The sequence below is a fragment of the Lathyrus oleraceus genome, chromosome 6 (genome assembly GCF_024323335.1).
Source record: "Lathyrus oleraceus cultivar Zhongwan6 chromosome 6, CAAS_Psat_ZW6_1.0, whole genome shotgun sequence".
In the NCBI taxonomy this organism is placed as follows: Eukaryota; Viridiplantae; Streptophyta; class Magnoliopsida; order Fabales; family Fabaceae; genus Lathyrus; species Lathyrus oleraceus.
This window is the reverse complement of record NC_066584.1, coordinates 515,691,945-515,836,123: the sequence shown is the minus strand read 5'-3', so window position 1 is coordinate 515,836,123 and position 144,179 is coordinate 515,691,945. Positions and strand designations below refer to the sequence as shown.

The 144,179-nt window shown below is 35.5% G+C and overlaps 3 protein-coding genes across 6 annotated transcripts; 1 reads left to right on the top strand and 2 right to left on the bottom strand.

The window, feature by feature from the left end:
- The first annotated feature begins 59,615 nt into the window (after window positions 1-59,615).
- On the top strand, window positions 59,616-60,101 carry LOC127096512 (uncharacterized). Its single transcript, XM_051035072.1, has one exon. It carries the CDS (start codon window positions 59,616-59,618, stop codon window positions 60,099-60,101), a length of 486 nt encoding a protein of 161 aa, XP_050891029.1.
- A 21,252-nt stretch (window positions 60,102-81,353) lies between these two features.
- LOC127096967 (callose synthase 9) lies at window positions 81,354-132,734 on the bottom strand. Of its 3 annotated transcripts, XM_051035492.1 has the most exons (54): window positions 132,582-132,734; window positions 132,277-132,448; window positions 132,077-132,168; window positions 118,435-118,636; window positions 118,017-118,114; window positions 117,333-117,496; window positions 116,944-117,040; window positions 115,403-115,513; window positions 115,206-115,331; window positions 114,036-114,125; window positions 112,535-112,632; window positions 112,323-112,440; window positions 108,903-109,028; window positions 107,039-107,115; window positions 104,974-105,052; window positions 104,475-104,594; window positions 104,149-104,251; window positions 103,860-103,983; window positions 103,549-103,738; window positions 103,373-103,425; window positions 103,042-103,102; window positions 102,815-102,896; window positions 102,678-102,727; window positions 101,863-101,949; window positions 101,623-101,708; window positions 101,057-101,081; window positions 100,812-100,906; window positions 100,434-100,515; window positions 98,156-98,316; window positions 97,916-98,036; window positions 97,605-97,702; window positions 97,374-97,461; window positions 97,136-97,296; window positions 96,951-97,060; window positions 95,697-95,831; window positions 93,838-93,906; window positions 93,586-93,763; window positions 93,349-93,463; window positions 91,591-91,710; window positions 91,152-91,267; window positions 90,977-91,060; window positions 90,786-90,898; window positions 87,788-87,840; window positions 87,549-87,725; window positions 86,685-86,732; window positions 85,761-85,919; window positions 85,401-85,514; window positions 85,239-85,327; window positions 84,730-84,885; window positions 84,352-84,454; window positions 83,247-83,366; window positions 82,337-82,387; window positions 82,068-82,250; window positions 81,354-81,752 (listed from the first exon to the last, which is right to left on the bottom strand). In XM_051035492.1, exons 2-54 carry the CDS (start codon window positions 132,443-132,445, stop codon window positions 81,516-81,518), a joined length of 5,964 nt encoding a protein of 1,987 aa, XP_050891449.1. In that variant the 5' UTR covers window positions 132,446-132,448; window positions 132,582-132,734; the 3' UTR covers window positions 81,354-81,515. The 3 variants fall into 3 exon arrangements, with proteins under 3 accessions (XP_050891449.1, XP_050891451.1, XP_050891450.1); XM_051035494.1 differs by lacking the exons at window positions 132,077-132,168; window positions 132,277-132,448; window positions 132,582-132,734 and adding an exon at window positions 119,183-119,415; XM_051035493.1 differs by lacking the exons at window positions 132,077-132,168; window positions 132,277-132,448; window positions 132,582-132,734 and adding an exon at window positions 119,024-119,405.
- A 5,322-nt stretch (window positions 132,735-138,056) lies between these two features.
- LOC127093257 (peroxisome biogenesis protein 12) lies at window positions 138,057-142,906 on the bottom strand. 2 transcript variants are annotated; one of them, XM_051032165.1, is made up of 9 exons: window positions 142,513-142,906; window positions 142,286-142,425; window positions 140,743-140,974; window positions 140,412-140,521; window positions 139,668-139,742; window positions 139,236-139,322; window positions 138,812-138,898; window positions 138,433-138,570; window positions 138,057-138,350 (listed from the first exon to the last, which is right to left on the bottom strand). In XM_051032165.1, exons 1-9 carry the CDS (start codon window positions 142,724-142,726, stop codon window positions 138,279-138,281), a joined length of 1,155 nt encoding a protein of 384 aa, XP_050888122.1. In that variant the 5' UTR covers window positions 142,727-142,906; the 3' UTR covers window positions 138,057-138,278. The 2 variants fall into 2 exon arrangements, with proteins under 2 accessions (XP_050888122.1, XP_050888123.1); XM_051032166.1 differs by lacking the exon at window positions 138,812-138,898.
- Window positions 142,907-144,179: the final 1,273 nt, after the last annotated feature.

The window sequence follows — 144,179 nt, the reverse complement described above, 5'->3', positions numbered from 1 at the left end:
GGGTATAACTCAACGGGGAATTCCATCCCACTATGTGTGTCGGGAGGAAACAGAAACAACCATCATCCACGAGGACATAACTCGGTGGGGACTATGGAGGAAAGGGTAAACACTTTCTGCTTATGGGGATGACTCTATATGGAGAGATCAATCGCCAACATTTTCTTGGGGAAACATAATACCTTCAAACAACAGATAATAAACAAAGATGTATGGCAAACAAATGCGACATGGATGTTATCAATATGCACATATGCATGGTTTATGTATGATGAATGCTGACAAAACAGACATTTCTAACACAAACAGGTCCAACGAATAAGTACACAAACATCCGGTACTACATCTCAAGAGAGAAATCCAGGACCACAAAGATCTCTGCAAAGGAATGAGCCTTAGTCCTTCCAACCGAGGCAAAATTGTTGCGCAGATGAACTCTGACGTAGCAGCAACTCTACTGGGGAAGTTATCAAAGAGGAGGATGGATCTCTGCTCTGCTGAAGGAAGAATTACTACTTTGCTGAGGGATGAATAATCCTTTCCAAACACTCTGCTCGAGAGAAAAAACCATAAAAGGCTCCGGAGGAAGAGGACACAATCATGCCAGGAATATGAACAAATGTCTTACCCTGTCGAGAATCTTACCATCCTTGGGAGAGCACCGCAAGCATTCCCAGTATCCTTTTTATCATTGTGAATGTTCACTTTATTTTAAAACAAGCTACGAAAAATTTAATTATTTAAAACAATGATATTTCTCAATTAAAACATGCAGAACATTTGTTGAATATAAACAAATAAGAGTGTAAATAATTGGATAAAGGCTCAAATTTATTTGCTGGGATGGTAGCCTGCAAATGGCAAGACTCCATAGATCTTTACAAATTTGAAATTTGTGATATATATTGGAAAAAGGGCTACATTGAACATAATGACCATTTCTCCACCAATTCTGAATCCGATGTATTTGAAGCTTTGGTTGATGATGACTGAGCGAGAACCTCTGACGGATGACAGTTGTAGAACAAAGTCTTGTCAGGATGCAGTTACTTGCCAAGATCCCTATTTTTTGCCTAGATTGCCCCAGGGTGAGGTACTCAATCTAGCGGGGTACATGTATTCATTTTTGTATGTCTCTAACTTTTGCCTGGATCGCCCTTTCGGGTTTTCAATCCACCGAGACGCTCATTTTTGCCTAAGCCGCCCTTTCGGGTTTTCAACTTAGCGAGCTATTCTATTTTTATTTTTAGGAGAAGTATTTCTTGATTGCAACTGAATTCACAGGGCGAGTGAAGTCCTCCCCATCCATATTTGGAAGTATTAATGCCCCGCCTGAAAAGGCTCTCTTGACAACATACGGACCTTCATAGTTTGGAGTCCACTTGCCCCTGGAATCGGGCCCAAAAGACAAGACTTTCTTGAGCACATGGTCACCTTCTCGGAACACACGAGGCTTGACCTTCTTATCAAAGGCTTTCTTCATTCTTTGCTGATATAACTGACCATGGCACATGGCAGTCAATCTCTTCTCTTCTATCAAATTCAGTTGGTCATAACGGCTCTGAACCCATTCAGCATCAGTCAACTTGGCTTCCATCAAGACTCCCATTGATGGGATCTCCACCTCTACTGGGAGTACAGCCTCCATGCCATAAACAAGAGAGAAAGGGGTTGCCCCTGTTGAAGTGCAGACAGAAGTACGATATCCATGTAAAGCAAATGGCAGCATCTCATGCCAATCTTTGTACGTAACAACCCTCTTCTGGATAATTTTCTTGAAATTCTTATTAGCAGCTTCAACAACCCCATTCATCTTGGGTCTGTAAGGGGAAGAATTATGATATGCTATCTTGAACTCACTACACAGCTCTTTCATCATCTTGTTGTTCAAGTTAGATCCATTATCAATAATGATCTTATCTGGCACACCATACCGACATATGAGTTGATTCTTGATGAACTTTACAACCAACTGCCTGGTCACATTTGCATATGACACTGCTTCAACCCACTTAGTGAAGTAATCAAATGCTACGAGAATGAATCTGTGACCATTAGACGTTTTTGGTTCCATCATGCCAATCATGTCGATTCCCCACATGGAGAAGAGCCATGGTGATGAAATCACATTCAAAAGTGTCGGAGGAATATGAATCTTATCCGCGTAGATCTGACACTTATGGCATTTCTTCACATATTTGCAACAGTCAGACTCCATTGTCAGCCAATAGTAGCCTGCTCTCAACATCTTTCTAACCATGGCATGTCCATTGGAATGAGTACCGAATGAACCCTCCTGGACCTCAGTCATTAACAAGTCTGCTTCGTGTCTATCCACGCATCTGAGCAAAACCATGTCAAAATTTCTCTTATAAAGTACATCACCATTGAGGTAGAAACTGCCTGACAATCTCCTCAAAGTCTTCCTATATTTCACAGATGCCCCAGGTGGGTAAATCTGGCTCTGAAGGAAACACTTGATATCATAATACCACGGCTTATCATCTTTTACTTCCTTAACTGAAAACACATGAGCTGGTCTATCCAAGCGCATCATGGTGATATTGGGAACTTCATTCCAAAGTCTGACTATAATCATCGAAGCAAGTGTAGCGAGAGCGTCTGCCATTCGATTCTCATCTCAAGGAATATGATGGAAATCAACCTCGGTAAAGAACGTTGAAATCCTCCTCGCATAATCTCTATATGGGATGAGGCCAGGATGATTCGTTTCCCATTCACCCTTAATCTGATTAACAACAAGGGCCGAATCTCCATAAACATCAAGATGTTTGATCCTAAGATCAATGCATCCCTCCAATCACATAATACATGCCTCATACTCAGCCATATTATTCGTGCATTTGAAAGTTAGCCTTGCTGTAAAAGGAATATGTGTGCCCTGAGGGGTAATAATCACTGCCCCAATACCATTTCCATATTGATTAACAGCGCCATCAAACACCATACTCCATCTGGAACCAGGCTCTGTCCCTTCATCAAGTGTAGGCTCATCACAATCTTTCACTTTCAAATACAAAATCTCCTCATCTGGGAAGTCGTACTGAACAGACTGATAATCCTCAATTGGTTGATGTGCCAAGTGGTCAGCCAAGATACTACCTTTAATAGCCTTCTGAGCTCGATACTCGATATCATACTCAGACAACAACATCTGCCAACAGGCAATCCTCCCAGTTAAAGCAGGCTTCTCAAAAATATACTTGATTGGATCCATTTTGGATATCAACCAAGTTATATGATTCAACATATACTGGCGTAAGCGCTTAGCAGCCCAAGCCAAAGCACAACATGTCTTCTCAAGCATTGAGTATCGAGACTCACAGTCAGTAAACTTCTTACTCAAGTAGTAGATGGCATACTCTTTCTTTCCTGATTCGTCTTGCTGACCAAGGACACAACCCATTGAGTCTTCAAGAACAGTCAGATACATGATCAAAGGACTCCCTTCAACAGGCGGAGACAGAATCGGAGGTTCAGACAAATACTCTTTAATATGGTCAAAAGCTTTCTGGCAGTCTTCGGTCCAGTCATGAGACTGATATTTCTGGAGGAGCTTGAATATCGGTGCATATGTGGCAGTTATGTGGGATATGAATCTAGAAATGTAATTCAAGTGGCCAAGAAAACCTCGGACTTGCTTCTCAGTTTTGGGCGCAGGCATCTCTTGTATTGCTTTGACCTTTGTAGGGTCAACCTCAATACCTTTCTCGCTGACAATAAAGCCCAATAACTTGCCGGAACGGACTCCAAATGTACACTTGTTGGGATTCATATGAAGCTTGTACTTCCTCAAACGCTGAAAAAGCTTCAACATGTGCTCTACATGTTCAACTACCGTTCTTGACTTAGCAATCATATCATCAACATATACTTCAATCTCCTTGTGCATCATATCATGAAACAAGGTAGTCATGGCTCGTTGATACATGGCTCCGGCGTTCTTCAAACCGAAGGGCATCACTTGATAACAGAATGTTCCCCAAGGTGTGATGAATGTTGTCTTCTCCATATCCTCGGGTGCCATTTTAATTTGATTATATCCGGAAAATCCGTCCATAAATGAGAAGACTTTGAATTTAGCTGTATTATCTACCAACATATCAATATGTGGTAGCGGGAAATCATCTTTCAGACTAGCTTTATTCAAGTCTCTATAGTCCACACACATCCGGACTTTTCCATTTTTCTTAGGCACGGGCACGATGTTGGCCACCCATTGAGGATACGTAGAAGTCACCAGAAACCCTGCATCAATTTTCTTCTGAACTTCTTCTTTAATCTTTACTGCCATATCGGGATGAGTTCTTCTGAGCTTCTGCTTCACGGGCACACACTCAGGCTTCAAAGGCAGGAAATGTTGCACGATATCAGTATCTAGACCAGGCATGTCCTCATATGACCAGGCAAAGACGTCGACATATTCTCGTAGTAACTCAATCAAACCCTTCTTAACAAACTCTTCCAGGAGTGCTCCAATCTTCACTTCTCGCACACAATCCTCAGACCCCAAGTTAATTGTTTCCAGATTCTCAAGATGCGGCTGAATGACCTTCTCTTCGTGCTCAAGTAGACGGGTAATCTCGTCAGGTATCTCTTTAACATCATCTTCTTCTGCCTCAAATACAGGGAATTCAAAGTTGGGAGATGGTGTTGGATCATTATGTTCAATGGGTTTGATCAACCTGCATAATGATTTTGGATATAAAAGAAGCTTTAGAACTCAAAACAAGGCAAATCATTATGCAGATGAAAAGATTGATTTTATTCTTATTTTTAGGTTTTTTGTGATCACCAATTTCATGCAAAAAAGCGAAAAGGGAAAATAATTGGAGAAACAAACATTTAACATGAAATTATTGAATGAAAGTATTGTAGATGTTTGATTGGCTGCATTTTATGGTAAAACACTAACTGGACTCAAATGTCTTGACTAATGTCATGACATGCTGTGGAGATGTTTGATTGACTGCATTGTGTGTTAGAACATCTAACTGTACTCTGATGTCTTGACTAATGTCATGACATACTTGAGTAGTATGCTGCAGGTTTAGCTAATACATGATTTACTGAATGTTAAACTAGATGTTATAACATTCATTCCTGACAGCAGATACTGAGATCTAGAGCAGTTGGTTGCCTGCTATAACTCATTATTTAATTTCAGTCTGTTTATCAAGGGAATAACAGACCTGGCATAAGGCCTACTGTCTGAATGTCAAACTGGATGTTATGACATTCATCATTAACAGAATATACTGAATAATAGGCAAGTTGGTTTTCTGCTACAGTTCAGTATGTATCTCAGTCTGTTCTTCAAGAGGACAACAGACCATGGCATAAGGCTCTATGTGTAAATGTCAAATTGGATGTTTTGACATTTGTTAATGTAAGTTGGTACTGAAATTTAGACCTGATTGGTCTTTTACAGTACAACATTTTGTACAATCTGTTTTCAGGAAAAACAGACTTAGCATATGGTCTATGCTTTGGACGTCAAACTGAATGTTGTGACATTCATTCCTGACAGCATATGCTAAATTGTAGGTTGGTTAGTTTTTCTGTTTCAGCAGTTTTCTCAGGCTATTCTTCAGGAAGTCAACAGCTGAGCTAAAATCCAGGAAACTAACAACTGAGCTACAATTAATGAACCTAACAAATAGCCTATCTGTTAGTACCCTAATATGTGGAAATTAGGTTAACTTGCTTGACCTTAATTTCAGGAAATACAAGTACAAGGCCCAAGTGCTGCAATATAAAAGGATGGCTATCCTTCTTTCAGAACTAGGGGTTTTTAGCGTGAAGATTTTATAGTTCCATTATACTTCACTGCTGTATTTTTGTGTGTCTTGTATTAGGTGTATCTTGTGAGCCAAGCAATTATCACCTAGATGATTGCATTGGACTAGGGTGTTCATTGAGTTGTAAGTGTTGTGTCACTCTAAGCTTTTAAGCGTGAGTGCTGTGTATCTTGATTAAAGTTGTTAAGCACAATCAAGATTTGTTTGAAGTGTGACTTCATAATTAACTTTAATCTAATTAAAGGTTGTAATCACTGAGGTGATTGAGGGGGAGTGAGTAGGAACTCTGATCTTAGTGTAAGATTGAAATTGCATTGGGTAGGTATTAAGTGATAGGATTAAACAGTTGGTTTAAGGTCTGCATTAATACTACTAATAGTTGATTTCCTCCCTGGCTTGGTAGCCCCCAGACGTAGGTCTGTGTGACACCGAACTGGGTAAACAATTACTTGTGTTATTTACTGCACTTACGTTTAAGTTCTGCATAATTCTTGTCTGCGCAGAATTGGATGTCATAACATCCCGTGTGACATCGAAAGTCTGTTAACTAGAATTTCAATTGGCATCAGAGCAGGCACCCTGCCTGTTAATTTCTGGGTGAGATCTAGGGAAGTTACTTTCTAGTACCATGGACAAGGATGTAGGATACTCAAATTGACCACCCATGCTGGATGGTTCGAACTATGATGACTAGAAACCTCGTATGATAGCCTTCTTAAGGTCTCTAGATAGCAAAGTCTGGAGAGCTGTCAACAAAGGATGGGAACATCCAACGAAGACGGGTATAGATGGAGTCAGTGTCCAAATTCCTGAAGAAGAGTGGGACAAGGAGCATGAGGCATTAGCCCTTGGAAATTCTAATGCCTTGAATGCATTGTTCAATGGAATAAGTAAGAACATCTTCAGACTGGTCCACCACTGTGAGCTGGCTAAGGAAGTTTGGGATACCCTCAAGATAACTCATGAAGGTACCTCCAAGGTGAGGATGTCTAAACTTCAGATGCTGACCACCAAGTTTGAAAATCTGAGTATGAAAGAGGATGAGACTATTCATGACTTCCACATGAATATTCTTGAAATTGCCAACACCTCTGGTGGCTTAGGTGAGAAAATGGCTGAAGAGAAACTTGTAAGAAAGATTCTCAGGTCATTACCTAAGAGATTTTCCATGAAGGTCACTGCTATAGAAGAGGCTCAGGATATTTGCAATATGAAGGTGGATGAGCTTATTGGTTCTCTCCAAACTTTTGAAATGGGCTTGGGTGAGAATGTTGAAAAGAAGAACAAAAACGTAGCTTTTGTGTCAAATACTGAAGAGGATTCAGAAGAAGGAAATACTGGAGGTGATGAAAGCATATCAGAAGCCATAGCCATGCTTGGGAGACAATTCAACAAGTTCATAAAGAAGATTGATCAAAAAGGTAGACCAAATGTCAAGAACATCTCGTCTGACATCAAGTGCCATGGATGTGAAGGTTTTGGTCACATTAGAGCTGAATGCCCTACCTTCCTCAAGATGCAAAAGAAGGGACTATCTGTCACATGGTCTGAAGGAGATTCTGAGAGTGAATCTGAAGGAGATTGTGCTAAACATGTCACTGCACTAACTAGTGTTTATGCATCTGATGATGACTCAAGTGGAGATGAACTGACTTTTGATGAACTTGCTGCATCATATAAAGAGCTATGTGTCAAAAGCGCAGAAGTACGGGTCCAAGGAGAAAGGCAGAAAAATCTCATCAAGGAGCTGGAGGATGAGAAAAAGAAGCATCTGACAGTCATAGATGGTCTAAATGGTGAGATAACCTTGCTGACCTCCAAGCTAGATCAAATGACGAAATCCATCAGAATGCTAAATAAAGGAACGGACACATTGGAAGAGATCCTAAAGGTGGGACAGAAGTCAGGAGCCAAGTCGGGCTTAGGCTTTGTGAAGAAATCCTCAGCTGAAGTTAAACGCTCAAAGGCTGAAGTTCAGAGATTCAAGAAGAAGTCACAACCAATGTCTCAACATCAGGGAACCAGGATGAGTTATCATCAGAAGAAGAAATTTCAGAGATGGAGATGTCACTACTGTGGTAGATTTGGTCATATAAAAGCCTTCTGCTACTGGTTGCATGGCTTTCCGAACCAAACCTCTCATGTCAGACCTAAGCATAAGGCATATAATCACAATGCCCCATCAAGAAACGTCAATGGGTTGCTAGGTTAGCTCACACAGCTCTAAGGGCATCTACCAGAGAAGACTGGTACTTTGATAGTGGCTGCTCAAGACATATGACTGGTATGGAGAATTTATTGGTGGATATACAACCTCACACTACCAGTTATGTGACCTTTGGTGATGGTGCTAAAGGAAAAATCAAAGGTGTGGGTAAACTGGACAGCTCTGGAGTTCCAGAACTGAATAATGTGTTGTTAGTAAAAGGACTAACCGCTAATCTCATCAGCATAAGCCAGCTGTGTGATCAAGGGTTCTATGTTCAGTTCACTAAGGAGCTATGTGTTGTGACGAATGGAGATAATCAGGAAGTTATGAGAGGATCCAGATCCAAAGATAACTGCTATCTATGGGAACCTAAAGTCTCAAACTACTCCACCATGTGCTCCTCAACCAAGGAAGAACAAGAGGTGAAGCTGTGGCATAGACGTCTTGGTCATCTTCATTTAAGGGGAATGAAAAAGATCATATCCAAGGAAGCAGTTAGAGGAATCCCAAAGCTGCTTATTAATGAAGGAAGTGTCTGTGGAGAATGCCAGGTTGGCAAGCAAACCAAGATGTCACATCCGAAGCTGGGACATCCTACAACATCCAAAACTCTGGAACTCTTGCACATGGACCTAATGGGACCTATGCAGGTTGAAAGTCTGGGTGGAAAGAGATACGCCTATGTGGTTGTTGATGACCACTCCAGATACACTTGGATAAGCTTCATCATAGAAAAAACAGATGCATTTGACGTATTCAAGGAACTGTGCATCAGACTTCAAAGGGAAAAGGACAGTTGTGTGGTCCGAATTAGGAGTGACCATGGGACAGAGTTCAAAAATTCCAAGTTTGATGAGTTCTGCTCGTCTGAAGGGATAAGTCATGAGTTTTCCTCTCCTATAACTCCTCAGCAAAATGGGATAGTTGAAAGGAAAAACATAACTATTCAAGAATCTGCCAGAGCTATGATTCATGCAAAGAAGCTTCCTATGCACTTTTGGGCTGAAGCTATGAATACAGCTTACTATGTTCACAATAGAGTTACCTTGAGAAAAGGAACCTCGTCCACTCTGTATGAGATATGGAAAGGCAGAAAACCCACTGTGAAGTACTTTCATATCTTTGGAAGCAGATGCTACATTCTGGCAGATCGTGAACAAAGAAGGAAAATGGACCCCAAAAGTGATGAGGGTATATTCCTAGGATACTCAACTAACAGTAGAGCTTACAGAGTATTCAACTCCAGGACCAATGTCCTGATGGAATCCATAAATGTTATTGTGGATGATAAAGAGGAAGGAGTCAATGTCATAGAGGATGTTGGAACATTCCTTGATACTTCAACAGACATACCAGTCAAGTCTGAAGAAGTACATGAGGCTCCTCCTGAATGTGAGGTAGATGCATCAAACAAAGTGTCATCTATCAGAATTCAGAAAGACCACCCTAAGGATCTTATCATAGGGGATCCCAATAGCGGTGTGACTACCAGGTCAAGGGAAATTAGCTCAAATTCCTGTTTTGTATCCAAGGTTGAACCAAAAAATGTGAAAGAAGCCCTGATTGATGAATATTGGATCAATGCCATGCAAGATGAATTGGAGCAGTTTAAAAGGAATGAAGTATGGGAGCTAGTTCCACGACCTGAAGGGACTAACATCATTGGTACCAAGTGGATTTACGAGAACAAGTCTGATGAGAAAGGAGTAATAACTAGGAATAAAGCAAGACTAGTGGCTCAAGGATATACTCAAGTTGAAGGGGTTGATTTTGATGAGACGTTTGCACCTATTGCTAGACTTGAGTCAATCAGATTGCTGTTAGGTGTGGCCTGCATTCTGAAGTTCAAATTGTTCCAAATGGATGTGAAGAGTGCATTTCTAAATGGCTACTTGAATGAAGAAGTCTATGTGGAACAACCTAAAGGGTTCCGTGATCCTAACCAACCTAAACATGTGTACAAGTTGAGGAAAGCCTTGTATGGGTTGAAGCAAGCCCCTAGAGCTTGGTATGAAAGGTTGACTGAATTTCTGATCTCCCATGGGTACAGAAAAGGTGGGATAGATAAGACCTTGTTTGTGAAGGATGAAGATGGCAAAATCATGATTGCCCAAATTTATGTGGATGATATTGTCTTTGGTGGAATGTCAGAGCAAATGGTGAAACATTTTGTTCACCAGATGCAATCCGAGTTTGAAATGAGTCTGGTTGGGTGTAGCACCTCAAATTTGCACCCCCCATTCATGCATTCATTCCATTTTTTTAGGTCATAAATCATTTCATAGTGCATTGCATCATATTCAACTAGCACTGGCATCAAGAGAATTCACCAGTGCAAGAGAGCAAGTTTTACTTGAGATGAAGGCCACATGAGTATTCTAGAGAGCTTATATGAGCCAAGGGTCATTTTGAAGCAAGTTTTGCCAAGTGCTGAAGGCTCAAAGTCATCAGTACATGTCCAGGTCATCTAGGGCCCATAAAAGTCAACTGCAAGTCAACTGAGGGCTAGGAGGTGGATAAATGGTCTGAGACACTTCATTCATGTCCAAAAGAAGTTTATTCATCATGTCAAACATCTACCTTGAAGAATTTGAAGCCAAATCAAAAGTTTCCAAAAATGGAAAGTGACCTGTAATTTCAAGTTTCCAAAAATGGCAAGTTTTTGGTCCACATTCAACTTGACTTTCCAACATCAAAGAAGCTTCAAATTAAATTTTGTCCAACATGAAAGTTGAAGATCTTTCTCTCCCATTTCCAAAAAGTCCAAGATCATGAGCATCTGATGAATGGTTGATGAGATATGGTTAAATGACTGCCAAGTGTGCATGGAATTTCCAAGAGCCATAACTTTTGATCCAAAGCTCCAATTTGAGTGCCTCTTTTTGCATAATGCTCCTTATGACTCATATTTTCCAAATCCACCATTGCATTGCATGAAATTTGTTCACATGATCATTTTGCCATGCATGTGTTTTTTGGAGGGAAAATCATTAATTTGAAATTGGTTGATCACATGAACTTAATTCCAAGCCAATTATGCTCATGAGATGATTTTAAGTGTATTTGAATGATAATGTGGTACTGTTCACGTGGGATTGAGCCATGCATAAGGTGAAATTGCAATTTGGTCATACACCTCTTTTCTTCTTAAAATTTCATTAGCCAAGCTTAAGTGTGATTAGCAGCATAATTAACACAGCACATAAAAGGCTAATCCTAACAACATTTTTGAGGTTTTTTCATTCATTCTAGATCTAGATCCAAATTCCCTCCAAAATTTCTCTCAATCCAAATTCAAAATTCTTCACATAAACACCAATTTGCTTGGTAGATTCGTGATCCTGGTGCAGTTTAAAGCAAGAACCAACCATTACTTTGTCCAATTCGTGCCAAAATCGTGCATGCTCAAAGCTTGAAGATGGAGATGAATCTTGAAGATTGAGTTCAATTGAGGTGGTTTCAGCTGCTATCTTTCACATCAAGCTTCAATATACCAGTTGAGGAGAATATCTAGAGCTAGAGAGAGCTGTAGGACACGATTTCCACATTCTATTCTTCAAGAGGTCAGAATTCGATCCTCTTAATTCTTGTTTTTATGGCTATAATCTTGTAGCACGTGTTCTCCTGATTACACTGATATAAAATTCGTTGAAAATGGTTGAGTATTCATTGAGATATGTTGAGTTAAAGTTTGGAATGCATAAATGTTTTTGTTCGTTTCTCATGATTCATGAAGAATTAGGCCAAAATGATGCTCGATCTGTGTTCTACATGTGATAACCTTTCCAATGGTATATGATTTGCTGGATTCTGCAAAAAAAAAATTGACACGTGGTACTGTAGCACCACCGTCTTCATGAAGAAGACGGTGGAAACAACCGCCCTTGGCCGCGTGCGTACTGTAGCTAGGGCTTTCTGGTTCGTGCGCTCAAATGTTACTGTACATGCGCCTATAACCAACGCGTCTCCGGTTCGATTCCTCCCTGCGTGTGTTTTGAATTTCGCTTCCAATTTTTCTCATTAATCCAAAACGACCGTGTTTTGGCATGAGGCGCCTTGCACCTCCCTTCGATCCTTGGCTCCACACAATTCCATTTATTTTTTAGCGCCTTATATTTTCATGTATACCAGGTTCGATCCTTGCTGAAGGCATTTTGGTGATTTCCATTCATTTCACTATTATTTCCATTAATTCAACATTATTTCCTTTTATTTTCATGCTCATTCAAAAATCATTAAAAATAACATGTTGATCCAATTAATTCCCAATTTTTTTCTACATGATCATGTGAGTGTCTAGTATTTTATGATGTGATTTTCCTGATTTTATCATTTCTGGATTTTGGATGGTGAATTGTTCTTTGGACATGTATACAAATGCAACATGCTTCATTCATTCTATTGTGAAATGCTCATACATTGGCCAATTGATTTGAAATTTGGTATGCTGATTCCCAACATGCTGCATGATTTTTGAGGCTTGGTTGTGTATTTTTATCATTTTTCATTTCTGTTTTAGACATATGAGTGTATGGTGTGACAATGTGTGTCACACAATTTGATGCCATACTTGTGCATTTTCATTTCTAGGTCAATTGAGCTCTGTTGATTCTAATATTTGGCATGATGATTGTGTTTGACATGTTGTGTGCACATAAACATTTTCATGATTGTTTGATTCATTTCTGTTTTAATATGGAATTTTCATTCTTGAAGTCCAATTATGTGCATTGTGTGTGCCATTGCCTTAGCATGATCATTAGATGACTTTGCCATTTGATTTAGGTTTGGTCCTTTTTAGGACATGTTCTTACTTGAATAAATGTGCTTCATGTTGAATATTGGTTGCTATTTTGACTTTTTACTTTGCCTTTGACCCTAGCCTTGGTGCTAGTGGTCTGTACTCATCTTTTGAGCTTTGTATTTCAGGTTCAAGCAATTAGCAATAATGGTTGATGTGATCTCATTCCATGAGATACAAGTTGCTTTGGTTAACTAACCTTGTTGTTTTGTAGGTCCTTTGAATGATGAAACAATTTGAGTTGCTTGCATCTTATGCCTTGCACTGTTGTTATCTGTTGATTGGTTGTAACATTGTTGATTGTCTGTTTGGTTGTCTGAATACCATATTGACTTGTTTGATTTTCTTACAGGTACTTTAGTCGCTCTAACTCATTGCTTGAGTTGCTTTGCTTGTGGTTGGCATACCACCTAGGTAACCATTCTATCCTCCATGTAGTCTGGAAGACCTGTCATTTCTTTTGGCAGGCACTTGTCTGAAGCCCTCCTTAAGAGGCCATGTTTTTGTTTGTTTAAGTTTGTGCTAAAGACCTCAATGAGGCATGGTTACATGTTAAGACCTCCTAAGTGAAGAGGCATTGGCAGATAGAAGGGATTTGCAATCAATCCCCTGCTATTCAATTGAGTCTTTCATCTTGCTCGCACTACGTGCTGATGCATTTTGAATAAACACCCAAGATCCTTGTATATAGTGTCAGTCAAGTGGAGTAGAGTCCCACATTCTGGACTCCCACACCTTCATTGATTCAAGCTCACCCAGGCCTTGGTTAAGAGCTATGAGGTCTTATCCTCATTACCTTTCATCTGCTCACCCTGACGGTCAATGTCAGTGGTTAAGAGCCCTCAGACACCCCTTTCAGTGTCGGCTTGTTTGTCGAGGTTGATATGACCCCTTGACTAAAGCCTAGCCTTGTATGAGCCTCTTGTTTGCGTATAGAGCGTGATGATTGCATTTCGTGTGTTTGCATCTGTTATTTGTTTTGTTTGTTTGGAGTCTTATGTAAGCCCAGTGATTGGCATTCGGTTTCCCGTGTGTTTTGTTTGGAGTCTGATGTAAGCCCAGCGATTGGCATTTGGTTTCCCGTGTGTTTTGTTTGTTTGGAGTCTGATGTAAGCCCAGCGATTGGCATTCGGTTTCCCGTGTGTTGTTGTTTGCGTGAAGTTAGACGTAAGACCATTGATTGGCTGTCTGTTTCCCATTTGTTTTGGAGTTGGATGTAAGCCCAGCGATTGGCATTCCATTTCCAGATTTTGTTCTCTCTTGAGACTTGCTTATCGTATCCCCATAGGATTGCTAGACTCCGCGTAGTCTCTCGTTTGCATGTCAACTAAGGTAGCACGGTTCCTTCGTATATGACTTCCTTTCTTGCATGAGCATTCTAAAACACAAACAAACTCTATCTTCCCTTAAGGATACGTTGACTCCTTCTACTACAGGTGAGTAAGTCTCCAAAGGTCGAGCATCCGGTAGATTGCGCAGTAACGTCGTCCATCTAAAAAACATAAAACAAATAGAAATAGTTTAGCCGAGCTACGGTGCTCTGATTCTCAATCCTTCTTGAGATACGTATGCAGCAGGGTAGGGCCTGTGCGAGCAATAACTCTTTGTTTTCCCTACTTTGAGTTTCTTTCTTTTGCATTGCATATAGGACTTTTTACACACTTTAGACATAGACTAGCAATCGTGGATCTTGTGGAGTACCACAGACGTGAAGGGGTGCGATAACCTTCCCTTCACGTAACCGGCCCCCTTACCCAGATTTCTTTGGTTCGAGACTTGTTTTATCCATTCCCCCCAGGTTATGCAGTACTACCTTTCCCGCCTCTTGGGATAAAAGTACATAGCTGGCGACTCTATTCTTGTCCTTCTCGCCGCCTCTTTTCGCGTTTGTACCTGGATTCGGGAAATCCTGGGGAGCGACATTGGGGAATTGACTTATTTTCTTGGAATGCAAGTTAACCAAATGGAGGATTCTATGTTTCTCTCCCAAAGCAAGTATGCCAAAAACATAGTTAAGAAGTTTGGTATGGATAATGTTAGGCACAAAAGAACTCCTGCACCTACTCATTTAAAGTTAACCAAAGATGATGGAGGTCCCAGTGTTAATCAATGCTTGTATAGAAGCATGATAGGTAGTCTACTATATCTAACTGCAAGTAGACCTGATATTTCCTATGCAGATGGAGTGTGTGCTAGATACCAAGCAGAACCCAAAGTGAGCCACTTAAATCAAGTCAAGAGGATTCTCAAGTATGTCAATGGGACTTGTGACTATGGTATGTTGTACTCTCATGGCTCTGAGCCTGTCTTATCTAGGTATTGTGATGCTGATTGGGCTGGGAGTGCTGATGACAGAAAAAGCACTTCAGGAGGATGTTTCTTCTTGGGAAACAACCTCATATCATGGTTCAGCAAGAAACAGAACTGTGTATCACTGCCCACTGCAGAGGCTGAGTACATAGCAGCTGGAAGCAGTTGTTCCCAACTGGTGTGGATGAAACAGATGCTTACTGAGTATAATGTCTCTCAAAATGTCATAACATTGTTCTGTGACAATCTCAGTGCCATCAATATTTCCAAGAATCCCATACAACACAGCAAGACCAAACATATTGACATTAGACATCACTTCATCAGAGATCTGGTGGAAGACAAAGTGATTACCTTGGAACATGTAGCTACTGAACTACAACTTGCTGACATATTCACAAAGGCTCTGGATGCTACTCAGTTTGAAAATTTAAGAGGCAAATTGGGGATATGCCTTTCTGAGGATTTATAGCAACCAAAGACGTTTGGGATGTATTGTTTAATATCTCCACCTATTAAACAATTGAAAGTGTGCTATGACTGGACATCAGATCATAGCTATGTTACTTGTTGCACGTGTGGTAACAAGATGTTAAGGGGATATCCTAACATGAGGCAACCTATGTGCCTGATGGACTTCAAGAAAGTGTTCATGCAGGAGTGGTTCAAGATGTCAGACTTGAAGTCATGGCATCTGTTATGGGTGTACCTGCTGTAAAGAAAGAACGTGTAACTACTTGATCAAAGCTGTGAAGCAAGATCAAGTGGGTGGTGTCTTGATCAAAGCTATAAAGCAAGATCAAGAGGGGGTATTCTTGATTGAAACTGTGAAGTAAAATCAAGACTGTAATTCTGTCATTTTTATGTAATTCTGTTTACTTGGTCTGTAATTTAAAGTGTTGCTTTGGCAACATTTTTGACAAAAAGGGGGAGTAACACCTGTGATGCCCCAGGACAACAGATTATTTGTTAAACAGATATTGAAGATCCTCTAATCCAGAGGTTGTGCTGCAGCTGATGTTCCACTTCTGTGAGTGTGTTTGTGTGTGCTGCTAGTAGAAGTTTTTGTTTAACTTCTATGTGTGTGATGCTGTTAGAAGTTTTTACTTAACTTCTGTATATTACTGCTATGTGGAGTTTTTATTTAACTTCTATCTGTGGTAAGTATGTTGCTGCTCTGAGTGTATTAGCTAGGTTAATTTCCCTGCTAGATGTGTGTTTTCCGCTGCTGTGAACTCTGTTGTGATGCCAAGTTGTTTTAGCCAAAAATTTGCCAAAGGGGGAGTTTGTAGATGTTTGATTGGCTGCATTTTATGGTAAAACACTAACTGGACTCAAATGTCTTGACTGATGTCATGACATGTTGTGGAGATGTTTGATTGACTGCATTGTGTGTTAGAACATCTAACTGTACTCTGATGTCTTGACTAATGTCATGACATACTTGAGTAGTATGCTGCAGGTTTAGCTAATACAGGATTTACTGAATGTTAAACTAGATGTTATAACATTCATTCCTGACAGCAGATACTGAGATCTAGAGTAGTTGGTTTCCTGCTATAACTCAGTATTTAATTTCAGTCTGTTTATCAAGGGAATAACAGACCTGGCATAAGGCCTACTGTCTGAATGTCAAACTGGATGTTATGACATTCATCATTAACAGAATATACTGAATAATAGGCAAGTTGGTTTTCTGCTACAGTTCAGTATGTATCTCAGTCTATTCTTCAGGAGGACAACAGACCATGGCATAAGGCTCTATGTGTAAATGTCAAATTGGATGTTTTGACATTTGTTAATGTAAGCTGGTACTGAAGTTTAGACCTGATTGGTCTTTTACAGTACAGCATTTTGTACAGTCTGTTTTCAGGAAAAACAGACTTAGCATATGGTCTATGCTTTGGACGTCAAACTGAATGTTATGACATTCATTCCTGACAGCATATGCTAAATTGTAGGTTGGTTAGTTTTTCTGTTTCAGCAGTTTTCTCAGGCTATTCTTCAGGAAGTCAACAGCTGAGCTAAAATCCAGGAAACTAACAACTGAGCTATAATTAATGAACCTAACAAATAGCCTATTTGTTAGTACCCTAATATGTGGAAATTAGGTTAACTTGCTTGACCTTAATTTCAGGAAATACAAGTACAAGGCTCAAGTGCTGCAATATAAAAGGATGGTTATCCTTCTTTCAGAACTAGGGGTTTTTAGCGTGAAGATTTTATAGTTCCATTATACTTCACTGCTGTATTTTTGTGTGTCTTGTATTAGGTGTATCTTGTGAGCCAAGAAATTATCACCTAGATGATTGCATTGGACTAGGGTGTTCATTGAGTTGTAAGTGTTGTATCACTCTAAGCTTTTAAGCGTGAGTGTTGTGTATCTTGATTAAAGCTGTTAAGCACAATCAAGAGTTGTTTGAAGTGTGACTTCATAATTAAATTTAATCTAATTAAAGGTTGTAATCAGTGAGGTGATTGAGGGGGAGTCAGTAGGAACTCTGATCTTAGTGTAAGATTGAAATTGCATTGGGTAGGTATTAAGTGATAGGATTAAACAGTTGGTTTAAGGTCTGAATTAATACTACTAATAGTGGATTTCCTCCCTGGCTTGGTAGCCCCCAGACGTAGGTGTGTGTGACACCGAACTGGGTAAACAACTACTTGTGTTATTTACTGCACTTACGTTTAAGTTCTGCATAATTCTTGTCTGCGCAGAATTGGATGTCATAACATCCCGTGTGACATCGAAAGTCTGTTAACTAGAATTTCAAGTATCATTGTATTTATGTGCCAACAATGTCATCACTTCTCCTGTTGGCATGGGAGAAGGGTTTTAAAACACAATGAACATTACTTTGTCTTATGGATAATTGTCGGAATATCCACAGCGACCCAATTATTGCAGACCCCTCCAGGGATGACGAAATTGCCAGAATCCTCTTCGTCCTCCTCCAAAATGGCAGCAGCCTCTTCGTCTGGACCATTGTGGATAAAACCTCCACTCTTGAACAGACCTTGCTTATTGAAAACCCCAGAAGAATAGCCTATGCCAGCCCGGGACTTATTGTCTTCCAACTTGATCATTTGCCCTAAACCAGCAGTTGCACCATGCTCAATGGCCAACTTCACATCTTCGTAGGAAGCAAATGAGGGAGTTCTCTTCTCAACAGGTTCAGCAATAGATAAAGCTTGGAACGGCATTCCAACTTCATCCTCAGCATCTATATAAGAGAAGGAAGACAAATGGCTAACCAGGAGAGCCTTTTCTCCCCCTACCACCACCAGCTTCTTATTCTTTACAAATTTCAATTTCTGGTGTAGGGTGGATGTCATGGCGCCAGCCTCGTGAATCCATGGTCTGCCTAGGAGACAACTATACGATGGGTGAATGTCCATAACCTGGAAGGTAATTTGGAAATCAGTTGGTCCGATTTTGACTGGGAGATCAACCTCTCCAATCACAGTTTTGCGAGACCCATCGAAAGCCTTCACAACTACTCCACTCTGCCTCATGGGAGGCCCCTGATATGACAGCTTTGCGAGAATGGTCTTTGGTAATACATTCAACGATGACCCAGTCTCCACCAACACATTGGACATGGCGTCGTCTTTATAACTCATAGATATATGTAATGCCAAGTTATGGTCGCTTCCCTCCTCGGGGAGATCAGCGTCACAAAAACTCAAATTGTTACAAGCGGTGATGTTTGCAACAATGCTATCAAATTGTTCTATCATGATGTCGTGATCCACATACGCCACATCCAACACCTTCTGCAGAGCCTCTCGGTGTGGTTCTGAATTCAAAAGTAGTGATAACACAGATATTTTGGATGGCGTTTGTAAAAGCTGGTCTACAACGTTGTACTCGCTTCTTTTGATGAGCCTCAGCATCTCATCACAATCTTCTCTCGTATTGCCACTCGGGCCAGCAGAAGCAGGAGTTTTCAATGTAGAGGAGGGTTTAGCAACAAGTGCCGGATTCGGAGTGCTCACAGTGTTCCCAATCGGGCGTTCAACAAAATCAGCATCAATACTTCCTCGAGCATCAGCTTGAGGTTTCAACGGAGCTGAAAATACACGACCGCTACGGATCAACCCGCTGACATCAGCAATATTAACAATAGACGAAGAGGGCAGGGATACCTCTTTCCCATTCTCCGCTGCTACAGCATTGTAGCGATAAGGAACCGCCTTCTCGGAGGAGTACGGTACAGGGCCGGCAGGCTTGATAGGCAGACCAGGGGAAACCTTCTGCTTGCTACCATCATACTTGATGACAACAGGCTCAGGTATCCGGAATACCGGAGAAATTACATTGACTTCGAGAGCATCTTCATCAACATTTCTATTTTGAAGGATCTCAATGACTCCTTCGTCCAACATCTCTTGCACATCTCTACGCACCTGGCGACAACCCCTCTGATTGACAGAACATACTTGGCATCTATCATGGTCATGCTCATAATGGCTGTAATCACATAGCAAGCGATGCATCTTAACCAGTGATTGTCGGATATGACTGACATATTTAACCTTGTACTTGCCAGGGCAGCCCTGGCCCATATTAACAGATTTCCCATGCTCGGGCAATGGGTTCTTCTTCACGTTCGGACCTACGTCCTCGAAAAACAAAATTCCACTTCTCACAAGGTCTTGCACCTTGGTCTTCAGGGGATAACAATTCTCCACGTCATGTCCGGGAGCACCGGAATGATACATACAATGAAGCTCAGGCTTGTACCACCACTAGGGGTTAGCAGGTACAGCGGGAGGGTCTCGCTGAGTAATCAACTTTCTATCGATCAGAGATGGATAGAGTTCAGCATAAGTCATCGGAATTGGATCGAAGGTGACCTTCTTCCTCTCATAGCTGGTGTTGGCACTGTTGTTGTTGTTTCGAGGCTGGTATGCCTGCTGTTGTGGACGTTGTTGGTGTTGATATTGCTGAGTTTGTGGTTGTTGATAGTGTTGAGCTTCCTTGAAAACAGGTGCTATATGAGCCACCTGATGCTGATTGTTGACCGGGCGAGCAATCTTCCTCTTCACAGAGGGTCTTCTCTTGATATGGGAAGACACAGCATGTGCCTCTCCCTCCTTCTTCTTCGTAAAACTTCCATATCTCTTTGCTGAAGAGCCTTCCTCTCGAGTTAAACGCCCTTCATGGACCCCCTCTTCCAGCCTCATCCCCATATTCACCATCTCGGTGAAGTCCGATGGAGCACTGGCTATCATCCTCTCGTAGTAGAACGAGCTTAAGGTCTTCAAGAAGATCTTGGTCATCTCTTTCTCCTCAAGGGGAGGCACTATCTGAGTTGCCAATTCGCGCCACCTCTGGGCGTACTCTTTGAAGGTCTCCTTATCCTTCTGCGACATTGCTCTCAATTGGTCCCTATCCGGAGCCATATCCACATTGTATTTATATTGCTTGACGAAGGCCTCGCCAAGATCGTTGAAAGAGTGGATGTTCAAACTCTCCAAACCCATGTACCACCGGAGAGCGGCACCGGACAGACTGTCCTGGAAATAGTGGATGAGCAGTTGATCGTTATCAGTTTGTGTTGACATCTTGCGAGCATACATCACAAGATGGCTAAGTGGGCATGTGTTTCCCTTATATTTCTCAAAGTCAGGTACTTTGAATTTAATAGGGATCTTCACGTTGGGCACAAGGCACAACTCAGCAGCACTCTTACCAAAGAGATCCTTCCCCCCTCAAAGTTTTCAGTTCCTTGCGAAGCTCAAGGAATTGGTCTTTCATATCATCCATCTTCTCATAAACATCTGGACCCTTGGATGGCTCAGAATGATAGATGGTGTCTTCGACCCTTGGCAATGTGTGCACAACGGGAGGTGGCACTAAAAGGATCGGGCTAGATGCCGACAAGGAAGTAAGAGTAGGAGCAAAACCCTCTGGCACAAAGTTGGCGGGCATTCCCCAAGGGAACCCGGCTGGCATAGATGGCGCAAAGTGAGTTGTTGCAGCAGGCACAGTAGAAGTTACGATCTCAGAGATGACCGTCCTCTAGGGAGGAGTTGATGGCGTTGGAGAAGACTGGCTCTGGGCAGCTAAGAATGACTCCATCAGGGCAGTCAGTCTGGCTACTTCCTCTTTCAGCTCGCAGTTTTCTTGTTCTAGATGATCCATCAGTCTTGAAGAGTTGGCTCTGGTGTAGTACCGGTGAGTCAGCTTGTCTTCAAAGTAAATGAAGAACACAGAGTTAGACCATAGGACAAGAAGCCTGGAGCAAAACCTGCTTATGCACATGATGCATGCAATGTTTGTGCATATGATTTTATATCAGAGGAACTTTTAGAGTTCTATTTGAAAATTTTGAGAAACATTACATTTTTATCACATATGGAAACATCTCATAATATTTGGAAAATATTTTTTACACCAAAGAAGTACAACATTGGTAACCAAATACAATACAAGAGAGAAGGAAAATGATCATCCTATGGATCTCTAGAAACAATCATCTAAAGCTCGGGACACAGGGAGATAAGATGCACGAAGCCTCTTCACTTCCTCCTCATAGGCTGCCTCCATATCTGCCTTCTCTTTGGCGAGTCGGTCGTACTTCCTCTTCCAGAACCTAGAAGACTGAGGAAGTAGAGAAGTCCATGCATCATCAGGATCATCAATGACCTGATGCTCGAGAAACTCAATCAGAGCATCCTTCTCCTTAATCTGCTGAAGCAACTCTTCACGTTCACGGATCCAAGCACGTGAACGGTCTTCATCTCTCAACTCCTCTACTCCTTGATCAGGGAGGGTTGAAGGCCCAGCCATAACCAAAGGTGTAGGTCTCGGATACTCGTAAGGCATGAGATACTCAGAAGCTCTCTTCCTCACCCAAGCAGTGTAAAGTTCCAAAGCGACACAGTTCTTCGGACCAAGCTCATTCCTTCCCTTCCTATGAATCTTGCGCCAAGCGCGGACCATCCTAGCTTTCAAGCCTTGGGGATCTTTACCCTCCTGAAAGAACACACCTTCTAACAGAATGTTATTGGGTTTATCCTTTAGGGGGAACCCAAGCTGACGACGTGCCAAAATAGGGTTGTAGTTAATCCCTCCACATGTATCAAGAAGAGGTACATTGGAGAATTCACCACAAGAGTCGATAATCTGCACACCATCATACACACGGTTGTACCAAAAGATATCATCATTAGTGAGAGACATGAGTCTCATGGACCACCGTAGACATCCCTTGTTCTCCTTGAAAGCGACTGTCTGAGGTAAGTGAGAAATAAACCACTTATACAACAGAGGCAAACAGCACACAATGGTACCACCACCCTTTGCATTCCTCATATGCAAAGAAAAATAAGTGTCACCCAACAGAGTCGGAACGGGATTAAGAGTAGAGAAAATCCTAATAGCGTTCACATCCACAAACTTGTCGATGTTGGGGAATAACACTAGCCCATAGATGAGAAGTACGAATATGGCCTCAAAGGCATCCTCACTCATGGCCTTCCCATAGATAGTAGCTTGATCAATGAGGAACTCAGAAGGAAGACCTTGAATTCCACCTTTGGTAGTCATATGAGCACCAACCAGAGACTCATCTATATGCAACATATCAGTTATCTCTCGAGAAGTAGGAACACTCTCTAAGCCACTGAACGGCAACTGGTCTAGAATAGGTATACCCGCAAGGTAGGCATACTCCTCAAGCGTGGGCAAAAGCTGAAAATCCGTGAACGTGAAGCAACGGTACAAAGGATCATAAAACTGCACCAATACACTCATCAATCCTTCATCCACCTGAATACTCAGAAGAGGAAGAAGCTTCCCAAAACGAGCTTTGAAACCCAAGGGATCTAATACATAGGATGTCAAATTCCTTAGCTCTTTCAAGTCTGGTTGTCTGAAGTTGTACTTCTTTGTATTCCTTCTTTGTCTTTCCATGTCTGAAAATTTGCAAATAGACCTCTTAAGTTCCTTGAAAACTTTCTTATTATTTTGATGATATGGATGCAAATGGGTGCATGAATGCAACAATCACACTCAAGGATCAAGCAAAGCACACCAAACAAAGGTCGTGGGATGGATCATATTATCCTTAATATCAATCATCCATTTTGGTGGATTATGGTTTACACCTTATCAACACCCAAGTTCCATTGATATTAAGGATACATGAACGGATCAACCACGAATCAAGGGTTTGTTGCAAGTCACGAGCATGGGGTCTTGGTTAAGAACCACCCAAAGGGAGTGTACTAGGGTTTAAACCTGCCAAACATGTTCTACAAGAGGTTCCCATAGTCATCATCCCATCTTTCGGATATTATCGGAGAAACGACTACTCGTATTCCAAAAATATTCTCAAGAGAGACTCTTATGAGTGTAGTATCATGTAACAATCGTATCAAATCTTACACTTGAACGACTTTCGCACTACATCCTAAGAATAGGCAAAGATGGGCTTGGTAAACTAAGGTCCTTAGCTTCTAAGGTCTATGTAATGTCTAACCACAACTACTTGTGTGACATTATTGATCCCAACATGACCTCCACCAAGTGAATGGACTTGCAAGTCAACTTGCTAAGGCATAACTCCACACAAGTCAACAAGACTATGCCATTCTCCTATCCTAAGTGCACTCGAGTTCGGGTATATAACTCATCTCACAAAGATCACCAAGCATACAAGGAATTAATATTCAAGCAATTCAATCATTACATACAATACAGTAATCCCAAATTGCACAAAAAATATGTCACAAACAAATATATAATACAACAAATATAAAAAGTAGGCAAAACCCACTAGGCAAACCTCCCCAGCAGAGTCGCCACTTTTCTGTAGCGGGGTATTCGTTACCATTAGAGATATTGACTAAATCCAAGGTAAACCATACAAGTCGAGTCGCCACCGCACTTCTATTTATCCAAAGGAATGGTTAGAAAGCGAACAAAAACCTAAGAGTTTTGTCAAATCAAAAACTAGTAAAAATGTCAGAGATCTGGGTAAGGGGGTTGGTTATGCAATGGGAAGGTTTTAAGCACCCAAAACATCCTAGGTACTCCTAGGGAGCCCTTTTCATACTTGTTGTAAGGTTGGTATTTTGTGAAAATTTATTTGTGCAAACATGATTGAAGAGATGAGAAAAGAAATATACAAGTTTATTTACAATTTGTGTTTGGATGGATAAACCCATTGCCTACGTACCATCTTAAGAAAGATTAGGATCAAAACCTCGTAGTTCGGGGTAAAAATCTCAAAAGAAGTTGGTGAATTGATTGGTCCAAAAGCCTTAAGGTCTTTTGTTATCCAAGGGAGAAAACTCAACCTAAAACCACAAATCCACCATGTGAGGATAGCTTCAACATGCTAGTGAGGGGTTAACCCTATAATAAGCATGGAAGACTCATTGTCCATCACTAAGGATATAGGTGAGTATTACATCTACCTCAAGGATAACTCAAACCTAATAGCTAAAGGTTATGAAAAGTTTGATTAAGGAAGTGGCCATTGAAACCACAAAAATACATTTGAATGGGTTATATTTACCAATGAAAAGTATTTACAAAATATGGTCAAAGTGGACTTAAAGATTCAATTCAAAATAAGTGTTATGAAAAGAAAGTTTGGAAATCAAAAGCATAAGGCTTAGGTTTCTAATGTTTGAAAAGAAGTGTTAAATGTTTGCACAAAAAAGTTTGTCTTGGGTTAGAGTGGAGGGAAGAAGAAGAAAGGCTAAATCCTAATCATACAAGAGGTAAGGGAAAAGAGAACAAGACCACAAATGGAGTTCCTCTCTTGAGATCATATTGATGATCCAAGTAGCTCCCATCCTTTGGAATAAGCAATCTCATAAGCATAAACAAACTCATGCAATCAACAATCAAATTAAGCTCTTGGAAAGCTCCTCAATGTATCTTGGATCTCTCTCCCTTAGAAGCTCATGGCAATGGTTCCTCAATTTAGCTCAATGTTGGGATCCCTAGCACAAGAACACACACATCAAAAAGTTCTATAATGCAAACAAAGAATAGATAAGATGGAGTTTAGAATTTGGTCCTTTCAATGTTCATCTTCAAGCTCTAAGCATTCTAAAGGCATGAGGCCTAGTTGCTCTTTGACATTTTAAGCACTCTAAAGGCATGAGGCCTAGTTGATCTTCAAACTCCATTAGCTTGGGTAAAGTCCTAAAGTCTAAGTCCATTTGTCCATTTCTTTTCATTTGGTCCACGACAATCAAAACACAAACACAATGATATACACACAATTATGTACTCAAGTGAGCAAAAGGCAAATTGCATTAACATAAACATGTGCTCCAATGAGCAAAGGGAAAAACAAATGAATAATATGTACAAGAATAATAAATTGCATAAATGTAAAATGCAAAAAGTAAATGTTAATGGTTAATAGTTAATGTTAGTAGTTAGTGTGCCATAAAGAAAATTTAGCGCTATGTTAAGCAATCGTAATTGGACTTATGTAGAAGTCACAACTATCTGAGGTCGATCAATAATAATGTAGGCAACAATACAAGTTAGAAGTCTTGATTAGTGAACCAAGTTCCAACAACTTGCCATGCCAAAAGAAAAGGGGAATTAATCTTGTATTGGTTTAAGTCCTTTGCATGATCTAAGAAGCAATCTATCCTTAATGCAAAGCCATTCACTTGATCAATTGATCAAGGTGAATTAGATTTGAATCAAGGAAGATTAAACCTCTCTAATCAATACTAACTTATCAACCTTTAAGTCATTGATCAAAAAGAAAAAGAAGAAGAAGAAGAAGGAGATGAATAATGGATAATGAAAATGGAAAGAATAAAGTGCATTAAATGAAATGGAATGTACCAATCAACAAGTGTTGACCAATGACATTGAGGATCATGGTCAAACAATCAAAAACAGAAGTGAGATGAAGATTGGAAGTCAAGAAATGAACAAAATATTTTTAGGCATTTTTAATATTCAAAATAAACTTGAATTAAAATATTAAAGAAAGGTCAAACTTCAAAATCATTTCAAATCAACTTTGAAAAGTCCAAGTGATTTATCCTAAGTTCAACAAGGTCAAACAAAGTTTGACAAAAAATTTCAGCATTTTTAAAAGTCATAAACTATTTTTAATCAATTAAAAATGGATAAAAATGACCTAATTGAACTAAAATCTCAAATAAATCTCAAATCAATTAAAAAATTGATGAGAATATTTTTCATAGATCCATCATCATTCAAAGAGGTAGCGAAAATATTTTTGTATTTTTTTGAATATCAAAAGCTATTTAAAATGAATTAAAAATAGCCAAAAAAGAGAAAATTCACAAAAAAATATCAAATGACAAAATAAAAAATATTAAAAATCATTTTTAGAAACTAGAATTTAAATGGAGAAGAATGCAATTGGTCCCATATTTTTTGGAATTAAAATGAAAGAGTTATGAATTTTTGAAATAAAAAGGAATTAAAGAAAATAAAATGGAAATTAGAAAAATCAGAAAAAAAGGAGAGGCGTCTGATCAAGCCTCATTAATTGATGTGGCTGATCAGACGAATGTGAGATGCGCGCGCACGATGGTCCCTGATCAACTGAGTAACATGTGGAATTAAAGAAAAGTCATAAGATCCAAGAGTCATGATTCAATCTTGAAATCATCATCAACGGCTAGTATTCAAACTGGCAAACGGACGGTGGTGTACACCACCGTCTTCTCCGGCGAACATGGAGATTTCGGCCAGAGTTGCAGGTTCTAAAAACTTGATGAAAACAAGTGATCATCATATCGTTGGAAAGCTGGGGTGATGTACATCACCCCTGTACCATCCATTTTCACTCTAGATCTCCATGGTAAGAGAAATTAGAAGTTGAAAAATATGGTGTTCAACGGAAACTTCATGGATTTGTAAAATTGAAAGCACATACAAGTTGCCTCTATTGAGAGGACTTCAGCCAAGCAAAAGGACACAAGAAACAAGCTATAAATGAAGAGTTTCGAAGCAAATAAGTTTGAACATCAACCTTTTAAATGCAGATTTGTGGAGCACGATCCTTCAACACACTTGCTTGCAGCTTGTTCTGGAGATGAAAATGAGGCAAGGCTAAGGAATTAGAGTCCAATAATCAACCAAGGAAGTTGAGAATTGGATCTGAAAATTTCAAGTGAAAAGGGAAAATTCCTTTAGAGTATGGTTTGGGAAGATTTCTGCAGAGTTTCAGGTTGATTCAGGGATGAGAAATGAATGAAGCATGGCATGTATTTATAGCTGAAGCTGATTCCAAATAAGGAGAAACTCGTGTGCATGAAGCTTTGGATCCTCCATGCATGGGCCTGTACAGGCGCATGTGAGGCCCAAAAGCAAATGGAAATGAATGCTGAGCTTATTTGAAGCAAGTTTGGACATGCATTTTGAATGGTATTTGCTTGTGCATGAAGTTTCAACATGAATTCCATAATTGTGCCTAAAAATTCATCTCTTCGAAAATGCCAATTAGAAAATCCAAACATAAGCATGTGGGTAATGGTTGGAAAGGTCTTGACATAAGGAACAAATGTTATGTTGAGCAAAAACTCATTTGAAGTGTGTAAATTTATTAAAACAGGGCATGAAGTTCATAGTACAAAACATGCCTTTGAGAATTTTGCCAAATTAGCCCAACTTCAAGCCCTTCTATTTTGATGATGAAAGCTTCAAATGAAAACACCTCCAACATCAAAGATGTAGATCTTCTCAAGACAATCAAAATGGACTTACATTTTGCATCATTTGGATTTTTGATGAAGGAGTTATGGGCACTTGAAGTTGGACTTTTTCGCCTTTCAATGCATTTGGTCCAAAGTGACCTATAATGTCTTGCATTATCACATGTATTTCCTTTGAGATTATGAAATTTTGTTCAACATAACATTTGAATTATACATCTTAAACTTTCCAATTCATTTTATCCCACCTCAAAATAATCAAAAATGAATGAGTTATGTTCTTGGGAAGTTGACCCAAAATTAGGGTTTAAGTCAAAATGACCTATAATGTCTTGGAATGGGAGATGACCTTCCAAGCTTCAAATCAATTTTTGATGAACATGAAAGTTGTTCCTATTGTCCTTAAGAACATGTTTTCTCTTGGGATCATCTCCATTTGACCAACACATAAAAAGTTAGGTCTCTGCATTTCAAAATAGTCAGATGCATTGACTGATCAACTTTTCAAGTCCACAACTCCTATCTTGATGAATTTATGATTGAGGTCACTCAAACAAGCTCAAATATGCATGAAATTATGAATTAAAGAAATTCCCTTGATTGTATTTGACCATGGGCTGAGGTTGCTTCATGAGCAAGGCACACTTGGTACACAGATGAATTAGGGTTTCCTTGGGAACAAACCACAAACCCTTGGATTTGATTTGATCAAAATGATGAATTGAGATACTATGGAGGCATATTTGATGGATGAGAGCTTTGGGAACCATTACCATGCTTGCTTTCATCCTCTCTTGGCCATATCTTTGCACAAAGGATCACCTAGAAGCTTTTGACCTTGTGATTGCTCAAGCTACAAACAAGAAATGTTAGTGACATATTTTTGTGCTTTTGGTTAGTGTATAAAAATGGGAAAAGCAATAATATTCAATTCAAGTATGCTTGGTGATCTCAAACCACTCACAAGAGGTCTCACCCAAAGGTAAGGAACCAAGATGCTCATGATCCTTGAGGCTATGCAAATGTCATGTTATGATGCCATGAGTGATCTTAGGGTCAAAATTAGGGTCTTACAGAGGGATATGATGAAACCGGGATGATTCGTCTCCCATTCACCTTTGATCTGATTCACAATCAAAGTTGAATCTCCATAGACGTCAAGATATTTAATTCTGAGATTAATGGCTTATTCAAGCCCCATAATGCAAGCTTCATACTCAGCCATATTGTTTGTACATTTGAAGGTCAGACTAGCTGTAAACGGAAAATGAGTGCCTTGAGGAGTAATAATCACTACCCCAATACCATTACCATATGAATTAACAGCTCCATAAAATACCATACCCCAATGGCAACCAGGTTCTGGCCCTTCTTCAAGCAATGTTTCATCACAATCTTTCATCTTCAAATATAGAATATCTTCATCAGGAAAATCATATTGTACTGACTGATAATCTTCAATAGGTTGGTGAGCCAAATGATCAACCAAGACACTAACTTTAATAGCTTTTTGAGCTCGATATTCAATATCCTACTCACATAACAACATCTGCCAACGAGTAATCTTCCCAGTTAAAGCAGGCTTTTCAAATATGTACTTGATTGGATCCATTTTGGATATCAACCAAGTAGTATGATTCAACATATATTGGTGCAGACGCTTAGCAGCCCAGCCAATCCACAACATGTCTTCTCAAGTATAGAATACCGAGTCTCACAATCGATGAATTTCTTACTGAGGTAGTAAATTGCATATTCTTTCTTCCTAGATTCATCTTGTTGACCAAGAACTTCCAACTTCCAATTCTAAACTTATGTGTTATCTCTTCTTTTTCCAAAGCTCGGGTGTAGAGCTTTATTCATGATAACAAAATCCCAAATCCCACATATGAATATATATACAGATATAAAAATGTGATAAAGTAGAGATAAATAAAACAAATAACAAAGTAAAAAGGAAACAAACAAAACTAGCATACATACGAAAACCTAACTAAACTAGGTTTGACTTAAGAGATGTTCCTGTCCCCAGCAGAGTCGCCATCTGTCTCACCTCAAAAAATGAGAACACGACTAAGCGAAACGCAATCATACGCTTCCGGGGTGGACTGAACAGAGTCGCCACCGAACTTTATTTATTCCCGAAGAGGGAAAAGGAAAATATCGATAAAACCCCTAAAATAAAGGATAAGATATGGTCATCGCAACCAATATCAGGATTTGAGAGTCAGTTACGCAAGGGGAGGGTATTAGCACTCCTCACGTACGTTGTACTCAACGGGAACCGTTTAGTTAGTATCGAATTGAATGTTAACTTATGTTAGTTTCTAATCTTCTACTTATTTGGGATAGAAAAAGAGAGAATATAAATGTTTTTGAATTTTATTAATGAGAGAGGATCCAAAAAGGTTTTTACTATTGGGGTCAGAAAGGGACTAAACCTAATTTTTTTATTAATGGGCCTGGCATGATTTCGCAATCCTGCTCCTACGTATCTTCAGGTTTAATAGAAAATTCAAGGCTTACGTAGTTCTGGGTAGAAAATATTTGTTTGTTGGTCGATTTTAGCAAAAACTATCTTGTATTAGTCGACGAGAAACATTGTTTTACCCAAAACAGATGAGGAGCGAACGTATACATCACGGATGAAGCATTGCTTTGCATCATCTTAAGACAAGATATCATTTGTTTTGATAAGGTTTTTGAGATTGCACGGCGGAAAAAAGTTAGTTTGATTGGTTGAATATTTTTTATAGGTGAATGATGAATATTTGATGAGAACGAGACATAAGCCTCAGGATCAATCATTCGGGGTTCCACTAGAATGCTAGATTTCAATGGTCCTTTTTCATTCGAATTAATTGAGAAAATTGTTTGATGGAAAACAAACGCTTGATAAGAATCAATTGTTTAAAGAGTTGCGCCAAAATGCTTGATCCCAACGGTCCTTATTTTGTCCAAGTTGATTTAAGTGTTTTAAGAATGAAAGAGAAGAATGAACGGCTAACCCTACACGCGTGGCTCGGGACCGATCATTCGAGGGTTCCCGCCAAAATGCTAGATTCCAACGGTCCTCTTTCACATTTGTTAAGAAAAAGGTTTTATTATCGCGTTTTATTTAGGAAAATCCACTCGATGTTGGTCGAGGTTTGATTCGTATAGATAAAGAAATGGTTTGAAAATGATTTGATTTAACTTGAGAAAAGTGAGATTTTGAAAACTAACTTGATGTTGATCAAATATTTTTTCTTATTTGAAAGATTGATTTTATCATGTGATTTTGTCTTGTTTAGCAAACAAAGGGTCTACATACATACAAGATTAGATAAATCAAATATGGCATATGATCATACTAGACATGCAAGGATTTACATATTCAAGCAAAGATCAAACAAATAGAACCACTCAATCACACAATCATAACAAGAGCGTACAAATTAAACATCAAACATTTAAGACTTATTTCTAAGATTAACATGAATTATTCTTGGTTCTATATATAAAAAAAGGATGTCAACCTAAACCAATCATCTAAACAAGTCTAAAAAAATTTATAAAGGAAAATTGAGTTAAAAGAAAAAAAATCAATTAAAAAAAACAACTAAACTTTTTTCTTATGACATTCTAATTGTAAAAAGTTATATGAAAAAAGGTTCTAAAAACTATTATAAAAGGGTTAATTTATTTCTAAATACATAACCATAAAAAAATAAAAAATAAAATAAAAGTAAAGACAATGGGATTGGGGTTGCACTGTGAAGCCCAACATCGTTGGCCCAAAAGCCACATAGGTTAAGCCTGGCCTGGTTTGGACCCCCAAGGTCCAACAAGAATAAAATCAACAATTCAAACTAAAACCCTAGCCACCGATAGTTTTCCTCAGCCAATGCAAAACAGACAAATCATTTAAAGTTATTGACACATGGAAATAATGGAGAGTAAAAGCAGGGGTAGGCAATGGGTCATTAAAAACTCAGAAGCAACTCTTTGATACTCATTAAAATACATTAAAATAAGGAAATCAATGAACTATTAAAATTCCAAACATCATTTAATCGATTCATCTCGATTTATCTGAATCTCTCCCTTTGAGCCTCTACTTCTATCGCTCCCTCTCTCGTCAAATCCAAACAAGCTTTCCAAATTTTAGATCAAAAGGGGCCCAACCATATGAACATGAATGTCCTCAAGAACACAAATTTTCTTTAGGACCCAACCCAAATCTTATGCAAACCCAATATCAAAGAACATCAAGCACAAACCTCTTTTGGATTCAAACCCAAAATGAGATCAAAGTTAAAACATCAGAAAAATGGCAAGCCAAATTAAACTCAAATGGAGAAACTCAATGACTAAAGAAGGATAAACAACGATTAATAAGCAAGCATACAAACAAAAATGTAACAATAAAATCATCACAAAATCACATGGAGTAAGCACACAATCATCAGGACCACAACAATGAAACCCTCATCCCCATAATTCCAAAACCCCTTTTCTTTTCGTCAAGGTTACAAACTAAAAACACAGAGGAAAATAGAACTTCAACAATCAGACAATAAACATTCAAGATAAAGAAATCAATGGTATACCGATGGAGGTTATCAAGTAACTCGAATCCCCTCTCTTTCTCTTTTCCGTCAGTTCTTGCTCCCGTCTGAAATCGCTCATTCTCTTGTTGTCTGAGTTTGTTGGGTATAATGGCTTAGATCAAACTCAATTGAGCTTCAATTTGAAGCTCAAATGAGTTTAGGAATAGAGATCTTTTCTAAGGTTTTGGGTGTAATTTGGAAGAGCTTCGCTAGGTGGTTTTCTGTGTATTTTCTATTTTTTGTGAGCTTTGATTTGTGTCTATGGTGTTTCTTTTTTATCTTGAAAAAAAAATTGATCCCCCTCCCCCTTCATGCTTTTGGCTATTATTCTTATATCTAAAAAAATTAGGGTGTGTAAACTAATGTCCAGGTTGATGGATGCTATAAACTGAAATATGATTGATTAACTTTTTGAAATATGAAAGTTACTTTAACAATCTGATACAAAATATGGCCATGCTGATGTTTTAGGTAACCTGCACTTTTACTTTCTTATGCTTTAATCTTGGTTTGCACTTGTTTTCTAAAACTATGCTATTTTGCTGCTTGTTTCAGTTTGGATGGAGTAAAGATTCCATTCTATGCAAGGTCTTGCACATGAAGACAAAGGCCAAGTCACAATCTTGCAAAAACAAAAGGGCATACACTCTTGGGAATATTTTGGTTATTATTTTTCTGATTAAATGTACCAAAATGTAATTCACAATATGTTAAGTTCTCTTAGTTATTGAACTTAATTATAGAACTTAGTGTAACAAAATGTTATATCTCTTAAATTAGACCATGTATTTTAACTCATGACTAATACCTGGTTATTTCCAAATAGCATGAAACTTGTAATTCAGAAGTGGCCATGTAATTCAAATCATGATTATTTTTCAATTCAAATTTGTAAAAACAAAACACATTACCATTGTTTCCAAACCATAAAATAAAACAAGAATTAAAACAAAATAAAACCCTAATTAAATTAAATTTAAAATTCAATGGAAGTATAATTAAAGAACACTTAATGGAATTCCAAATGGATGCATGATAGAAATAATGCATGAAGAAAAATAACTATATGAATGACATGGTATATATGTATGCATGAATGAATGAATCACAAAGTTCAAAAATTACTATAAGTAAAGGTGGTTGAAAGTCAAGCCTTTTAACCAAAAATGATATCCAAAAGAATCATGAACTATCCAAGTCTAATTTTACAGAGACACCTAGGGTTACTTAGTCTTTGATTATCAAACTTATGCATGGAAATATCTCTATGACCAAATGTAATGGTCATGAGAAATGATGTAAAGTGAAATGCTAGTGAATCAGGAGTGCAAATGAATGGATACCAATGAGTGAATACAGATGACTGAAATGCATATGAATGATTTTAGGTGGGGAAAAATTCAGGATATGACACTCATGTTATTTTCTATTTGTCCATTTGGACTTCTTTTTTTTATATTTTAAAGACATTAATAAAGGGGGAAAAACCCTAAAAATTTAGTTCTCTTGATTCATGGACTTGGGGTTACTATCATTGGCATTATTGTGGAGTTATGGACTTAGAACTAGGATCTTGACCTTTGCTTTGGAAGCTTTTGATTTGAGACCTTGGGATTCATCTGGTATCTTTGACTTTGGACTTATTTTGAAGACTTGTTTTGGTTGAAAACAATGTTTGTTTTAAAAATAGAATGAGGGAATGAGAAAAGAATTCATTATTTACATTTTTGTGTTTGATAAGACTTTTGGTCTTATGCCTATCTACCAACATAAATGAGGGATCAAAACCTCGTAGTTCGTGGTAAAAATTTCAAAGATGGGTGGATTGATTTTAATAAAAGCTTAAAGATATTTTGTTATCAACGAGAGAATAATCAACCAAACATCCACCAATAATGAGGGTTTTACAACATTTAAGAGGGAGGCCTCCAACTTGGATTAAATCAACAAGTATGCCTCTAACCCCTAATAAATGGAAAGTCTTACACTCAACATATCATGGAATGGGAGAATTACATCTCAACCAAGGATAACTCAAATCTAAGTGCTTTCTTTTTGAAAAGTTTAAAAGAAAAAGGCACCAAGTTGCCAAAATGATTAGATGAGGTTGTTAGTTCTTTTTGGTCTTTCTAAAAGTAAAGTCAATATGATTAAGTGTTTTTACAAATTTGATTAAGAAAATAGTTTGAAAGTCAATGGCGTAAGGCCAAGGTTTTTACTCATTAAAACAAGTCTAAGTTGAGAAACAAAAAGAAAAGAAGTTTTTGAAAATGAGAGGTAGATTTTGAAATTAAAGAAGAAGAAGGAGATGAAGAGACTATCCTATACAAGATTAAGAGTTTAGAGTTGAAAATATCTAACCCATGGAAAGCATCCACAAGACAATAGTGTTAGATAGAAACCTATTTCCTTTGGATTGTCAAGTAAACAACAAAGTCATAATCATCCAAGAAATTAATAAGAAACCCAATGGTATCAAATAAATATAACCAAACATCCAAGTGTAACACCTCAAAATTTGCCCTCCTCTTCTTGGGACTAGTTTAGCATATTGCATTTCATTTTAGGACATTAGGAATTTGCATATTGCATATCATGTGAAAATAATAAAGTCATCCTCCAAGGTCTGTTCAGAGAGGGAAAAGTTACATGGTTCAAGCCTGAGGGTCCATGAATTGGAGATCAACCATCTGAGGGTATGCTTCAATAGGGCTTTATGATTCTTCAATGGTCTTGATCACTATCTTATTGGAAAGGATATATCACCATCATCATGGTTATGTCATCCTCAAGGGCTTCATGATTCATGCTCAGGTTCCTCTAGATTAGGGTTTTGACCTCTGGTCAACCCTAATCAATTGCATTCTTTCAGCTAGGGCTTTTCCAGGAGGTGAGGCATTATATTGATATGGAGATCACATGATCATTATGAGGAGCTTACATGAGCTAGGGTTTCATTTCTGAGCCATTTCCTCAAGTGGTGGAGGCTCAAGCTGATCAGAGCATGTCAAGGTCATCTGAGGACCTATACAGTCAACTGTGCAAGTCAACTGAGGGCTAGGAAGTGGAGAAATGAGTTTCAACATCTCATTCATGATAAAAAGAGGTTCATTTGTCATTTCAAACATATATCTTGAGGATTTTGAAGTCAGGACAAAAGTTTCCCAAAATGGAAAGTGATCTGTAATTGAAGGTTTCCAAAAATGGAAAGATTTTGGTTCAAATTCAACTTGACTTTGCATCATTAAAGAAGCTTCAAATGAATTTTTGTTGAACATGAAAGTTGAAGATCTTTATCTCCTCTTTCCAAAAAGTCCTATTTCATGAATTTATGATGAATTGTTGAGAAGTTATGGCCAAATGATCATGAAGTGTACATGGAAGTTCAACATGGCATAACTTTTGACTCAAAACTCCAAATGAAGCCACTCTTTTTGCAAAATGCTCCTTGTGACCTATATTTTCCAAATCAAGCATTGAATTGCATGAAAAAAGTTCACATGATCATATGTCCATTCAAGTTCATTTTAGAGGGAAAATGGGGATTTCAAATTTGGTGCATCACATGAGTAAAATTCCACTTGCATTGTGTTTATTAGATGATTTTAAGTGGATTTGGATGCTAGCATGTTACTGTTCACGTGTAAAATTTTCCATGCACCACACATTTGCTAATTTGGTCATACACCTCATATCTTCCTAATTTTTCATTAACCAAACCTAATATGGATTAGCAAAGTCATTAGCACATGGTATATAAGCCTAATTGTAACAGAATTTGCCATAATCACAAGTTCTAGATCTAGAATCTCTCTTCCCTCCAAAATTCTCTCTCATTGAAATTCAAAATTTCTTCACACAAGGCATCAATTTCTCTGCATATTCTGGTTCAGCATGCATCATTGAGTAGGATTTGATCTCTGGTTTGAAGAAATTGGTGAAGATTTGTGCATATTCATAGCTTGAACATGAAGATGGAAGTTGAAGTTTAAGCAAGATCCAGGACAATTCAAGTGCCAATTCCTACATAGAGCTTCATTAGAGACCAAAGGAGGAAGATCTGGACATTGCTAGGTGTCATACGGTGAACTGACTTGGGGTGTTTTGCTTTTAATCGCAATGTCGCGGATAGCAAGAGTCGCCACCGACTTTTCTTTTATCCAATAAGGAAAGGCGGAAAAGAACAGGAAAGACCATAATTAGATTTTGGGTTCGGGAGGTACATTATACAAAGGGAAGGTGTTAGCACCCTTTGTATCCATGGTTATCCATGGGCTCTTAATTGCTGGATCACTTAGATTTGTCTGAAAAAAATGTTTGTGAATGGTTTGAAAAAGGTTTTGAAAAGAGAGTTTAACTTTGTAATGATTCTCGTATGAATGTATACGAAGTATTTATCTCATTTAATTTTGAAAGCGGTTTAGAAAAATATAAATTGGTAATGATTCTAGTATGAATGTATACCAAGTGGTGATTTTCTAATAGATGTTTTGCAAAGTGTGATGTATGAAAAATGTCTTAGGTTGTGAATCAGCAATTAGGAGTTATACCTTCCTAGGGCCTTTATGGGCATTTCCTATCCTTATGAGGGTAAAACTGTCCTTACTACTGAGAAGTAAGTAGTCTTGTCCTTTTGGATTTAAGGGTCATCGTAGGGTCATCGATTGGTCATTGAAGGCAACATTTGTAAGGATACCTTAGCATTCGAAGGGACACTCATCATTTAACCGTAGGCTACACCGAAGGGTCATCGAGGGACAAAATCATATATTCGAAGGCAACATCCGAGGGACTATGATTTATTTTATGATGATTTAATCGAAGGATCTTTGCTAAGTATATCCCCCCATTCGCGGGACATGACCGTTATACCGTAATACCGTAGGGCAACAAAGAGAGGTCCAAGATCACATATTCAAAGGCCATATTTTACAATCAATTAGGTAATTAGGATGAATCTCCACATTAAAATTAATACATTAAAATCAATTAAGTAATTTAGGGTGGATCTTCGCAATAAAATTAATACATTAAAATCAATTAAGTAATTTAGGGTGCATCTCCACAAGGGTATCCCACAAATAAAGTGGAATACCTACCAAGCTATCTTTTCCAGGGATATGTGAACCTTTACAAAATTCCGCAAACAGGTCAGAACACCAAATCAGGGTGCAATCGAGGATTACACCGCAAAAGAAACACAGCAGTATGAATTTCAGGCAAGATAACACATGATTAACATAGAATAGATCAGATACGCATAGGACATAACAAATAAAATATTAGCGACTGTCCCGTTCGCCTCTGACTCGCCTAGCGAAGGCTTAGCGAATAGTCGCTACATGCTCGCTTAGCGATGTGCTAGCGAGCGGCTGCGGGTTTTGAATTTCAGAACGATACAATCTCAGCCTGCTGCACGCCCTATGGCATTCAATTACAGAAATAACATGGTCAAATATTCAGGATATTCAGGCATACTTAAACTCACATACAACATCTAATTACATATCCAAAAATTCAATCAGGATGCATTATGTATTTAGAGATTACAGATTGGAAGCATAAAACGGTAGTGATACGCAAACCTGTTTGCAATTGGATTGCAACGTTGAGTCGGCAAATCACTGTTGGTATCGGATTGAGTTGGGCGGAGATAACCTCTGTGCCGATGAATTGCCTTCAGGGTTTCCTTTAGGGTTGCTCTGAATGCTCCTGTTTGACCTCCAAGGTTTGATTACTAGGGTTCCGGTTCGTCTCCTTCTGTCCTTTTTCCAAATGAAGCTCTGCTATTTATAATGCTCTTTTTGTGACCTAATGGGCTCAGAAGGAAGCCCAGAATTTTCTGATATCCGCAAGCTTCGCTAGGCGAGCGGTATAGCGAGGGGTTCGCTAGGCGAAGGATTTGCTCGCCTAGCGAGCATGCCAGTTTGGGCCATTTTCTGGATTTGGGGTATGACAACTGCCCCTGTTCAGTATTCTTGAACCGAGAGGGCCAGAATGGTAGGTACACCATTCGTGGTCTGGAGGTGGAAGATTATTGAACACTAGAATGTCCCAAAAATTTGCACTTGTTAATCAACAATTAGTCTTGATGGAGATGGGCTTAAAGATGCCATCCAGGAAGCTTGGTGATGAGAGCTTCAGAGTGCGTCGTACGTTAGACAGTATCTGAAAGCATGGGTGTCATACTAGGTCATATGCTAGACCGTATAGTGAGTCATCCATTAAGCTGTCGACTTTACTAGGGAGTCAGAGTGTGTCATACGCCGCTGGGGGTAACAGATCAGAATAGATCATACGCTAGATCGTATCTGAATTACAGCATGAGCCGTCCGTTAGGCTTGTATCTGACGAAAGGTAGTCGTATGCTAGACTACACCTCGGAATGTACCGTACGCTAGGTAGTGTCTGAGGAATGAAGATCCGACTGGGTCGTATGCTAGACCGTATTGGACTTGTTGGAGGAGTCATATGTTGTGCCGAATCAGGATGAGATAAGGATCCGAATGAGTCATACATTGCTGGGGATAAAGGATCAGAATGGATCATACGCTAGATCGTATCTGAATAGTAGAATGAGTTGCCCCTTGGGCGGGTGACTTCACTGAGGATGAAAGATCAGAATGGATCGTACGCTAGATCGTATCTGAGTCGCAGAATGAGCCGTCCATTAGGCTGCATCTGAGAACTAAAGGCCAGAATAGATCGTACGTTAGATCGCATCTGGGTTGCAGGATGAGCCGTCCGTTAGGCTGGATCTGACAAACAAGTAGTTGTGCGCTCGACTACACCTTGGAATGTACCGTACGCTAGGTAGTGTCTGGGGAATGAAGATCCGAATGGGTCGTACGCTAGACCGTATTGGAGTGGTTGAAGGACTCATACGTTGGGCAGAGTGCTTGTCAGAATGAACATCTGAAAAATAAAGTTAGCTTCATGCTATGTCATGATGCATGAGATGTTTTATGCTTTCGAAAGTAAATGCGAACATTGTATGCATGCGTATGCTGTGAAATGATATAATGAATGAATTATGCGTGGGGAAAGTTCTTTTCTGGCGACTCCCTGAGGAAAATAAATCCCCACATTCTGATTGGAGATATTTGTATTGATGACCCTTTCTTGGCCGGGCTACTTGATCTTGGTCTGATGACAGAAATATTCAACAGAGCCTGGCTGGGGATAGAAGAGACGACCAGTCCGTCTAGTGATGCCAATCTCTTCTGGGAATAGCTGGTTTTTGTTGGGGAAAGGATTTGTAACCGGACTCATTGGAAAGCATGGTTAGACCTTCTCCTCGATCCTGAAGTCTTTCAGTAACTGTTATTGCTATTTTAGGTATGTATTTTCGATAAACATCAATCATATTCAAATGCATATATCAATTCGAATTAAATCAATGGACGTTTATGCAAACAAAGCAGAGAAAGTAAAGCATCTTTTTGGAAATAAAATTGTATTGATTTTGAAAGAGGGCCTATAAACAAGCGATTTGAGTACAAGGAGACAGAAATCCTAGTAAGAGGAAATTGTCCAGAAAACAAAGAGAAAGCTATGCAGCAAAAAAGTCCTATTGATTTTAGTTCCACTACTGTCATTATGTCTTCAAGCCTCTCATCTCCTGCTGTTGGATAAAAGTGATTGGCTTGTTCAGTCCTTTGAACTTGGGTGAAGCTGACTGAGAACGGGACATAGTCATACGCTTTAATCCCTAATTTTTGCCTGGACCGCCTTTTCAGGTTTTCAGTCCACCAGGATACCCTTTTTTGCCCAAGCCGCCTCTTCAGGTTTTCGACTTGCCGGGTGTACGTTTTTATATGTTTATCCCTGATTTTTGCCCGAACCCTTTTGGTTCGCCGGGATGCCCTTAATTTTGCCTAGATACGTCGACCTAGCGGGTCTCTTTTATGCGTAGTATTTTTTGACTATGTCTACGTTCACGGGATGCGGGAAGTCTTCGCCATCCATTGTAGCAAGTATCATGGCTCCACCAGAGAATACCTTCTTAACCACAAATGGTCCTTCGTAGGTGGGAGTCCATTTGCCTCTGGGATCACCTTGAGGTAGAATGATACGCTTTATTACCAAGTCGCCAATTTGATACACCTGTCTTTTGACCTTTTTGTTAAATGCCCGGGTCATGCGCTTCTGGTATATCTGTCCATGACAAACAGCCGCGAGTCTCTTTTCATCGATCAAATTTATCTGATCGAGTCGAGTCTGAATCCATTCATCTTCATCTAACTCTGCATCTTTCATGATTCTTAGAGAGGGAATCTGAACTTCCACTGGTAAAACGGCTTCCATTCCGTAGACTAAAGAGAACGGGGCTGCCCCTGTCGAAGTGCGATAACCATGGAGAGCAAACGGTAATATCTCATGCCAGTCTTTGTATGTTACTGTCATCTTTTGTATGATCTTTTTGATATTCTTATTAGCAGCTTCCACGGCGCCGTTCATCTTTGGCCGGTACGGAGAAGAGCTATGGTGTTTTATGTTGAACTGCGTGCAGAGTTCAGTAATCATCTTGTTGTTCAAATTAGTACCATTGTCAGTGATAATTCTTTCCGGAATGCCGTATCGACAGATGAGATTATTCTTGATGAATCGTGCCACCACATTCTTGGTGACAGAAGCGAATGAGGTTGCCTCTACCCATTTCGTAAAGTAATCAATAGCAACAAGGATGAAACGATGTCCATTGGAGGAAGTAGGTTTAATCTCTCCAATCATATCAATGCCCCATATTGCAAAGGGCCAAGGTGCTGTCAACACGTTCAATGGAGCAGGAGGCACATGTACTTTATCCGCATAGATCTGGCACTTGTGACAAGTCCTGGAGTGATGGTGGCAATCAGCTTCCATGGTAGACCAATAATACCCTGATCTCAGAATCTTCTTGGCCATCGTATGTCCACTAGCATGAGTCCCAAAAATACCGTCATGCATGTCTTCCATAATCTTTTCTGCTTCCTTTTTATCCACACAGCGAAGCAAAGTCGAATCATGATTATGTTTGTATAATACTCCATTACTCAAAAAGAATTTAGGGAGAACTTCCTCAGAAATTTTCTGTCATTGATGGATGCCCCTTCAGGGTATTCCTGAGTTTCTAAATATCTTTTTACTTCGTGGAACCAAGGTTTCTCTTCTACTTCATCAGCGTTAAGTTCATAACAATATGCTGGTTCATCTAATCGTTCAATGGTGATCTTGGGAGCTTCATTGTCCCATCTGACTCTGAACATAGATGACATGGTAGCCAATGCGTCTGCCAACTGATTCTCTTCTCGTGGGATATGTTCGAACGTGATCTCTTCGAAGTATGGGATTAATGTCAACACTCGCTCTCGATAGGGGATGAGGTTCGGATGTTTAGTGTCCCATTCTCCTTTGATCTGACTGATTACTAAGGCTAAGTCTCCGTACACACTCAAAGACTTGATTCTTAGGTCTATAGCAGCTCTGAGTCCCAAAATACATGCTTCATACTCAGCCATGTTATTGGTACAATCAAAGCATAGTCTAGCAGTGAAAGGAGTATGGCAACCCTTGGGAGAAATAATTACAACACCAACACCATTGCCCAATGCATTAGAAGAGCCGTCAAAAACCATAGTCCATCGGGATCCCAGTTCGGGTCCTTCATCCGGTCCAGGTTCTTCATAATCAGTAACAAGCATGACATCCTCATCTGGGAACTCAAAATTCATAGATTGATAATCATCCACTGCTTGATGAGCCAAATGATCAGCTAGCACGCTTCCTTTTATTGCTTTCTGGGTAGTATACTGGATATCATACTCTGTTAAAATCATCTGCCATCTTGCTATTCTTCCGGAGAGGGCAGGTTTCTCAAATATGTATTTGATAGGATCCATCTTAGAAATCAATAAAGTGGTGTGATTCAACATATACTGTCTTAGTCGGCGAGCAGCCCAGGCCAAAGCACAGCAAGTCTTCTCGAGCAGTGAGTATCTTGTTTCACAGTCGGTAAACTTTTTGCTAAGGTAGTATATGGCGTGCTCTTTTCGACCAGACTCGTCATGTTGTCCCAACACGCACCCCATTGAACTTTCTAACACTGTCAAATACATGATTAGAGGTCTTCCTTCCACTGGTGGTATCAGAATGGGAGGTTCTTGGAGATACTTCTTGATTTTATCAAAAGCTTCTTGACATTCATCATTCCATACCATCTCTTGATTTTTCCTCAGTAGTTTGAAGATGGGTTTGCAGGTAGCAGTCAAATGGGAGATAAATCGGGCAATGTAATTCAAACGTCCCAAGAAACCTCTGACTTCTTTATCCGTACGAGGAACTGGCATCTCTTGAATAGCTCTCACCTTAGCCGGGTCAACCTCAATTCCTTTACCACTGACAATAAAGCCCAAGAGTTTACCGGATCTTACTCCAAAGGTGCATTTGTTCGGGTTCAATCTCAGCTTGTATTTCTTCAACCTCTCAAACAATTTGTACAAATGGTCGAGATGTTCTTCTTCAGTATGAGATCTGGCTATCATGTCATCCACATATACTTCTATTTCATGATGAATCATATCATGGAACAAAACCACCATAGCACGCTGGTACGTTGCCCCGACGTTCTTTAAACCGAATGGCATTACTTTATAACAGAAAGTGCCCCATTGCGTCACAAACGTAGTTTTCTCCATGTCTTCAGGTGCCATCTTAATCTGGTTATAACCCGAGAATCCATCCATGAAGGAGAATACTTTGTGTTGAGCGGTGTTGTCTACCAGAACATCAATGTGCGGGAGTGGAAAGTCGTCTTTGGGACTCGCTAGATTCAGATCTCTGTAATCTACACACATTCGTACCTTACCATCCTTCTTTGGCACCGGTACCACATTAGCAACCCATTGCGGATAAGAAGTAACGGCCAGAAAACCTGCATTAAATTGTTTCATAACCTCGGCTTTAATTTTCTCAGACATTTCAGGACGCATGCGCCGAACCTTTTGCTTGACGGGACGGCAATCTTCCTTCGTTGGCAAACGATGCACTACTATGTCAGTATCCAGTCCTGGCATGTCTTCGTAGGACCAAGCAAAAATCTCTATATAGTCCTGTAACATGTGAATCAATCTTCCTTTGATACTGTTTTCCAAGCCTGCTCCTATTTTGACTTCTTTCTTGTCCACTTCAGTACCCAGGTTTACAATTTCGATTGACTCTTCATGCGGCTGTATAGTTCTTTCTTCTTGTAGTAACAGTCTGGCAAGTTCTCCAGGTACTTCACAATCTTCCTCACTTCCATCCTCGGCTTGGTAGATCGGATTTTCAAAGTCATAATGAACAGTAGTAGAACTATTATCAACAGGATCCAGAGTGGGTATGGATCTGCAATTTGTTACGTGAGTGTGTGTAAGAAAACATAGCTTGTTTGGAAGATGACAGGAAAGATAAAGAGCGCAATATTTGAATGCAAAAAGGTCCATCGATTTATTGAATGTGAATATGCTTATGAAAATGACAAAACCCTTGACAAATCAGCTATTGTGCCCCGGGCATAGACACAATGCTTTAAGAAGTTCAATTAAAAAGTTTGCAACATTAAAATAGACAATAACAATTACTCCTGACTAAAGGAAATCGGGATAGTGTCTTCAGCTTTCCAATTGTTGAGTCCGTCACCAATTGTTGGGTAAATCCAGCTATCCAGGTCGCAATCGCTGTCAGCATCTTCTACAGCATTAATCTGGTCTTTGACTATCTTTTCAGAGTTAAATCCTAGGCCAAATTTATCAGACTTGTACGGTACATCGATCAGTTGACCCCAGCCAGTACGACCACCATCTTCAACCACGGCTTGAGCATCTTTCAGAGAAATCATAGCAGGAGGAGCACGAACAACCTTGGGCACACGGGGAGTTGGCTTAAGGACAGGACTGGTCGGAGGAACCACTTCAAATGACTGAGAGGGAGTCTCAAAGAATTCACCATCCATCTCGACGTATCTGAAGGTATGCACACTACTGACCATATACTCTTCTTCTCCACACACAGTGACAATCTTACCCTCTATTGGATACCTCAGCTTTTGGTGGAGAGACGAAGCTACAGCACTTCCCCCATGAATCCAAGGGCGCCCCAGCAAGCAGGAATAGGCGGGACGAATGTTCATTACGTGAAAGATAGTGTTGAAAACCTGAGGTCCTATCTTGACAGGGAGAACCACTTCACCATGGACAACACTCTTCGCACCATCGTAAGCACGCACCACAATGTCACTAGGCTTCAGTTCAATACTTTTACAATCAAGTTTATCGAGCACAGCTTTCGGCAGCACGTTCAAAGAAGAGCCATTATCGATCAACACATGAGACAAAGTGATCCCTTTACACTCAATGGAGATATGCAGGGCTTTATTATGATTCTTTCCTGCTGGTGTCAGGTCAGCATCAGAAAAGCCTAGGCCATTGTCGATAGCCAAGTGAGCAACATAATTTTCAAACTGATCGACAGATGTCTCCTGAGGTACATGAGCAGTCTTCAAGAATTTTATCAAGGCATGGGCATGAGATTCAGAAGATAACAACAGGGATAACATCGAGATCTTAGACGGGGTATGCCCCAACTGTTCTACCACATCAAAATCACTCTTGCGGATAATTTTCAGCATTTCTTCCATTTCTTGCTTGGCAACATCTTCGGTAGTAACTTCGATCGGTGTTTCTGACTGAGAAAGGTTGACTGGCTCCTTTCCTCGAATTTCAGGGGCGGGAGGTGAGATTTCCGGAGAGAAGATCCTTCCACTTCGAGTAATTTTACTAGTCCCAACAATGCCATTAGGATTAGTAGAATTATCAACTTGCTTTACGCCATGGATGTAAACATCACCCCTATAATTCCACGGAATGGCTTTGCTTGAGGAATATGGTACTGGGCCAGGTGCAGTAATGATTAGGGGAGCTACCTTGGGCTCAGCAGTAATCTTCACAGGTACTCTGGGAGTAGTAATCTTCACTGGAACTTTGGACCTTGCAATCACAGATATTTCTTCAATAGGGTTTTCCGCCTTAGGAATCTTTTCAAAGAGAATTGTACGATCATCCATCAGCCGTTGAATACCATTCCTCAACTCCAAACAATCATCGGGTCGGAGTATGCAGAGATCGCAATTTTCAGCACAACCTGGAAATAAACCAGCTTGCAATAAATTCCTCTTGATGATCGGGAGAGGAGATGCTAAGTCAGCTATCTTAGAAATGTGAGAATCGTCATCCACGGCATTAACAATTTTGTCATGATTAGGCATAGGAGCAGTGATGACATTAGGAGTCTCCGGAGGATCAAATTCAATTTCTCCAGCTTCGATCATATCCTGAATCTTATTCTTCAATGACCAGTAATCGTTTGTATCATGCCCGGGGCTATCGGAGTGATATGCACACCTGGCATTGGGATTATAACGAGAAGAAGTAGTGTTGGGATTCGTAGGAGGATCTCTGAGGGTGATCAAATTTGCCTTTAGCATTCCCTGCAGTGCCTGTGCTAAAGTCATATTGATCCTGGTAAATTGCCTTCTCGGCTTGTCCTGTCTGTGTTGGAAGTTTTGAGATGGCGGTGCTGCAATCGTAACCGCTCCAATGGTATGATCACGATTTTTCTTGTTACGACCCTTTTGACCGTACACAGCATTTGATTCGTTCCTCCCCTGATAGGATCTTTTGGTGCTTGCAGAGGTAGTCGCCTGTATCTTTCCACTTCGGATGCCGCTTTCAACCCGTTCACCTGTCAATATAAGTTCAGTGAAACCCGATGAAGAATTTCCCAGTAGATGGCTGTAGAATGGGCCAGTCAGTGTGCCCATGAACATGTCCGTCAATTCTCGATCAGTCATAGGGGGTTTGACTCTGCCAGCCAAATCTCTCCACTTTTGAGCATATTCTTTGAAGCTTTCTTTAGATCCCATGGTCATATTCTGCAACTGTAGCCGAGTAGGCGCTAGTTCAGAATTATACTGGTACTGCTTGTAGAAAGCTGTTGCTAAATCAGTCCAGGTGCGGATGTTAGAGCTCTCGAGCTGATAGTACCATTCTAACTGTGTGCCAGATAGACTTTCTTGGAAGAAATGGATCCATAACTTCCTATCAGTGGTATAGGGCTGAATCTTTCTCACATAAGCTCTTAGATGCATCTGAGGACAAGACGCACCATCGTACTTAGTGAAAGCAGGGACTTTGAATTTGCGGGGAATGACCACGTTAGAGACCAGACCCAGGCTTTCGAAATCCAGACCGGGCGCCTTCTGACCTTCCATAGCTATCATGCGTTCCTCCAGCAACTTGTACTTGTCATCTCTTGGAGAGTACTGTTCATTCTCATAATCTTCATCGTCGTCTTCAGGGTTGGAGAGATCAACATTCTCCTCTTCTGAATCATTCTCTGCCTCCTCTTCTGGACCACTTGGAATTCTAAACTTGACTCCTGTGGCCTGTCCTTTAAGCCTTCTTCCCGGGTTGATGTAACTCACAGGTTTCTTGTCTTTCTTCTGCTCGAGCAAGAGAGCCTTCAGTTCCTCCTGCCCTTTGGATAAGCTCAAGATCAACTCCTGGAATTGAGCATTCTGAGCCTGGAGATCTTTGACAGTTTGTTCGAGGGCCATGTTTCTGTTTAGAAGGAAGACCGTGAGAACATTGATCTTTTAGAATACCTGTTATGCAATGCTATGTTATGCTATGCAATGTATGAAATGTTTTCAAGGACTTTTGGAATTTGACTTTGCGTAAACTACCAAAAAGAGAGGAATTTTTATTAATTTTAATCATTGTTCATTACAAGAAATAATAAGAATACAATGAAAGCTTAAGTCTCCCAGGGACGGCTTCTTTTTGGGCGAAGATAGGCATTGAGTCTTCGTTCCTCATTAAGCTGACTGGTAAGTTCTAACACTTTCTTCCTTTCTGCAACGAATTGGGCTTCAAAAGTATCCCTTTCCTCCCTCAACTGGATTCAAGATCTCTTCAATTCTTCAACATCGGTAGGCATGTCTGGATAAGGAATGATCTGAGGAGTACCCCCTTCAACTCCTGGTTCAACAACCAGCGGTCCAACTGCAATATATGGCATGACAAGTTCACGAGCTCTTGGGCGTACCCACCTGAGATAGGGTTCCATAGGAATAGAGTTTTTCTGTCCTAAAGTACTTCTTTTCACCATGCCCCAAGCTCGTACAAACCTTTGGCGGAGACCTTGGGAATCGTTGTCATAGTCAAACACAGTGCCTTGGATAATTATCTCATGTGGACCATCTCTTCGAGCATAACCGAATTGGCGTAGAGCTAAAGCTGGGTTATAAGTGATACCTCCTCTTATCCCCAGGAGTGGTACATTAGAGAATTCTCCACAACGGTCAATGATGGTAACATTATCTTTGATATTAGGACACCAACGGATGTCTGAATGGGAGAGCGACATTATCCTTTGAGACCATTTCAGATTTTGATTATTCTTCAAGACTGATTGAGGAAGGTGCGAAATAAACCACCTAGACAATAAAGGTATGCAGCACATGAGGGTCCCTTGCCTCTTCATAGTACGGGTGTGGAGGGAATGCAAAATGTCTCCAAGCAAGGTAGGCACAGGGTTATGAGTGAGAAATATCTTAATAGCATTCATGTCTACGAATTGGTCTGGGTTAGGAAATAATGCCAAACCATAGATTAGCAATGCTAAGACATCTTCGAAAGCACGGACATCCATAACTTTTAAGAATCCTCGGGCCTTATTTGTCAGGAATTTGGCAAGTAAACCCTTAACTCCACTCCTTGTTACCCAATTAGCTTCAATGTCGGACTTTGTCATGTGTAAAGTTGCGGCAACTTCTTCAGACTTCGGAATCTTCTCTAAACCACTGAAAGGTATTTGATCCAGGATAGGTATCCCAAGCAGTTTGGAGAATTCTTCTAATGTGGGTACCAACTGATAATCTGGGAATGTGAAGCAATGATGTTTAGGGTCGAAGAACTGGAATAAAACTCTCACCATATCTTCTTTGAACACAGTGGTAACCAAATTGAGAAGAGAACCGTGTTTCTTGATGAACTGAGCATGATCGGGAAGTTCTGACACTAAATTCTTTAGTTGAGGAGAGATCCCTACGAAATTAATTCGGATAGTCTTCCTGGAAGCCATAGCCTGTTTGCAGAGCAAAGTTAAATCCCTAAGTCCTTGAAATGGTTAGTACAATGCCGTGATGTTATGATGTCATGATGTTATGATGTTATGATGTTATGCAAATAATAAGCATAAACAAATCACACAATCATTCCTAGGTTTTAAGGCTTGCATGAGTTCCGTAGGTAGGTACCCTCCCCACTGAAGTTTGGTTGGTTCAACCTGTCCTAGAATAGTAACCGGGTTCTAAAAGGATCTCAAATCATCGACCTTTCCTTAAGTCCACTTCAGTGCAACACCAAGTGGTTGACCAAAGCTTCCCTAAAGTCCAGTCTCAAAGAGTGTAGTATCGAGTATCAACCAACCCCAGTCGGAACCGAAGTCAGTTATCTCACTACTTTCTAATGGCTAGGATGAGTCAATTAGGGTTCTAAAGGTCTGGTTAATGCTTTAATGACACCACGCAGACGCCAAATTTCTCCTCAAGTAAACATGAGGAACATCAGGACATCCAAAGTGTCGCATTAACCGTAGCTATCATTTTAACCATTCCAGTATACGCCGGATAGTCGCGATGATCTATTGCTACTTACCTAAGGTACACTAGATCCGGGTGTAGGATCTTTTACTCAAATATAGGATACCCAAGCAATCCCTTAAAAGTAAATCAAACAATTTTGAATAAGTGATCTTTTTTTTTAAGGTAACCTCTCTTTTTAAGTCCCCAGCAGAGTCGCCAGTTCTGTCATACAGTGAACTGACTTGGGGTGTTTTGCTTTTAATCGCAATGTCGCGGATAGCAAGAGTCGCCACCGACTTTTCTTTTATCCAATAAGGAAAGGCGGAAAAGAACAGGAAAGACCTTAATTAGATTTTGGGTTCGGGAGGTACATTATACAAAGGGAAGGTGTTAGCACCCTTTGTATCCATGGTTATCCATGGGCTCTTAATTGCTGGATCACTTAGATTTGTCTGAAAAAAATGTTTGTGAATGGTTTGAAAAAGGTTTTGAAAAGAGAGTTTAACTTTGTAATGATTCTCGTATGAATGTATACGAAGTATTTATCTCATTTAATTTTGAAAGCGGTTTAGAAAAATATAAATTGGTAATGATTCTAGTATGAATGTATACCAAGTGGTGATTTTCTAATAGATGTTTTGCAAAGTGTGATGTATGAAAAATGTCTTAGGTTGTGAATCAGCAATTAGGAGTTATGCCTTCCTAGGGCCTTTATGGGCATTTCCTATCCTTATGAGGGTAAAACTGTCCTTACTACTGAGAAGTAAGTAGTCTTGTCCTTTTGGATTTAAGGGTCATCGTAGGGTCATCGATTGGTCATTGAAGGCAACATTTGTAAGGATACCTTAGCATTCGAAGGGACACTCATCATTTAACCGTAGGCTACACCGAAGGGTCATCGAGGGACAAAATCATATATTCGAAGGCAACATCCGAGGGACTATGATTTATTTTATGATGATTTAATCGAAGGGTCTTTGCTAAGTATATCCCCCCATTCGCGGGACATGACCGTTATACCGTAATACCGTAGGGCAACAAAGAGAGGTCCAAGATCACATATTCAAAGGCCATATTTTACAATCAATTAGGTAATTAGGATGAATCTCCACATTAAAATTAATACATTAAAATCAATTAAGTAATTTAGGGTGGATCTTCGCAATAAAATTAATACATTAAAATCAATTAAGTAATTTAGGGTGCATCTCCACAAGGGTATCCCACAAATAAAGTGGAATACCTACCAAGCTATCTTTTCCAGGGATATGTGAACCTTTACAAAATTCCGCAAACAGGTCAGAACACCAAATCAGGGTGCAATCGAGGATTACACCGCAAAAGAAACACAGCAGTATGAATGTCAGGCAAGATAACACATGATTAACATAGAATAGATCAGATACGCATAGGACATAACAAATAAAATATTAGCGACTGTCCCGTTCGCCTCTGCCTCGCCTAGCGAAGGCTTAGCGAATACTCGCTACATGCTCGCTTAGCGATGTGCTAGCGAGCGGCTGCGGGTTTTGAATTTCAGAACGATACAATCTCAGCCTGCTGCACGCCCTATGGCATTCAATTACAGAAATAACATGGTCAAATATTTAGGATATTCAGGCATACTTAAACTCACATACAACATCTAATTACATATCTAAAAATTCAATCAGGATGCATTATGTATTTAGAGATTACAGATTGGAAGCATAAAACGGTAGTGATACGCAAACCTGTTTGCAATTGGATTGCAACGTTGAGTCGGCAAATCACTGTTGGTATCGGATTGAGTTGGGCGGAGATAACCTCTATGCCGATGAATTGCCTTCAGGGTTTCCTTTAGGGTTGCTCTGAATGCTCCTGTTTGACCTCCAAGGTTTGATTACTAGGGTTCCGGTTCGTCTCCTTCTGTCCTTTTTCCAAATGAAGCTCTGCTATTTATAATGCTCTTTTTGTGACCTAATGGGCTCAGAAGGAAGCCCAAAATTTTCTGATATCCGCAAGCTTCGCTAGGCGAGCGGTATAGCGAGGGGTTCGCTAGGCGAAGGATTTGCTCGCCTAGCGAGCATGCCAGTTTGGGCCATTTTCTGGATTTGGCCATCTGTGTGCTGGGTATCGGTTCCCTTAAGATCAATGTCTTGGAAAATAAGTTGGAGTGCCTTGAAAAGTGCCTTATAATATTAACGGGCAAATTTTGGGGTATGACACTAGGCCTTGAACACACTGTTTTCATCCACTGCTCTTCAAGAGGTTGGAAATTCGATCATCTTGATTCTTCATTTTATGCACATGATATTGTAGATCTTTTCATGCTGAGAATTCTGATATAAATTTTGTTGAATTTGGATGAATATTGATGAAGCTATGTTGAATTAAAGTTTAGATCTATGAAACTTATTTCCTTCGATCCAGAAAATATATTGAGAATTAGGCTTAGGTATTGTGATATTTGAAATCCTCGCGACGAGACCTTTCCAACGGTATATATTTCATAGATTTCTGGAAAAAAAAGTTCTTGAGCGCCGCTGTGGCTCCACCGGAGAAGACGGTGGAAACCACTGCGCTCCGCCTCTGGTTCTTGGCCTAGGGTTTTTGCAAAACGGCGCCGGTTTGGCTTGTAGCGCCTTGCAGCCTCACTAACCTCAGTTCGAATCCGGCCTTGTGTGTTTGTGAAATATTTTGAGGCGCGCTAGTAGTGATCTTGTGAACCACGGTTCGATTCCAGGCGAAGGCAATTGTGAATATTTTTTTTCCCAGCGCCTCTATTTTTATGTACATGGTTCGATTCTCCTCTCCAGCATTTTTCAAATAAACTTCACCATTTATTCTTTCCCTCCATTATTTTGACATGCATTTATTTGACATTTTAATTTTATTTCATCACATTCAAAAAATCATAACAAATAGAATATTGATCCAAATTGAATGCAATTTTTTCTCACATGTTCATTGTAATGTCTTTTATTTTGTGACATTTATTTCATAATTTTTGCATTGCTGGATTTTCAAATATGCTTGGTTGTTTGAACTTGATGCAAATATGACATGTTGGATTCAAATTGATGTGAAATGCTCATACATTGTCCAATTGCCATGAAATTTAACATGCTCATTCCTAACATGTTGCTTGATTTTTGAGGCTTGGTTGTGCATTTTTATCATTTTTAATTTCTGTTTTGGACACATGAATGTATGGTGTGACAATGTGTGTCACACATTTTGATGTTGATCTTGTTCATTTTCATTGACATGTCAATTGAGTTTTTCTGATTCCAATTTTTTGCATGATGCTTGTATTTAACATGTTGTGTGCATATAATAATTTTCATGGTTGTTTGATTCATTTCTATTTTAATATGGAATTTTTATTCTTGATGTCCAATTGTGTGCTTTGTAATTGCCTTTGCCATATCTTGCTCATGTGATGACCTTGCTTAATGATTTAGACTTGGTCCTTTTTAGGACATGTTCTTACTTGAATAAATGTGCTTCTTGTTGAATATTGGCTGCTGTTTTGACTTTTTGCTTGGCCTTTGACCCTAGTCTTGGTACTAGTGGTTTGTACTCACCTTTTGAGCTTTGCATTTTAGGTTCAAGCTTTTAGTCCTAATGGTTGATGCAATCTCATGACTTGAGATGAAAATTTGCTTTATCCACTAACCTTTGTTGTGTTGTAGGTTCCTTGGTGATAAACTTACTTGAGTTGTTGAGTTGTTGACTTGCCTTGTGTGCATATTGGTTGTAACACTGTTAACTGTTTGTTGGATTTGTCTGAATGTGAGTACTGATTGACTAGCCTTTTGCACAGGTACTTTAGTCGCTTTTAGCTCATTGCTTGAGCTTTTCTTTGCTTGTGGTTGGCATACCACCTAGGTAATCATTCTCTAACTCCATGTAGTCTGGAAGCCCTGTCGTTTCTTTTTCCAGGCATTTGGCTGAAGTCCTCCTTAAGAGGCAATGTCTGTGATTGTTTAATTTTGTGATAAAGACCTCCTTGTTGAGGCATGGATACATGTTAAGACCTCCTAAGTGAAGAGGCGATTGGCAGATAGAAGGGATTTGCAATCAATCCCCTGCTATTCCGTTGAGTCTTTCATTATGCTCGCACTACGTGCTGATGCTTTTGAATAAACACCCAAGATCTTGTATAGAGTCAGTCACGTGGAATAGGGTCCCTCATTCTGGACCCCCACACCTTCATTGATCCAAGCTCACCCAGACCCGGGTTAAGAGCTATGAGGTCTAACCCTCATTACCTTTCATCTGCTCACCCTGACGGTCAATGTCAGTGGTTAAGAGCCTCAGACACCCCTTCCAGTGTTGGCTTGTTTGTCGAGGTTGATATGACCCCTTGACTAAAGCCCAGCCTTATATGAGCCGCTTGTTTGCATATAGTGTGTGATACCTGTTCACCTATGATGTTTACTTGCTATTGATTTGCTGTTTATTTGACTTGCTTCCTGTGCGAGTTAGGTTCTGTTTAGATACCTCAACCTAGGGCCATTGTGGATTGCATGACAACTATTAGGCTCGAGTCAGTCTCCCTTTTAGTTTGTTATTCCCAGGTCTCTGGTTAGGAGATAGTTTCTCCCCTGTTCAGGGGAACTACGTCGCCCTGATCCTCATACCAGATGAGGTACGTAGGCAGGAGATTGTGCGAGATCTCTCCGGGCACCCTTTTCTTTTTTGCGTGTGTTTTGCTTGACAGCTATTAGGTCCGAGTTCCCGACTCCCTTTTAGTCTGTTTGTTTCTTCTGACGTCTCAGCGTCTGCTTGGTGTTTGTGTGACGACTATTAAGCTCGAGTTCCAGACTCCTTATTAGCTTGTCAGTCTGTTAACCTTTTTGAGTGTGTTTGAAGTTAGATGTAAGACCATTGATTGGCTATTTGTTTCCTGTTTTGCTTTGTGGAGTTAGATGTAAGACCATTGATTGGCTTTCTGTTTCCCATTTGTTTCTGGAGTCGGATGTAAGCCCAGCCATTGGCATTCCGTTTCCTTGTTGAGTTTCTTTCGACGTCTCAGCGTCTTTGTGTTGTGTTTTGTTTCGGCGTGCGTTAGCCGAACTACGGTAGCTCTGATTCTCATTCCAGATGAGATACGTAGGCATAGGATGCGATATCCTAGCGAGCCCGTTCCCCATTTCCCCGAACTACGTCGACTCTGATGCTTATTTCTGACAAGCTACGTAGGCCCAGGATGCGACATCCTGCCGAGTCCCCTTCCTCCGTCTTTCACCTGTTCTATTATTCCAGTGTGTGCATTCGTTGAGCAGTTATTCAGCAACCTTATTCTATTCTTTTGAGCGTGGATCCCGTCGAGTACGACGGACGTGAGGGGTGTTAATACCTTCCTCTTGCGTAACCGACTCCCGGTCCTAGCAATCTCTGGTCGTAAGACCATTCCTTTCCCTTTTTCAGGTTTACTTCGAGCGTTTCCTTTCCCTCCTTTGGGATAAATAACGCACGGTGGCGACTCTGTTTGTGTTTCTTTTCCCGCCGATTGTTTTTCGCGTATGCGACACCAAGCTAGCACTCCAAAAGCAAGCAATCTTCAATGTCCTATAGATGTATCAGATGAAAAAACCCTTGAAACATACTCAAAGAGAAAACATCAAATAATAACAACAAGATCAAAATAACATTTTGAACAAAGAGAAAGAGTGTATCAAATAAACCAAAGGGAGTCTCTCAAGCTTGTATCAGATGAATGGCATTGTCCATGTTTTAGGTCTCAAATTAATGGCATTGGCCAAGTACTTTTCCATAGCTTAGGAACGTTTTCTACTCTAAGTTCGTAGGTCCAAATCAAGTCTCAGACAAAGATCAAGCATTCCATCAATGTGTTTTTAGTGTTTTTGTTTTTATTAAGTGTTTTAAGGTCCTAAGACCACAAACAAAATACAAGCACAAATATATCACAAGCAAAAAATATATTGGCTCAAGTGAGCAAACTGAAAATGACTGAAGCATAAACATAGGCCCAGGTGGGTAAAGAGAAAATATGATATGAGATGCTAAAATAAAAGCATAAAGTAAATAACAAGAAATAAAAACATGAAGTAAATGACACTAAAATAAAGTTAATATAATAAGATTTTAGTAAATGTTAGTGAGAAGAAAAGTGTTTTAGTCACATTTTGAAGAACACTCAACTATTCATTCACAACCATGAAAATATGCACCATTTATGAGAAGGGCTCCAACTTGGATTACATCAACAAGTATGCCACTAGCTCTCACAAATTAAAAAGGAGCAAAATTTTCACACAATACCATGAGGAATAGGAGATTTACAATCTCACTTATAAAAATATCATTGCCTTTGGGACAAATTTTACACTATGTTAAGCAATCGTTATTGGACTTGTGTAGAAGTCGCAACTATCTGAGGCTAGTCTATAATAATGTTGGTGTTAATGCATGCTCGAGACAAGGTATCCAAGACCAAGCTCCTAAAGTATACCACACACAAAAATAAAAGGGGATGGGCTTATCTCAACCAAGCTCATATTGATTCATCTGACACAAGATCATTGATGAATCAACTAGTTAATGGTCCATGAGAAGTCGTTGGCCAAAAGATGGTTAGGGAAGAAATGAGATGAAGATGAAGAGGTGAAATGAAAGAGAATTCCAAATTGGTCAAGGGATGAACCTTACTTGATCAATACCATTCGTTCATCTTGAGGGATGAAGTTTAAACTTCATCAACCCCTAAATCCAACGGTATTTACCAAGTCAAGGTCTAATTCAACCAAGACCAAAGCAAAACAGAAGTAAGGTCAACACAAAGTCAATGCAAAAACTCATCAAAGCATTAAATCAATTAAACTAATTTTAAAACATTTTAAAAATAAAGAAAATAAGTTTTTAAAGATCAAAAACCTAAAACCCCTTCAAAACACCAAAGAAATAGCCAAAGGATTTACATAGGTCAAACAAGGTCAAAGCACCATTGACAACTTTTTTTGGCATTTTTGAAAAGTCAGAAGTAATTAAAAACTAATTAAAATAAGTTAAAAATAAATAAATAAATCACCAAAAATATCAAACTTAATCCAAAAATTAATTTTAAATAAAAAATGGGAAGAGGAAAATATTTGTGAATTTCTGGTGTTGGTCACATAATTTTTGGATCAAAAATGAATTTATAATGAATTTTGAAAGAAAATGCTATTTAAAAATCATTTTAGAAAATTAAATTAAAACAGAAAAATATGAGCCATCAAATCTCCCTCATTAATTGAGGTGGCAGATCTGATGCTCCACAACATGCGTTCCATGGTGCACTCAATCAACACGTCCACACAGTGGTAATTAAAAGCAATGGTCAAGATTAAAACGTGGAATGAAGATTCAAGGGTGAGGGACAAGCCACAACACCACCGGAGCCCTAGCTCCGGTCATCTTCTTCGGTGAAGATCACCGGACTGGCAGGATCAAATATTTCCAGAAATTGATGGATCATACATAATTTTAAAGAGAAAATTGCAAGGATCTGAAGCCCACCGAGATGCTCTGATCAAGTTTCTCAGTGCCGCCCATGTGCCCCAAGAGATCACAATCAATCAATTCGAAGGGGTAGTGGCTAATATAGCCTTGAAGGGATGCTTAGGCTTTTGCGATAACGAGTTGCCTCCCGAGGGCAAAAATCATAACAAAGCCCTGCACATATCCATAGAATATGCTGACACGATAATATCTCAAGTGCTAGTGGACACAGGGTCTTCTTTGAACGTGCTCCCGAAGAGGTGGACCTTCCTATCAAGATATGAACGTGCTCCCAGTGCACTGATAGTTCGGGCATTCGACGGTTCGCATTGGTCCGTCGTCGGAGAGGTGGACCTTCCTATCAAGATATGACCGTACACCTTCTTTGTGACCCTTTGTGTGATGGATATTCATCCAGCATATAGTTGCCTTCTGGGCCGCCATGGATCTACGCAGCATGGGGTAGTAACCTCTACCCTCCATCAAAAATTAAAGTTTATCATCAGTGAAAAGCTGGTCACCGTTGATGGAGAAGAAGACATTTTGGTCAGCCAGCTATCCTCCTTTCGGTATGTTGAAGTGGATCGGGAGATCCATGAAACACCTTTTCAGGCATTCGAGATCTCCAATTTGTTGATGAATCCTCTCAATGGAAGAACATCTAGAAAATATGAACTCCCGATGTCGTCCCTAAAAGATGCTCAGATGATAATAAAAGCAGACAATCTAGAAGGATTGGGAAGAATCTTGGAACTACCTGTCAACAAAAATAGGTCTGGCTTAGCGTACCATCCAGAGCGGATGACCCAGCAAGGCACACCTGTAGGGGGTGACGAAATGGCCTTCCCTGTCCCATGGAAATTCGTAAGCGTCGGACATCTCTTTCAAGAGCAGGTCACCATGATAGGCGAAGACCTTAGTACTTTAGAAGCTGATTGCTTCGTGCTCAAGAAAGCGGCAGGCCAACAGCTCAACAATTGGACAGAAGTGGACCTACCGGAAGTTACTTTCTATCAAACGTAATTTTCTATTTTTCATTTCGGATCCCTATGCCCGTGCCCAAGGCATGGTGGAGCTTATAGGGGCCCCATTGTTTTCATCATTGTTTTAAAATGAAATAAAACGAGTGTTTCGCATACAATTTAGCTCTCTGTCTTTCTCTTTTCATTTTTTCAAAAAAAAATCTAAAATAAAGCATGAATCACTCATGCAGATCCGACTCAGATTCCATTGACAATAAAAATGCTATGGTTGATTATAATTTCGAGAATCTGATCTACCAAGCCGAGGAAGATTGTGAGCTCCCAGAGGAGTTGGCCAGGCTGCTGCAGCAGGAATCCAAATTGATTCAACCGCATCAGAAGTCGTTGGAGACTGTCAACCTTGGGTCTGAACACTGCAAGAAGGAAATCAGGATTGGCACTGACCTACATGCCGAGGTCAAGAAGAGGTTGATCGAGTTACTGCACGAATATATCGATGTGTTTGCTTGGTCATATCAAGATATGCTCGGGTTAGACACAGATATTATGATACAACGTCTGCCGCTCAAATAGGATTGTCCTCCAGTGAAGCAGAAACTGAGAAGAACTCGACCTGATATGCCTATCAAAATCAAGGAAGACGTTCAGAAACAGCTGGATGCAGGTTCCTAGCAGTCTCAAACTACCCACAGTGGATTGCCAATATCGTGCTCGTGCCTAAGAAAGATGGCAAGGTGCACATGTGCGTGGATTACAGAGACCTAAACAAGGCCAACTCAAAAGATGACTTTCCACTACCTCACATTGACGTGTTAGTGGATAATACAGCCCAATTCTCTGTATTCTCCTTCATGGACGGTTTCTCTGGATATAATCAAATCAAAATGGATCCAGAAGACATGGAGAAGATAACATGTATTACCTCATGGGGGACATTCTACTACATAGTCATGTTGTTTGGCCTGAAGAATGTTGGGGCAACGTATCAAAGGGCTATGGTCACTCTCTTTCATGACATGATCCACAAAGAGATTGAAGTATACGTCGATGATATGATTGATAAGTCCCAAACAGAAAAGGAGCACCTCATCCATCTGCACAAGTTGTTTGAGAGGCTGAGAAAGTTCATATTGAGACTTAATCCAAACAAATGCACGTTCGGGATAAGATTTGGCAAGTTGCTAGGTTTTATCGTGAGCCAACATCGCATCGAAGTGGATCCCGACAAAGTTAAATCCATACAAGCTATGCTAGCACCGAGGACGGAGAAGGAAGTTCGCGACTTTTTAGGACAGTTGAACAATATAGCCAGGTTCATATCGCACCTGACTGCCACATGCGAACCAATCTTCAAACTATTGCGAAAGGACCAAGCCGTCGAGTGGAACGAGAACTGTCAAAGAGCCTTTGAGAGGATAAAGAAGTATCTTCAAGAACCACCCATCTTGATACCACCAGTACCAGGAAGACCGCTTATCATGTACTTAACGGTCCTAGAGGATTCTATGGATTGTGTGTTGGGTCAGCATGATGAATCAAGTATAAAGGAATGTGTCATCTACTACCTTAGCAAGAAGTTCACTGATTGCGAATCAAGGTATTCTTTGCTAGAAAAGACTTGTTGCGCCCTCGCCTGGGCTGCCAAACGATTAAGACAGTACATGGTGACACACACCACTCTATTGATCTCCAAAATGGAGCCAATTAAGTACATCTTTGAGAAACCTGTTCTAACCGGAAGGGTGTCCCGTTGGCAGATGGCCTTAACTGAATACGATATTCAACACGTCACCCAAAAAGCCGTCAAGGGAAATGTTTTCTCTTATTACTTGGCCCACCAGCCGGTAGAAGACTATCAATCGATGAAGTTTGATTTCCCTGGCGAGGGCATCTTGTTCATAAGGGAGTGAAATATTCCAGGCCCCGAACCAGGATCGTGATGGACGCTCGCGTTCGGTGGTGCTTCCAATGCACGAGGCCATGGAATAGGCACCATCATTACATCACCGACAAGATTTCATCTTCCATTTACCGCAAGATTATGCTTCGACTGCACCAACAATATGGTAGAGCATGAGGCATGTATCTTCGGTATCGAAGCGGTAATTGACTTGAGAATCAAAATACTTGAGGTTTATGGAGACTCAGCCCTCGTTATCAGCCAAGTACGGGGAGATTGGGAAACCCGCAATCAAAAGTTGATTCCATACAAAGAACATGTCCTGAAATTGATCCCTTACTTCGATGAAATATCTTTTCATCACATCCCAGGGGAAGAAAATCAATTAGAGGACGCCCTTGCTACCCTAGCATCCATGTTCAAAATCACTTGGAAGAATCAGGTTCCTGCTATCAGCATTGACCGCCTGGATGAGCCGGCATACTGTCTGGCTACCAAGGAAGAGTCAAACAGCAAACCTTGGTACCATGACATCAAGACGTATCTCGAAAAACAGGTGTACCCAGACAACGCATCAATCACGGACAAGAAAGCTTTGAGGAAGCTCTCATATAAGTTCTTCTTAAGTGGAGATGTATTGTATAAGTGAAATTATGATTCAGTATTGCTCAGATGCATGGACAGACGCGAAGTCGAGCAAATTATAATTGATGTGCATAAAGGTTCATTTGGGACACACTCTAGCGGGCATTCAGTGGCTAAAAAGATCCTCAGAGCAGGATATTACTGGTTGACCATGGAAACGGACTGCTTACGTCACGTGCAGACTTGTCACAAATGTTAGATCTACGCTGACAGGATACACGTACCTCCAGTACCTCTCAATGTCATTTCATCGTCGTGGCCCTTTGCTATGTGGGGTATTGATATGATCGGACGTATTGAACCAATTGCTTCGAATGGGCATAGGTTCGTCCTGGTCGCCATCGACTATTTTACCAAATGGGTGGAAATTGTATCATACGCAAACGTAACTAAACAAGTAGTAGCTCGCTTCCTGAAACATGACATCATCTGCCGTTATGGGATTCCCAACAAAATTATCACAGATAATGGTTCGAATCTTAATAACAAGATGATGAAAGAACATCACAATTCTTCACCTTATCGGCCAAAGATGAACGGTGTAGTAGAAGCAGCCAATAAGAATATAAAGAAAATTGTTCAGAAAATGGTGAAGACGCACAAGGACTGGCACGAGATGTTGCCCTTCACACTACATGGCTATCATACTTCGGTGCGAACCTCGTTCGGGGAAACCCCGTTCTCTCTGGTGTATGGTATGGAAGCAATGTAGAGTTGTCATTAACTGAGTGTCAGCAATGTAGCTTGCTTGAGGAGTGACATTTTGGTTGCTTAAAGATGTTACTTGAGTTACATTTAGCGAAGCAACTTCTTCAACAATTTTATGTTTGATGACTCGTTGTTCATGCGTAAGTAATAATGCTTTGATCTCATCAAAATTAAACCAATCAACCTTACTGTTTCAAAGCGTAACTAGAGATTCATATCTTGAAGGTAGTCCTTCGAGAATAACATCCAATTGCTCAATCGTAGTAACTATTTCATCGATTGACATTAGAGAATCGGAGATTGCCTTAATTTTGTCGAGAAATTTAGTAAAAATCTTTGTACCTTTCTTGAGTGTCCTCAACTTAGTTCTCAGCTGACATGCTTGTGCCTTGACTTTATAATGGAAATTCTGGTGAATCTGATCCCAAATTTTCCAAGTGTGACGACAACCAATGAAGCTAGGGAGAAGCGATGCGGAAAGTGACGATTTAAGCCACGAGAAGAGCAATTGTTCTTGCACTTCCCACGTAGTGAATGCGGGATTTATATTACCAACAAGACGATCTGCTTCAGATAAGTACTGGTCAGGAATTCTCGGAGCAACACAATAATGATGAAGACGGTGCGCTCGAAGCATCGGTTCAACCTGCTACAGCCACGCTAGATAGTTTTTATCATCTAGTTTTTTGTAAATTTGTATTTGAAAGTAATGAAAGGAATACTCGATATCATAGATGAGAGCACCGGTGATGTCGGACTCGCCATTAGAGAAACACGGCGAGCTTGTAACGGATGACAAAAATGTAGGATCTATGAAGCCACGGTGGTGGTGAAAAAAAGCTCTGAATATCATAATAGATTCAGAAATTTGTATAATATGAATATGTTTTTGATTGATTTGGAATGAAGCATGATGCTCTATTTATACCAGAACAGTTGAACATTCAAGTTCTATAATTAAGGATGACATTTCTTATTCTATTAATTAAGGTTGACCTTTCTTATTCTAATATAGTGCTAATTTTTCATATCTTAAGATATAACTAAACATTAAGTCTAGGCTATTAATGTGAAATAGGAGTGAGACTCGTCATATTCTCTATTAAAATACTTGTATATAAATTTGTTTTCATTTTATGTTGGGTGATATTTGTAAATACAAAAATTATTATTTTTTCATTGTATTTCCTCAAAGATAAAGTTATACTCCCTCCTTTTTTATATAAATAATTTTGGACTTTTCACACGTATCAAGAAAAGTAATCTTGTTATATGGGAAAAAAATTATGAAGGATTTTACAATATTGTTCTTTATTAAATGTATGAAAAATGATAAATTTTAATAATTGAAAGAAGAGATGACAATAAATACTTAAATGTGTAATATAAAAAATAACATTAATGATTCTTCGATATTGTAAAACTACTTATATTTTAATACAATTTTTTCTTCAAAGTGACTTATAAAAAAATGAGGTAGTAGTCATTTTATTTGAGAGGATGAAGATTTTAAGTTGGAGTCAATTCTTTGTGTGAGAAATTTAAGGGATATATCACTTAGACTAGAAGATATTTTAGTGAAAATTTTATTTAGTTAAATTATAGTGAAAATCTCTCAAATGTAAGGGAATCGTTATAGGTGGACTACAACAAATTAAATTATTTCAATATCTCTTTACTTATATCTTCACATTCTAACATTTGTGTTTGAATTATATTTTATTTTAATATAACATTAAATAGGTGGACTACAACAAATTAAATTATTTCAATATCTCTTTACTTATATCTTCACATTCTAACATTTGTGTTTGAATTATATTTTATTTTAATATAACATTAAATAGGTGGACTACAACAAATTAAATTATTTCAATATCTCTTTACTTATATCTTCACATTCTAACATTTGTGTTTGAATTATATTTTATTTTAATATAACATTAAATAGGTGGACTACAACAAATTAAATTATTTCAATATCTCTTTACTTATATCTTCACATTCTAACATTTGTGTTTGAATTATATTTTATTTTAATATAACATTAAATAGGTGGACTACAACAAATTAAATTATTTCAATATCTCTTTACTTATATCTTCACATTCTAACATTTGTGTTTGAATTATATTTTATTTTAATATAACATTAAAACTTTTTAAACACCAACAAAATTAAAATCCCAATTTCTTTTGTTTTTATTACCTTCAATGAAAACATGTTCATAAGTTTATATATATATATATATATATATATATATATATATATATATATATATATATATATATATATATATATATATATATATATATATATATATATATATATATATATATATATCCTTTTTTTCTTTTTCAATAAACACATTTTTCATTTTTAGTAAAACTCTATAGCAATAACATTTATGTGTGTGCACACTATCAATGAAGATTAGTAGGTAGCTTGTGCTTTATATATTTGCATGACATGTTTTAAATTTTATATATATATATATATAAGTAGGGATACCACATCAAATTCTAACAACCCAACCAACCAACGTCATTTATATTAGGTATAGATCTTAATCTAAACGAAAATATGACCATTTTTTATATGTAATAGTTTTTTTTTAAATTTTTTGCTTCTTTCACAATCAAGTGTTAGATTGTCTGATTTTTTTTTTAAATAATCAAATATTTCAATGAAATTTTTAAAATAACCATTATTTCAAATTATTTATCGATATAACCAATTTTCATGCATCCCTCTAAAGCATGTCTCAATTGAACTAGCGCATGCATGCTGACATTGAACTTAGGCGCCAATAGCAATGGCGCATGCGGGAAGATGAAGCCAATGCAATTGGCGCATGTTTTATGACATGAAGTGCATGCACCATTGCATGTGGCACATACTTTGAATATATATATATATATATATATATATATATATATATATATATATATATATATATATATATATATATATATATATATATATATATATATATATATATATATATATATATATATATATATATATATATATATATATATATATATATATATATATATATATATATATATATATATATATATATATATATATATATATATATGTTATACTTATATAAATTTAAATAAAATAAATAAATAGGTAAATAAAAAATAATTATTAATATTATGATATAGAGCTAAAATACATAACAATTGACAAGAAAATTAATGACCCTCCAGATTAAAATGCTCTTTGTTCCACATCCCGGTGCGTTATCTTGCCTTCGATGTTTCCCAGGATTTTCCTGAGGTGTTTGGGGTCTTTGAGTGCTGACATGATGCAATGGTGGCTGGTGTGAAGGTCCGGTAGAAGGTCCAACGGTATTTAACAAATTTGTCATCATTTCTCCCTAATAGTTGGGGGTTGTCGCCAATGGCGCTGCCGTAATTGAGTTAGGTGTCCATGTTGTCGTAGTTGGGTCATTGTGGTTGGGTGGTTTATGGATGGTATGGTTTCCCGAATTTGGACAATGAATAGTTTTAGAAACGAAGTAATGATTCATGTGGTGTAATAAAGTCAAACAATGGTTGGGTGTTGTGTCGATGAGATGTTTGGATATTCATAAGTGGGGGCTATGATGGCATGAGGTTGAATCGTATGAATCATCCAGGCTATAAACACATATGGTGGTTGTGTATGGTTGTTGGTGGTTAGGGTTTGATTCCTAGTTTTGAGTTTGGGTGTGTGGCATGAATTGGCTACGAGGTTGGGTGTTTGGTGGTAGGGTGATGATATGAGGTTGATTGTTGGGTTTGGGTGGGTTGACATTATTCTTGGACGGGAATTTGTTGTTGGGCATATGTTGATGAAGCTCGTTGGCATGTCATAACGGCATGTTTGGATATTCAAGGTCAAGTTAAGATGTTCGAATGTATCTACATTCCAAAGTCGGATCTTTATCAGAGGTTGCACTACTGAAAAAATTAAATCGATATTTCTCTTATGAATATAAGGACACATATATGAATATGAAGACATTTTAAAGAAAAACGGAAGGAGAATGGAAAAAAATGGAAGGAGATAGTAAGAAGATGTGTGAAAAATTATGGGAGGGTGATGTTGTATTTATAGATGGACTATGCATGTGTCATTGCATGTGGCGCATACACATGCATAAGCACCCATGCATATGGCACCTATATACAATATTTTCATTGGATGCACCAATGCACATGTCGCATTTATTACATGTTTTTGAAAAAGTGGTTATTTTGATTATTTAAAAAAAATCTAGATCGTCTCTTCTGCCTTTTAACTTAGAAGTTGTATTAGAAAAAATTGTAACTATAATAATCAAATGCAACTTTCTATCATTTTATGTCCATAATAATTCATCTTCATGAGTTAGAAGTACCAATAAATAAACATTTAAAATATTTAAACCGGAAAATTTTTAAATTATTAATGAAGAATGTTCAATCTTAAATGTTCTTTAATGTTGAACACCTTGGTCAAATCAATAAATATTCAAGTCGCTTCAAACGTTATATTATACTTCCTCTATTTTTTATTATAAGTCGTTTTTGACTTTTCACACGTATTAAGAAAGGTAATAATTATGGTATGAAAAAAAGAAATTATGAAAGATTTTACAAAATTGTCCTTCATTAAAGATATTGAAAAGACAAATTGATATGATTGAAAGGAGAGAGAATAATAAATATTTAAGGGTATAATAGAAAAAACAACATTAATGATTTATTGGTATTATAAAACGACTTATACTGTGCTACAAAATATTTTTCCAAAACGACTTATAATAAAAAAACTGAGGTAGTAGATTTTAGGGAGTTAGGAGAAATGTGTGGTACTCCTAATTTTTCAAAAATGCAGGAAATTTCACATATTTGATAAATACATAATAAAATAAAAATAAAACAAACACCACATTTATTGGACTTACTTAAAATATTTTAAATTTTCTTTTTCATTCTGACCTTGACCATGACAATATACACTTAAAATATATTAAAGAGTAGTGTTTATTAGGGCTGGACAAATGGGTTAGACTCGAATCGATATCGAGAAAATTGGAGGAAATAAAGGAATTTGGTTGGGCCAGTTCGATTTGACGGGTCCAATGGTTGGGCCATTCAGTTTCATGTGGTTAACATAAGGTTAGATCAGACCTACATATATGGACGGGATTAAATCGAATTGATTCATTTTTTTATTAAATGTTTTAATTTATATTTATTCATTTCATTTTGCTTGTATTTCTTTTCTTAACCTAACCCTAACTCTCTCACTCATTCATGTTCCATTTCGTTTATGCTCTCCTCTTTCTCTATAAAAACCCTAAGTTTCAAATCATCATCGACGCAGCCGCTACCGCTGTAGGAAGCCTATAATGGCGTAGATTCTGGCATCCACCATACTACCACTCTCCTATAACCCTTTTCTAACTTCATTTTCTTCTCAAATTTTTATTTTAAAAGGTATATTCGTCTTCATCATTTTAGAATAAAACTATTTTTAAAACCACTAAAATTTATCATACTAGTGTAAAAAAGATTTTGAAAAATAATTACAAGACAAAAAAAAAAGCAAAGAATGATTCGAAATACTACTTAAAAACCGAAATGGGGAAAGAATCTCACATTTAAATAATTAAAGTGCATTCAGTTTGTTAACAAATTAAAATGAAACTATTTTAGGGAAGAAAAAGGCAAAGAATGATTCAAAATACTACTTAAAAACTTAATTTATTTTTCACATGTGCAGGATCAACAATCAAAAAATGACTTATTTACATGTTTAATCTCAATCTCAAGTACTACATTGTGTCCATACTTGTGAAAGAATGATTAATTATTAGTTGATGATTGTAAATTTGTTATTTAATACTCATTATGGAGACTATAATTAATAATTTTATGTATACTGCATCCTATTTAAATGGTCATTTGATGAATGATGAAATAGATTAAAAGATTACAAATATTATATTTTTAAGTTGTAATTGGGCTATTAGTTTTTGAAGGCCCAAACCGTTTAAAACCAACCGATTAATCTATCAAACTGAAAAACCTTAAATCGAAATCAAAGTCAGATGAAATTGGGTCTTGTTTTAGCACCCACAGTTTGACTTGGTTTGGATGGGCCTGAAACCGATCGAACCCGAAATCGATTGGGCCCGACCATTTGTCCACCCCTAGTGTTTACGATATTTTATGTCTATTGAAACAATTGTGTTCGCAATGTGTAGGTTGCGTTGGAAACATGTGTTGCAATTAAAATCTTTGACTCACTCAATTTCAAATGCATCAAAAGATGTGCAAATTACACGCATTGTTAGGCGTGTGAAGAAAATGATAATAAAAATACATCTAAAATGATGAATCTTCAAAATTCAAAAGTTGCATTCGAAATGAACAAGATGATACATCTTTCATGTGTCGTGAAGCGTGTCTTATGTATTAGAAATGTGTCAGGGTTATTATGTTTCTTTTTAAGTATTATTTTTTTATTTTTTACATATATAAAAAAAAGTTAATAATTATTATTACTTTTTAAATAATGAATTTTTTTTTCTATTTCACCATTAACTTTTTATTAATTTGTTTGACATTTATTTTTATATATTATCTCCGTTTTTTACTATAAGTCATTTTGAAAACATATTTTGTATCATAATATAAATTATTTTATAATATCAATGATCATTAATATTTTTTTCATATGATACCCTTAATGAAGAATAATTTTGTAAAATTCTTTATAATTTCTCTTTTTCTTACAATAATTATTATATTTTTAATACGTGTAAAAATACAAAAATAATTTATAGTAAAAAATGGAGAGAATAATAAATAACTATGGGTAATTTTGATAAAATTTGAAATGATATTTAAAAAAAACAATTTTTTTTCTTAAAAATAACACTTAAAATAACAAATAAAAAAATAGTTGCATCGAAGATGTGACAACGTTACATTTGTGAGTTGGTAAAAAGATATTTAAACAATCATAAATTTTTTTATTAAACTTTAGGTTATTAGAAAGAAAAGTTATCGCTAATTCTCTTAAAATTAATTCAATAATAATATTTAAGTTTTATGTATGCATTGAACTGGGTCGGTTGCCTAAGGTATATTTTATAATAAGACTAATTAAATTGTTAATATTTTTTGTGTGTGAAAGTAATAATTTTATTTAAAAATTAGCTTTTGAAAGTTTTTTTAAATTCAAATTATTTATTTAATTACTGTATTTAATAGTTTAACATATATAAGATTTTATTAATTTTAATTCAAATATTTTGTTTGTAAAGATGCAATAGTTATATGAATGATTAATATTACTATATTATTTGTATTAAAAATATTATTTTCATACAAAAATTGATTAATCAATATTTTATCTGTCATTATGTTTTAATCAAAAATCAAAGTTAAAAATAAAAGAGCACTTAGAACACAAAACGTCACTCTCTAAAATAACAAAAACGATGTAACACTTGACAAAAATTAATACTCTTTTTATTTATTATTATAAATCAATATTCTCTTTTTTTTTATCGATTAGTTTAGTGGTTGAATTAACAATTAAAATGTTATAAAATTAACAATAGTGATGAGATGTCCTGAAATGAATGGGTACGTCTGCCTGCGAATTCACTCATTCAACATAATCCAACCCTTATTTTTACTCAACTCAATCATGTACGAACCAACCCATATCAACCCAATTAAACTCTTCCACGAATCCGCAAATCCAACACATTGATATGTCACACTATTTTAATTTTATTTTATTTATCAATTATCTAGCATAATTCTTATAATACATATATTTCTTTTTTAAAATTTAATTATAGTTTTTATTAATCGTAAAAGTTTAAGTCTAAATCAAATTAGAGAGATTAAATTTATTTATTCAAAGACAAAATATATCTTACATTTTAAATCATATTTTACACAATATATTTTTTTAATTTGATGTGAATCATAAGAGAGTTTTTAGCTATTATTCAATAAATTTTATTTAAATTAAATGCATTTTATGATTTTTTAATATTTTGTAAAATAAATGTGTTTATTAAATTGATATTTTATTTAGAATTTGAAAATTTAATGGATGATCCACGAACCCAAGTCAATCCAATTCATTAATGAACCAGCTGATTTGATTTAGATTTAATCTTATAAATACGGGTTGAACACTAAACTCAAAACAAAGACGATTAATCGGATCAAATTAGACTCAATCCAACCCGTAAATATCCTTAACAAATAACATAAAATTGCATGTAGCAAAAGAATCTATGCATTTATGTTTATTTATTATCAATTTATTGAAAAGATACAAAAACAAATAATGGTAATAAATGTATTAAATATTGAGTATTTTTTATAGTGAAAACTCATTGTAGTCTCTCACAAGAAATTGGAGAGTTCAAATTAATCTCTAAAAAAAAAAAAAGACCTTGTTCTATCCCTTGCAAAATTTATAGAGTAATTTTAGTATCTATTAATATTTTTCTGAAATATTTTTTTTTTCCTTTTAAATTGTGAGTGTACTTTCATGTGTATTATTTTTGCACCAAACAAAAGTTGAGCCAAAGACCCCTTAGTCAATGGGTAACATGGACACGAGTGAACAAAGGAGAGGTTAAACCGCTTACTAGCGGCGAAAGAGCTTCTATATCGAAGTTCCACATCTTTGTGACAAAGACGATGCTAGTCTTTTCGACGAATTACCTGTTGGAGGAATACTTTAGGGACTTTTCTCTCGAGAGATGGGGCATATCCGCTCTTAGCAGCATTCCTCCTCAGATGGACAGAGCCTTATTAGTGATCACTACCACTAAAACAATGTATTTTCCATATTTTAATTATTAGTAATATTTAATTATTTTTCTATTTCTAATAAAAAAATATTCTATTTAATCTTTTATAAGATTTAATTTTGTCATGTTAGTCTCATATGTTCAATCATACATCGTAGTATCATCACATTGAATCGAGAGAGCGAAAATTCTACATTACCATCACATACATTATAGATATACCATCAAAATCAAAATATTGTAGTACCATCAAATTCCAAAACATTATACCAACAAATAGATCTTCAAAATCTAAATCATTTAGTATCACCAAAATAAAACAAACAAAGTTTCATAAAATTGAAAAGAACATTGTACCAACAATTACAACTTTAAAATATCATACTTGATGATGCCATCAAATTCAAAAGACAAACTAAATAAAGTTGAAGGAAATGCCAAGTTGATCGGCATTGTCTAAATCCAAGAGTAGGCATGAATCTATGACTATTAGGTCCAATTTGTGGAGATTAAGATGAACGTGGAGGGCAAAATAGAGGTCTTGGTGGTCAAATAGATTAAGTTCCAACTTTTGAATGATGTGCAATGAAAGGTGGTGGCGGCGACCTAACTAGAGGAAGTGGTGGCCTAATAGAAGGAGGTGGTGGTTGAAGGTGGCAAAAAAACACAAGAAATGGGGAATTTGAATTGAATTTCTAAAAACAAAAGTTTTTTCAAAAACAACTCAATCAAACAATAACACGAACAAGAAAAATAATGATGTGTGCTTTCTTGTTTTCCTTCTTTTAGACGCTTTCTTCAAATGCACGAAACGTATCGGAGTATAAAAGGTTGTCAAATTCACAGTGAAATTATAGTCAACTTAACCGTTATCTAAGGTTGCTATGTAAATGTAAGGTTGATCGAATTTTGGATGAGAAAGAGAATTAAAACGGAAAATAAAATAAAAAATTAAAAGCAATTAAAAGTGAGACCAGAATATGGTTTATGTCAATCAATAGTACTCACACATAAGTCGTATTAATTAGTTGAATTGAGACAATATTTTTCTTTAATAAAAAGAAACTTAATTTAAATGGATCTTTGGGTTAGCTAAATCCGAATCTAGTTTTATTATAAATTTTATACTGCCGATGTCGCGGTTCAGCCTGCTAAAGTATAAAACTTATATTTATTAAAATTAAGAACTTCTAATTAATTAAAAAATCATATGTTTTAAAGATGATACAGACAGTGGTTCGCTTAGCACCAAATTCAAATTTATAGATGTCTGTTGTCGCAACACATCTATTCCTATAAACTCTATTTTTGAAAATGTAATTTAAAATAATCTTTGATGTCACTCTTGATTAATTAAAATTTGATTTTTATTTTTTATCTAAGGTACGCGCTCCTCTCTTTTGAAACGGAACCAATATCTCTAATTTTCAACGCTTTTACGGTAAATGATTTTAAAAATCTATAAATTTGTAAAATTTCTAAAATTTATCCAAGAATATAATGATAAAATTGTTCTAAACGAAGGTGTTGGGTGACAAATTAAATCCCCTTAATTAACCTGTCTTATTTAATATATTTGTGACTGTCTTATTTAATATATTTGTGACGCATGCTTATACAAGGCAATCTTAAATTAAATACAGTGTATTAGCAAGAATATATAGAAGGAAGAGAGGTTAAAATGAGATAATCGTTAGTGTATCAATTGTAAGTTATAAATATTGTGATTATCGTGAACGTTTTAAGCTTTTCAAAATCTATGTAAAAAATTTAATTTAGCTACGATTCAACTTCTAAAACCCTATTTAAAAATAGTTTAGTCTTAACACTTTTATCCATGAATTATATTGGTTTAATTAGTCTCACAGTCTCTTAATTTTATTTAAGATTCTACTTTAATCTTTTATTTAATAAGCGTTATGGTTTAGTCCTTTAAAAATTATTATGTTAGTTAATTTTATTCCTTCTATTAATTTTTAATTTTAAGTATATTATGTGAGAAAATATTATTGAATGTCTATTATAGATTTTATTATTTCTTTAATTTTAACCAATTAATCTTTTTAACAAATATCACACAATTGAAAATGGCTACTCTACTTTATGTAATAAACCATCAGATTTTTTTATATAAATCTTCTTTCCAATTTTCTTCATTATCTTCATCATCATATTCATCAATATTCATCTCAAATCTAGAAAATTTAAAACTAAACCCAAAAAATTTAAGTGTAATTAAACATAGAAAAAGCAAAATTACAGTTGCACCATCTTCTTTAACATGTTCCATATCTAAACATTTACTTTATCTAAATGTGAGTAAAATTACATTCCAAAATCTAGAATAAATCTGGATAAATTTTAATGTTATACATGTATATTACTCTTTCTCTTAACCATGTCTTGAAAGAGAAGAATAACTATACTACTTGACAAAGTCCATGGAGCTTCAAGTGCTTAAAATTTTAGATTGCTTCAAGATCCCTCATTTTGTCAAAAACAAGCATCGTTAACTATGTATCTACTAAAATAACACACTACTATTAATCCTTAATCACCTTTTTATATTCAATTATTTTACACACTCAAAAGGACAAATGGGTCAATACCAAATCATCAATTTTTTCATCTCAACTCTCAATCCTGAGTTGTCACATGTTAGAAAAAATTTCCCTCCATCCCTACTGCACTCACCTTTTACATTTTAGAGAACATTTTTCTTCTCTCATTCGTTTTTCTTTGCCATTTTCTTCTTCTATTTCTTTCTCTCTTAAATCTGTATTTCTTTCTCTACCATTTTCTCTGCCACCCAGCTTCGCTTTCTCTCACTATCTCATTAGTGACTCTTCCGTGAAGCTCAGACGAAGATGTGAAATTTCGAAATTCACTGTCAATAAACCATGTCGTGTCGCTGCGGTTTCAGTTTCTATGTATACCTTCAATTTCAACTAATCATCAAACCCTAGCGTCTTCTCCTTTGTCTTCATTATTCTCTTCCACCACTCCCTTTTCATTTTCTATTTTTTTATTGGTACCCATTTTCTCTTCTCTTCCCTTTTTATCTCTTATTTGTTTCATTTTATTTCTCTTCATTTTCCCTTTTTATCTTAATACTGGATTTTGATTTTGACTTTGTATTTTGAAGGAATATCTACAAATTAGTTTGTCACAAGCTTGCATATTTAAGACTAATAATGAATATGAAGAGAAAGCAAGAGATAAAATTGTTGAACAAAGAGAGCGTCAGATCTATTGAGACATGGATAATGGAGTTCCTTAAATATAAACCTGTTGTAAAAACGATGCCGGAATTATAAAGTATAATTGATTTCTTGATCGGTAAGAAACCCACAAGGGTTGAAAAATAATAAAATAATAAGAACACAATGAAATTGGTTATAGACTAATATTCTTTACTTTCTCTTTGAAACAGGATTACAAGTGTTATAGAATAGAAAATAATCTCTCTCATCCTAATTAGGATTTGCATTATGCAATGAAGAGAGACTAGTGTGTTATTTATAAGAAAACTAACATACTAAATTAATGTGCTTTTACACACAGGCTCATTACACAAGTTAACTTAGAGATCAAGATAACTTAAACAATTGGGCATAACAAATATGCCCAATTCGACATGCTAACAGATTTCGACGACATGCTAAGGTCCTGTAGAATTGTCGAACCAAGAAGCTACCCTTCGACCATACTAGAGTTCGATACAATATCTCACAAATCTCCACCTTCGAGCAAACTCAATAACATCAAGGGAACAAACTAGCTTTCTTTATTTTCCTCAGTATCTTCAGCATCTTGTGCTTCTTTTTCAACTTGATCTGGGAAATGCAATTCAGCATCGACATGCTCCATCTCAACATGAATCTCTTCTTGTTCCATCTCTTCTTCGGATATTTGTGCACTTCGACTAGCATTATCCGTTTTATTGAAATCCATCTCAGCTTCATTGAAAAATACATCTCGACTGGTGATACATCTCATATGACCTGGCTCTAGGCACCATAGCCTATAAGCTTTAACTCCTTCAGGATATCCCATGAACATGCATCTCAGAGTTCTAAGTTTGACCTTGTCCTGCCTAATGTGAGCATATGCTATGCAGCCAAATACTCTAAGTTTGTCGAGATCTGGTGGATGTCCCGACCAAATATTTTCAGGTGTCTTCATATCTAACACAGTTGAAGGATGTATGTTTATCAGATATGTTGTTGTCGAAACATCCTCTGCCCAAAACACCTTCTTTAACCCAACACTAGTTAACATGCATATAACCCTTTTCTAAAATGGTTCGATTAGACCATTCAGCCAAACCATTTTGTTGCAGAGTACCTGCAGTAGTTATGTACCTTGCAATACTAAAGGCTGCACAAAAATGGTTGAACACCTCATTGCAAAATTCAAGGTCATTCTCGGTTCTCAACCTCTTGACCTTCCTGCCAGTCTGATTTTCGACCAGAGTCTTCCAACTTTTGAAGTTCTCAAAAGTTTCATCCTTGGTCTTCTGGATGAATACCCATAACTTTTATGGAATAATCACCAACTATGGATAGAAAATACCTTGCTCCTGAATGTTATTGACACCTCGCAGACCCCCAAAGAGCAGCATGAATGTAATCAAGGGATTCGTGTGTTCTTTTTTTCCTTTATTGAACTTCACTCTACAATATTTTCCAAGTACACAGGATTCACAAAACTTCAGCTTTTCGACTTTGTCTCCACCAAGTAGATCTTATTTCCCCAATTCGACCAGACTCCTTTCACTGATATGGGCCAATCTCGTGTGCCAAATTTTAGTCTTCGAAAAAGGTTTCATGGATGCAACATCTGCAGAACCACTAACAACTTCAGCCTCAAGGGTATAAAAGCCTTGTGTCTTCACGCCTCTTAAGATTTCCTTTGACCCCTTCATGACTTTTAGAATACTTTTCTCTCCTTGGAAAACATATCCTTTCTTGTCGAATTCACCAAGAGAAATAAACTTTCTCTTTAAATCAGGTACATACATGACTTCATCCGACAACCTTATTGACTCATCATAGAGCTTGAATCTCACAGATCTAACATCTGCGATATTGCAAGCTTTATCATTTCCATGCAATGCATATCCACCATAATTCCTCAAACAAGTCTTTGTTTGGAGTCATGTGCCAAGTGCAACCTGAATCCATAATCCACTATTTACTTGAGTCGTCGCTTGAAACCACAAGAACATCAGATGAGTCGAAGTTATCTTGAACAATGATTGCGTTACCATTATCTTTACCTCCATGATCTTTCAGGCGTTCAGGGAACATTTTTCTTGTATGACTCTCCTTCTTATAATGATAACATCTAATACCATATGCATCACCACTATAAAACTTCTGCTTACTTTTCCCCTTCTTCTTGTCGAACTTGCCATCACTCTTTGTGAATTTCGCCTTAATCGGCAGACCTTCACCAGTCGAAGATGGCTTGTGCTCCTTTAATTCGTTCAAATCCTTATAGTACAAGGCCGATTGAAATTATTTAAATGTCAGAGACTCTCTTCCATACAAGAGAGTTTCTTTGAAGTGAGCATGTGTTCTAGGCAAAACACACAACAGTAATAGCGTCTGATCTTCATCCTCGATTTTTATATCAATATTTTCAAGATCAAGAATCAGCTTGTTGAACATATCCAACGGCTCCGCCATAACTTTGTCTTCACTCATCTTGAATGAATAAAGAGCTTGCTTCAGGTAGAGGTGATTGACCAATGATTTGGTCATGTACAAACTTTTGAGTTTCTCCCAAAGACCTGGCGTCGTTGTCTCCTTCGAAACCTGTCGAAGAACCTTATCACCAAGGCTCAATTAGATGGCAATGAGGCTTTTCTCTACCATAGTCATTTTTTCTTTATCCTTTAACACAACGTCCATGGTTGTTGCTCCATTCAATGCTTCTAAACAACCCTCTAGAACTAGTAAGGCTTTCATCTTCAATCTCCACTGGCCGAAATTGTTCACTCTGGTGAACTTTTCAATCTCATACTTTATTGACGAAATCTTCTCCATGCTCACCACAACAATTTGTTGTGAAAACGATGCCAGAATTACAAAGTATAATTGGTTTCTTGATCGGTAAGAAACCCACAAGTATTGAAAGATAAGAAAACAATAAGAACACAATGAAATTGGTTATAAACTACTATTTTTTACTCTCTCTTTGAAACAAGATTACAAGTGTTACAGAATAGCAAATAACATCTTTCACCCTAATTAGAATTTGCAATATGCAATGATGAGAGACTAGTATTTTATTTATAAGCAAACTAACATAGTAAACTAATGGGATTTTACACACGGGCCCATGTAAGACCCTAATTTTGACCTTAAGATCCCTCATGATATCTCATCATTTACATTGGTTTTGGGATCACATCCTAGCATCTTCCTCACCCCTCATTCATTGGGTTTGCATCGGGAGAAGTCACAAAGCACTTGTGATTGTATCATACTTTGTTTTTATTTGTTTACTAACTAAAATACCAAAAATATGTCTATGTGTAGCTTTGTTTCTTTTATAGGTAGTGTGTATGTCCACTTGTGCCTCATCAAGTTCATATCTAGGGTTTGATACCCTCAATGCAAGAGATCAATCAAGGAAAGGTTCACAATGGTTCTAAGTATCATATATGGATCCCCATGTTCTTTATTTATCATTTTGATCAAGAATTTATCAAGAGTTTGAAGCTTGTTTGCCTTGGAAACCCTAATTCATCTAGGTATCTTGTGTGACTTCCTCAGCAAGTTTCTTTAACAATTGGTAAAAGATCTCAAGGGATACTCCATTAAATATCATCTCAAGCATATATGGTTCTCCATGAGCCCAAAGATCAAAATAACTTCAAGTTTGCAAATGGTTCAAGGAGGTTGACTAGAAAAAGTCAACTGGTCAAATCTAGGGTTTCCTAGACCATATCTCCTACACTTTTGTCATATGAAAATTATTCCAAGATAAAAGTTACTCTTTATGATATTACACACAACTTTCATGTTGACATCAAGAGCTAATTTTTCTTGGAAAGTCCTTTTTTATGGTGAAAGATTATAGGTCATTTTGTATGTGCCCTAGATGGAAGATCAACTTCCAAGAACCATAACTTGCTCAATTTTTATGATATGAAGGCCATCTAAGTTTCTTGATTAATTTCAAGATGTCTTCTTCACCTTTGATTCTTTGAGAAATGTCAAATTTTGCATGCAAGGGCATGTGCCAAGAGGAAACATTATAGGTCATTTTGGGTCATTACCGTTGAACAAGCAATTTTCCTTAACTTCTAAAATCTATAACTCCCTCATTCAAGATTCAAATGGTGTCTAACTAGTAACCAAATTGAATAGGAATGAAATATCTACAACTTTGATGAAGGAACCATTTTCATTTGAAGCTCATAGAAAAAAGTTATTCAAGGTGGAAAAATTGATCATTTGACTTTATACTTAGAAATTTTTCAACTATGTTTGATTTCTCCAACTTTCACCTCAAAATTCATCATGTTCCATGGTCCAAATGGAAAAGTGTTCAACAGAAAAGTTGTTCCCCTTCATGTTACCTTTCCAAAGAGTCCAAGATCATGACATATGAGCATTTTTGAAGGACTTGCGCATGGGTGGAATGCATGGCTTCATTTGGTAAGTTTCATAGTCAACTTTCATTTCACTAATGCATGACTTCATGCTATTGTTTCAGGTTGGTTTACACATCATTTTGGACTATTTCCAATCATTTCATGGGCCTATCACACGCACATGCAAGCATGCACACTTGAATTACTATTTTTGGACAAATTATGGAAGTGCGTGAAAATCAATTGTCAAGCCTATAAATACATGCCATTATGCTCAAAATTGAGGAAACCTTGTCCAAGTTTTGCTTCTGCAACCTTCCCACGCTCCATTGATAGGATAATCTTGACGATTTCAATTGAAATCGAGTTTCAATTTCACTTATGTTTTGAAGTTGAAACTCCAAGAGTCCAAGCTATTTGAGCTCTCATTTCATCTCCTGTAAGCAAGTAGAAGCAAGCCCAAGCAAATTAAGATCCAAATCGAGCTTCATCACTGCAAATAGAAGGTGAATTTTGTGAAAGTTTCTCTCTTCGATTCTCTCTCAATTCTTCATCATTTCAATTACTGTTTGGTTGGCTGAAGTCCTACCAATGTAGGCAACAAGATTGAGTTACTTTGAGGTCAAATCTAAGCAACTCAAATCATACTCCTCAAATTTCAAATCCATGCATCTTTTAATATACGTGGAATTGGAAGAAATTGAGGTCAGATTTGGACTCCTGAGGATTTTTCCTTCAAAATAGTATACTCACTTTCCATTTTTGTGGAGGTTGGTGGTGGATCAGTCGGGTGAGGTCCACCGAAGAGGAAGATCGAAGTTAGGGCTCCGATGATGTGTTGGCACCCTTCCAACCGTTTGATTGTGTTTAAATGTTTTAATTATAGTCATTGGTTCAGATTACCATGTGTGTGGCGCGTTTGACTTGGGGCACCGTGTTCAGCATACGCGTGGCCATCAGATTTGTCACCTCAATTAGTGAGGGAGATCTTATGGCCCTTGTTTTTTTCTAATTTCTTTTTATTTTCTTATTTTTCTTTTAATCCTTTTATTTTGATTAATTCATAATAAATTTATTTTTAATCCAAAAAATATGGGAGTTTCACAAAAAATCATTAAATATTTTTACCTTCCATAATTTGAATTAAAATCATTTTTTTGATTAATTTTGATATTTTTTATGAATTAATTGATTTTTGACTTGTTTTTAAATATTTTAAAATACTTCTGACTTTCCAAAAATTCTAATTTTTTTTGTCTAAAGTCCTTTGACCTTGTTTGACCTAGGATAAATCCCTTGGCCATTTATTTAGTGATTTGAAGGGATTTGAGATTTTGTCCATTTAAAAATGCATTTTAATTCATTTTAAAATTGATTTTTAATTGATTAATTGTTTAAAAAATTTGTTGAACCATTTAGTTGAACTTGTGATGGTTGACTTTCTGTTTGGTCTTGGTCATGGTTGATTTGAATTTCATTTGACCAATACTATTGGATTTAGGGGGTTGATGAAATGTATATTTCATCCCCAAAATAGATCAATAGTATTGATCAGATGAAATTCCTTCTATGATCAATTTAGATTTCTATTTCCCCTTTAAAGGGAGAATTATTAAGGTTTAGAAGATAGCTTAATCAAAATACCCCATTGAAAAACAATATTGACCGGGTTGCAGACATCTTTGTCCACAAAGTGATAGAATTGTTTGAAAAAATGCACTAAAAGCCATCAAAATATAGAGCTTTAAATTCCTTTATTTAGTTTAAAGCTTGAGTGTCCTCTTTCTTGGTGACATGCTTGATGAGGGAAGTCATGTCGTCTTCGTTTGTCATGTGGTTGTGAGTGGTGTGAAAAGCATAAACATTTCATAAACCATTCAAAATAATAAAAATAATAAAGTAATTCATAAAAGAAAACTATCATCATGTATTAAGATGATCAAAACTAAAGTAAAATATAAATCATTAAAAAGTCTTAAATCAAGAAAAAAAAACTCTTCAAAAATAATTCCATAATATATACTCAAAAGTTGGTTTAAAAAAAATTATTTCTTAATATGATAAGTGTTTTATTTTTACTTTTTATTTATAAAGTTTATGTCTTCCCAAAAACTTCTCCTTATTATATATAATATTACTTAGGCATTGTCTATAATATTGAAATTGATTAGTGGCATTGCAAACTTTCAATTTAACCTTGAAAATAAAAACTTTAGAAAAATTAAATTAAATTAAATTATAGATCTTTGAATACTGAATATTTTTATCAAATGTAAGTAATAAAAGTTATTGAACCATAACTAAATTTTATTAATCTTCTATATATTTATTTTCAACCACAATGGCTTTTTAATAAATTTAAAGTAAATACTTGTGTTAAGTGCTACTATTGGATATCATATTTTAAATTACCTTTTGCAACCACAATTCAGATCGCAATGCTATTGATGTGATAGTTTTGCCAACCACATCAAATAAAAAATAAAAAATATTTTAAAAAATGGATCGAAGATCGAATCGGGGATACTTTTAATTTAATGTTTAATTGATTTAATCGATTAAATTTACGATTGAAATCATTTATTAAATAAATTAATAATATGAAATTAAATATCATAAACATGTCACACATAATCATATATGTTCATAACTTAATAAAATAAATATTTCAAAAATCTATTACAAATTTAATACAAAAATATTGATAGTGCATATAATAAAATAATATATAATTCTACACTTCATTTCAACCTTCATTTAAGAATAATTCGTACAAATTAAAGAATTATAATAAAATAAGTTAAATTAATTCAAACCAAAATTAAAAAATAAACATTATAACTAAAATAAAATTTTAAAAACTAACAATACTTAAATTAATTAAGATAGAATAAAAAAATAAACAATACAATATACTTAATTAGACAAAAAAAATTGAAATCAAATTAAACTATGACAAACAAGTCATAATTGACAACAACAAACAATATTAAGTTAAACGACAAATAATATTGAACCGAACATTATGACTATGTTGAACATTATAACTGTTTGAAAGAGACATTATGATGACGATGAAGTGTGATGGTAAGATAAACTATAACATACTAACCAAAATTAGAAATTTGTATGATTGTAAAAAATACATAATTCTTTTTTGTGATTAGGATATAGGTTAAACTTTGATATAGACATATTAAACTTTAAAAAAAATGATCATTTTAATTCTTTGGTTTAAATGATTTTGCATGGTTCAATCCATTTTTCCAATTTTACTCTAATTTTTCCCACTAACGGTTTTGACAAATTAACTCAACCAGATTCATATTCGATTTCTGATCCAACCGATTGAACCGACCGATTTGGTCCGATTTTTAAAACATTCACAATAAATATGATTATGAAATCACACATCCTACCATATTAAACAATGTCATTTAGGTTTCTATAAGTTTTTTATTTAAAACTCAATTTATAACAAAACTCAATTTACTTCTAAAAAATCTTAATATTAAGCATTTCGGTCCGGTATATTTCAAACTTTTATCAATCAAAAAGCACACCACAATGGCAGGCAACAATGAGCATCACAACAACAGCAAAGAATGCAACCTCAACACCCACAAATTTGAAACAAAGTGATGTATATGAGCAAATTCAAAATCTTGAACTACTAAAATATGACTCGGTGTAGTTATATCTCTTTGTGATATAATGCTACACTTCGAGATTAGTAAATACTAGCTAGCTTGTTTAGGTGTACTACAAATTTGTGTGAAGCTCCACCTCACAAGCCTTTAACAAATATTGATATCAACTAGAATTAACCTAGATTTTCTCAGACACTGGAATTTAATCATATGCAGTGAATAAGTGCGAAACCAATAACAAACAATTTCAACAAAATCTTGATAACAATTCATTTTAAACTCAAGATTTTCTATAATATGAGCGCAACATTTGTAAAGGAAAGAAATGAAAAAATAGCTATGTCAGCATCTATTACAATTAGGCAGTCCCAAATTTGTCGTTCAGTGATGGAAACTAACTGGCTTCCCCGAATGCAGAGGGGAATTCAAAAATGAAATTGCAAATATTACACCCAATTAGTACACAAACCATTTAGCATATTACTGGAAGAATGATTGTACATCACTATTTACAATAATTAATCGACTTACAAAACAATCTACCTACAAGATTTACCTACTCTCTTCTAAATGAAAAGCATGTCACTTATCATATTTTGATTCGGAATAAGTACACAACTATATCCCAGTATTGGGATTGTTCCCTGCAAGGATTAAAGAAATTTCTAACCCTCGGCTAAAAGCCTGGTTAAACATGAGGCGAGTTTGGAATGTTGATACAAATGGAAACCATGAAAAGAATGCGATGGGCACAAAGATGAGCATGCCCATGGCAGCATCATATAGACGAGCAATCGATCGAACAAACTTCCATAGCCCTAGCTTCTTCATGACAGGCTTCCAAGCCGCAGCAATCTATACAAGGGTCAACAACATATAAAAATCAGAGTGATGCTACATACAATAGAGATATTAAAACTATTGATGCCATTTCAGCTTTCTGATATTTTCAACCATATTATCCAAAAGCGGAAAGATCAAATAACTAATAAATACATTGTGTCAGAGGAAAAGAGAACACTGATATTTCAAGCATGCGAAAGATCAAATAACTAATAAATACATTGCATCAGAGGAAAAGATAACACTGATATTTCAAGCATGCAATCCCACTGCGGAAAGATTAAAAAAACTAGTAAACTCATTGCATCAGAGGAAAAGAGAACACACCGATAAAATTCCCCATCCAGTAGGAACGAATGCTAAAATAGAAGCAAATATGTCTGATACCGATAGGTCCGTCAACACAACTGCTACGATCAAACCGGCCAGTGCTAACAACAGAGATAGACCTTGTACAAATCGCAGCACAAGCTGGAAGTTGACCGATACCTTCTGGCTAAAGGTGAATACCTATTGAGCAAGAATACAAGATAGCCTCAGAGTCAAAATTAGCAACAAACAAAAGTAACCTAAAACCACATAATTCAATGTTGTACCTTAAAAAGAAGTATTAGCACTGCCAGCACAACCCATGAGAATCCATAAACCTGCGCAAGATAGAAAACATAAGCAATCAGTTGACTTCCCTGCAGAGAATCTGCAATAGCAATTGAATATAAAACAAATAAAGCAACTACTTTGTTGTATTGCGGAATAATCCCTTAATTAGTTTCTATTGTTTCCTGTTTTTCTATTTTACAGCTTTAGTTTTCCTTGACTTTTGTTACTGGGATAGATTTCAGATTTTATGGCTGGCAGGTACTCATTAGAATGTGCATTAGTCTATATAATGCCATATTATTATTGTAATACAAATCATCAGAAACATTTAGATTTCATTTTTCTCAAATAGGTGTTCAGAGTCTCACATCGGACAATATATGGCCTGAACATGTCTTTATAAGTGGGGAAAATCCTTATCTTACAAGCCGGTTTTATCATCTCAGAATTTGGGTTGGGCCTAACTCATCCATCTATCTTTTTAATACATTCTCAACACTTTCTGGCAAGCACAACTAGTAAGGAAACCAAAACGTTTGTTGTTTCTTTTACCATAGCACCACATGTGTGTAAAACAACATTTTGGGGCGACTTTCAACAGTAGGTTATGGTGCTTTATGGAGAAGGAGGTGATACCGACGCTTTTAGCATGACTTAGTGATCTTATTGTTACTTTTTCAACAATAACTCTCATTTTATAAATATCAAAAAAATTAATCATTATTGTTACTTTTTCAACAATAACTCTCATTTTATCTATAATACCCTTAATTATTTTTTCAAAAAAAATGACACTTAAAAAGGAACGGAGAAAATATCTTTATTTAACAGTTGGAAACAAGAAAAGAACAATATTTTAGAATTAGTAAGAATTCAAAAGGACAAACAGGTGAAATATAAACATACCGTCAATGAAGTATCCAACCCTTTCACATTAAGCTTGTAGACAATACCATATTGAAAAATGAAAAATCTAAGACTCAGGATGGTCTCTGCTATCCTTGAACCGAAGCTCCTGATATGAGCCTGCAGATGGAATAATTTTAAAATAGTTTATCTTGTCGTCATAATTAGTCATTTTTTCTGATTGGGATTTCTAAATTACTTGGTGAATTATGATGAGTTGGTTAACACAACAGCTTCGTTCCTATCAATATTTTTCAAAAAAATCCACCAGAATCTTTACATTAACCACATAATGCATAATAACATTCAATGCACATGAGAAAAGATGAGCTAGAGCTCCCTTCACTTGGATGTGTGGTAAGACTAGACGGAATAACATTAAAAATGAAAATATTAGAGAGAGTGATGGGATAGTACCTATAGTAGAAAAGATGTGAAAAATAGGCTTATGTGGTTGAGTATGTAGAGACAAGATCAATAGATTTTGTTGTAAGAAGAATAGATAAGATAGAGAGATGTCAAACAACTAGAGATAGAGGAAGACCAAAAAAACTATAAGAGAAGAATTTAAAAAAGATCTCGAGATTAACGATTTGAATAGAAACATGGTCTTGGGTAAAACATCATGACAGAATTTGATCCATGTAGCCAACCCCACTTAGTGGAATAAGGCTTGGTTGTTGTTGGTTGTCCTAGTAATTTATAAGATCAAAAACAGAGAAACCTGGTGAAATAAAACTCCCTCACATTGAAGGAGTCGAGGCAAAGGCAGGATGCCTACAGGTCTATTGTAAAAGTAGCGGACCAACAGTATAAACATAACGTTGCCACTTTAGAACTAGAACTACATATATATCACACACGTTCACTTAGCACATCAATCATTATTCCAAAAGAAAGTAGCATCCCAACAAAGGAAATAAAATTGGCCAACTTTTTAGAACTTGTGAACTGCACATTAAGTAGAACAGATGATGTAATGTATGAAAAGTTACCAATATTTTGTGGGAGTTAAACTACCAAGTGCCAGAATTATCAATGACCATGAAAAAATATACAAAAGCAAGAAATACACTTCAAATAATGTACGAAAAATATTGAATACCAGTTCTTCTTCCCACCAAGCTTCCCAACTTTCTTCTCCTTTAACACCAATTCCACCTCTGTAGAGTAGCCAATTTGTCCAGTCTCGGAAGTCTGTGACTACCCTAAAATACACAATAAGAGAGAAATTCAGAAGATATAAGAGGTTTACCTGAAAGGATATGAAAGTTGAGAAAGTGTGAGAGATTGAGTCCTTAAAATGAAAAAAATGTGATATTCTTGGTGGGAAGCCAAACAAGGCCTAACAGCTCCACAAATGCATAAATCTCTAACTGACTATACAAAAAAAATCTAACAACACGAGAAAATCGCGAAGTGAAAATATAACATAAACAACTATTACAACTGAGGCGTAACAGGCAGCTTAGATAATACTTACTTTTGCCACTCAAATCCAGACGGGTTGAATAAATATGGAGCAAACAACCAGGATAGAGCCATAAACCAACTGCTTATACTCAAAAGAATGTATGATAGTGCACCGTCACTGTAGCCATAAGCAAGATATACTATCAACAGAAGCACAACTTCCAACCTGAAGACAAGTCGATATAGGTAATGATTATTCCCTTCAAGGTAAAGGTCAATAAGGAACTGTAATATTTGAAGCATATGCAGTCTACACAAGAATTTCATAAATACGGAAGAATAAGATAAGAGATATATATCACTGAATCAAGCAAGAATAGGAGACAAGGGATTCAGAAGATTTCCAAGCATTTAATTTTAGCAATTCTTGTAAAACAAGGATGGAGAATAATAAGTAACCAAGACTCGTCTATCTGAGAACTGGGTATTTTCCCAGGAGAGGTTTCCTTATTGCAGTCCAATAAGGACAAAACATATTTCAAATATGTAGAGCCAACTTAGAGAAACGATAAGCCTCACCCTTTAACAAAATGGCTTCGAGAGTAGAGTCTGTAGTTTTCTGAAAATTTGATATGGCGGACGACAAACCCTCGGCCAGTCGCTTGATACTGTTGACAAATAAATATATTAACAATTATAAGAGAAATGGAGTAAAAGGGAGCATAAAGTTGGTGCACAAACCCTTGCACCGCCATGAAGTATTGTCCTTCCAAAATAATGGGTTCTTGTACCCAAAGAAAAAGTGAAAAAAACAGTGCAGAGCTGAAACTGCATTGTGATAAAATTGACAACAGCCTGCAGAACAATAAAAAATAATAAGAAAAAGTTGGACTTTTCTCAAAGGATCGATTTTTATAAAACCTCATTCAATATAAAAGTTCAAAGTAGAATAAAAGAACCGAAGAAAACCAGAGCACTTAGTTCTTTATCATAACAAAATTTTGAGATGAACACACGTGTACCGGGTACGGGTGCTTCACCATTTTAAAAGTACACACGCTTCAGATATTAAGATAAAAACATACAAACATACACACTTACCCTCAAGAAGCCTTGCTCAAGAATAAAGCCCAAGACCATTGGCACAGCAGTGAAGATACCAATTTGGAAGAGAAACTGCGTATTTAAAGCAGCACTCAGAGCCGTGTTCTTGGTTATCTTGGCCCTTCCTTCAATTGTTTCTCCAACACCAGAGAGTGCCTAAAACAAAAATGTTCCTTTATACACCAGTATAGAAATATGTGTAGGTCTTTGTTAATTGTTAGTACTCAGTGCATAGGTATATGAGTTGTGTTCTTGTACCATTAACTTGTATGACATGTGTAGGCAACCCCTTTGATTGATTGATGAGAATAGCATCCTAACTTAAATTTCTATGAAAAAATAAAACTAGGAGAAAGATAAAAATAAGATGGCCAGTAACAAATTATTCATTCTAACCAATTCGACTCTTTCTTCCTTAATTTTTGTTATAGATTTAGACTTCTATACAATCAAAATACAGCTCGTGTTAAAATCGCTTTCTGTTAGAGCTGGTAACAGATCTACAAGCTGTGTAATTGACTCCTTGTCGTGATCTACTAACCTAAATATAAGGGTACTGCAACACTTTCAAGCAATCATTCTCTTTCTTTTCAGATCTATATTTTCTTTCTGCAATTTATGCTCTCAAATTTTCTTCAACCTAGAAATGTAACATGGTATCAAAGCCTAAAGATACAACTATGGATTACACAAATGACAGAACAAGTAATGATAATTATGTAAGAAAAATGTGATAAGCATCTTAGACTTAAGACTAACAAAGGGCCTAAATCTGTTTTAACCACCAAAAATTGGGACAATAAAACACAGTACAATGAATAAATTTTGAACGCATGAAAAAGACACTTTAACACTATGATGATAATTAAGTGACAGAAAGCAAAAAAGTGAAACATCAAAGCATGAAGAAATCCAACTTACCAAATATGTTTTTCCATATAGAAAGGCATAAACTGTCAGCACTGTTAACTGCAAAATGATAAAGGGAAAAATAATCAAATTACACGAGTATAATACTTGAGTATCGTTACACCATAGCTATGACCTTAGTGATTTGGTAAGGTCTACAGAAGTTAGATCTGAGATCATGCAAGAAACTCATATTGGATGAGAAATGGCCTGAAAATATGTTTATGAGTAGGGGGAGTTTTCACCTTACAGACCGGTTTGGTAAGGATCAGTTAGGCCCAATATAAAATCTAAGACTGTTGAAGGAAATGTAGTTCCGTTAAGTGACGGGATCATGACCATTGAGAGCTCTCAAAATGTCTAGGTTGGGCCTAACTCTTCCCTACAAACGGGCTTGTAAGGTGAGGATTACCCCCTTTTATAAACACAACACAGACCATATATCTAAGCAATGTGGGACTAAATTCACCCCTTCAAACCCAACACAATGAAGATGTTGGAGGCTACAATGAAGGCAAGCCAAATGCCGCAATTTACGCGACTAGGGGCAGACCGCAATGATGGCGGAAATTCCAACAAGAGCTTTCAAAGGGGTTAATTCAGTAGAACTGTTGTAGTCAGAGATGAACCAAAATTCCGCCCAAATTAACCACTTTGTCCATAACTTAGATTTGGCCTAACTCAAGCACCTCAATTAAGTCTCAAAGACACCTATTATATGGTTGACTCTTATACTTGATGGTATTATATGTGACTAAGTCCAAACTATTTTTACAAATGTCTTGTTTCTTTATTTTTATATCAAACGTTATTTCAATTTGAACCCTGTGCATTTAATGTTAAAAAAAATTAAAATGTGACACATGAATTGCATACCATGGTACAAAAGTAGTATCCAACTGTTGTAAAGTAAAAAGACATCATCCGGAAGAAATCAAAAAGTTGCCCAAGTCTGTATATATCCCGACTGAGAACTTGTTCACCGTTACCACTTGAAACCTTCCCCTCAAATAGTGCAATTTGGTTGAGGCCAACATCTCTTCCCTTACCAACCTGTACAATTTATCATTAGAGCTGGATCTGTAGAAGACACATCTTTAAATAACAAGCCTCACCTGAATATATTCATGATGAGTAACATTTCCTTGTCGCAAGGTTGAATTGAATCCTGCGAATAAACAAAAATCAAAAGAAGAAAACATGGGGAAATGGTAACAGTGGCAATAAAAAAACACAGGGACATTTAGTTTAGGTTATTTGAAAATTGTTGAATCATATAGAAATGAGGTAAGAATCGTAATTATAATATATATTGCACTATCGGCCATAGATAGCGGCCACTATCAGCCTTTTTTTGCCAGTTTGTAGACCAGCTAATCTTTCTGTTATGGGTATTCACTTTCTGATCCAAGCACCTTGGTCCGTGAGTCATTTGAAGCTCGGGCGCCCTTCTAATTTTTTCGGACGTTCAGTGTTGCTACATTACAGCTGCTGGTCTTATATTTCAATTGTGTTCAGGAGGCTCCTTATTAGAATTTGCTGGCTATTTTTGTTCTCCAGAGTAAGACACAGTAGCGCGACATTAATCAATATGTCAGAAGGAGAAAGAGGATTGGTTCAACTCAATCAAGATGAAGTAAAACGGGCGAGACCCTTCCTTAATAAATTGGAGAAGCTAGCAGGTAATTCTTGTCTAGCATATTAAGCTATTTCCACTTCCTCTTGGTAAGTCTCAATTTTCTTTTGAACTTAAAGGCTTTAGGTACACCCTATAACCAAGATTGGATGTTGCATTCTGGAGCCACCGACCAAATGACATCCTTACCCACACACTTCTCCACTTATTTGCATTGTCCTAGTAACAAGAAAATATCTACAGTAGATTGTATCCTTACAGCAACAACATCACTTTGTGAGGACCTACATCTTCCAATTGCCATTACGAAAGATACTACAACATGTACTGATGACTCACTCTACCCTCTATCCAAACACCTATACTTCGAACATCTCTCACCTACGCATAAAGCCTTCCTCGCAAACCTAAACACTCAACTTCACCTACCTCTCTTTCCAAAGCATTCTCAAGACATAAAATGGAAGAAAAAAAAAGCCATGGACTTGGAAATGAAAGCAGTAGAAAAGAATATTACTTTGGATATAGTTTCCCTGCCAAATGGACATAAACCAGTTGGATGCAAATGAGTATATACTATAAAAATAAAAATACATAGCTAATGCATCTATTGAGAGCTAAAAAGCAAAGCTAGTAGCCAAAAGATTCACTCAAATCTGTGAAAACGAATACAATCATGGTGAGATCATCCCTAGCAACTAATTGTTGTTGAAACTTGCAACAATTTGATGTAAAAAAAACTCATTCCTACATGGAGAGCTTGAAAAAGAGATTTACATGGAATTGCCCGTTGGATATGGTGAACAAAACCGTTGTGAGCTAAAAAAGATGTTACATGGGCTAAAACAGTCACCACGAGTGTGGTTTGGGAGGTTAACTAAAGTAATGGTAGGTTTAGGCTTCAAGCAAAACCAAGGAGAACATTTTGTGGTTCAAGTAAGGATAACAATGTTAGAAGTGTATTCTGATGACATTATATTGACAAGTGATGATGAAGAGGAGAAAATATTGTTAGGCAAGCACCTAGCCAAGAAATTTGAGATTAAGTCTTTGGAAAACTAAATTATTTTCTGGTAAAAGAAATGGCTCTCTCTAAGAAATGGATGTTCATATTCCCAACAAAAGTATATTACAAATCTACTGAAAAAGTCCGGCAAGACAACATGCAAGCATGCAAGTACACCAATCAATCCAAATTTAAAGTTAGGGAACACATAAGAAGATTCTGCGGTGACAAGAGAATGTATCTGTTAAGAGTCCCACATCGGACAATATATGGCATGAACATGTGTTTATAAGTGTGGGCAGTCCTCACTCTACCAATCGGTTTTGTAGGGTTGAGTTAGGCCAAATCACACATTCTTAACATGGTATCAGAGCCTCGTTTAAGATCCGGTGGGCCACCTACTATGGTTTCCGCTATCGGGCCACCCACCATTTATTTCCACGCTCCAGATGTCCAGTCCTGGGCGTGAGGGGGGGTGTTAAGAGTCCCACATCGGACAATATATGGCATGAACATGTGTTTATAAGTGGGGGCAGTCCTCACTCTACCAACCGGTTCTGTAGGGTTGAGTTAGGCCAAATCACACATTCTTAACAGTATCAAAGCCCAATTGACGGACTTATATACTTATCACATACTAGACCTAATGTTGCATTTGTTGTGAGCTTAGTAAGCTAATTCATGCACTTCCTAAAAGAGATTCATTTACAAGCTGCACTTTGAATTATGCAATATGTGAAAGGAATCTCAAGTATAGGAATTCTGTTCAAACAAAATGGATGTGTGAGTCTTGAAGCATATACTGCTATTGACTATGCAAGATCAATTTTGGATCAAGGATCGACTACAAGATACTGCAGTTTTCTAGGTAGAAATCTTGAAACTTATCTAGATCCAATGCCGAAATAGAGTTCAGGGTAGTGGTACAAGGGATATGTGAACTACTATGGTTGAAGATCATCTTCAAAAACTTGAAGATAAAGTGAAATGAACCAACAAGGCTCTATTGTGATGATAAATCTGCTATTGGCATAGTTCATAATCCAGTGTCAAACACTTCATCAAAGAAACTTTAGATAGCGGCCTAATTTGCATTCTATATGTCTCTTCCCAAGGCAACCTTGCAGATCTTCAAACAAAGAAAATGATAGATAATCATTCACCGGTTAGTCTACATCTATTTAAACAGAGTAGTGCATGTACATTGTTGATAACTTTTGAAATATATCAGATATATTTTCTACAATGGTAATATACATTTAGTCACAATATGGTTATCTGATAAGATAGGTGCATCTAGAATTACAATTATTATTCAGTGACTTGTTCCACAATAATTTTGTAGCCATTAGATTTCCAAAAAAGTTCAACATGTTTTAAGTGTAGCGCGTGGCTAAAGTAGGAACATTGCAACATTTTGCAGCATCACCAGAACAACCAAAATTCTATGAAGCAAAATCAACTGCTATACCTGAGTAGATATCTTCACTAATATTGATAACACGAGAAGCCTTGCTGATACCACCACGGGTTATGTGAAATACTCTATCAAAAACATCAGGATGACCATAATGCATCCGAACCCTGAACAAATCATAATTAACATTTTACAGATTTGGATATGAACAGATGAAATGATTATTTAACATAAAATGGGCTTACTTCAAAGGGTTGGCTAAAACCCGCTGACCCAAAGTCACAAAACTAGTTTCTTGATTGGACATGAATGAAGCCAAAGATGACACACTGTACAGTAACATGAAAATTTGTTCAACAATATTCAAAGCAAAATTTAGTCAAAAAGAGAAACAGAGTCACAGAACTAAGCTACACATACCTTCCAGTAAAGACGTGCTCTCTAACACCAAGTATGGTGGGAGGACGAAGACCATGGTCAGAATGAAATTCCTCAAGAAGATTTCTCATCTTCAAAGCCTCCTCAAAATAGTTATCCTACAAAGCATAAAATAGAGAGATTTGTATGAAATTGTAATTGTCAACAGAAAGAACTCAATATATATATATATATATATATATACATATATATATATATATATATATATATATATATATATATATATATATATATTTTCCTACCTACCATTAATAAAGTTTAATTGTCACACTAAATGAAACAGAAAAATTTATAGTAAAATGTAACACAAATTTGGAAAGTCTTCAAAGTAAAAGTGTATAAAATCAATACAACTAAGAGTGACATGCATATTGGGGAATAAAATAGAATACTTATCCATGTAAACTGTTAAATTAGCTACCTGATTCATGTCAATTGTTTGAACGGCATTCCCACGGGTAAATACAATTGCATGATTTTGATTCTCAGGCTTCCCTTCACCAAGTTTGGGATTTCCAGGTAATTTCACAGAGTATATTTCCTATGACATCAAAAGGGTTTAATTAAAGGAGTGAAAAATGCAATAGAATACAAATGTAAGAGCAACCTAAGAAAATATGGAAAACGAGGGATACCAACACACACACACAGACAACAACGAAGATGATTTGGGGACTTGATTTGATGACCAAACCTAAAGTTTTAACATTGCATTCTTTTCAAATTAACCATTGACACGAACATCAGAGGTACATGCATTAGTGCTTACAAGAAGTCCTTCACAATTTCTTTTGTGGCACATTTTCATTACTTAAAACTAATCACTGCAAGGACTTGCTTTCAAAACCTATCCAAAATCCACTAGGCCACCTGTTATAAGGTTTTTTTGTTATCGGGTTACCCACCATTTATCTTCACACACCAAGTTTAATAGTGTTGGGTGTTAAAAGAGACGTATTGCCTGGAAATATGTTCATTAAGTGGGGGTAATCCCCACCTTACAAGCTAGTTTTGTAAGGTTTTCTTTTCTTAACTAAAAAGTGCCAAGACTTGCACTCAAAACCTATCCAAAGTTCGTTTGACAACTTACTGTTAGGTTTCCGCAATCGGGTCCCCCACCATCTATATCCATGCACCAAGCTCAATAGTGTTGGGCGTGAGGGGTGTGTTAAAGAGTCCTATGGCTTGGAAATATGTTAATAAATGGGGGCAATCCTCAACATACAAAATGTTTTTAAAGAGTCCTATGGCTTCGAAATATGTTAATAAGTGGGGGCAATCATGGTTCATTTGAATTTTATTTCATGTCAGTTCATTGATATTCAATCACATTAAAAAATTTAAAATATAGGAAGAACATATAATTATTAACCTTCATCCCTAAATAAAAGATTTTGTTGACAAAACTAAGCTAATTAAGGAAGTTGGTAGTTTTACTAAATTTGGTGACACTTGGTATTGTTTTACTAGTTTACCCTTCAAAAGCAATAATTAGTTTATGATTCCATCATACTATTATTTATCACAGGTTGCATAAAAAGAGGTAACGTAACTAGGGGTATGTTGCTAAAGAAATAAATAATGCCGCTCAAATTTTGAAAAGGGTCCTATAGAGAGGAATGAGAAAAATTCTCAAGGGGATCCAATATTTAAGGACGGAGGTAGTAGTTAGTAATACGGAAATACGCACACACACGCATATCAAAGGAGAAAATCTCATAACCATAGGTGTTTTTTGAATGGCAAGAAAGAAACACACCTAACATAACAAAAGTTCCGGTTCTTTAGCATATATGCCGAGGAACTATTACATTTACATGTATGTAGGGCAGGTAAAACACTGAAAAGTTTGGCAATTTGAAACTACCTGCTACATATTCACAAACTCTAGTCTCCACTAATACCACTTCTCAATTACACCCAAGTTTCACTGTGATCTTTCAAACCAAATAGACTGTGATACCAAATTAATTATGAATGAAAAAGTTGGACAATTATGCTGAGAAAACTATAAGAATTTAAAACAAATTGATTGACCATAAACCCCATTCTCAAAAAAGATAAGAAACTAGATTAAGAGGTAGATATCAAAATGCGACTCGAAAGTGAAAGATGAAAACCCTGGCCATAGAACAGAATGTGGAACGGAAGTGTGTAAAAAAGCACAGAAGAATGGCACCTTATCTTTCCCATTAATATCAGCTTTGACAAGCTTTGAGTAGTATTCCGTGTAAACTTGTCCATCTCTTAAAGTTTCAACAACATCAATGAAAGCCACGCGAAGAGCTTCATTTCTAAAAGCGCAATTAATTGAAAAATTAGAGAAAGCTATAGACTTTAGCATTTGAATAATGAAGAAAATCAAGTAGAATATAACTATGGCAAAAAAGTTTCACAATAACATTGCAGAACTGACCTTTGCATAAGTAAAGCAATATCAACAGCTTCAGGTTTTTGCTCCTCTTTCTGCTTACCATAAATTTGACATGTCACAACATAAGTGAACTTTAGATCCGCCTGAGCACGCGCTTCAGGGGATAAATCAAAGCCACGTGTATCAGATACTTCATCAAAACCAACTCCAGCTTCCAAATCTAAGCCAAAATAAAAGAAAAAGATTACAAGCAGATAACAGAAGGAAAATATATGGGTTTATATTTCCCCTTACCTCCACCTGTGGTCCTCTCCAAATAGGTCTGAAGCATAAGAGCCTTCCTGTAATACATCATCCCCCGAACTGCATTTCAAAGTGCAAAGAATAGAAAATAAGCTACTTCAATTTTTTATGATAAATTCTAAGAGGTTGAAAAGAATTATTATTATTATTATTATTATTATTATTATTATTATTATTATTATTATTATTATTATTATTATTATTATTATTATTATTATTATTATTATTATTATATTATTATTATTATTATTATTATTATTATTATTATTATTATTATATTATTATTATTATTATTATTATTATTATTATTATTATTATTATTATTATTATTATTATTATTATTTATTATTATTATTATTATTATTATTATTATTATTATTATTATTATTATTATTATTATTATTATTATTATTATTATTATATTATTATTATTATTATTATTATTATTATTATTATTATTATTATTATTATTATTATTATTATATTATTTATTATTATTATTATTATATTATTATTATTATTATTATATTATTATTATTATTATTATTATTATTATTATTATTATTATTATTATTATATTATTATTATTATTATTATTATTATATTATTATTATTATATTATTATTATTATTATTATTATTATTATTATTATTATTATTATTATTATTATTATTATTATTATTATTATTATTATATTATTATTATATTATTATATTATTATTATTATTATTATTATTATTATTATTATTATTATTATTATTATTATTATTATTATTATTATTATTATTATGGTGCTATATTGTGTATGTTATAAAGTGGAGAAATTGAAATGGAAGAACCAAAAGATAGTGTTGTATAAGATGCACAACTACACAAGTAGTATACAGAACAGCATTTGTTTTAGCCATTAACATAGTATTTTACGGTTAAGATTATATCTAGTTTATAAATTGCAAACGAATTGTGTTATTTTGACATCAAATTTCTAAAACGATGGTTAATGATGTTAAGTAGATGGTTAATGAATATAATAATGTGTCACAACTCACAACTCATTTACCATCCACTAAACCCAATTAATCACAATTTGTCATTAACCACGATTTTCAAGTGTTCATATATACATCATATACATTAATCAATCCAGATGTTGTCCAAATACATTTATAGGTGCTCAAATATACATGACCCGTAGGTTTTCATAAACCATAATCTGTGTCCAACTATACACTCGAAAATCATTTTAATGACGTTCAAGATTGTGGCTTATCGTGATTATAGATGGTTAATGAGCTGAGACATTTTGTTATGTTTGCAATTTATGTGTTTACACTCAGATAACACACATTGAATACTTAATGATTAAGAACTAACCCGGGAAGTTGTATAGTCTATGAATATTAACAATCAATCTAGAAAGCTGTACAGCTAAAGGAATGTACACAGATTTACTTAATTCTACGCATCTCCTCAAGCTGGAGCATACATGATTGCCAAGTTAATCATTGTTTGATAATTGACAAGCAAATTGATTGTGTCAATCAATGATTGCCAAGTTAATCATTGTTTGATAATTGACAAGCAAATTGATTGGGTCAATCAATGCTTTCACAGTTTAATGACCATTCCAGTTTTAAAAACAATGATATAAAGGGAGTCTTGAAACTACGAAACAAGACAGGAAAACAATATGAACTGGAATAAAATGTAGATTGAAGAAGACAAATTTGATAGCAGCAAGTTGATCTCAAACAATTGATACAACAGGAAAGACTAAAATATTTACAAATAAAACATGGAAAAGAAAAAGAAGCAAATCAAGTATTGAAGCAAATATATTAAAACATTACCAGTTCTGGCCAATGTCTGCCCTCGGTAAGAAGCCCAAAAGCGCAGTTCAAGAATATCACTAGGACTATCAAAAAGATCAGTGTCACTTGAATTTTCATCACGGCCGATTCTAGCAAGAAAGTTTTTCCATTCATCTGCAGTGAATTAAATTAGTCACAAACCAATAAATCAAAGTAGAAAAACAAAAAAGCGCAAAAAGCATGAGTGCACAATAGCCCAGACTTGAGTAGGAAGCAATAAAAGAAATTTTCATTAATTGCTGCAAGCCAAAGGCAATATTATACAGCTCAATCTTAAATTTTCAACATATGGACACATTTCAAAAACACAAAAGGTACCCAAATCAAAAGATCAACTAAACCAATTTAGTTTCAGGAGAAATCCGGTCAGCCCTTCTTTAGGCAACAAAAGCAATGAAAATTAACTTCAACAACAAAAATCATGCCGACCCATATGTAATATGTGCTAGTGTTGAGAAGAAATCAGGGACTCATGAATGACAAATAGTGTTTTACCCCACAACCTAGAACATAATAGAGTTTCCCCTATATTAGCGATATAGAAAACGGATAAACTGGATTTAGGGAAATCAGGTTAACCCTTCTTTGTCCGGTGAGAAGAAAAGATTTAATCACACACAGCAAGACTGAAAGTAATTAGGTTGGCCCCATTGCCAAAAAGTAAACATCACATCAGATAGACGTTAAAGTAAATGATTGGGTTGCTATGCAATTTTTAAGTAAGTAACTACGTAATTAGGGTCTTTGGCACCCCGATGATGGCTCCACAGACTATCCCAAAAGCTTATGTCCATTGGGTCGACTATGGGATAAATCTCTGCTCAAGCACTTAGATCACAGCTTAAAGCTCTTTGACCTTCACCAAGAATGAGTTTTCCAAGGACCACCAAACCACGATCCTCTAGCACAGCTTAGTACTGATAACCAACAGAGTCGCACTAATTCAGTAGTTGATGTGCTGTGCATTTAGAGTAAGCGCACTTGAGCAGGCCCATCAATTAAATGAGAAAGAGAAAATAAGATAATTAGACCCAGCCTCCATGAATGTATTTCAACCGACCTATTTATCACTAAATAATAGTGGTCAGGCTTGATTTTCACCCAAAATAACCTATGTAGATAAAGCCAAAATAAAGCCAGCCTGATAAATTTCAATTGATCCACATTAGATCAAGTATGCCATCCAATAGGATCTGATATTGTCGTGATTGAAGCCAAATTAAGTAAAACTACCTGGAAATATCTTCTGAAGGTAGAACAAAATTGAAATGCCATCTTCATTTTTCTTTTGAAGTTCAGTCATGCTATAAAGCACAATCTCAGAATAGTAAGGGGTGAAAACACTGCACAATCAGAAGATAAGATGAGCATATAGAAAGAACAAATAGCATAATTTCATCTTTTTTTTAAATATTTACCTAAAAGATAACATTTGTTGAACTGGCTTTGCACGAGGCATCTTCATAAAGAGTGAATTTGCAAAAAACTCCAACCTTCGCCTAGCCTCAAGATTTCTAGGAACGCTTGATGCAGAGTCTTTGATAGTCAGCAATGAATATAATCTTTTGACTTGCACTCTCTGCATATACTCAATGTTGATAAACTCATAGTAACGTTTAAGGCAAGTGCATAAAGAAAAATAGAATAAGAGCATACTAAGTCTGCATTTGGCCATTTTAACTTTTGAAACAAATGCCCTTCATCTCTAGCTTTGGTCAGTAAACTCCATGTGTCATAATTATCCCTACATAAAATAGAAAATCAGCATTAATCTGATAACTAAAGAAATGGAGAGACAGAGAAGGATGGAAATTCTGACATGCCCAAGGGGGAAGTCTATTTCTAAAAAAGCTAATATATAATCGTACAAGAAAAACTGTAACAAACCTCATATTTATAGAAAGGACATCATGTCGTACAACATCATAGAGATCCTGAACAGCCCTAACTGCACCTCTTTCAAGATCAGGTGTTTCGGTCTCTTTCTATAAGATGCCAATACAAAGATGAGTTCAAACTCAACTGTTAACTTCCAAGTAAAAAGAGCCGAATTAAAAAGAAATACATATAAACAAGAAAAACCTCCCCAATGGGTGAAGTTGAGTTGGAGAGAATGTTATCCAAGATTAGTAATTTCTTTTGTAAAAAGTGCATTGATAATCAAAATAATAGAAGAACTTAAAAGATTAAATACAAACCAGAATTCCCATCAGTGCAGTTAGTCTTGATATCACAACAGCCAACTTATTTAGTCGAAAGTCCATAGGAATACTCCTTTTTGTGATACTGGCATTAATATCATCATATATCCTTTCAACCCTGGTACAACAGCAACAATTGCAAATGAATAACAGCACAAAGTCAAAATATCAAATATAAAACTCATAATATAATGAAAACATGGTACCATGCACTTCAACATTACAGCAGTTACATACCACATCCTTCCAGCATCATCTAATACTTCTGTTAAAATGAGTTTAATAGCATAGTAACACTCCTGAACTGCATACATCATATAGTCATCGCGTGAAATCCTATCCAAAAGCTCGTCTTGAGTATCTTTACTCTCAACAGCAATATCTCTGGCCAAAAATATCTACATAATTGTGGACAATAACTGATCAGTGAATCATAAAAAAACATAAAACAACGAGCATATTAGAGTATAGTAGATATAGCGTTGTAGCTTAATACTTATATAGAAGTAAATGGAACCTTGTGTACACAACAAAAAAGTGATGTGTTATCACTTTCTGCCATAATAGTTAGTAAGATGGTTACTTCGTCAAGCTCATCTAGCTGATGAATAAACCAATTATTATGTGTACTCATTCTGTTATATAGTAAATAATTCTCTCAAATAACACAAAATCCTAACATTCAGATTCTGTCTTTTTTCTCTCTAAACTGAGTTTAGCAGAGCACAAGTGATAAGCAAAGGCCACATAAAATTATAAGAGAACAATTTGTGATAACATGCATGATTACTCATAGAATCTGAGTTAGGCTCAAGAGGTTAAGGTTGCCCAAGCCTTGTATGTACTAATTTGAATATATCTTTAGTCAATGTGGATTTCAACACACCACTTCAAGCCCTCAATGGGTATTGCCCGTACCCGCACTCATACCCGCTTATTTTAATGGGTATTGCCCGTGCCCGTATCCATTTTGCAGGTTTTTACCCTACCTGTTGTGGGTAAATTTTGCGGGTACCCATTGGGGATGGGTCCAATTGTCATCCCTAAATGATAGAATTAGAACTTCCATCATTTCATAGTATATTCCGTAAATATATCTTAGTATATTCCTTATGTAATTAATACAATTAATTGTGTAGTTCCCTATATAACAGAACTTGGGTAGTGCTATTCAGACACACGATTTACCAAAATGTCTATTTCTCTCATATTTCAACATGGTATATCCATGATAAAATCATTGAGTGCACTTGTTTTGTTGAGAAAACTTATGAAAATTGAAAATGTGGTTTCAATGTTGCAATAATCAACTACCATCCTCATCCTCTATAATTGATTATCATGATCCATACTAATTTCCAAGCTTTGCAACATCAAAATAATTGATGGAATTCCCATCCATGTGTAATCGATGATTGACTTCACAAACAAGCCATGTGTAATTTTCTTGTATATTTTTAACGAATTAATACCTTAGTTTTTCTAAGAATCATGTAGCTACCAATACTTGTATCCGATACCGTACTCGAATCCAGGAAACATAGTTATCTTTTTTTAAACTTGACTATCTCCACCCATCTAACTATTTTTTACATTTTAAATCTTTTTAGATGGACTTTAAACTATATGATATGTTTCCTAAATTGTATGAGTTTCAACTTGTTTGTAGGGTTTCAAAGCTAAAGAAACAACCTTTTAACATTTGTTGAAACCCATTTGTTCTAAATCGTCTCTTGGGCCTCCTTAAATAATTCTTGTGAATAAGGCTTCAACTAGTATTGTCCAATCTAGTGAGAGTGATTGGTTTTATCTGTTATCGTATTCCTTTAAAAGGATCAGGTATCCATTAGTTTTGAACAAGTTTGAGAATATTGAGGTAAGGAATCCTTGTGTTTGTAAAGAGTAAAGAATCCCTTAGGCTCTGTTTGCGAGTAAGGAGGGGAAAGGTTAGGAAAAATAAAAATTGAAAAAAATATAAAAATATCTTTACTTTTTTAAAAGACTGATTTTATATAGAATAATAAATTAATATTTATCATTAATATATTATTTATTTTTGAAATATTATAACAACATATATTATATTTAAACAATTTATCTAAACCCCTCCTCCAATACAATTTTTTAGTTCCCCCAAACTAAGGGATTTTGCATTATGAATAAAAGTAAATCCCCAAAAACCCTTAACCCAAATCCCGCCTCTTTTCACTCAATTCTTCCTTTTTTTTAAAAGCACTCCGCTCCTTTCCCCTCCAAACTTTCAAACAAAGTCCAAACTCTCAAACAAAGCCCTTAGAGTGTAATAGATGAGGTATCCCTTAGGGTGGATTATTGTTGTGGTTGTAACATTTCTGATTAGCAAAAGAAATAATGAGGATATTATGAGAAACATACTCAATATTCTAGAAATAACATTCTAGCAAATTGTACAAAATTTCAAAAAAAAATTAATGATTAAATTCAAGACTCTGAAAATCAGCTTTTAATACAACCGAGATTGAAATATCTTAAATACCTTGCTTGCAAGTAGAAAGAGTGGCCACTGAACCAAAGGAATATCTCCAGAATTTCTTGGCATTAAAAGCAACTCCATTTCACTACAAGCAAGGAAAAAAGGAAAAACTGGCATCAGTAATCCACAGGTCCTTGGATTGAACCAGACTCTAACATCAATATAAAGTTGAATAATAATATATTTGTTGTATAAAAGAGAAAGGAGTATTCAATTAATACACATAAGGCATAACCTACTCAATCCCTAAGACTATGGAACGGAATCAATTAAAAATGGATAGAATTCAAACAAATAAGACAATATCTCAATAGCATGCCAGTATCAGGTAAGTGAAAGTAAATGAAGATACAGAAAAGATATAGCAGGTCAATGACTAACAAGTTGGCTATATAATCTTCCTCCCTTAGATTTCTTATAATCTCATTCCAAAACGGAGAGAACCGGGCAGCATCAACCTTGTTCTTTTCAACAACCTTCAAAGGAACAGTAAAAGGATAAGTAATATAACCTTGTAATCAATATGAATAAATATATCATTTGGAAGTTAGTGAACAATTATCCTGGAACAATCATATCAAATTAAACTACTCTAATTTTTCCAGTCTCCGTGGCTAAAGGCATACCTGAACTGATGACAGTTGGGCATTCCTGAAAAAAGAAATAGAGAAAAAGCATGTAAGATTATTTATATAAAAAAGGCAATTGTGGAGCACGGAAAAGCAGTCTGTTCAAATGTTGCTACACAACAGTTATAATGCGGTATAGCCACCAATTAACAACATTTTGTACTAATTGGTGTATCGTAGAACAATAGCAAATTGCTCAAACTCCGCCACCCAATAGCACCGTTAGAGCTTTATTTAACAATAATGAGTAGAAATAAGACAATAATATAGTTTTCACTATTTCTTTTATTTTTGCGCATGGGCCTAATGGGCTTTTTGTTCCCTTCCAGTTTTTATTGCTATGTACAGCTGTATCAAACTACAGTTAGTTACAGCAATGTGTTCATATCGTCTATATATAAAAATAGAGTGGGCAGTGACATTTATATTTCAGGAAGTCAAATTAGATTTTCGCACAATGAAATGTTTTCTCAATCGAATTCTCAGATAGCTAGCTACCTTCCAACTACAGAATAAAATATCACAATTAAAACAAAAAAAAAGTCACATATCACAAGCAACACCTGTTGGGTAGAGCAACATGAAGAGTGTCCATGAAAGCTCCAGGAAACTGCTCAAAAAGCTTTTGTAGCGCTTCCAATGACCTTATCTGATGACCATATGCAACCAAGAAAATAAAAATGCTAAAAAACTTCATACTAACATGAAGAAAAGGACAGGACCATCAGCAGGTAAAATATATTAATAATAACAAAGCATATATACTATTAAAAGGGTTTACAGGCTGATCAATCATTACACACCTCACCCAGACGAGCTCTCGCACCCAGCAAGAATCCCCAGACAGCCGATACAAGTGTATAAAACACATATATGTCCAATAGATAAATCTGAAATTAAAAGAACTAGCAAACTCAAAACAGCAACCAAAACCCACCAAAAAACAAAACGGAGAAAAATATAATACTGTGACAGTTAAAGGTAATAGTAATAAATTATGGATGATGGAAAAACAATTAGCAATATGTGTAAAACCAGAAATACGAAATTGTATAGGTTTTCTCAATCACAAGCTTCTATACTATTTACTAACTATTAAACCAGAAAATATAACCTTCGATACTGAAAAAATTCCAACTCAATATCAGTTCAAAACCTCTTAAGATAATATATTTATTTGAGTTACAAAAGCTAAGCATGTTTTTCAAGCCTGCGGCATAAAAGCTTGTTTTGAGTGCAAATTAACCTACACATATAATGCTATAAGGCTTCATAAATCATAGCAGAAACTAAGTTCCAGCTATATCATGTAAACAATAGCGTGCAGAAATTTCACATTAATATTCGTACTATGAAACCTCTCATTCATGAGAAAAGTAGAAGCAGCTAAGCAGGGGATAAGATATCCTCTTCTCAGTTGATACTATTTGAGGAAAAGCAGTTCGTAGAACTATTTATAAGATTAAATGAACTTACGCAAAATTAAAGGATTTTTAGCATCAATTTATCAATTTAGCCCACTCCACTTAGTAGAAAAAGACTTGATTGTTGTAAGTTGTAAATAAAACTAAAGCAAAAAGGAGGTAAAAAGGTAGTAAAACAACAGCTATGCACTTACGCAAACCACTGGAGCCCATATGCTAATAACTGTCAGAGCATTGTGATTATCTGCAAGAAAGATGACACTTTAGTAGCCATTAGTATTGATAGGAAACAAAAAGATATAACCACAAATTTAAAACGACCATTGCTTACTTTTAGAGACAAAATCATGCCAAGAGTACACTATGTTATTCTCTTTAATTATATCTCTTGTCGGGACCACAAGTGGCTTGATCTGCAAACCTCAAAAATAAAACATTCAAGTGCCCAAGCATGCAACCGTATATACATTAGGTACAAGCAACATTATCTACCCACACACACATGAACAAACAGATGCATAGTTCCAATTTGGAGGCAGCTATGAATATAACACGAACCTGAAGAAAGTAAGCAAACGAAAATTTTGCACTCAAAATGACAAGCCAAAACAGCATATACCTAAGAAAAGTAACAGGGTATATGTTAGACTCAAAAATTTGATGCTAACAAGGTAGTTTTAATCATATTTTTCTATATTAAACTGGGAAGAACAGAGGACAAAGTCCCTTGAAGAGAGAAACCATTCTTATTACTCACTTCTAATTAGAACACATAATGCCCCTAAACTTCTCGGAAAAATGTATTGGAAGTGGAAGCAAGATACTACATGTGTTATAAGTTGAAAAAGAAAAAAAGCAAAAGAGTGAGAAGAAGATATCTAATGCATACTTTATAAAATCCAAACTTCTTTCGTACATTCCTCGTCCAACATAATACCGTTCCTTCATTTGTCAATATAAAAGAACCAATGTCAGCATTCAGCATAACCACACATGATATGAAAACAAAAAGAGAGGAATTAATAATACAATTACAAAATCAAATGCAAATGAAGACACAAATACCTGGCGCAGCCATTTCACAAAGCGAATAAGAGGCCAACTATCACACCGGTTTGTCAGAAGATGACATGCAGGAATCCGCATGAGGAAACTAATGAAAAACTGGACACCAGCATAAATCCCAATGACAAGCACATATAATTTGAAAATAACTGAATTTGAATCTCTTTTACTCTCTTCTTGGAGTGCTTTTCTGCAGTCATACACAGAGTTGTAAATGTAAACTCATCAACACAAAGCAATAAAAAATTGAACAGAAAAATAATAAAAAGCAGAAGATATAACATAAAAATCATTATTTTAGGTATACATACACATAAAGGAAAGTTACAAAAACTGAAGCAACGCTAAACCAAATAAATCTAAAAAATATTCGTGATAGAGCTGAACGCCTCGTCGTTCTATAAGCACCGTACATCATGAAAATGTCCAGGACACCTGAAAATAGAAACAAAAAAGGCGAAAATTTATACTTTATGAGGACAAGAAATATAACACTGGCAACAGCAAAAACTATTGCATCCTTGCAAGACAATCAACAAACAAAACTGAGTTTGAAACTAAGATGAGAGATCTAAAACTTCAAAACCGAAATATACATACTCTCAAAAAATTTCATCACAACAAACGTGGGTCCAAGACTAAGAACCTCTCGCCAGGTCTTGGCATCAAATCGTTCATTATTGAAAGCAATAATTGCTAGACCCTGAAAAGATGGAATAGCGTGAAAAGTATAATGATGCAAAAATTAAATACTGTAACAACCATGAAACCAAATACCAATTAAAGTAGATAAACAAAAGCATAATGGAGAAAACAATTTAATGTCAAAGACAGCAGAGGAGAACAGAAGCATTTAAGAATCTATTATCTGTTTCAAAAAAAAAAGTATCTATTATGACTAGTCAAAACTAAACGTGTGTACAAACCTGGAACATCATGAAAAGAAATATCCATAATCGGTGGAAACTATGATAAAGATGAAAAAAAGTCCGATGCTCCACAAAAGATGTTTTCCCCTGACGTTTACTTCTGCCAGATGACATTTTCTGCATTGTACATAAGATAAATAAATAACCACAGCATCAAAAAAACGTATTGAAGTTAGATGTCAGCAGTTCGTCAAGACCCAATAGGATATTAAGATTCATCTTTTATGGATTCTGCAATAGGTTAAGCTACCTTTGGGGCCAATTTACTACAATCTGCTTTGAAAGCTTTTATGATACACGTTTACTCATCCACACACATCATCATACATTTGTTATTCCAAAACTCTAAATCAATAAACATTCCTATTATGCACCATTCTTAAAAATTAGAATCAGTACCACTGTCCTTTAACAGAATCCAACATAGAAGTGCAATAAAATGAACTGTGTGGTGTAACAAGAAAGGTTCCTAACATATAATTAAGAAAAGACAAACCTTTGATCTAGGTTCAGGATTTTGGAAAAATGAAGAACTTTTGCGCCACGGCCAGCTAAGCTCAAAGCAATGTATTGACCTGAAAAAACTCAGAAGTCAAGCTACTAATAAGTATAATGTAACGAGTTAGTGCCCAGTTTCTGATAATAGTGTAATGAACTAGCAAGTTTAGCACCGCTGTACAGTCAGTTAGTGGTTTACAATGTTCTAAAGAATGTAGCAAAGTTAGTTAAATCTGTCATAGGAGAACTAAAAAAGGTAACAAAGTTGTGTTAACCTTCAGTCTTGGTGTTTATAAAGCTAGATGTATTGTGAATTCATATTTGTATCAAAATCATTTTACTCCCAAAAAAAATCATTCTCTCAAACTCAATTTTATGAAATGCACCGATAGCACATTCAAATGTTTCCATTCACAACACAATGCTCCTCCTCCACCATCATTGGGTAACAAGGATACAGTCAGCATTGAGAAAAAGGTTGAAGCAGAGGAAAATAGTGTTTTCATGCGTAGAATTAGGAATCGAAAAGAGAAAACCGACAGAGTTAGACTGTTTCAGTCTTGAAGGTCATTTTTTACCATCAAATAACTGATAGAATATGTAAATTGTCATTTATTTATAAGAACATTTATAATACGAGCACGTAGTTGTGCTTTGTTGTACATATATTTTATTGTATAATACTCCTTCCGTCCTAAGTTATAAGTCGTTTTGGACATTTCACACGAATTAAGAAGTGTAATTAATTTTGTATGAGAAAGAGAAAGTATACATGACTATATTGCCATTCATTAATTACATAGGAAAGAGAAATTAAAAGAATCGGAAGAAGAGAGAGTAAAGAATAGTAGAGGGTATTAGATTAAAATTATTAAGCTTGCACTGGAATTGTAAAGCAGCTTATAAATTGGGGTAAAATATTTTTACAAAGTAACTAATATCTAAACTCTAAAGCACGGGTACTCCATTTTAGATAAAATACCAGTACCGGGTACTTACCGGGTACCGGTACTCGTACGGTACGCACCGAAGCCGTACCAATTTTTTTGTTTTTTTTTAAGTTGGTACACATTTGGTACCACGTATCCAAATTTTTTTAATTTTTTTTGGATGGTATAATTTGGAATTTTTTTCCTAAGTAAAAATTAGGTTAATTATTCTATTTAGAAATAAAAAAGTTCTTTCACAACCAAGTTCTTCATCTTCTGTGGAGAGAAATTGGAGCACAATTAAATTTATTCACTCATTGAAAAGGAATAGGCTCAATTCAAAGAGGACCCAGGATTTAGTTTTTGTTCATACAAATCTCTGTCTTCTCATGTTAAAGTTTAAAATGTTGGAGCAACAAAAATGTGGGATATTGGTGGAGATGAATGAGATCTATTTGTTGTAGTTGATATTTTTGAAGTTGTTAGTCTTTCTCTCGATAAACCTGAACTAGAAGTCGTTCTTTTTAATGATATCATGATTTATGAATACTTTTTAAGTGTAATTTATTTATTTTATTGCGCAAATATTAACGTTTTTTAAGCAAATTGTTTTAAAATTTTAATGTTTTGTTATTATTTAAATAATATAACACCTTTGTTATTTTTATAATTATATTTAAAAAAATTATACTAACGTACCCGTACCTTAATTTTTCTAAAAATGCCGTACTCCGTACCTATGCAACGCTGTATCTAAATGAAAAATCAGTTCCAATATTCATGTTGTACGTTTTCAAATTTAATTTTAATTTGGGAAATACTTGTGCCGTTAAGGGTAAATTAACCCAAAAAAAAAAAAACTAAATTTGGTAGGTTATATTTTACCTTTAATTATGTTGTAGATTTAGATTTAGTAGTTAGATAAGTGTATATTTGTCCAGAATAATGTCTCACCAAAATTAGTAGTTAGATAAGTGGTAGTTATTATTAGCCAACTATGCCCCTAGTCTCAATTCTAATTTGCATCAAATGACTCCCTCTCAACCCTGCATTCCTATTTATAGGCACCAAGCTTCGTCATCTACAGGAAATTAATTATTCAAATAAAAGTGATGGTTGCTGAAAAATATTTACCAGAAATACTCATTAAAATCATCGTAATTTCTCCAAGATGAATGAGATGCCTTGCCATTATCATTGTTTGCAGCTTCCTGAAAGTCCATAGAAATAAATGATAAATTCCTACTGTACCATGATGATTAATAAAGTTTTCTTTTAAAACGTGGTTTCCGGTCCTAGCACCGACTAATCCGGGAGACCAATCATACCGTCTACTAACAAGGGGTTAATTGAAGCGAGCAAAGCTATGTATCGGTTGAACTGTCCCAGCACAGGAAATTTGACAGAGAAGAGACTTCAAACGAGTGTTTCTCAAAATTAATTTTCTTATTAACTAATCAGATTTGGAGTTTTTAAATTATACTGAAGATTCTAGGGTTGCAAAAATTAACTCCTAAATGAAAACAAACATATACTGGGAAACTGGCTGTAAGACTATATGAGACTACGAGTGTTCTTAAATGAAGAAACTATAATCAAATTAGGGTGAGTAATGCAGTACACTACGAGTGTTCAATTGAATTTCCTTTATTATTAATTCTTTTATTTGAATACAGTAATTAGAATTCTGTGTTTCAATAGAGTACCATAATGTACAACAATAATCAAATTAGGGTGAGTAATGCAGTACACTATTTTGTTAGTAATAGTATACAGATCCATTTCAAAATTTAAATTACTAAAAGATCCTCCATCGTTATGCCTCTCGCCCAAACCATATCCACTTTTGTTACCTTAAGGTTTTTCCAACACCAATTAGCCACTTAGCAGCACTCCCAAGCCACTTGGCAAAGCAACCCACCATCATTTCTGTGCACCACAGAAGCGCCTCAAACACAAATAGGTGTCCCTACTACTGTGTGAAAATAGAGTCGCAGCAAAGTTTGCTATGCTCCCACTCCAGGCAACAACACCTCCACCACCGCTGCACAGATCCTTCCACCACCACCAGCTCAATCATTTCCACGCCATGGAATCTGACCTCCCTCTACACCATCACCCAAACCCACCCCACCTCAAGCACCACTTCAAAATCAGGTTCTCTTTTCAACTAAAAATCCTTCCCCAACCCACCTTTTACCCACTCCTCAAAGACATCATGGCCAAGGTTCTTTAAATCAATGTTGCATGGCAACTGACTGTCGAAATTGACCAACGAAACCTCACCCCCAACCCTTTGCCTTCTTCATATTAGTACAGTGCCTTGTCTTAACAGGACCTACACGACAAGCTGTTAGGGCATTTGACAACGTTGAAGACTTCATGGGCACCAAAACAACATCCAAACACTTCACTGTTTTTCTCAACACGCTCTGAAAGTATGACCACAGGAAAATTGTTGTTCAGGTTTTCATTAAAAATAAAAACCACATCATGTTAAAGCCCAATGAGAAAATACACATCGCTGTGTTTAACAAGGGGTGAAGGTAAGGAGCGTCAAGCGGCGCAGTTGTTCTGGAGGGAGATGAAGGAGCTAAGGATTAAGCCAAAGATCATTACTTACAAAGGTGCTGCTGAGTCTGCACAAACGGTAGGGATTGATTTCTTTCTGTAATTTTTTTTAAGAATGTATGGTACCACCAAACCAATGTGAAGACAGTTTAAGAGGTCCATTTTGTTCTCCTGTGTTTATCTTTGTAGAACTGATTTTAACATTAACTCAAAAACGTGAATATATTCATTATCTTCTATTCAAATTACTGAAATGAATGACCATGCATATTCAAAAAGTAAGATAGTTAGATAGTTAGATGATTTTATGCATGTCCACAGCATAAAACTATATCCATCTTAGACTGCAGATTTGCAGAACTTATTTTAAGTTTTGACATTCTAAAGTTTAATCAAATTGATTTTTTAATGGAACAATGAGACTTACTGCAGAAATAACGTCGTAGAGAGGAAGGATAACTTGATCAAGAAATGAGACACCATTCTCAGAAGTGCAACTATTAGCTGTATGTGCAACCTGCTGCCTTAAGATCTCATCCATCTCTCGAGCCATCTGCAGATATTTACAAGATTTAATCAAAAATGAATGAGGAGGGTATATACAAAAGCAACACAGAAACTAGGATTTTTATGATTTTTTTTTAAACAGAACAGGAAATAAAAGATTACCAAAATAATTAAAACAAAAACTAGTCGATAGAATTAGAGTTTGGCCTAACTCAACCTTACAAAACCGACTTGTAAGGTGAGGGGTGTCACAATAGAGTTTGGTTGTTGTTGTAATTCATTCACTATTACCAGTTCTATCATATTGCAAGTTCAATAACAGTAGGTATAGTATGTATAGTACACTTGTGTTGGAAATTTTTGTGTTGGAAATTTTTATTAGAATTGAGGATAGACCTAACTCAACCTTTACAAACATGTCTTGTAAGGTGACTAGTTGAGAGTTGCCCCCACTGGTAAATATATGTTCACACATGTTGGAATTTCTGCATTAATTACGGTCCTCCCCTAGTCGCCTTAACCACGGCACTTTGCCTTGCCTTCATTGCAGCCCTCAACACCTTAATTGTATTGGATTTGAAGGGGTGAATTTAATCTTGCATTGCCTAGAGATATAGTTTGTGTTGTGTTTATAAGTGGGAGCAATACCCTACAAGTCGGTTTTGTAGGAATGTGTTAGGCCTAACCCAAATCTGAGATGGTATCTGTTAAGAGTTTCACATCGGATGATATATGGCATGAACATGTGTTTATAAGTGGGGACAGTCCTCACTCTACCAACCGGTTTTGTAGGGTTGAATTAGGCCCAACCACATTTCTTAACATGGTACCAGAGTCTCGTTTAAGATCCTGTGGGTCACCTACTATGGTTTCCGCTATCGGGTCACGCACCATTTATTTCCACGCTCTAGTTGTCTAGTCCTGAGCGTGAGGGGTGTGTTAAGAGTTTCACATCGGATAATATATGGTATGAACATGTGTTTATAAGTGTGGGCAATCCTCACTCTACCAACCGGTTTTGTAGGGTTGAGTTAGGTCCAACCACATTTCTTAACAGTATCAAAGCATATCCTAGATCCATTGTTGGGCTTTCCGCATCGTCCACGCTCTAAGCTCAGGTGTGAGGGTGAGAAGGTGCGTTGGAATTTTCGCCTTAATTGCGGTCCTTCCCTAGTCACCTTAATTGCGGTACTTTGGCTTGCCTTCATTGCAGCCCCCAACACCTTAATTGTGTTGGATTTGAAGGGATGAATTTAGTTCCGCATTGCTTAGAGATATGGCATGTGTTGTGTTTATAAGTGGAAGCAATCCTCACCCTACAAGCCGCTTTTGTAGGGATGAGTTAGGCCTAATGCAAATTCTGAGAAGACCATCTCTCATCCAATGGAGACTCTAAACACACACTCACGTCCACGACTGGACATCTGGAACATGACTTGATAGTGAAAACCTAATAACAAGTGGTTCAACGAATTTTGTATAGACTCTAATACTATATTAGAATTTATGATGGGTTAAACACAACCCCTATAAAAACGACTTGTAAGATAAAAATTGTGTTGAATGAGATTATTTGAATGTTTGAAAGAAATTACTCTAAGCCTTGTTATTTATAACAAAGTGATTACAATAAAATCTACAACTAAATCCCAGTTGTCTTTCCTTACCTAACCCTATAATGACAACAAAATCCAATAAGAATTCATATATATCTAAAAAAGTTGCATCATTGTTTGCATTAGTACCTATTGAAATAAAAAGGAAATGAGAGACATTTGGTGAACTGTGCCTGAATAGCACAACGGAAATTCTATTATAGGGAATTACATGGTTAAGAGTATTAATTATAAAAGAAATATGCTACAGAATATTCTATTCTAAGAATATATTTAGAAATATCAACAAACTGAGACTAATATTGCATTCAAATAGTGAGGTAATCTGAATCAAATTAATGCAACTAAACTGTAACAACGAATACTTTAGAACTAGGTAGTCAATAGCAAGACCAATATTGCATTCAAATAGTGAAGCAATCAAATTAATGCAACTAAACTGTAACAGCAACAAATACTTTAGAACTAGCTAGATTTTATTATAACCAAGTGATTACAATAAAATCTACAACTAAATCCCTATTGTCTTTCCTTACCTAACCCTACAATTTCAACAAAATCCAATAGGAATTCATATATATCTAAAAAAGTTGCATCATTGTTTGCATTAGTACCTATTGAAATAAAAGGAAATGAGAGACATTTGGTGAAACTTGTCTGAATTGCACGACAGAAATTCTAATATAGGGAATTACATGGTTAAGAGTATTAATTATAAAAGAAATATGCTACAGAATTTTCTATTCTAAGAATATATTTTACAAATATCAACAAACTGAGACTAATATTGCATTCAAATAGTGAGGTAATTTGAATCAAATTAATGCAACTAAACTGTAACAACATCGAATACTTTAGAACTAGGTAGTCAATAGCAAGACCAATATTGCATTCAAATAGTGAAGCAATCAAATTAATGCAACTAAACTATAACAGCAACAAATACTTTAGAACTAGCTAGTCAATAACGAGGAGGCATGGAGCCTGTCAGCGGCGGCGAGAGTGGTAGTAGAGCGCAACAAAGTAGCACACTCCAAGAGGGGTCGAAGGGGTCGAAGGGTGGTCAAGGGTTGCATTTTGGAGCAGTTTTTGGACCACTTTTGTTTTTGTTTGAACAACCGAAATTACCCCTTAAAAATTAAAGCATAAATTTGGTATTTTTCTCTGAATTTGAGTGCTATCTATTTAACCCAAGCAATTTCCTCTTCCTTCTCCTGTGTGTCATTCATTCTTTTCCTTCAAAACACAAGCTCCTTCGTTCAAGCTTCACTTCATTCTTGATCTTTTCCTCCTTCAAGCTTTTGATTTGTGTCTTTTGCTTCGTTTCTTTTCCTTCATTTTTTTCTTTTTCCCTCTCCCTCTGTTTATTCTCATTTCCTTACCTTCTTTTTTACTCTGTTTTTTTCTAACTCAATTTTGAATCTTGTTATTGGTTAATCTTATTTCTCTTTTTTACCTTTTTTCTCTCTCTGTTTTTATATAATAGTTTACATGAAATAATATATGTAGATTATTCATGTAATTTGTCAAAAAAAAGTTATATCAAATAGCGCTCATCCCGCTACCCCACTTTTAAAGTCGGCCATCCCGCCGCTATCCGGAATTGACTACCAAGCTTTAGAAGACAATATCACGGCAACAAATGCCAGTCAATTGAATACCAAAAGACTTTACGGAAACAATAAACGGTAAATGTGACGCAGACACTGATTAAATTAACTTACATGATGGAATATGTAGCACAAGCATTCAGGTAGAAACCTGACATTTGAAGCTTCTCCCCAAATTAGGAGGTATAAAGAAACATACAGCAATTTCTTCTCTTTACTAACAGCTTCCAAACTAAAACCACAATAGCCCCTTCAATTTCAGTAATCAAGTACATAGATCACAAAATACAACTGATTTTCATATATAATATAAATAGTAGCAGTACCTGCTCCAGATAGGCTGAATGCATAGGTAGTTGCACCAATTAGTGTAATTATCGAGGGATTTCAGGAATACAGCATGCAAGGCTGCTTCATCCAATTTCTGGAAACAAGATATACATGATTAGAATAAGAATGAAATAGCACAAAAAAGTTGCCAACGGTGGAGGAACAAAGTAATGGTAAAATATGAAATTATCATGCAGGACTAGTGGACTACTCCTTATGGTGGTTACTTTGACTACCTTGGTTTAGCTAGCAAACTATACCTAGATTAAATATAAAGCTGTCAGTTAGTCATTCAATAGATTTCCAGTTTCATAAACTCAGAATTCACAAACCCTCGTATAGCATCAAGAACCCTCTGATCCTGATGGCTTGTGAAAATCCTCTTCATCCGCCACCAGCACAGCCTCCAGAAACTCGATTTCCAGCCCCTCTTGTAAATGCCAAGGCATTAGTATAATTCAGAAATTATTATTAAACTACATTCTGATACAGGCAACACATTTTTTTCTCTAAAACTTTCCGCATTTCCTTGTAAGGCACCCTATCATTTGCCCTATTTTATATATTAATGAAAATCTAGAGTCACTCTTTAAAGTTGAAGACCATATCATCCCACAAGTCATGCGTTTTAAATATCTTTGGTCCGGAATACAAAACAATGAAAAAATAGAAGGGGATGTAAACCATTGAATTCAATCTAGGGGGCTGAAATGGAGGAGGGCCTCAAGGATGTGACACAAAAATATTGCTCAAGCTCAAGGGAAAATTTTATCGGAAACCTGCGATGTTGTACGGGGCAAATGTTGGACGGTTAAAAATCAACATGAGAATAAAGTGTTGCAGAGATGGGAATGTTGCATTGGATGTGTGATAAGACTAGACGGAATAAGATTAGAAATGAATATATTAGGGAGAATGTTGGGATAGCGTCTTTAATAGAAAAAGTGGAAATTTAAGTAGTTTTGACATGTAGAGAGAAGACTTGTAAATTTTGTTGTAAAGAAAGTAGTTCAGATGGAGAGGAGTCAAACAATTAGAGATAGAAGAAGACCTAAAAAAATTATAAGAGAAACTATTAAGAAAGATCTTGAGATTAACGAATCGGATAGAAACATGGTCTTGGATAAAACATTATGGCGGAACTTGATCCATGTAGCCGATCCCACTTAGTGGGATAAGGCTTGGTTGTTGACACTCTTCATCAATCTGTAGCAGGTATCCGAACTTATTTTTTATGCTGCATGCCTCTTCTTTTGATCTCCTTAAGACTATCCTCTCCCATGGCTTGATAGTATGGCTATGAGCTTAATCATCTTAAACCCTCCTAGTTTTGTATGTAGCCCTTGGTCACATCAACAAAGAATAAACCACACATGTTTTGAAGTTGTGAATGTCCATTAAACTCGTTCTATACAAATAAAACAATTCGCAAAAAAAAAACTAAAGGAAATCCAATAAGGCAAATGATCCTCAAAGTGAAAAGAATCAAATACTTACGGGTTCGGTTTTGTCTGGAACTCCAAGCCGAGATTGCTCATTTGCAAGTAGATGAACTATGTGTTCACGCTGATTAGCTACATTATCTTTCTGTCATCAAAACATCACCATAAGTGTGAGAAATATGAGTTCACCAGAAATGCCAATGTGAAAATGATTTATAATTATAAAAGATCAAATAAGTCTGATAATAAAAATTACCTACAAGTAAAAGGAAATAAAATCAGAAAGAACACCGATAATCACAATAGTAAAGAGTTCCAATCAAATTACTTTTAATTTTCAGATTGAATGAAGCCATTGCTTTAGAATCCAATTATGCAGTGCCACCAAATAATATCAGTGGAAGAAAATCCAATCCAGCAAAACAAAAATTACTACGTTTATTATACATGCATCATGATTTTTACATCGGAAATTCCTTTTCTACTTTCTAGAATCCTTTCATCCAGCGTAAGTTTTAAAATTGAGACTAAGGTTATTAGAAACCTGGGTGATCCAGAGAAATAGTCTCTTCGTCATTTACTGCCAACTCAACCAGATTTGAACCTTAAAATTTTAATACAATCTCCTCATCATTTACTGCCAATTCAATCAGATTTAAACCTTAAAATCTCAACAGAAGTCTCATCTCTCAACCATCAAAGGCTCTTTCTTGACAATGCCATTGGCAATTCCACAGCTTTTATAATGTCAGATCATTTGTATACATAGGAGTACATAAATGGACAAATACAGACTAGTTACAGCTCTGTAGAGATCACATTGTTCCTCTGATAGGATGTTGGTATTGATGAGATCACATTATTCCTCTGATAGGATGTTGGTATTGATATTTAGTTCACAATGTTAGTGCAACTTGCAACTTCCCACCCCTTGTTTTGAGACAAAATGGTACACATGAAGCCAGTAACTCTAGTTGGCCTCCCAAAACATATATGCATGCAAAGGGACTCTAAAAGTGTGTATAAGTGTTGATGCCCAGCCAATACTAGTATTAGCGTACCAAGACTAATATATTTTAATAGATACGACATTTTGGTTTCACATATTAGAAATAAAGAAAGGCTAATTCAAACCAAAAAACAAAAAGAATAAATGAAACTTGAAAGAACAAGACCAATCTTGACTTGACAACTGACACTAAATAAAAACCCCACTTATACAGACCTGAAATCCAAAAGTATACTGCAGAAAATCTAACATGTTGGCATTCCTTGTAGGAGGGATGAAATAGGCCCTGGGCAGTTCAGGCAAGCCATTGAAATACTTCAGAGACGAAACTGCTGCTTGCACCTAACAACGGAAAATTCCAGGTAAGAAGCCATCAAAAATAAATGGGATCTTAAATAAAGAAGCTCAAGAACCTCAGGGAAAAAAGCAATAGCATTTGTTGAAGAAGCAGCATCTATAGGGATGATGTTGTAAGCAATCAGATCCTCGGTTGATGCAGAATCTGATTCCATGACCCGCTTAAGCTGCAACGAAGATAAAACAGTTTAAGAGTTGTTCCCAGTTCAGAAATATAAATAATATTTAAAAAAAAAAATGTTTCAAGACTCCAGCTTACATGCACACCTTTTTTTAACATAAAAAACATCTTACCTCACTCCTCATCACGATGCTATTACACCGATAAAAAAAAATGAAGCAATACAATCAAAACAAAATTATTAAAAAAAGGAACTATAACAACAATACTAATCCTGATGAAATCAGGCATCCTCCAAAACTAAACAAATACACCATAGCAGCTTCTATCAAAAAATACAGCAAACATTAGATTGTTCAATAGAGCACTTCTATCTCCATTCAAAAATCCTTCAACAATGCAGTAACAAAAGGCTAATAATAAACTATTGTGACACCACCTATTAGATAAGATTTTATTATACTAGTAAAAATAATTAATAATTACGTCTTGAAAGCTTTACTCTGGAAACACCATGTTTTACTGTGGTACAGAAATATATCAGGTTTCAAAGACCATACAAAACTAAAAATAGAAGCTAATATGAAGTAGCAAAGCAGACAGAAATAATAGTAGAATCCAATGAAAAGTAGTAGGATTAAAACAATGGGAAGATCATCCATTCTGATACAGATTAAAGGAAAGTACTCCTTTATGTTATATAACGAGTGTGGCCTATTTGGCAAATTCAGACAAAATTCAGAAAATGTACAAATGAAAGAAAAAAAATAGTACTCTTACTAAATTACCCTTGTCAAGTATTGGTGCATTCACCATTACCATAAATGCAAAGTGGAAGAGATTGACTTGAAAGTGATGCATGTAGTATAAAATAAGAGAGTGCAGTTTGAAAAAAAACAAGTAATTAATAGTTTTACAAATGGAAAGGATCATTCATTCCAAGACAAATGTTTTTTACAAATGGGTCACTCATTGGGGAACAGGAGTATTAAGTAAAAAGTCGCCGCCGCTTTTACAAAGTTATTATTTATCAGCAGTTCCCATGCAAAAATTTATCCCATCCACTTCAGTTATTTTATAACAATTTAAAAAATTAAAAGAAGCAAGAGAATATTGCAAAATTAGTGTCCACTCAAAATCATATATTGGTGTTAGAGTATATAATTATAGGGTACAAGTGCTTGCACAGTTTCTGTTAAGTAGTTTATGTTGTACTGCACTATTACTAATAGGGCTTATGTGAAACTGGCAGCTGTGATATTTCTAAGATTAGAGTCCCTACAGATTTGTGAACTCTACAATAGGGATTTAATTGAGAACCCATAACTCAATGAACTACACTACACATTTCAGAAATCATTGAATATGGTATTCTCTCAAATCCTGATTTTTCACTTTTTATACTACTTGGAATGAATACCTTATAACATAATCATATTAATAGATCACATTAGTTCAGAGAAGGAAGAACCGAACCTCATCAGGAATTTCTTCACTCAACTGCTCAAGTACTGTTCCTAAAACCTTTAAGGTAGCAAAAACCCTTTTCCTCTTCACAGTCTTACGCTCCAACCTGTATTCAGCATGAAAGACTTAATGTAAGAAGGGGGTGGCAAAGAGCAGTGTTATCGATGACGGATGGCAGTCCATGGCGGAGAGCTAAAGTCCCGCCATATTGGCTGCTTTTTGGCATCGTCATTGTGGATTATGGCGGAAAAACCAGCAACATTGGCCAATATTTACCGTTGCGGCCAGCCCAAAAACCACAGTTGATATTCCGCCATGGCGGATATTCAATAACACTGGCAAGAAGGGAGAATAATATTCATCTAAATAGACAATACACATATCAGTCAGAAACATACTCGCCAAGATTACGGCTGAAAGCACCAGATTCCCTCAATTGCATTTCCTCCTCAAGTAATTTATCCACATTATTTTTCTTTCTGTAACTCTTGTAGAACTCCTGTAATCGGGCAATGTCCTGACTTCTATCTATGGTTCCAACTTCCCTTTTAGCCAGCTTTTGCTGAAAATGTAAACAAAAAAACAAAGATAAAATGAGGACGCTGAATCCTTTAAAATTGTAAAAATATGGGTGATTTAACAGCTTCGATATTTTATAAAACAGCTACACTGTATAGCTATCTCTCAATGAAATGGTAGGGTCTTAATAACTATTCTAGAGCGTGTGCCCCAAGATATGAAGTGGTGAGGTCATAGTTGCAAATATTCAAAAACATAGTTTGATCTAAAGATCCTGATAACATTGCATTATACAAAAGCCAGTATGAACTAGTTATCAAAATGACTAAAAGGAAAAACTCTCAAGAACTATATGAAAAATATAAATCATGCAATAAGATTATAAAACACAAAGCTAAATGGTGTAAACATTTCATAGTAGAGCTTTCACAGAGCGTGCAGCAAAATTCTAACATACCAACCAAGCCTGAGCTGTAATACAGAATCATGGACAAATAAAACATACTATTACTCAGAGTTCAAGTGCTCCAATGAGCTACGTAAAGCTAGTCATTCAATATTACCTTAATGACAGACATCAAACCGGTCTTGAATTGTAAAACACCTCGGCCTTCACTGTTGGGGTCCAAATTTTGAGATAATGAATACGCATGCTCGCATACTGCAAAAAGTAAGAATGATTAAGAAAGAAGAATTGATATAGACTCTAGAGGATCTTAGTGGTCAAATTGAAACGTATAAAAACATTCTAAAACAAAAGGGTTTTCATTAAAAAGACTTTTAACGTTTTTCATCAATTAACATTTTCCTATAATCCACCTATCACAGGAGAAAGTTAGAGATAATATACAATCAAAATACTTCATATAGCTTCTAAAGTTGTGATGTGGTAAGGAAAATAGCAAATACAATATAATAGAAGACTTTTCATATAGAATGGGCATAGATAAAGCACGAGATAAAAACAGCATGAACACCTACATATTCGAGAAACTGTAGGAGCATCGTCCTGAATTTCATCTGCAACTCTTAAAATTTCATCAATATCTCTATTTTTAGCAAGCGCAGATGGCACATTTCCAGCAATTCCACCAGCAGGTTGCCCAAATGCATCATCACGAGTTCTTTCCCTTCTCAAAGCAGCCCGAACTAACCGCTCCCAAAGTTCTTCAACTCGAGACATCTGCTAGCAAGCAATGAATACAACACAAATTAATGTTTTAGAACACAAAATGAGAAACCAAAATCCACTCATTCACCAAGAGCACATGAAGTACAAATCAAAACAACCAGAAACATTGACAAATGAAATATTTGACAAAAATATACATGAATTGAACTTCTAACAGGAAATTAACTTTTCTAAGGTGCCTTTCTAGCAGAAAAAGTAATCATAAACTAAAACAAAACTTCAAAAAAAGCAAGAGTGAGCGAGAAAGAGTATCCACTGAATCTAACAGATTAAACAATTAATCCAGTAACTCAACATTGTTTCACCATCAATCAACCAGTATTGTTCTATGCGTAAATAACACTCTCATACAATTCAAATCAGTGAATTGGAACTAACTATGCAGTCAACTGCGCAGCTTCAACACGGAATTGCGGTTCAGCGTCGCCTTTGGCAGGGGTGGATGGCTATCGCAACCGCAGATCGCGCTTGTATCGCGTCCAAACGCACGTTACAGAAGAGGAGAAGAAAAATCCTTAGAATGAAAAAAATGAAAACCTGGACTCAGGTACTGGATGTGGCGGTCGAAGACCAACTCCGGTGCGTTTTCCGGCCAGTTGAGTTCAGTACAGCTCCAACTCGTTTCTGATACAATGCCAAACGCGGTTTTTCTATGGAGTTTTCTTGTGTTAGGGCTTTGAAAACGGTTTCGTCTTAGATGAGGTAGAAGAAAGTGAAAGGAAACAAATCAAAAGGAAATAAAAGTGAATCTAGAGGAAGATGCTATTTGTTTTTCTTGTTTGGTAGGAGCGAAAGTAAAACGAAAGAAAGGTTAACTTTTCTCTACTTTTATTTAATTGAGTGGAGAATAAGAAGAAAATTAAATATTATTTTTTCCTTCCAACAATTAGTTTGATCGATTTGACCATTTTTGACCGATTAAAAAAATGAATAAATAAATAAAATAAAAAAATACTAATTAAAGAGTAAATTTTAAAAAATGTATTTAAAATTAAAATAATTCATTTATTTTATGATACTCTTTTATTATAAATTGCATCTCTTAGAGAGTATACTTATTTTCTATTTTTTAATTATATATACTCTATTATTTTAATTATATATATATATAATGATGTTCAAATTGTTTTTTAGTTGATATTAAATAAGTAAGGAAATTTTTGAAAAATATAAATAGGTAAAGAAAATGTGTTTTGTGTAAGTTTTTTTCTCTTAATAGGAGAATTATTAAATTGTAACTTACAATATTTTTTTAAAATTAATATTTCAAATAGGTGACATATCTTAATCAACAACTTTTTTATCAAATTTTTTATTCTTTCTTTCTCTTTTTTCAACATTCAAATATAATATTAAGTCCTCGTATATTAATCAAAAATAATATAATATAATATATTTTTTTCAAATTTATCTATTTGTTTATATTTAATATGTGTGAATATGTATGTGAACATAACGAATGCGTGTGTAAATTAATATATAACGTTAAAATTTATAAGAGATTTTAATTATAATTCAATTCTATTTAATTTATGATATTAATTTATTAGGTCACATCTATCTATAGAAAATATTCAAATTACACCTAAAAAATTATAAGATAAATTGTAGAACAAAGTAATTTGAGTTGATTTAAATTACAAACTAGTTTCAATAAACTAATTTATTATGTTAATTGAAGTTTAATTGTATTTTTATCGTCTTATTTTAACACTCCTCTTGTTGGATTTACTATTAGTTTCAATAAACTAATTTATTATATTAATTGAAGTTTAATTGTACTTTTTATCATCTTATTTATCATGAAAAATTATAAGATAAATTATAGAAATAAGTATTTTGAGTTGATTTAAATTACAAACTAATTTCAGTAAATTAATTTATTATGTTAATTAAAGTTCAATTGTATTTTTATCGTCTTATTTTGACACTCCTTTTGTTGGATTTACTACTAGTTCAATAAACTAATTTATTATGTTGATTGAAGTTTAATTGTATTTTTTATCGTCTTATTTTTGGTCTCCTGATCTAGTATAACGTTTTTTTTTAATTTTGATGTTAAATTATATTTTCAAACTCCAAATAATATGCTTATTAACCTTTCTTGTAAAAATGATAAGGTTTAATTCAAAGACAAAGAACAGTAGCAGTTAAAATAAATGGCTTCAACAATAATAATCAATAAATAGTGAATTTAGCATAAAGAAACAAAATAAAGCAAGAAATACAAAATATTTGTTTATCGATCAAATCGAGAAAAGTTCTTCAATTAACTATACTCCAAAAGTTGTTAGAAGAAATTACAAATAAGTTATAATAAAATAGCTTTCAGAGTTTCCAAAAGCAAGCCTTATTTTTTACTCAACTGCTTTTCAATCTCTTCAACTCTCAATCATAATCACACAAATCCAAGACGATTCTTCTGGATAACTCTAAAATATTACATTTGCCCCAAACACTTATTTCTCCTTTTTGCTTTAAAGCTCTCAAGATTCTCACACCAAAATAATAACAAAAGAGACACATATTCATAATTGTCAAAACTTAACGGAATTATAAAAAGGCCCAAAAATACAACACATTAGCAAATGGACTCATGAACCGAACCGAAAAGGCCTAAGACATGTAAATTGAGAAAACTAGCTAAAATATCGAGAGAGAAATTCTAACATTGTATGGACACTGCCACCGAATGTACGGATCATTCGTTGAAGGTCGTCGATGACCCGCATGCGTATGGATTTTGGCCTCGGACCCCCACCTGTCAGACTTTTGCGACCCTCTGCCACCGTATGGATTATGGTGCCACATGTCGACCACTGTTACTGCTGCCGATCTCGATTTTGGACGCCACCTTCGTGGCTCCACCGTCGACTTCTAGTCACCGCTCGCTGGAGCTCTGCTGCCACCACTGCGGCTCATGCACCACCATCTCTGTTTTTCGCCCCGATTTCAAAACTTGTGACTTTTTGGAATTTATGATTTTCTGGTTTATGCAATCTTCAAATATGTTTTCTTTCTCTTCGTCAGCAAAGGTTTTAAGACATACTTCAATAATCTCCACCTTGACTTGAAACAGTGGTGATGTCAATTTAACCATCAACCACCTTACTGATCTCTATCAAATTGAAACATTGTTCAACAACCTTAATCAAATTCAATGCACCCTTGAATTTTGATATCGCCACTATCATCCACTTGTTCCCAGTCGCCTTTTTATTCCCATGTAATCTTACAAGCCCACAAGAATGGTTCTTTAACCATCATTGACTCCAACTGCTTTCGAATGCCTTATTAAAGGTTTCTCTTTCTGAAATTTGCAACCCTTCAGCCACATTCAAAGCATAACCTCAAGGTTAGCATACTTATCCCTTTGAGGTGTTACAATCTCCCTCATTACATTATCATGAGTCAGATGATAATAAGAGTCCTTTATAATTGTTTTCTTACTACTACTATTATCCATAGTAGGAAACTCTGCCTCAAACTTATTTTTTCCACCATACCTAAAAAAATTGTCCCTTGGTTTTTACTATTCTTTATCTGAAATAACTATCTACCAACTAAGTAAGTTGCTTTAACACTAACTTTACCACATAAACTCAATGACAACTCAATGATTTCATGCATCTTTATCCCTTATTGTTATGGAAACAACTTTCATGCAATCATCATGCCTTGACCTCAAATCTCATAGCCTTTTCTTACCATGAAAACCTTCATTAGTTAATAGTGAGTGAACAACAACATTTGAACCTTCTAAAATATATAGATCACATGTTTTAGACCATTTAACAATGATCACTTTATCATGCAAAATCTTTAACATTCCACGTTCAACTCTAGTGCAATAGCCTAGATCATTAAACATGCTTATGGATAACAAATCCCCCTTGAGTTCTGGAACATGCCTCACATTTTGAAGAAAAAACTCATGATCATCGGACATTTTAAGTCTGATTGTACCAATACATTAAACTTTACAAGCTTTGTGTGTCACCAAGGCGAACTACTTCACCTTGCTCCAGTTTCAAAGTTTCAAAATATTATATTCTCAAACACATATGATAAGAGCAACCCGAGTCTATGACCCAACTATCTTCAGTCTCTAAACTCGACACCACCAGTGCATCAACACTCTTGTAACCATCCTCATATAAGGCAATTGCAACTTGAACAAAATCATCACTAACCTTTCTCTCGGGATAATCCTTCTTGGAATGATTGGTTTTTTAACAGTTAAAATATTGTATCTTTTACTTGTCAACCCTCTTTGATTTGGACATCCCTTTGTGCTCACTTCCTCCTCTTGAGACAGTCGAGCATTCGCCACTATAATCAATCTTTAAATCTTCCGACTTTGAAAATTCTTCAGATTTCACCGCTGTTTGGACATCATCCAAAGTAATAGTACCTTCCTTACCATAAAAAAGGCATAATTAAAGTGCTTAAAAGATATGAGTAATGAACTCAACAAGAGTAAAATATTGTCCTCATCATAAATCCTTACCTCAATATTCTCAAGATCATCAATAATCTTGTAAAAATTTGTCAATTGTTCCACTATGGATTCGTTCTCCACCATTCGAAATGAATAACATTGTTGTTTCAAACACAACATGTGAGCTAAAGACTTGGTCATATTTGTAACACCCCGATTAAAACAATATTCAATAACTCAAGTTTTCCCCTCATTGCAGCCACAATTTTATCCTTTGTAACTTCTCTTAGAACTTTATCCCCGAGGCACAAGATAATGATACTATTCGCCTTATCCATCATCTTGATCTTCTTTGCTGATGTAGGCCTAGCAAGCACCAACGCCTATCCCCTTAAAGAATCAACACACTTCTCTTGAATTAAAAGTGTTCCCATCTTTACTTTCTATAACTCAAACTCGTTGTTTCCATAAAATTTCTTGATCTCCCATTTACCCATGTTACTCACTTGTAAACAATATCCCTTTACCCCGCGATGGACGTCAATTGTTATGAAAATGGTAAGGTTCAATTCACATTAAGAAATTTGGTGAGTGGGGACAAAGAACGATAGCAACCAAAATAAATAGCCTTCAACAATAGTAGCCAATAAGTAGTTAATTTAGCATAAGAAGATAAAATAAGGTGAGAACCACAAAAAATTTGTTTACCCTGTTCGATCAAATGATCTACGCCTAGGGGAGAGAGCGGCTCTCCAATTTAATATACTCCAAAATTTGTTACAAGAGATTACAAATGAGTTACAAGAAAATAGTCTTCAGTGTTCTCAAGAATAAACCATATTTCTCAAACTCTCAATACACAAACTCAAGGCATTAAGAAGTATTGTTTGATTCTTCTAGATAACTCTAAAAGTTTTCCTTTGTCCTAACCCCTTATTTCTTCCTTTTTCTTTAAAGCTCTCAACATTGTCATCCAAAAATAATAAAAGAAGAGTCATATATATAATTGCTAAAACCTAACAGATCTATAAAAAAAGCTCAAAAATATAACCCATTAGCAAATGGATTCATGAACTGAAACGAAGATGCCAGAAACACGTAAACCGAGAAAACTAGCTGAAGTGTCTAGAAAAATCCAAACAGTGTACAAACATTGTCGCCGACCGTACAGACCCTCCGCTGACTGTCGTCGCTGACTCGCGGTCGTACAGATTTTGGCCACCACACTGCAAACCGCCACCCCGAACTTCTATCATCGTACGGATTTTAGGGCCGACTATCGTGGCTCCGGCGCCGATCCCAAATTCGGACGTCGGCTACGCGTACCGACTTTTGGTCACCGCTCGCCTGACCTCCGCCAACCACCGTCGCAGGTTCGACACCACCATCTCTGTTTTTTGCCCCAATTTCAGAATCTATGACTTTTTGAAATACTTTCTAGAATTTATGATTTTTTTTATTTATGCAATCTTCAAATACGTTTTTTTATCTCTTTATCAACAAAAAATTTAAGGCATACTTCAACATCCTTAGTTTTAAATTCTTGTTCTAAAAATATGGATAAAGACCAAAATTGCAAGGATCAAAAAGTTCTAACTTTAAAAAGGAAGGCGGAAAAAAAATCTAACATGTTGGCGTTCGTTATAGAAGAAATAAAATATGGCTTAGACAAATTATGCAAATCACTGAAAGTATTTATCATCTGTTGAAGTAGTATTTATATGAATAATATTGTAAGTAATTCGAACATCTTTCAATGAAGAATCTAATACCATGGTTTACGTGAGCTACAACAAAAATAAAATAATTTAAGAAATATTGACGTTCATAAATAAATTATATTAAAAAATATTTTAAAATTCAAGCTCACATTCCTGACATTTTAAACTGTTAAAAATGTGTGATTGTTGTATTTTTAATTGCACTTCATCATTTTCATGTCACTCAAAATAACTACATCTACAATACTCTGTTAAAAAGGGTACCGATGCACACGTTTGATAACTTAAATAACAAGATTTTTTACAAGAAAAACTTAAAAGATCAACCTGTTATGCAAAAATAACTCAAATGACGTCCTATGTAATTTTATCTAATATTAATTCAACTACACAACTAGCCAATTGTGAAACAATCATATATGATTTTACCGATCTATTTTCTTATATATATTGTGCAAACAAAAGTAATATGATATTACTTTCATCCTTAAAGGTGCTTCCCACCATCGTGAAAGTTACGAGGGCTTCTAGCATATGGAAATGCATCTCATATGTACCTTTTTTTAAACATCGCTCACTGCAAATTGATGAGGCACTCTATTATGCTAAAATTTAATTCGAAGATACATATTTGTACGCATAAAAGGTTAATCCGAAGATGCATATTCGTAAACACCATTAATTTAAAATTCAATGGATGGTTCGGAGATGCATCCATAGACGCTTTTGTTTAATATACTCGCGTCAGACCCTTCTTTTTTCCTCCTTCTTATTTTTCTAAAAAATACTAAAAAAATATTCGAGCTCTCACACCCATTCAAGTGTCTATCATTTAAGATATTTCTAATCTATTTAAGTTTCTCATCCATTCAAGCTTCTCTTTCTCATACAATATGGTGCAACGGAAAAAAATTGTGTCAATAAATACAAAATTCATGATTTGTGAATAGATAAAATGTGTGCATACAATATGATGTACACTTTTGGTAACTTAAATGACCAAATTTTTTACAAGAAAAACTTAGAAAATCAACCTGTTATGCAGAAATAACTCAAATGACATTCTATGTAATTTTATCTAATATTAATTCAACTACACAACTAGCCAATTGTAAAGCAATCATATATGATTTTACCGATCTATTTTCTTATATATATATATATATATATATATATATATATATATATATATATATATATATATATATATATATATATATATATATATATATATATATATATTGCAAACAAAAGTAGTATGATATTACTTTTTTCATTCTTAAAGGTGCTTCCCACCATTATGAAAGTTATGAGTGCTTATAACATATGGAAATGCATCTTGTACGCACATTTTTTTAAACATTGCTCACTGCAAATTGATGAGGCACTCTATTATGCTAAAATTTAGTTCGGAGATACATATTTGTACGCATAAAAGGTTAATCCGAAGATACATCTTCGTAAACATCATTAATTTAAAATTCAATGGGTGGTTCGGAGATGCATCCAGAGACACTTTTGTTTAATATACTCGCACCAGATCCTTCTCTTTTCCTCCTTCTTGTTTTTCTAAAAAATACTAAACAAAACATTTGAGCTCTCACGCCCATTCAAGTGTCTATCATTTAAGATCTTTCTAATATATTCAAGTTTCTCATTCATTCAAGCTTCTCTTTCTCATACGATATGGTGCAACAAAAAAAAATTGTGTCAATAAATACAAAGTTCATAGTTTGCGAATAAATAAAAATTATTTACCAGTTAATGAAATTGTCTCATTAGTGATATCATAATATTTGATATGTAATTGTCTCGTTTGGTTTTTAGATGTCTATTATGAAAAATTATTGGGTTTTACAAGTCTAGTGGGAGTAAATTTATGTTCTTAGTTTAATGTGTCGCTTTTATTTTATTTAGTCAGCAAGGATATATGATTGTTGTGTAAAACTGATAAATCTCTAACAAACTTTAATGATGAAAGATCTTAGGCACATCTCTTTTGCATTAGGTATTTAGATACTTAGAGATTATTCTCAAGGTATCACCCGGTTATCACAAAAGATATATATATATATATATATATATATATATATATATATATATATATATATATATATATATATATATATATATATATATATATATATATATATATATATATATAAAGTTGAAAATAAAACTGACATAAAAGACAATAAACTAGGGTATGTCTCACTTATCAAAAGAGACTATTGAGTCTCTATCATTGTCCAAAATAAAAGAATCTGAAAATTTAGAAAATTAAATTTTTTATACTTATTCGATTTTTGGGAATCTTATGTATTATCTTACGTATATGCATCCGGAATAAGCGTATATATAACGAGAGCATTTGGCAGATACGAAAATTCAAAATTTGAATTGTTGAAATGAGGTAACCATAAGGATTGTTATAGAGAACAGAAGAAATTATGCTCACATATTAGAGATCGAATAATTTGGAGATCATTAGAATGTTCGACTCTGATCTTTTTTGGATGTCTATATATAATGGGAATCATAACTCAAGAAATAACTATAACTATTTATGTCACTTGGTTGCATATAGTAAAAGATTTTGAAAGACAACTCGAGCTATATTGTGACATAAGTCAGTCGGATAATGTTTCAATAACTGTTTTATAAAGTTCATTGACTTATAGGTTGTTATTTTTGAAGGATAGAACATATAGATAGAAATTTTATGCTAGCTGACTACTAATCAAAGACTTGACATATAAGGTATTTCATATGATTGGTGTCACTAAGGATGTATTAGATTAGTGAGAGTCACTCATTCTTTATATTTTATAATATTGTTTTGATATTGATACAGACTTTATGTTAAGATTATCTGCAGAAATAAAGTTTATGAGGTTATTATTGTTATAACCATTTCTATATATTTTGTGCAAATATTGAATTTGCAAACTTCAGTTTGATCTCAATAAAGAATTCAGTTGGACCAGATGGAAATAGACATGATTCAGAGGTCACATTACATGAAATTTCCATGTCACTCATCCATATCGATCTATGTCATCAAATACATTGATGTGATGGTCGTCGGGGTTCTATCACGTTATACGTCAGTGACAACAACCGCGATGGTCTCATTATTGATGGGACCAAGATTCTCTAACTTTTGGGAGGAAAAGTTAGAGTAACTTTAGGTAATTTTTGAATGAAATAAAGGATATAATGATGTTGATTTTGGAGGGGAAAATATGTGAAAGAAAGTAAATCAAGAGAGATAGAGAGAAAGTTAGGGAAGTGAAAGTTAGAGGATCCAAATCCTTATTGATGTATGAGGTGAACCCGATTATAAAGTTAAAATCTAAAGATAAATAACATTTAGATGCATGCCTAAATAATTGTGATATATTGTCCAAGTGGGAGGTTGTTGAAATATTTTATAATTTAGATATTACTTAATTATTATATTCCAATAATTATCATGTGAGCATATATATTTTAATTATATTAGATATTTATAAAATTAAGAATCTTAATTGATTAAGTGGTCAAATAAATTTAAAAGGCTATTTAGATATCTATTTAGTAATTAATTAATTGGATATGAACTCAAATATGAGTGGACGTCAGCATGATCCATTTTGGAATAATGGGAACCTTAATTGATCACCGTCCTATATATAGACTATGGTTCTCAATATATCACACACAAGTCATTTATGTCTTCTCTCTATCGGAAGAGTATTAAAGACATTAAGAGTACCGATTGAGGAAGAATCATACAAACTACCAGGTTTTCGTTGTTTGTTTTCTAACTTTCAGAATTACCGAGAAAAACTTTCTCAATAGTTTCAGGGATTCCTACAATCTCTTTTCTCATATGTTAACTTGTGATTATATATGTTGATATTTGTAAATACATAGTGTTAGAATATTTGTATATAGAATAGTCCCACATCGACTATATCATGTAATTAGTTGTAATCTCTCTCTATATAATAAAGTCTCCGTAGTGCTTTTAAAACACACGGTTTAACCTAAATGTCTCTTAGTCTCTCCTAATTCAATATGGTATCAGAGCCTCATTTAAGATCCGGTGGGCCACCTACTATGGTTTCCGCTATCGGGTCACCCACCATTTATTTCCACGCTCCAGATGTCCAGTCCTGGGCGTGAGGGGGTGTGTTAAGAGTCCCACATCGGACAATATATGGTCTGAACATGTGTTTATAAATGAAGGCAGTCCTCACTCTACTAACCGGTTTTGTAGGGTTGAGTTAGGCCCAATCACACATTCGTATCGTGTCGACTTTTGAGTCTAGATATTTTGTAACTTTTATTGATGATTTTTCACATTGCACATGACTATTTTTAATGAAGAACAGATCTAAATTGTTTTCTATTTTTGAACAATTTTATCGAGAAATAAGAACCCAATTTGGTTTGTCTATTCGTACTTTAAGAAGTGACAATGCATGTGAATATTTATCCCAACAGTTTCAAACTTTTATGTTATCCAATGGTATTCTGCACCAAACATCTTGCCCTCATACACCCCAACAAAACGGGGTAGCCGAACGCAAAAATCGGCATCTTGTAGAAACCACTCAGACCCTACTTATCCATGGTAATGTTCCTCTCCGTTTTTGGGGGGATGTGGTGCTCGCGGCATGTTACCTCATAAATCGCATGCCCTCATCTGTCCTTAATAATAAAATCCCTCATTCAATCATGTTTCCAAATTCTCCTCTCCACCCAATTCCTCCTCGAGTATTCAGGTCAACGTGTTTTGTACACAATCTCTCCCCTGGTCTTGATAAACTAGCAGCTCGATCATTAAAGTGTGTCTTTCTTGGTTATCATCGTTCCCAAAAGGGTTATCGTTGTTATTCTCATACTCTACAACGATACCTCATATCGGCCGATGTTACCTTCTTCGAGTTTGTTCCATATTTCGGGTCCAACCCAGTATCTCCGGAACCTCTTCAAGAAAGTACTCACACACCTTTTCCGGCAGTTATTAATGTCCCGTCTACCATTATCCCCCATCAGTCCATGGCTCCTGACCCCCTACTTCTCGACCACTTCAAACATATCAGCGTCGTCGCCCAACGTCTGTCGTCCCCCCGTCCCTGAGGTCATACCTGTCCTTGAGGTCATTGCAGACTCTCCTCCGACGCCTTCGTCATCACCGAATCCGATCCTGCAACCTGAGTCCGATCTTCCGATTGCCCTTCAAAAAGGTATACATTAAACACGGAATCCGTCTCCATATTATATTGATTTATGTTATCATCGTCTTTCCCCTTTGCAGTATACTTGTTTGTCTTCTTTGTCTTCTGTTTCTATTCCTAAAACTCCAGGTGAAGCATTATCTCATCCTGAGTGGAGGCAAACAATGATTGATGAAATGTGTGCTCTTCAAAGCAGTGGTACCTGGGAACTGGTTCCTCTACCCCTTGAGAAATCTTTAGTAGGTTGTCGTTGGCTTTATACAGTGAAGGTTGGTCCAGATGGTAAGATTGATCGATTTAAAGCTCGCTTGGTAGCCAAAGGATACACTCATATTTTTGGATTGGATTATAGTGATACCTTCTCGCCTGTAGCCAAGATGGCATTTGTTAGACTTCTTCTAGCCATTGCAGCCATTCGGCATTGGCCTCTTCATCAACTTGACATCAAATATGCTTTTTTACATGGTGATCTTGAAGAGGAAGTATATATGGAGCAACCATCTGAATTTGTTGCTCAGAGGGAGTCATTGAATATGGTGTGTAGGTTACATAGGTCTCTTTATGGTCTTAAGCAATCTCCGAGAGCTTGGTTCGGCAGATTTAGCGTTGTAGTACAACAGTTTAGTATGGTCCGTAGTGAAGCCGACCATTCTGTTTTTTATCGCCACTCAGCCCAAGGGTGTATTTATCTTATTGTGTACGTAGATGATATTGTCATGACTGGTAGTGATCAGCGAGGGTATACTCCAGTTAAAACAACATCTCTCGAATCAATTTCAGACAAAAGACCTTGGTAAACTCCGCTATTTCTTGGGTATTGAGGTAGCCCAATCTAAAGATGGTTTGGTGATTTCTGAGCGGAAATATGCTATGGATATTTTGGAAGAAACAGGTTTGTTGAATGTCAAACCAACTGATACTCTTATTGATCCAAGTGTCAAACTACTACCCAATTAGGGGGAGCCTCTATCTGACTCAGGAAGGTATAGGAGATTGGTTGGAAAGTTGAATTATCTCACAGTGACACGTCCAAACATTTCTTTTGTGGTTAGTGTGATAAGTCAGTTCTTAAATTCCCCTTGTCAGGAACACATGGATGCTGTTATCCGGATTCTGAGATACATCAAATGTGCTCCAGGAAAAGGTTTAGTGTATGAAGATAAAAGACATACTCAGATAATTGAATACTCTGATGCTGATTGGGCAGGGTCACCCATTGATAGACGATCCACCTCTGGGTATTGTGTACTTGTTAGAGGAAACCTTATATCCTGGAAAAGTAAGAAACAAAACGTAGTTGCAAGATCAAGCGCTGAGGCAGAGTATAGGGTCATGGCAATGACAACATGTGAACTTATTTGGTTAAAGCAGTTGCTCAAGGAACTTCAAATTGAAGAAGTAAGACCAATGACATTTATTTGTGATAATCAAGCTGCATTGCACATTGCTTCAAATCCAGTCTTCCATGAGAGGACCAAACATATTGAGATAGACTGTCACTTTGTTAGAGAGAAGATCGAGTCAGGTGACATCGTCACAAGCTTTGTCAATTCTAATGATCAATTGGCATACGCGTTTACAAAATCTCTGAGAAGTCCCCGAACTAATTATATATTTAACAAGCTTGATGCATTTGACTTATATGCTCAAACTTGAGGGGGAGTGTTGATATTTGTAAATACATAGTGTTAGAATATTTGTATATAGAATAGTCTCACATCGACTATATCATGTAATTAGTTGTAATCTCTCTATATATAATAAAGTCTCTGTAGTGCTTTTAAAACACACGGTTTAACCTAAATGTCTCTTAGTTTCTCCTAATTCAATAATATATATATATATATATATATATATATATATATATATATATATATATATATATATATATATATATATATATATATATATATATATATATATATATATATATGAGTAAATGTTATTGATTTAATTCCAACTATTATAAACTAAAATACATATTAATTTCCTTTTATTCTCAAAAATCTACAAATATAACGTGAAACAATTATGGTTATACCTTCATGACAGACATTATCACAGGCTTGAATTGTAAAACACCGTCGCTATTGGAGTCCAATTGATGAGATAATGAATATGCATCTTCACATACTAAAAAATAAAAGTAAGAATTGTCGGTAAGAACCAAAGAATATATATACAGATTTAAGAAAATATTGCTAGTATTATTAATTTATTATTGCGAGAACACAAACATACATATTCTAGAAACCGTGGGATCTCCGTCTTGAACTTCGTCTGCAACTCTTAAAATTTCATCAATTTCTATACTCTTAGATGTTACATTTTCCGCAATTTCATCATCAGTTCTTTCCCTCCTCAAAGCAGCATGAACCAACTGTTCCCAAAGTTCTTCAACTCGAGACATGTTCTAACATGCAATGAAAACAAATCAAGTTAACGTTAAGACAAAACGAGAAACCAAAAAAACATTATTGCATGACAATAAGAACAATGAAAATGGCCATTAACATAAATGAATGAAATATATGTTAAAAATGGACCTTGTTAGTGTGTCTTAGTAGCAGGATAAGTAACCAAAATCATGCTCATAAAAGAGAGTCTTGCAAGACACCATCCATCAAGCAATATTGTTTTATATCTAAAATACTTAACACTTTAGTACACTTCAAATAAGTGGATTGTTGACGTCAAAAAGAAAGTGGATTGTTCGTTTAGAGAGCTTTAATTGATCTTATCAAAGAAGTAAAGTCATTACTTGTACTAGGTTTACCTTTCACTTTATGCATAAACTTTTTTTTAAAACTCTTCATGCATAAACTTAATAACGAAGTAAAAGTCATGTTTACTATGATGTCTTTTCTTTATGCATAGCAATAATAATTACTTCTATAGTAATATTTAAATTATTCGGTACTTCAACAAAATATTCCTCATTTTAAAATTGTTTTTTTTAATCTCAATCATTATATTTACTGAAATTTTAGGCAATACTCCTAAAAATATATTAGTGATAACTTTACCGGTTACAAGTCATGTATAATAAAGTTTAAGTTATCTATTATGTAAATTGTGTATATCTTTTTCATATCATGTCCCCTTATAATTGATGCTAAATGAGAGTGTCACTCAAAGTCTTACCAATATCTACCTATATATTATTATACATTATTGACTTTTAGTGACAATTTTTAAATAATAAAATCTAAGGCATCTATTATGTAAATTGTAAAGTCTAGAAATTTCATATGATACATGAAAAATTGAATTCAAAGTATAAAAGTGCTTACAACTCTTGAATTACAACTCTGAAACTTAATTTAATTGATCAACTTCCATTGCTCTTGTCCTTATATAACAAGAAAAAAAATTGCATACGTAAATTATGTTTACAAGTTCCCAAAACAATTTTGTATCTTCCTAATGATTATAAACTAAATTCAAATATATACAACTACCTCTACCAATTCTTTCATGAAATGTATATGGTTGTTGTGCTGATATTGTAAGTAGAGATTGCGTTTAAGAGGGAGTGAATTAAATATTTTAATTGATTTTTGGTTATTTTAAAAATTTGTTTCTAATTTTATGGTTTAGTGATGACTTAGGAAGCGGTAAAATACTGAAATGTAAAGAATACGGTGATGTATTCTGAATCCCCTCACAATTCTCTCGTCCCTTTACGCAGTAACAGATTTCACTATCTGTTTAGAACTTTGTACAAGTCTACCTTAGACATTGTACACAAGTTCCTAACTCAATTAATAAGGATAATCCCCTTGTGATTTCTACAAAGTGAAACAAGAGAACAATCCTCTTTTTTCACTCTCTTGCTTCCAACAATCCCGGACAACAAGGTATTCAGAATAATCTGAATTTTTACAAGAGTTTGAAGTTGGATAACAATGTATCAATTATTAGAATTGATCTTCTCTATTAAGTAAGCAATTCAAAATATGGTATACAAGTGTTAAAAGATTATAGTGTTGAAACTTTCAGAAATGTATGCAGTAAGTTTCATACAAAGTTTGTATCACAAGACACCTGTTTTGAAAATGAGAGAGTAATGAGTTTGATTTATAATGAAAGAGATAAGTTTTCAAAATATGATAAGTAGAGTATTTATAGTACCTCAATACCTCTCTAAATGTGCATGTAACCATGAAAAGATGTCATGCTTGAGGGATGAAAAGTTAAGTTCGTTAAAAATAGATTTTGAATGAAATTATGTCACTGCTTCAGTGGTAACCGATTACACCTGAAGCGATATAAAAAATTTCACAGTTTTCGTGTGTGTAATCGGTTATCAAAAATTGTGTAACCTGTTACACCTGACATTTCCAAACTAAAAACTCAAAATTACGCATATGTAACCGATTACTAGGAATGGTGTAACCAGTTACACTTGCTATTGCACAATAAAGAACTCAAATTTACGTATGTGTAACTAGTTATCAGGAATGGTGTAACTGGTTACACCCGACTTGAAAGTGAAAAATACATCAAAAAATAAGTTCAACCAAGTTCCAAAATATTTTAAAGTGAATGGATGCATATGTAAACGATAAACATGATTTTTCTTGAGCACTTAAGTATTAACATAATGTAATTGCCAATTGTATTTCGAAAATGTTGATAAACCATAAAGTCCCAAAGCTAGTCTTCATAAAGTTGAGTGATATTGAACGTTTGATGCCTTAGCTTTGTTCATGAGGCTTTTTCATTCTTTTGCTATGAGCATTTGCTTCTAAATTATCTTCATCAAAACTAATAGCTGGAAAAGTTTGACTTCACAAACACCCTATATTTTGTGACAGAATCATGTGGTAAAATACATGCCCACTGCCAACTTACCAGAAAGTAGGGGTGTACGCGAGTTGGATTGGATCGAGTTTGGCCTAACCCGTTAACCAACCCGTTCAAAATTCAAAGGGTTGGGTCCGTCGTCCAACCCGCAATTTCATTATCAAAACCAACCCGAACCGACCCATTCATTAATGGATTGGGTTGAGTTGGATTCGCGGGTTGTGTTTCAAATAAAAAATATATTTTTTATGATTCTTTTTGTCGCTTTAAAAAAAAACGTAACGCAACTCAATACAATCATACTCATTTATAACATTAAAAATCAATTAAACATATCATATAATATTTAATAAAATTTATCAACTCGACATAACATTTTATAATAGTATAAAATTCAAGAAGACACATTACTTCCATAAAATAAATAAGTTGGAAATGATACAAAAGAAAATAAGAAAGAATATTTAATCTTAAAATTACGTAAACTCATTGGTCTAATAGTATTATTGATGGAGAACAATTTTTTTATAGAAAAATTATACTTATTAGTGAGATATTAATTTTATATTTTTATTTAAAATAATAATAAATAAAAAATTGCTAAAGACAAATCAAATGGGTTGGGTCAACGGGTCTGAGGGTTTCAAAAGTCAAACCCGATACCCGAACCAAAACTATACGTGTTGTTATAGGTTGGGTTGGGTATACCCGTAAATGAATGAGTTCGGATAATTTATGGGTTGGATTGATTTGTGTCAGCGGGTTCGTGGGTCGACTCGCACCCATGAACACCCCTACCAGGAAGCATGGCTTTGTGAATAATAGGGTTGGTTCAAGTGAATCACGGATAGCCCCATACCACAAAACTCATTAGCATTCACATTGAATATGAAAGTAAAATAGAACTTTAAAATTTTGCATGAATCTTCTTTTAAGAGACAAGAATATGGAAGAGGTGAAAACCTAGCTAAAAATTAGCAAAATCTATGTAAATATATTTACCAGTTTATGAGGTCATCCATGTGGATGGAATATGTATCCTCTTTAACTCTTGCTATGCGCTGGTTGTAGGAACCATGGGCAGGTTGGCGTCATAGGGATGTAAGAAGGCTAGTTGTGACATCATCTAAATAAAAAATTACTCTTCGGTTGAAACAAGCTCGGAAGAGAAAGGTATAAATTCAGACAGTTCCAAGTTGTCTTCCAAAAATTCGGTGTCATGCAGAAATGTATAATTCTACGTCCGTTTGCAAGTTTCAAAATAGTATATATGCATTTTACACCTCAGCTGAAAACACACTGTAAATTCCAAAGTCCACAACATATATTCATTGGAAGGATATACTGAACTATTAAAAACTTGAGAATAGAGATTTTTCATTACACCATTGTTTAGCAGGACCCAAAACAAGAGAAAACTCAACAAAGACCAATCTAGCATTGTCTTTACTATGTGCCGTAAGATAATGGAAATCGTGTCATTCTCATTGATCTGAATAGAATATATATACACCAATGTGTAATATTTGGTCAACTATCTAACTATGATACAACATAATTATAGGAAGCTAATTATGACTAATTATAACAAAATATTCTATTCTGTCATACCCCCGCAGTCGAAGCGGAAGGCTCGTCATGCTTATAAAATTAAGTTGATCCGGCCAAATACTATATGGATTGACATTAAGGATCATGCTATAAATACACATATATGAGGAATAAAGAATTGACTAATGATGTCTCATGGCTGGGTCGAGGGTCGACATGTTCTGTTACCGATCGTAACACCTCACATAATACTATCTAAAATTGTATCAAGTAAAACGTTAAATTTTAGTATTAAATACAATCATCATCTAAATGACATCAAATATGTACTAAATCAAAGTATATAATAAATATGAAATAATACACTTGATGTCAAATAACTAAATCAAAAAAGAAACACATCGGAACTATCCATCAGACATCTAAGTCTTCAAACTTTAAGTCTTCTTAGATGGTTGACTTGTGGGTCACATCTGATGTATCCATATCTTCATGGGTGCATCATGCGCCAGTTCGAGTATATGCAATTTATTTTGAGAAACCCCTTTGATTCGACTTCTCCTATTATGCCCTGCAGAGATGTAGGTGTCATGTATGATGATTTCCTTAATCATCTGATACCGGATGAAGCATGAGATGCAGTAGCTCATATCGATTGGAGTTGTGTATTCATAGGGTCACATCCTTATATGACACTAGATGCTTCGAGAGATCCACCTATGACAACTCACAGAAGATATTAGAGGATGAGCAAGATAGGGCAAATCATATTGTTAATGTGTAGTCTAGATATCAATGTGTTATGGATCTTGCACAGACGAGTATAGACAAAGGAGTCTTTTTGAAAGGCTCTTTTGGGAGGGACTTTGTAGATGACATTTTTATTAAGGCACGAACGACACCGCAGTACAGGAGACAACGTAGGAAAAGGAAGGGGGGGGGGGACATACGCAGTAGTATAGAGATAATATTTTCGTTTGTAATTTATATATGACATTTTCATCTTATTTGATAAGTGTATGGTTTAATTTATATAAAATTTATCGTTTAATTGCAACTTTAATCCCCCTATTTTGTTTTTTTTAGATTTTGGTTCCCCCATTTTAAAATTACAATTAAACCAAAATTTATTATAATAGTATAGTTATAATACATAATTTATTAGACCAGTGTATCTCTTACAAAAAAAAATAATGTCTAAGGTTAATAGAGAAGTACATATTTGTTTCCTGTCTATGGTGAACACATAATTGCATTTCCGGATCAATTTATGTCAAAATGATAGAGTCCCAATTAAAATGCACGAAATATATATAGGGAGAATCCATAAGTGTATCTTCAGACCATTTTCAAACAAAAAAGAAGGGTGAGATTCATTCCTTTACTATCACTTGGGGGAGAAGCAATCCCCTAGTGAATTTAACGTAGAAATAGTAGATTCTTATTGAATCATGTGCTAAATTAGTTTACATAAACATCACATCCCCGTTAACCTATACTTGTTTCAGAGATAAAATTTTGAAATGCAGGTTTATTTCCCTTGGGTACCTTTTTCTATTTCCACTCATTTGTCCATTTTTAATTACAAAATTTCCACTTTGATTTCATTATCATCCATGTTTTTAAAGATTTATATAAGAAATGCAGCAAACTCTCTTGCATTGCAGACAAAGATTCTTATTATTATTGTAGCAAGCGTCGTCAAAGGATAATACCCGAAATGATCATTGAAGCCATAATCTTATTGCTAGAACTTTGTACAAATGAATTGAGAGAATATAATAACAAAAAATTAAGCTTCTTACTTGCCTCTCCCAACACTAAAATAAACATAGATCAGTGCAACAAACTCATCTACTCGTTTATAGCAGCTCCAACTGGGACTATACATCATGAAAGAGTCTCCTTATCTGGTCAACTGTTGCAGGCATCATCGTTGCTGGGCAACGCTTATACTGTCATGAGCAAAAATACACAGTAAACCAAATGATATTTAATTCCTTTCCAAGTCACAGTTAAGGTGTCTAGAGCTCTCACCTGAGTAACAAACTTGAATACACAGGCATAGCAGAAGACGAAACCTGAAACCGTAATTACAGATGGATTTACGCGCTTCTGCAAGCACAGGGGGCAAACTGTTCTGTCTGGCGGTAACTGTACCCCTTCTTTGGCTACCTGTTCATATTACATATAGAGATCCACATACAGATCCTTTAGGCACTGAACCGGTACAACGTTTTGAATAAGTTCTAATTACTTAATTCACTAGAGATCATAGAGCGGATGCAACTCTAGCGATGTATACGGTGAAGTGAAAAGTAAGCTTTTCTAATGAATATTGAAATTCTTAATTCTTTAATCAGGACCAAAATGGTGAAGTGAGGAATGGAGAACGGATTTAAATTTGTCTCCTTACCTTTGGTGGTGGAGGAGGAGGGGGAGGAGGATATACAGTTGGAGCCGACATTCTTTCCTCAGCAGATTGATACCACCATTCCATCATCTATATAGGATCACATAAAAAATGTATAAGTTGTGGGATTTTAGATAAAAGAGGGAGAGAAAATAATAAGAACGTCAAATGATTTTTAAAACACCATAATACTAACTTGATACCAAAGACTAAAAATCAATCCATGTTTATAGGGATACATAGACTCAATCCTAAATCAAGAACAAATTATAATAGTCATAAGCAAATATAAAGTCTAATTGAGCCAACGATATCAAGCAAACTACAATAAGCTAGGGTTTCATAAATTTTTTGTATCATTTTTGGCATATAATTTATGAGTATTCAATGAGGGAAGGAAAGATATTAAAAGGGATAGCCATCTTACTTTAAAGAAGAAAACTGCTGCAATCAAACCGGTTTGGGCATAGTCAAGTACAGTGTATGTACAGCTGAGCAATGCTCCCTGTAATGTCTGCATTATGAAAAACATCTATGATAATCACAAGGGATTCATGGGGATAAAGTGAAGCATAAACAAGCATTGATTCATACAGTTCGCATTGCCATGCATGATAACATATTGCGAATGCTATATATACAAAAAGAAAGTTTCGACACGGAAGATATGTTCTAACAATGCAGGTGCAATGGTTTATAATTTGAACCGTGTTGATGTAAGCCTCTCCCTCCCTCAAATGGCAGAAAAAATGGAAAACATTAACATCAATAGAATGTGAAACTAGTTTCTTCGGTTTCTTCTTAATTCAGGGAAAGTAAAGGAAAGATAAATTGTCATGGTGATAAAAGAAGTACAAACCTTTACCCATTGAGGACCACGGAGTCTCTCACGTTCACGGCTACGTATCTTAGAAATTCTTGAAGAGGCGTCCATCTATCTTGACATGAAAGGAAACGTTAATCATATGAAGAAAAGAAAAAAGGTAAATTAGAAAGTTCTTAATCAGCAAAAAAAAATCTCACAAGTTGCATATTGAGTAAGACAAATAGTAATATAATGTCCATTTTGTCAAGCACAACTACCACACAAGAGAACATGTTCCAAAACAACTTGATGACGTTAGTCGTTTACATCTGAAACAAAGTTCCATCATCTTGGAAGGATTGGGCATTAAATTAGTGACAGCTGAAAACATAGGCTAATATGTCGATAGATTACTTTGCAAAACACCACTTATTAACGACTTTAACACACCAACAAACCGACAAATACACCAATAAACTGACAAATACCTCAACACAACAGATTCACTCACATTGACCAATAACACAAACAGCACTCAACAACCAATTAAGAGCATTTTTTTAAATGATAACTATGGCACATTTCATAAGTTATTTAACTACGCTTGGACTCGAAGTCTAAAGGTTGACAGGACACCAATCTTGGGACTTATGATAGTTTTGGTGTCAAAGGATGAAAGTTAGAAAGGCAAAACATAGTAAAACAAAAGCTATACTTGTCATAGCTTCGGCTATAATTTTTGTAAATGATATGCAAAATAATGAAGACTTCTCCAAATTCCATACACTAAATGTTTACCAGCTCTTGTCCACTGGCTCGGCACACGTGAATCCCAAGTGCGTGCAGCGCTAGTGAGTAGTAACCAGTAGCATCCAATAGGTATAACATTTGGTATGCGAACTGGAATCCTGCATGTAAATATAGACAGTCAGATATATTCAGACATCGGAGTATTAATTGAGACAGTATCAGATAAGCCGAACAAACATGAACAAAACAATGAGCTCTTAAAAATTAAGTGGATTTGCATTTATCTGAAAAATAGCTTTCAATCGAAATAAAGATAAATGTAAGAAAATCAGGATACAAATAATCCGAAGTCTCAGAAACCTGTATTGCACACACATACCCTCGGTACCAGCATGTAACAAGGGGTAACAAATTCCGACAATTTTCTGAAATCTCTTTGTGATGCGTGTTGTAACGGAGGCACGAGCATCCAAGGTTGACGTGGACACCAGAGAATTCTGTTCAAAATCATATGATTCGTTTTCATCTCCCCAAAGACTGGCTTGAATCCTTGCTTCCCTTTCTTTATTGTAGATTGAATGCAGCTTCGATTTCAAATACGGCAACACAACCTGAAAGCATATATCATGTAATGCTCATAGGAAGTGGTTTTGTGTGACATGAAACAATATTGAGAGAGATAAAGGTATTGTTTGGATACACAACCTAATTAAACGCTTATAACATAATTGTTTATTATACCATACAAGTGCTTATGTATAAGTTATCTATATACCAAAAGATAAATTAGGTCAAATTGCTTTTAAACAAGCTATAAATTGTTTTTGTAAGCTATTTTGTAGAGCTTATGAAAATAGGTTTAAAACAATTTATAGACATGTCATAAGCTGCTTATATAATCTCTCTTGAAGAGTCTTAAAAGTGCTTATACCGGTAAATAAAATCTAGAATAAACCATCAATTTTTATGTATGTTAGGTTCTAGTTTTGCAAGAGGCGAAAGTGATTTTAGAGATGTATAGTTGCTTTTGATATGTTTGGTTTCTCTAAAGTAGAATTGACTTTTCCTCCAGGATTAACTCTAGTTGAAGTTAAGCTTTGTGGTTTTTGCGTCTAAATGAGATTTTTACTGGGAAGTTTATTGTTAAAATCATTTTTACATGATTGTATACAAACATAAATCACTTTATTTCCAACTCACTTTTATTCAAAATCAGTTCTACATAATCAATTTTCGTCACAGCAGAACCAAACACACACTTAGTGTCTATTTGTTTGTGCGTTTCCAAGCAAAAAATATACACGTTTTGGTGATCCTACAATTTCTAACTTCACTTTTTCTACGTTCAAATAGTCTTGGAACGTGATTTGAAGGACCTAGACGCTATTTCAAACAGACACTTAGCATGTGTTTGGAATTGCGTTCATTATGCCATTCTCGCGTTCCTAGGCAATTTTGATTAGGTTTTATAGAAACTACAAGTTGTAGCTTTTGGTTAAACGACATTGTTTAAGATGAAAAAGCAAACACATGCTTAGTCTCTAAACTATCATTCCATAAGTTAGTCTCTAAACTGTATAAATACTATAATTAGTCTCTATGTGAAATTCATCAACTTAAACTCTTAAGTATATAAAAACATACCAATTTAGTCTCTACCATCTTAATAACATGAACTAAATTAACTGATTTTCTATATTTGAATGACTATCTATTATATTTATATTCAAGACTAAATTGAAGGAGTAGTAGATTGGGGACTATTCTAAAAATCAAAAACTATGAATCATGGACACCAGAAACACAATCTGACACTAACACGTCAACGCCACACACACGATGACACGAAGACACTTTTTTTCCAAAGGTGTTAACAGATATCTCAAAAATTAAAAGACACTAGTTAGGGTTAGGGTTGGTACCAAAAAGACAAGAGAAACAAGCTTTTGGCGTCTGCGTAACTGTGAAGTAGTAGTAGTAGCAGCAGCATCACTATCGTTATTGAGTTTGATATTTACCGGTCTTCTTCGGAGACCATAGAGAGATTCGGAAAAAGAAGCATCTAAGAACAAAATGAAAACGAACTAATTAGAGTTTAATCAGGGTTAGTTACGCTTAATTGCGACGAATGAGTGAAAGAAACAAGTACCTGTTGTTCGTAAACTGTGAGCTTCGAGAACGAGCATGAGTAAGGAGAAAGATTCGTCTTCGTAATCTAGTAATTTATGAAGGAAAGGTGTTCGTAATGCTAAAACACCGATTGAGTATGTCAGAGCGGCGCGAAGACTTCGCGGAAGCTGATCGGCGGCCGCCATCTCGAAGAACGTCGGCCGACTGCCTTGTCCGCCTACCTGAAACAACATCTCGCCGTCTGCTTCCTTTCGACACTCCGCCGGAAACAACGGTGACGAAATTCGGATGACGAAATTAAATTAATCTATTTTTTTATGGAGAATAAAATCACGGTTTTATTGAAATTTAAACTCCGTTTGGGATTTTTTTTAGCGGAATGGAATAATTAATGAGTGGAAATGAAATATTGGTCGTTATGTTTGAATGGGAAGTATTTTATGGAATAAAGGAAAATTAAATAGGAGAAAAGAACATTGTAATATATATTTTTAGGGATTAATTATTATGCATCATCGATTTATCGTTATTATCCATATGTATTATTTTATAGTTTTTAAAATAAAAATCAAATTTGTTTTAATATTCAACGATTATGATTAATTGACGGTATAAAATCTTTTTATATTGATAGTGTATTTCAATTAAATATATATTTTTATAGGGTCAATCAATCAGAGACATATATATCCCGTCAAATCATACATTTAATTTTAAAATATTAATACGATATGACAGAATATTGTAATTCTATTGAATGATAATGTAAAAATAATTTATCCTGTACACTACCTTTAATCTCATTAAATTAGACGAGTAAATAACTCAATTTTATTATTTGAATAGGTAAATAATAGAAAGAGAAGAATATAATATAAAATAATAGATAGAATAGAATGGTAATTAATGAAAATGTATTGTTTGAATATAGAAATAATGAATGAAATGGAATGTAATAGAATTTGCTCCCTCTATAGGACTCTTTTATATTTTATTTAACTCGGCTTCATTATGTTTCAACAATTCAAATATAGTTTAAAGAAGTTTACGGTGCAGTTTGGATCCAAAGATAAATTTGTTCCGGTTTGGTTTGGTTTTTGGAAGATTAATTTTTAAATCCGATTTAATTTGATTCAATTTCATTAGGTTTAATTTAGATTGACTTTTTAATATTCAAATTATAAATTATATTTTTTTATTAAGATTATAAAAATATAATAAATAATTTGATAGAATATATAAATATGGTATATTAAAAAGTAATATTACAAAATGAAAATGGTTAATTATGGTTGAAACAAAAAATAATAATAAGATAATATTTTTACTTGTGCTCTAAAGGTACATGTTAAGAAATTTATAAATTAAATGTTTGTGTAGAATAAAAAAATTGTGTTTGAAAATTGTGTCCTGATTTAATTAAAAGTTTATAATTAATTAATTAATAAGATTTAATATCTTTTTAGTCATGTATCTTAATCTTAGAGTTTATTTTGATCCATTAATTTAATAAAAATTTATATTGTTTCCTTAACTCTTCAAAATGTAGGATCTTAATTATTTTCGTCTAATTAACGACGAATTTAACGATCAATTTATGAGTTTTTCGTTGCTAATTAGACAAAAAGGACTAACATAATATATTTTAAAGAATTAAGGACCAATATAAATCTTTTATAAATTAAA

Excerpts from the sequence above, each read along its gene's own strand:
- LOC127096512 (XM_051035072.1), top strand. The coding sequence starts at position 59,616 with ATGGTAGAGCATGAGGCATGTATCTTCGGTATCGAAGCGGTAATTGAC.
- LOC127096967 (XM_051035492.1), bottom strand. The coding sequence starts at position 132,445 with ATGTCTCGAGTTGAAGAACTTTGGGAACAGTTGGTTCATGCTGCTTTG. Across the intron at positions 104,595-104,973 it reads ATCCTGAACCTAGATCAAAG|AAAATGTCATCTGGCAGAAG; the intron begins GTTTGTCTTTTC and ends TGTACAATGCAG. Across the intron at positions 93,464-93,585 it reads ATTGCTTTACTTATGCAAAG|AAATGAAGCTCTTCGCGTGG; the intron begins GTCAGTTCTGCA and ends TTGCGCTTTTAG.
- LOC127093257 (XM_051032165.1), bottom strand. The coding sequence starts at position 142,726 with ATGTTGTTTCAGGTAGGCGGACAAGGCAGTCGGCCGACGTTCTTCGAG. Across the intron at positions 142,426-142,512 it reads TCACAGTTTACGAACAACAG|ATGCTTCTTTTTCCGAATCT; the intron begins GTACTTGTTTCT and ends TTTTGTTCTTAG. Across the intron at positions 138,351-138,432 it reads TATTCAAGTTTGTTACTCAG|TATAAGCGTTGCCCAGCAAC; the intron begins GTGAGAGCTCTA and ends TGCTCATGACAG.